This window comes from Meles meles, chromosome 6 (genome assembly GCF_922984935.1).
Source record: "Meles meles chromosome 6, mMelMel3.1 paternal haplotype, whole genome shotgun sequence".
In the NCBI taxonomy this organism is placed as follows: Eukaryota; Metazoa; Chordata; class Mammalia; order Carnivora; family Mustelidae; genus Meles; species Meles meles.
This window is the reverse complement of record NC_060071.1, coordinates 139,907,928-140,015,475: the sequence shown is the minus strand read 5'-3', so window position 1 is coordinate 140,015,475 and position 107,548 is coordinate 139,907,928. Positions and strand designations below refer to the sequence as shown.

At 49.7% G+C, this 107,548-nt stretch overlaps 1 protein-coding gene across 1 annotated transcript; it reads right to left on the bottom strand.

The window, feature by feature from the left end:
• Positions 1–33,387: 33,387 nt before the first annotated feature.
• Positions 33,388–107,146, bottom strand: MAP3K9 (mitogen-activated protein kinase kinase kinase 9). Its single transcript, XM_046008529.1, has 12 exons — positions 106,419–107,146; positions 98,551–98,964; positions 65,722–65,902; positions 54,188–54,336; positions 53,090–53,265; positions 49,905–50,145; positions 48,367–48,489; positions 46,809–46,962; positions 44,230–44,298; positions 42,724–42,836; positions 40,968–41,768; positions 33,388–39,627 (listed from the first exon to the last, which is right to left on the bottom strand). The coding sequence occupies exons 1-12, from the start codon at positions 106,813–106,815 to the stop codon at positions 39,143–39,145; spliced, it is 3,303 nt and encodes a 1,100-aa protein (XP_045864485.1). The 5' UTR covers positions 106,816–107,146; the 3' UTR covers positions 33,388–39,142.
• Positions 107,147–107,548: the final 402 nt, after the last annotated feature.

The window sequence follows — 107,548 nt, the reverse complement described above, 5'->3', positions numbered from 1 at the left end:
AGGCAATGTCACTTTTACCACCTGCATAAGCCCAAGGGCTGAGAAGTCACAGAAGGCCTTATGGGTTGTATCTGATTAAATCCCCTCTGTGCAGAACAGGGACGAGAGGCTGCGTATGGTATCTGTGATTACAGTCAGAAGCTCCTCAAGACTTGTGGCTTCCATAACAGGCAGAAGTTCTACACCACGTTTCACAAATGTACCTCTAGAGGCGTATGTCATGGGTGCCCTGGGTACACTCCATTGTCTTGTGTTCTTTCCTTTCCTCTGATCTCAGCCTCTTATTCTAGAGCAGCACTGTCTGTGCAAAATGAAATGTGAGCCGCCTAAGGAATTCTAAATTTTCTAGCAGCCGCACTTAAAAAAGTAAAAGAAGGCAGAAAAATTACTTTTAATAATATACTCTGAACAAAAATAAAGTTAAGAAAATAACCAGAAAGAATAAAACACTCAGACACTGAAAAAAATAAAATTAAATTGAAAAAACATACTCAGGAATTAATTTAGCAAAAGAAGTACAAAGCTTAAACTCTGAAGACCACAAAATACTGTTGAAAGAAATTAAAGAAGACTTGACTAAATGGAAAGATAGCCCATGTTCATGAATTGAAGATTCGACATTGTTAAGATGTTAACCTCCCAAACCGATCTATAGATTCAACACAATCTTTATCAATGTCCTAACTGACCTCTTTGCAAAAATTTACAAACTTTTCTTAAACGCTGTATGGAAATGCAAGGGACCCAGAATAGCCAAAACAATCTTAAAAAAGAAGAGCAAAGTTGGAGGACCCTCAATTCCTAATTACAAAAGCTTACTTACTACAAAGCTATGGTAATCAAGACCGTATGGTGTTAGCATAAAGGTAGATAACAGACCAATGGAACAGAAACGATAGTTCAGAAATAAGCTCTCACCTTTTTTTAAAAGATTTTGCTATTTATTTGACAGACAGAGATATTAAGACATGTTTGTTGGTCTTCCTGGCAAAGCACTGCACAAAGCCAGGAGAGGTCACGTCAGAAGTGTCTCCAAAGAGGGAGGTGGACATGGGGATGGAATCCTAGCAGTTGCACATGACCATGGCCAGGTTGTGCAGGTGTAGTGTGGTGCCCACCCACAGGAAGAGCAAGTCCGTCAGCCGCATGACAGGGAGGTGGATGCCTGTTCCCACAGCCTTGCACTGAAGTTGTGCCAGGCGATGTCCCCACCCGCGGCGACTCGTGCCCCTCTGTGCCGCCCAGGCAGGCCCCATCCCACAAGTGCGGAGACCAAGCCCTGCTGTCACTGGCAGCTGGGACTCACCCAAACAAGCGTGGAACCCACCTTCTTATATTGGGCTAGAACCTGTCTTCCAGTAGTTTCCATCCAGGACCTGCCTTTGGCCCTCTTCAGAGCCAGCCAGGTCTTCTCTCCAACATGACATTCCCCCATCTGGACTCTTTTTAAAGTCTTCTATTTTCTGGCCTCTATGTTCCAGTTTCTTCAACTATCCTTCCTCACAGGTTGTCCAGCAATGGCCCTTGTTTTTCCATCTATTCGTGTTCCTCTTAAAATGCGACATGCAAAACCATACTGGCCAGGAGGAAAACAGGGGACCCTCATTGTCTCTCTACATCTGGACTGCAAAGGTGCCTAGCTTTTTTATCAGATCACTTCACAGCTGGCTTGTGGTATACATGTGGCCCCATCTTCTCATTATACCACTGATTCAAAATTTATTATGAGTTATAATTCTGTATATAAAATGCACAGATCTCAAATGCCAGTTGATAGATCCTAAAAATAAATACACTCCTGCAAGCAGCACAACAATCATAATATAGAACATTGCCTTCACCCTAGAAAGTTCTCTCGTGCGCTATTACCAACAGTCTCCTTCTGAAACCCTGGAGGAAACGACTATTCTGACACCAAACCTGTAGGTAAGTTTTGAAAACACTAAACTTGTTTTTGAAATTCATATAAATGGAATAATATAGTATTGTAACACTGTATTTTTATCTTCATACACAGTTTTATTCCTACTCAGTTTAACTACATTGATTTCTGTCTGTTCTTTACAGCTTGTAGTGTATGTTTTCATCTCAATTCTGTCACCCGTATCGGCTGATTTCCCCAATTTCATGCCATGTACAGATTTGACAACAATTCCTTCTGTCCTGAATCTGACATAAAACCAGAACAAAGATGGAGAGCACACAACTAGAACCCTCCCTTCAATTTTCAAGCTTAGGCGATTGACCACAATGTGGGAGCAATGGCCAACGGGAGGCATGGGGAGATGATTCATGTGGGTGGGGAGGACTGCATTGGAATGCACTGAAAGACGGGGGTGGAAAAAAAAAAGAGGGAGGTGGGGCACTGGGGTGAGTGGATTGGTTAAGCATCTTCCTTAGGCTCAGGTTGTGATCTCGGGGTCTTGGGATTGAGTCCCACAGGGAGCTCTCCGCTCAGTAATGAGTCGCCTCTCCCTCTCACTCTCCTTTTGTGTTCTCCCTGTCTCCTTCTCAAGTAAATAAATAAAATCTTAAAAAAAAAAAAAAAAAAAAGGAGGCAGCCACAGGACATTCTAGTGGCATATGTGTTGGTAGGGGGCAAAGATGCCGAGGAAGGTCTGAGGTCACATGCATAGCTGAGAGCACTGAGGTGAGGGGGAAGATAAGAGCTCCCAGGGAGGCAATCTCAGGGCCTGGTCAGTCACCTGGAGTTAGAGAGCCATGAAGTGTTCTGTGGTTGCCTCAGGAGTCCTGAGCTAAGGTTATCGGTAGGTCTGTTTTTATGTTTTGTTTTGTTTGTTTGGTAAGTCCTAAGTCCAAAGAAAATTATTTCCTCAGATTTAGAATCTGCCACAATTGTTAAATTGCAGGGAATTCTTCATCTCCCCTCTCGCTCCCTCACCTCGAAAGCAGTGAGTGAGGCCTTGGGTTCAGGCTGAGTGTAGGCTGGGGGTTGGGGCTGGCAATGGAGGGAAGGACATTGAAACATGGTGGCTCTTCTAATCTTCCAGCCAGGGCATGATTCTGCCACAATAAAGTTCACTTTACCAAAATGTTGCTTTCATTTTTACTTTTCGATTACTTTGAATTCGGCATGATAGGACTCCTGTGTCTTTGACACACGCACACGTGGGCTGGGCAACGCAGATAAGCACAGAGCTGTGAATAAGGAGGACTGACCCACACGGGATCTGCCTTCACGGGCTGCAGGGCCCTGAGTCTGCGGTGCCCCTCTGCTACCTCATTCCCATCTATAAATGGGTGGAGGTGGGTCAGAAATCTCTCTGGGTCTCCGAATCTCCCCGCCAGCATTTTCAAAAATACAGATAGTGGGGTTCAGGAAATGGCATTTTTTTAAAGCTAAAATTCTATTACTGGTTCAGAGACTGATATTTGGGAATCACTCAGTTGTGTTAATAGTCTAAAAATATGTAGCAGGATATCTTCACTGACCCCAAACAAGATTGGCCCTTTCTGATCCATGCACTTATTTCATGTATTTGCTTGAATTAATAAACATATTAACCAAAGATAAGAAAGGCCTTTTTTTTTTTTTAAGATTTTATTTATTTGAGAGAGAGACAGTGAGAGAGAGCATGAGAGGGGAGAAAGTCAGAGGGAGAAGCAGACTCTTCAAGGAGCAGGGAGCCCGATGCGGGACTCGATCCCAGGACTCTGGGATCATGACCTGAGCTGAAGGCAGTCGCTTAACCAACTGAGCCACCCAGGCGCCCCGGCCTTTTTTTTTTTTTTTTTAAGAGAAGCTTTAGAGAACATCGAGGGGCAGAAATAAAGACGCTGGGGTGTCTGACCATCAGGCATGGTAGAAATTTCTATGATAAGGGAATGAAGAAATTTAAAAAGCACTACCAATGTCCCTATCTGGCACACAATTCAGTGTAAAGAAGGTACCAACACCTCATCCCTAGTGGACTGGATTGGGTAACCCCTGAGGCAACCTAGGGCTCTCAGGTATTATGAGAACTGACCGTGAGCTTGTAGGAGGACAAAATTCCTTTGCTTCCTCCATTTCCCTTCCACCACTTGAGACCACAGCTACCTTTTGAGCCACTAAGCCCTGCTGTCCTGGCTTGGGTCTCATCCTTCACCTGCTCGGGCTTGTACCAGCTTCTAGTTAAAAGAAACTGAGGTCTTAGTTGAATCGTGTCCTGAGATCCAAAAAAGGAAGCAAAGCATAAAAAGAAAGAGGTAAAGTTGCCAAGAGCTGTTCAATGAGCCCTCTTTGTCAATCATCTTGATAATTTTGCCAGTGAGAAACTGAGGCACAGAGCAGTCATGTGTCCAACGAGCCATAATGGACACAGCAATAGCATTGCCAGCCTGGCCTTCGCTCCTTCAGGGACTCACTGCACAGAGACCTCAAGATCTCCCTTCAGGGTTGCTGGAGGTTGCTTGAATTGATTTCCTGTATCCCCTGGCAGGTGGCAATAGGTGAATTTTAAATAAGACTATTTATAGAAGTTATCCATTAGGGAATGTCTAGTGAATCCACTAATAGAGAAATTATGTCTTGTGATTTTTTTAAAAAAAAGCTCATACAGAATATTGCTGATGTTAACTTGAGTCTATAAGCCAAGGCAGGAATATTGATATGTCAAAGGCATATTGGTGATGTGGTGATGTGGTTCCCTCTTGCCATTGGTCTATCTATAAAGACTTTATTTAAAGATGAGCCCATGAAAGTATAAAGTTAATTTACAGTTAATTTAAATTTAGAATAGAATCTGGTTCTTAGAATCACGTGATGGTGCTCTGTGCTGGAACAAAGAGATTTAAAATCCCAGCAGCTCACACAGCATGCCGTGGGACAGCTTGGGACTGAGCTGGGTGATTGGGACCACTAGTACTTCTCACGCTGTCACGGGCCAACAGATCACCTGGGAATCTTGCTAACAGGCAGATTCTGATTCAGTAGGTCTGGAGCAGCGCCAGGAGAAGCTATGCAGCTGGAGTATGAACCACGGTCTGAGTAGGGAGAGAGCAGCACGGTCTGATTCCTGAGCAGAGGCAGTCAGTCTGCAGAGTCAACTAGTCAACCCTGTGTTCAGATACCCGTTCTGACCATATGTTTATCTAGCCACATATTATTTACAAATAAACCACCTTACTCTTAAGTGTTACTGAGACTTTTGAGTACTCCCACGACTCCAAACGTCTTGAGAATCAGGAAAGGACTCCACGTTCCGCCTCTACCTCCAACCCCTCTGCTAACCCCGAAGCCCTCTTTTTGCACAGGCACCCCCAACCCATCCCTTATAATTCATACTTCCAAATTGCTTCAGTCCCCATTTTCCTCCCTCCAAAATAATCCCATCCTACACTGAGCATCTTCAGCACGTGAGAAGTTGGCTACAGTGACCTCTGAGACCTCTAGCCTCTCCTTCCTGAGCCTGCCCACTACCTTCCTTGGGACCACCGTACAGCCCCCTCCTCTACTCTCTTCAGGAGTTTCTCTCTCCTTTTGTTCTCTAACCTCCTTTCCTTCCACTTCAAAAGTGGCTTTTAGAGAAAGATCTGAAAGCCCTTATTAGTGACCCCACATGCATGAGTTTTTTGAGGCAGTTCTGCCTCATCATTTAGTCAAGGGAGAGAAGTCTCAGGGAACTTAGGTCTGAAGGATCATGATTGCTCATCAGGCCCTGGCTGGAAAGAGAAGTGGGAGAAGGAAGGGCATTCTGGGCTGGGGGACCTATGCTCGCATATTGTTGTTACTCAATAAATGTCCGTTGATGACACACTGAGGAGGAAAAGGGCACGTTTAGGTCCACTGGGATCAGAGAGAGAGATGTCCTGCAAGAACCCTAGTTTATCCTTGTGAGCCTTTTTGTCCAAATCTAAGAGAAAGAACTGGACAAAGAAGGTGTAATATGTAGTGTCTTCCCTCTGCACCTGGCCGTGTAAGTTGATTTTTCCTGAAATGAGTATTCTAAAAGTAAAAATAATAATCCCACCAGATACCACTTAAAGAAGAGGAAATCTATGACTTCCAACTGAAAAGCAGAACCAGTTGGCATAGCTTCCCTTCCCCTCCCACCAGTTCATTTGGTTACTGAGGCCCCCATCTAGTTTCTCCTTCTGGGATTGCTGCATAGTCATTTGGAATTTGGCCTCTGACATCTGGGGCACTGTCAGGAATGGGAACCCGAACCTAGAGCTCTGCTGGGGAGGCCACACATCCACTCAATGTGTGACCGGGCAGCTCAGCCATTTTCTTTGTGTGGCTCATTTTTCTCCTTGGCTTATTGGAGTTATAGGGAGCTGCGCTGCTCCTCTAAGAGAGAAGCAAGCAAGAAGTCAGTGGCAAAGTCAGCTGCAGGGCAAATTTCAGGCAGCTAAAGGGATCCATGATGAGTTTATGCCTTTGTACCTCTGAGTAGAAGTATCTTAGATGAAATAGAATAGAAGGGAGCCATGTGAGGGGTGGGAACCATGGGGGCCTTAGGGTCATAGGTATGGGCCAAGGAATAAACACCCAGACAAAGAGCCAGTTCCCTTCTTATCATCTTCTGAAACATCTCCCTGTTATCTCTTGGGTTGGGAACCAGAGCTGCCTCACCAGCAAGAGCCTGTGTATAAGAACAAAGGACAGACGAATGTGTTAGCACAGACGTTTAGAAGGAAAAGCCTGACCAAGTGGGGTAAGAGCATCACAAGTATGTGAACCAAGTCTTTTAACCAGCTGAGCATCTTGCCAGATCAACAAAGGAAAGGTTCTCGTGCACAGAATGTTTAGACAGTGGCCAAAGAACTAGCTATCCTAGGGGCAGCTGGGTGGTTGAATGGTTGAATGGCCACCTCCAGATTTCCGCTCAAGTCATCCTCTCAGGGTCCCGAGATCGAGTCCGTGTTGGGCCCCGTGCTCTGCAAGGAGTCTGTTTGAGATTTTCTCTCTCCCCCTGCCCTCCCCCCACCACCAAAATTAATAAATAAAATCTTTAAAAAAAAAAAAAAAGGAATACGTGTTTTCTCATCACTGACTTAAAGGACTAAAGCTCCCTGCTGGCTTCAAGACAACTGTCAAGCCCTGTGTTGCCACAGAACAGAGATCCACCCCCCACCCCCAAACAAAGTGAGGAGAGCTCCAATTCTTTCTCTACAGCCCCTCCTGCTAATGGCTCCCAGCAGAGCTAGTGAGGGGGCGTGACGCCCAAGAAATGGATGGGTCTGAATCTCGGCAACCGGAAGTCGCTTTTCTGTTGCCTAGTCATGCATACAGCCCTGGAGCTTTCAGAGAAGCTTCGTTTGCTTTCCGAAGGACAACTCACAAGCAACACCGGGAATAAGGAAACTAAACTCTGCAGGTGTCACCTTCTCTCACCCCTCGTTTCTGCTGACTCACTCCTTCTCCCTTCAGAGATGAGTATGTTTAGCTCAGGCTCCCGAGCAAGGCCCACTGGCAGGAGGGTGATGAGCTTTCCGAGGCTTAGCCTGGTCACCCAGCTCCAAGGCATCCTCTCTGTCATCAGGCCATTTTGCAAAAATGTCATTCACTTATCTCTCTTGATTTATGGTAGGGGAAACTTAAAAGAATGAGGACTCTGAGAAGCCAAATCCAGAGGAGTAAATATCTCAGATAGCAAAATGCTTTCACTGCACGAATTTCACAGGCCTTCAGAGCTCGAAAGGAGCTGAACACGTCTGTGGAGACACGCACTGGAAGGACTGGCTGGCAGGAAGAAGGCCCATGTGCCAAGTGACGTTTTGGGGCCCGGAATTGGAATTTATGTCACTGTTGGCAGAACAAAGCAGTAGTTAAGCTGGGCAAATCCTGTCAGTGATACTTGCAAAATATATCCGGACTCTGACCACTTCTTTCCAGTCCTGCTATGACCACTCTGGTCTAAGACATGAACTCTACTCCCCTAGCAATACTTTAACTAGACTCACTACCTCTGTCCTTGACCTCTTCGGTCAATTCCAAAGTGACTTTGTTAAAACTTGATTCTCCTCTGCTATGACCCTGTAATGGCTTCCCTCTCACTCAGAGTAAAAGCTGAAGTCCTTACTATGAACTCCATGATCCAACAAGATCTGGTCCTCTAATCGTCTGATTTCATCGCTACCATTCTCCAACTGTTCCAGTGATACTGACTTCTCTGTGATTCAGTCCCTCGTGGTGGCAGGCAGATTCCCACCTCAGAGTCTTTGCACTGGCTGCTCCCTCTGTCTAGGATCCCCTTCCCCATCCCATAACACGGCTAGCTCTATAGCTTCTTTCAAGGTTAATCAAAAGATACTTCTTAGTGAAGCCCTCCTTGACTACCTCCATTTCAAATGTCAACACTCAACCCACCGGCCTGACGTCTCACATACCCTTTCCTATTTTATTCCTTCTCTTTAGCACTTGCCTATAATCTATTACATGTTCTACTTATTTATCTTACTCATTGTCTTTTTCCCCCACTAGAACGCAAATACCACGAGAGATCACTGCCATACCTCCAGCAACCAGCACGGTCGGTACCTGGCACACAGTAGGTGTTCGACTGACATTGATTAAATGAGAGAATGAATGAAAGCACAGTTTGAGCGCTTAAGCCCCTGACATAGTCGTGCTCACTTGCCCTCCAGCTGGGAACTAGGAGTCAGGCTTCCTAAAACAAGAACATGCGAATATCCCCATCCCCAGGCTTGCTACAACTCTGTCTCCCCCAAATAATGGATGAATGGGGACGCATTCCCCATACTCACACCCCCTCAGCCCATCCCTTATTCCCATTGTCACACGACAAAACTGATGGTAAGAGACCACAACCCTACTTTTTCTCTTTTCTGAGAACCTTCCATCTCCCCATGAGAGCGTGGGCTCCTGCTGGCATGTTGTTCCTAAGCACACACCCGCAACTCCTCAGGCCAGGGGGGCCAGGGGGGAAATCTGTCCTCGGTGGGGCCGGTTTCTTTTCCCAGACATGGGAATTTGGACATAGAGACGCTCGTCCTCACTGTCAGGCCTCTCTAAAGGTGGGATGTGGGTGTGCACCATGAAGGCCAATTAAGAACGAAGGAGGAGGGGCACCCGGCAGGCTCAGTCGGTGACTCTCAAGCTCAGGATTGGTAAATCCGAGCCCCATGCTGGGTGTAGAGATTACTTAAAAACAAAATCTTGAAAAGAAGAAGAGGAGGGGGAGGGGAGGGAGAGGGGAGAAGAAGGAAGTTGGGGGGGCGGACAGGGCAGAGAAACAGGCGGAATCAGATGTGCTGAGACAAGCAGGAGCCGAGAACTCACGACTCCGGAGAAGGAGAAGGAGGGAGAGGTCAAGCCGTGGCCCACGGTGGCTCCTCCTCCAGCGCCCAGGTTTTCTGGAAATCTGTCCTAGTCTTCCAACTGAGCACTCCATTTCAATTAAGACAAACCAACTGGTTTTCAATTATTCATAACCAAAGGGACTCCGAGAAGTTAAATAACTTTGCCGATGCCCCAGAGCTCCAGAAGGGTGCCGCTGGAGCTCCAGAGCCCGGACGCTTCTGTACCTGTAAAACCAGCCAGACCCCATCTCCCTCCCAGAGGTGGGAAGGGCACACAGAGGGGCACTGCCTGCCAGGTCACACTGTATTCTTGTCCCTCCTTTCACACCCGATACATTTTGCCCAAAGAAAACTGAGGTCACAGTAACCTCCAGGGTAGCCTCAAATGGGCAAGGAAGCCCCTCAGTGATCTGAACAGGTCCGAAGTGGAGAAGGGCGGCACCATTTTGGTGGGTAGGGATGGGGCATCTTGGTTAACTTTAATGTTCTTGTCCAGTCTCCGCTCTTTGAGGGAGCAGGGGGAGCCCTGTCCTTCACTCCAGGAGCCCCAGCAAAGCCAACGGCTGGGAGGGCAGAGGCCAGGAAGGAGCATGGGCATCGCTGAGCATTGCGGCGGGATTTGTCCATGAGACCTACAGGCCCAAATCCCTCATCAAGTGACTGCATTTAGACTTTCCCGAGTACACAATCAAGCCAGGTGAGGCCCAGAGGAAAGTGGGTCAGAAGCTTCTCTGGGCAGATCCATTCGAGTAGCCGCTCCCTTGGAGCCACTTGAAGCCTGCAGCTCCCCGGCCTCTGCTTATTGACTCTGTTTATTTCTCTAATTTGTCAAGGACTGTCTGCAAGCTCGAGCTTTTGCCTCCTAAGTGCTCAGCTTCTATCCTGCCTCGCAGGCTTCCGCAATCTGATTAGCGTCCTCTGCTCTCCGTCTTTGGAGTCGTTAATGAAAACACTGATGAGTACTGGGCACACGTCAGAGCCCTGGGAGGCCTCCCTGGGCTGCAGGATCCTCTTCCCGGGCCAGCAAACAGGCAGGGATGGCGCCGCTGCTCAGGCTGCCTTTGCCCCCCCCCCCCCCCCCCCCCCCCCCCCCCCCCCCCCCCCCGTTCGAGAGTTTGCGTCCCCTCTCTTCATTCACTCATCGGGAGTAAGTCACAGCTGCCACTTACCGAAGGCTCACAGGTGCGGAGCTCAGTGTCCCACAGATACTGCCTCATCTGTGCTGCTCGCCCTTCTGTCTTGGGGGGCAGGGGTTGGTAATGGTGAGGAGTAAGGATCCCGAAGACCAAGTTCTTCTGGCTCTTCCGCTTACTGGCTTAAACCTTCTTAGCCTTGGATTCTCCCACTATAAATTCCCCCCTCCCCATGGGGTGGTTATAAGGATTTATTTTTTTTTAAGATTTTATTTATTTATTTGACAGAGAGAGAGAGATCACAAGTAGGCAGAGAGGCAGGCAAAAAGAGAAGAGGAAGCAGGCTCCCTGCTAAGCAGAGAGCCGGATGCGGAGCTCAATCCCAGGACCCTGGGAGCATGACCTGAGCCAAAGGCAGAGGCTTTAACCCACTGAGCCACCTTTGCCCCCCGTTCGAGAGTTTGCGTCCCCTCTCTTCATCCCTGTTATAAGGATTTAAATTATGAAGGGGTTCGGACAGCATGGCCCAGCACATAATAAGCATTCGGCAGATGCTCATTGTGAGTATTTTTATTTCAGGCGCTACAATGACCCAATGTGAAGGACTGCCGTCCCCACGCAAGCCGAGAGGGAGAGACACAAAGCCATTTGCCCAAAGGCCTGCCGCCCATAACAGAACTGGGTCCGAGTCCAAGTCCGTCGGATCCTGAATCCCACCTGCTTTATGATGACAACGTAGAAAGGAAGAAAACGGACACAAGTAACCACTGGACACGATGGAAAACCAAACAGCGATGGGAAACACGGACGATTTCCTGACACACAGTAGACCGTCCACAAACACTGTCACACGACGGTGAGATTGTAAGTACCATCCTGAAGTTTCAGAAAGAGGAGCTTTAGGGTGTCACAGAGGAGAAAAGTCATTTCTGAACGAGGGGATAGCTGGAGCCTTTCGTGAAGATGGGGCCATGGGGGCAGCTTCAGCCAGTGGGTATGAGCCGGACACAGTGAGAAAAGAGAAAGAGGCCTCCCGGGTCTGGGAATGTGGAGAGAGGGGCACCTGGGTGGCCCAGTCGGTGAAGCATGTGCCTTCCGCTCAGGTCAGTATCCTGGGGTCCCGGGATCAAGTCCCGAAACAGGCTCCCTGCTCAGCGGGGAGTCTGCTTCTCTCTCTGCCTCTCCCCAACCCATGCTCTCTCTCTCAAATAAATAAAATCTAAATACATACACACATGCGTATGTAGGGGCACCTGGATGACGCAATCAGTTAAGAGTCTGACTCTGGATTTTGGCTCAGGTCGTGATCTCAGGGTAGTGAGGTGGAGACCATGTTGGGCGTGGAGCCTCCTTGAGATTCTCTGTCTCCCACTCCCTTCCCCTCCCTCATGTGCACTCACTTGCTCTCTCTTTCTCTAAAAAAAGAAAAAAAAAAGGAAAGTAGAAGAGCAAAGGCCTAAAGATGAGGATGTTTAGGGTATGTGTGAAAAAAAAAATAGATCTCCATTTAGACCGTGTGTGGCACAGAAGAGGAAATACTTGGGAATGAGCTAGAAAAGAAGCAGACGCGCTGGCTTTGACCAATGAGGCTTTGACCAAAAAACCAGCCGAAGCAGAGAGACTTCTCACATTCTGAGAGTCTCTGGAAACTCAGACTAGGGAAAGAACCGTAGAAAGGATTTGGGGACGCGGAATAGGATTTCTTTAATATTCAGGCATGAGTAACTTCCAGAACTCCTGTCCAATTGGGTGCACGTTTGAGGTAGGAGTGAGGCAGGGCTGTCATTCAGCCGACACCTGTGCACAGATCCACATTATTAAAATATTAACGTGCTTTGAGCCTCGAGGACATTGTGCTAGGCAAAATAAGCCAGTCACAAAAAGACAAATACTGTGTACTCTACTCCCATAAGCTATCTAAAGTAATCAAAAACACACAAATAGAAAGCAGAACGGTGGTTGCCAAGGGCTGAGGGGAGGGAGACGGGGATATTATGTTCAGTGGGTATGGAGTTTCAGTTTTGCAAGATAAGCAAGTTCTAGAGATCTGTTATACAACAATGTGAAATATACTTAACACTACTGAACCCGTACTCTTAAAAAAAAGTTAAGATGGTAAATTTAATGTTATATGTTTTGTATAGTAAAGTTAAAAAAAAAAAAAAGTGAACACTACGTTACCACCCCGAATATGATAAAGGTGTTTTCCTTATAGCTGGTAAATGTCGCTGCCCGGAGCCACGGGAGACCCCTTCCTTGGACCCCTGAATCTCCCTGACGCGCTATGAAATGATTAATGTTTGGGACTCTTGAACATCACCCCTGGGGCTGGAGGTCTTGGCTTCAAGATGCTTTTGCATAACATTTTTTTTTTAAGATGGAAAAACACAAGGACTGTATGGGTGCATGGGGGAGGCGGGCAGGGCCGTTGCTGGAGAGCGTCGAAAAGCCAGTGGACCCCCGCCCCATGCACACACACACACACACACACACACACACACACAGGCCTCAGATCTTCCTCAGGGCGGGATCCCCGCAGAAGAGAGTAATCCTTGCCCCTTGCCTGGAGGGACTCCCGCCTTGCTGAGTCATGGGGCCCTGGGCCTGCCCAGCCCTGTGGCTGGGTGATTTCGGAGTCTGGAGGTACAGATCCTAAAAGAATCCCGTCCTGAGTCAGGGAGACTGCAAGGTTCCGCGCTGGGACGCTGGGCATTGCCGTCACACAGGCAAGCACAAGTCTGCTTGCCTTGCGGCCCCCCCACACCCGTTTTCCTGTTGCTTCCAGCATCGGATGTCCCCGATCCCTCCATTAGCTTGGCAATGCTGTGGAAGGTGCCAGAAAAAAATAGTCCTAAAGTGTTGGTTCTTGGCAGCTTTGGCCCAGTGATTTCTCTTCCTAATGAGCCAGCGGAGAGCCCGTCCTGTTGGATCATTGTTCCTTGCTCCGCGCTCCCCATTCATCACGTGCAAGGCAGGTCAGCGCCCCACCCCGCCCAAGCAGGAGGTGAGGGGCGGGGTGGGGGGGCGAGAGGGTGAGGCCCGGATCCCTGCTCCGCGGCAACTTTTCTTCTTTGCCCCAAACATCACGTCTCTCAGCCCCGCGTTCAATCTGATCACTCCTGTTCCCTGCAGTCCCCTTCCCTGTCCCCAGCCCTGAGTTCACAAGAAAGAGCCAAGAACAGGGAACAAGGGATCAGGGGCCCTGATTAGAGAGGGTCCACGGGCCACTCCAGCTGTCAGACGTGAGGGGTGCTCCAGGATGAGCACCGGAGCCCTGTGCCACGGGGCTGCTCCTCACTGCGGAGACGCCCTGCCCTTGAGACCGGAGCTGTTATACAGGACCTCCACTGCCTGCCCTCCTGCTGGGTGATGATACTGTTTTCTGAACAAACACCAGAGCCTGCCAAACAGAAAACACTTAGAAGAGGCACAGACAACCTTAGCTCATTTCCCCTCAGGGGTGGCTGCTATCAGAGGCTTTTCCAAGGGGCCTCTCCCAGGAGAAGAAAGGAGAGACCATGAATGTGGGCAAGGGAGGAAGGGCACAGGAGGGGGAGGGAGGGATGGTGACCATTGCAACAGCCTTTACTGTCCTCCGGATGCAGTGGGTCCTGCCTCCTCGTTCCCAGTGGGTTCCTGGGGAAGCATTTCCATTTTAGCCATTTGGGGCCCCCAGCTGCAAAGGCAGGGGCTCCCTGCTCTGATCACCGCTGGCCTGATGCTCACCCCGCCCCCTTGCCCGTCCGTGGGAAAATGGCAGCCCGCCACTTGCCGTCCCCTGCTTCTCCTCCTCTTCTCCACGCCTGCTGGAGTCTCAGGCCCACTGTGCTAACAGGAGATTTGACTCAGCCCATCCTGGGCACTGGTGAGTGCTGGCCTGGCCTCCCCCATGGCGCACTCACCCCAGGATGGCCCTCAGTCCAGCTCGCCCTGGCTGGAAGGGGGGCCTGTCCTACATGCAGAACTCTTACTGAGCGACAGAACACCAACCTGTACTCCAGAAGGACAGCAACACCTAATTTCCATAAAACTTCTCAGGCGCCAGGTGCCTTCTGAAGTGTTGACCCCGCGTCATTTACTGAGCCCTAGCAACCCCTTGAGGTCTGTGCTACCCTTAGCTCTGACTTCCGGACTGAAGAATCCAGAACAGCAGAGCTGCGTGTGCGGAGCCGAGCCCGGGTTCCAGGCCAAGCTGGAGGGGGTTCCCGGCCAGCTCCCACCATGCTTCTCGGGGCTGCTCTAGGTTCAGCCTGTGTGCTTTCCTCGCCCCTACGCCCCCCTCTGCTCTCCCTCCTTCTGCTTTCCTGGCTTCCCGTCCCCACACAGCACCTTCTGCCAGCAGAACCAGGGTGGAGAACAACAGGGAGAAGGGAACCATCTCAGCCCTCAGAACAGCTTCCAGCGAGGGGGCGTTCCTCCCCACTCCTCTCTTCCCAGTTTCCCCAGCCACGCACATCTGGCCCCCAGCACACCCCTACTCCACGAGAGAGGAGTGCGGGCTGGGACAGGGCTTGATCGCTTCACCCCAGGAGGCCAACCCTTTCCCCAGGTCTAGGACATTTTGGGGGGGGAAATGGGGGCTTCCCATCTCCCCCAGATGCTCTTCAGTTCAGCCAGATGTTTCCTATATACATGTTTTGTTCTGCCTGTTCATTTTGGTGGCTGGCCTTCCCTCTCTCCCACCACCCCTGCCCTATCCTGGTCAGCCCCTGGCCTCCAGCCCTTGGGAACCACCGGCGGTTGAGGGGTGGGGGGAGGGGAGGTCCCTGGGTCTCCCCTTTTCTTCTTCTTTCTTTCCGGTGGTTGTCGCTCTAGCTGGCTGGATTGCCTTTTAACACTGCACCAAAGGTTTTTAAATAAAGTGGGTTTTTTGTTTGTTTGCTTTTTTTATAAAAAAAGGACAGACTTAAAGACAGCAGTTCTCTCGAGCCCCTAGTGCTGACCCCTCTGTCTGGATGACGGATTCTGGCCTGGCCCATCAGCCTCCGACTTTAGCTGTAAGGCCTGAAAGTGAGTAAGGGCCGGGTGGGGCCAGGTTCAGAGAGACGGGTAGGGGGGCTACGTGATCAGGCTCACCGAAAATTCCAGAAAGGCTGAAGCAAAGGAAACCAGAGATAAAGGACTAGAACCAGACCACCTCATTTGTCTTAAACATCAGAGATGAGATACTCGAAGAAGTAAACATCAGAGATGAGATACTTGAAGAAGTAATCATGGTGCTCTTCCCGGTGACGTCAAGAAGGTCTCCGTTCCCTGGCCGGGCTTCCATAAAAGTCCAAGCATAAAAGACCTCAGTGGCAACCTGCTTGCCCAGGATCCCTCTCACTCTGGAGAGCTTTCTGTCTGTTTTCACCTTCACTTAATAAATTATCACCTCGCCCTTTTGTGTCCACGAGATTCATTCTTTGACCCCATGAGTCGAGAACCCTGTGATAAAAGCCTTCAGTTCATCATGGCAGCCTTCTTCTTGACCAAGGTTTCCAAAAGCGTGAGATGCCAGTGACCTCTCCACAGGGCTCCCCAAGGCCTGTGGAAGAAGCCAGGGAAGCAGACCCAGAGAGCAGACACAAAACCTGCTGCCAGCAGGGCTCAGGGCCCGCGGGCCCTGAAGGAGGCAGCAGCTTGCTGGCACAGGCACAGGCCAGGGTGAGGAAGAGGAGGAAAGCCGTCCCAAGCCCCTCAGAATATCTTGTCCGCAGGCCAGTTGTTTTTGAAAAACACTGCCGAGAAAACAGCAAAAAAAATGAGACAAAGGATTTCCTTCCTCCTCTGGCATGTCAGAAATTCCCTTGGGGGGTCTTTTCAGGAGCCATGTGTCTGTCCTTATAACAATCCTAGCCACTGGTCCAATTTCTTAATCCACCCTGCAAACAGGAAGTGGTGAAGGAAGCAAGATCGAAAGGATGGGTCAGTCTGTCCCTGTCTCCGCAGGAGCTTGGGTCAGTCTGTCCCTGTCTCCGCAGGAGCTTGGGTCAGTCTGTCCCTGTCTCCGCAGGAGCTCGCTGTGGTTCAAGGGGGGATAAGCTGAGAAAATACAGATCTTTCCACATCGCACTTGATGGAGGGGGGAGCTTAGACCCACAGCTTAGAACTGGGGATCGGGGAAAACAGAGTACACTGCTAGAGAATGGGGCCAGTGGGAAGGAAGATGGAGAGAAACAGAGGCAGTTGGGGGAGGAGACTGTAGGGAAGAGAGAGGGAAGTAGGTGAGATGTGGAAGGAGCGAGAAGGGGGAGGGGGAGCAGATGGGGAAAGAAGGAGAAGGGGGAGGGGGCCGAGATGGGAAAGGGGGGGAGAGGAGAGAAAGGCAGAGAGAGGAAGGAGAGGGGGAGGGAAGGGGGGAAAGGAAGGAGGAGAGGGGAGGGGAGGGTGAGATGGGAAAGGAGGGAGAAGAGGGAAAGGGGAGGGGTAGGAGAAGGAAGGGGGTGGGTGAGATGGGGAAGGAGGGAAGGCGGGGAGGGGAAGGCAGGTGGAAGTGGAATCATCCTTGACCAGCCCGGCTTCACTTCCCCCTGCCTCTCCCATTCTCTAGATGCTTCTGGTGAGCAGTTCGGCATTGACACTTAGATTATCTTCCCCTTGTCAGCCTCACCCCAGTCCCTCAAGCCCTACCCCTCGCCTGGACCAGGTCAGTGGGGCCCACTGGTGTCCTCAGCTTCTGTTTCCCCCAAGTTGAGGTTTTCTCAGTTTCATCAGTTCCTCGAACTCATCTCTTTACCACTCTAGGTTGGGTCCCCCTAATAACGCTTCCATGCCTCTCTTCTCCTACCATATCAGCTTTTCATAAACCCCTCTTCAACTCCCGCCCCCCAGTTTGGTGTAACGGAGAGAACACGAACCTTTTGTAGAAGAGGCCTCAGGGGTTCTCACCCTCGGTGCTATTAACATTTGGGGCAGAGAATTCTATACTGGGTGGAGGGGAGGGTCTTGTGCGTAGTAAGATGCTAGACACACATCCCTACCCACCCCCACAGCACCTCTCATGACAGCCAAACATTTCTCCAGCCAAATGTCTCCTGGGGGACAAAATTGCCTCTGGTTAAGAGCCACGTACCCAGATTCAAATCCTGACTCTGTCACCTACTAATTCTGTTCCCCTGCGTAAGTGACATCACTTCTCTGAACCTTAGTTTCCTGCACATTAACAGAGGGCTAGTAATACCTACCTTACAGAGCCATCATAAGAATTATACAATAACTCTAACGCATAACACATACTTAACACAATACCTAGCCCATGATGAGCTCCAGTGAATATTTGTTCCTCTCCCTAATCTCTGTTTCTTCATCCAAAAGGTAATTACCATTGCATATGGTACAGCACAGGTTCCACTGTAAGTATTAGTTAGAATATCGCTTTGTCATAATAAGGGATAAAATAATGGTGTCGTAAACAAGACAGGAATAGCTCTCAAATAACAGGCCAAATAAAAGCCATCCAGGGGTAACGTGGTGGCCACGTGTTGTCAACGTCCAAGGGAGAGGGAAAGAAGCGTGACGGGGGAGGACACATCTCTCTCTCACTTGGGCACAAGGGGAAGTTGCCGGTGTCACTCCCACTCCCATTCTATTGGCTGGAACCTAGTCACACAACCACACCTAGAGTGCAAGTGGTGATACTCTTGGCTGCCCCCAGAACAAAGGGAAGGAAAAACAAGGGTTAACTGATGGAGAGGACAGTCATGTAGGACAGGAGTCTCCATCGGGTTGCAACTATCTTAATGATTTACAAGAGAAAAGCCATGTCCAGAAGCCTATAGATTCAATTTCTTGGAGCCCTAACATCACTCTGCCTACTTGTGATCTCTGTCAAATAAATAAATAAAATCTTCGGTTGAAGAGAGGAGAGTGTATTAAAGGTAGGAGGATTGGAAAGAAGGTTATTTTTGTGATCTAAGTCATATAATCATCACTCCTCACAACCCCAGCACTGTTCTTCCTGTCCATGGGTCCTATCTCTGTGCTTTAACAAAACTACCTTTCTTCAGAGACATCTCAAGAATTCTTTCTTGGCCATTGGCTCCGGACCCCAACAGCTCAAACCACATCCAATTGACTTTGGGGGCACTCTCACCTCTGACTTAGATCACAAAAATAACCTTCTTTCCAATCCTCCTACCTTTAATACACTCTCCTCTCTTCAACCGAAGTGATTTTCTAGAACAAGTAACCATGACATCACTCCCCGATTAAAACTTTTTAAAATTTTTTTTAAGATTTTATTTATTTATTTGACAGAGATCACAAGTAGGCAGAGAGGCAGGCAGAGAGAAGGAGAAGCAGGCTCAGGGAGCCCAATGCGGGGCTTGATCTCAGGACCCTGAGACCATGACCTGAGCAGAAGCAGAAGCAGAAGGCAGAGGCTTAACCCACTGAGCCACCCAGGTGCCCCCCGATTAAAACCTTTTAACGCCTTACCACTAGCCTTCCAAATGCCTTATTCTGGCAAAAAAATTCTTCATGCACTGAGCCCTTCTCTGCTCAGCCTCCTGCCTCACCTGTCCTGCAAACACTACTGTATTACATTACTCTATTATATCACGTTACTTACAGTTTCCCAAAGAGTTCTACACTCTCTTTCTGCCTCAGCTTTCACACGTGTCTCACTCTGCCTCAATTCCTTTAACTTCCTCCTCTTCTCCTCCCTAATTCTTGTTTGCATTTCAGGTCTCAGTGTAGACATCACTTCCTCCAAGAAGCCTGATCTGCCTTTGAGAAACAACTCCTTCCCACTTCCTTCCCAGGAACCGATTTCCTTCCCAACCTACCAACGCATGAACACCCTCCCTAGCAGAGATCTTTCCTATTTCCTAACCCCTGAACTCTTCTTGTACTTTGTTCATAGCTTATCAAAGCATTTTTCATGCTGTAATCTACTTTTGCATTCCTTTCTTCCCCACTAGTACACAAGCTCCTCGAAGACACGGGCTGCGTCTGATTTCTGTGCTCGAAGTGTGTTTGTCCTTCTCTGCTCTGCTGTGAGCCCCAAGAGGCTGGCACATCCCAGCTACATCAATGGAATTCAGCCAATGGAGAGAAGAGAGGGAGAGGAAGATGTTCGTTCACCAGCTGGATGAGTCTGTTAATCAAAGGTCATGGAGATTCTGCCAAGGAGCCCTATCCTGGGCTCTCTCCAGGATTCTGGAAATTTTGCCTACTCTTAACCCCACAGCCCAGGACTGATCATCTCTTCCTGATGTTGCCAGCTCCCACGTACGCCTCTATCCCTCGCTTTCCTGTAGTCTATCCTCACTGTTAAAAATAGTCTCTTTCTTAGACGCTCCTCAAATTACAAGTTACCCAATTTAAGTGTGCCACAACCTGACTAGTTTGCTCTTTGAATCCCTGGCAAAGAGTCTATCACATAAATATTGAATAAATAAATGAGTGAATGAAATGAGAAAAATGACCCAAGCCACTGGCTAGCTCAGCTTCCTCCATTTCACCCACATTTCCCAAGGAGGGGGACAGATTCCTAGTTTAGAAGTTGGAACTGAAGTGAGGCAGTTTCAGGGTTGGCAAATTAAGGGATGGTCGGGACTCCTTTGGCAGGAAGTGCGGTGGGAAATTGGAAGGGGCTGTTGGACAGATGCCTGCTTACATACGCAGTCCCTAAGCCCTTCCGCGGAGTTTCCAGAGGGCCGGGGAGGTCTCCCTTGTGACCACCCTAGGGAGAGAAGTCTGTTTACTGCAGTGACTGTCCCTGGTTGGGTGGGAAAGCTCTCAAATCTTCCTCATCTTTCCCTTGGTCTTGTCCCTAGAGGAGTCCTTAGAAAAATCACTGGAAATGCTGCCTCCTCTGTCCTCCCACTCAAATCCAGCAGCCTGAAACCCAAGCTCCAGAGCTGTGGGAAGGGCAAGGCAGGTAGTCATCAAAGCCTGATAGACTGCATTATTAAGCAGAGTGAGGTCAAGGCTACAGCCTGGGGGCAGGATCCCTGAGATGATTCATACACCGCACAACCCTGTGGTGTCCTCCCTGGGTCCAAGGCTATTACGGTGCCAGAATCTAGGTCTCCCAGAAACAAACCTACCACCTCATTGTAAATGCAACACAACACCTCCTTTTTCTTTTTTCATTTCACATTTTTATTTAAATTCCAGTTAGTTGAGGCGCCTGGGTGGCTCAGTGGGTTAAGCCTCTGCATTTGGCTCAGGTCAGGATCTCAGGGTCCTGGAATGGAGCCCCCTGTCGGGCTCTTCTGCTCAGCAGGGAGTCTGCTTCCCTTCCTCTCTCTCTGCCTGCCTCTCTGCCTACTTGTGATCTCTCTCTGTCAAATAAATAAAATCTTTAAAAAATAAACAAACAAATAAATAAATCCCAGTTAGTTAACATACAGTGTAATATTAGTTTCAGGTGTAGAATTTAGTGAGTCATCACTTACGTACAACACCCGGTGCTCAACAGAAGGGCCCTCCTTAATTCCCATCCCCCATTTAACCCATCCCCCACCCATGTCCTTCCAGCAATGCTCAGTTTGTTCTCTGTAGTTAAGAGTCTGTTTCTTGGTTTGCCTCCCTCTTCTTTTTCCCCTATCTTCATTTGTTTTATTTCTTAAATTCCACGTATGAGTGAAATCATATGGCGTTTTTCTTTCTCTGACAGACTTCTCTCTCTTAGCATAATACCCTCTGGCTCCATCCACTTTGGTGCAAATGGCAAGATTTTCATTCTTTTTTTATGGCTGAGTAATATTCCACGGTATATATTCACCACATCTTCTTTATCCATTCGTCAGTTGATGGTCATTTGGGCTCTTTCCATAATTTGGCTATTGTTGATCATGATTCTGTAAACATCGGGGTGTATGAATCCCTTCAAATCGGTACTTTCGTTTTCTTTGGGTAAATACCCAGTAGTGCGATTATTGGATTGTAGGGTAGTTCTATTTTTAACTTTTTGAGGAACCTCCTTATGGTTTTCCAGAGTGGCTACACCAGTTTGCATTCCTACCAAGCATATAAGAGGGTTCCCCTTTCTCTTCACCCTCACCAACATCTGTTGTTTCCTGTGTTATCTTAGCCATTCTGACAGGTGTGAGTTGACATTTCATTATAGTTTTGATTTGTATTTCCTTGATGAGGAGTGATGTTGAGCATCTTTTCATGTGTCTGTTGGCCATCTGGATGTCTTCTTTGGGAAAATGTCTATCTGTTCATGGCCTCTGCCTACTTTTTAACTGAATTATTTGGTTTTTGGTGTTGAGTTTGATAAGTTCTTTATATATTTTGGATACTAGAGCTTTATCAGATATGTCATTTGCAAATATCTTCCACTCTGTAGGCTGCCTTTTAGTTTTGTTGCTTGTTTTCTTTGCTGTGTAGAAGCTTTTTACCTTGGTGAGGTCCCAATAGTTCATTTTTGCTTTTGTTTCCCTTGCCTTAGGAGATGAATCTAGTAAAAAGTTGCTACCGCCAATGTCAAAGAAGTTATTGCCTGTGTTCTCCTCCAGGATTTTGATGGTTTCCTGGCTCACATTTCGGTCTTTCATCCATTTTGAATTAATTTTTGTGTATGGTGTAAAAAAGTGGTTCGGTTTCATTCTCTTGCATGTTGCTGTCCAATTTTCCCAACACTATTTGTTGAACAGAGTGTCTTTTTTCCACTGGAAATTCTTCCCTGCTCTGTCGAAGATTAATTGACCATATAGTTGTGGGTCTATCTCTGGGTTTTCTATTCTGTTCCAGTGATCCATGTGTCTGTTTTTATGCCAGTACCAGACTGTCTTGATGACTACAGCGTTGTAATATCTTGAAGTCAAGAATTGTGATGCCTTCAGCTTTGCTTTCTTTTTCAAGATTGCTTTGGCTATTCAAGCTCTTTGTGGTTCCATACAAATTTTTAGATTGTTCATTCTAGCTCTCTGAAAAATACTGGTTGTGTTTTGATAGGGATTACATTAAATGTGTAGATTGCTTTGAGTAGTATAAACATTTAAAAATTTTTTTTAATTTATTCATCTGAGGGAGAGAGAGAGCATGAGCAGGGGTAAGGGGCACAGGGAGAGGGGGAAACAGACTCCCTACTGAGCAGGGAGCCCAACACAGGGCCTGTCCCAGGACCCCAGGATCACAACCTGAGCCAAAGACAGACACTTACTGACAGAGCCACCCAGCCGCCCCCAACATTTTAAAAATGTTTGTTCTTGCGATCCAGGAGCATGGAATGTTTTTTTCCATTTCTCTGTGTCTTCCTTAATTTCTTTCAGAAATATTCTATGGTTTTCAGAGTACAGATCCTTTACGGCTTTGGTTAGGTTCTTTCCTAGATATCTCATGGTTTGGGGTGCCATTGCAAATGGGATCGATTCTTTGATTTCTCTTTCTGCTGCTTCATTGTTGGTCCGTCGGAGATGCAACAGAGTTCTGCATGTTGATTTTGTATCCTGCAACTTTACTGAACTCGAGTAACAGTTCTAACGATTTTTGGGTGAAGTTTTTCCGGTTTTCTACCTAGACTACCATGTCATCTGCAAATAGTGGAAATCCGACTTCTTCCTTGCCGAACTGGACACTTTCTGTTTCTTTATTGTCTGATTGCTGAGGCTTGGACTTCCAGTATGTGTTAAATAATAGCACTACGCTGGGATGCCTGGGTGGTTCAGTCGTTAAGTGGCTGCCTTCAGCTCGGCTCAGGGTCCCAGAGTCCTGGGATCGAGTCTCGCATTGGGCTCCTTGCTCAGTGGGGAGCCTGCTTCTCCCTCTGCCTCTGCCTGCCGCTCTGCCTGCTTGTGCTCTCTCGCTCTCTGACAAATAAATACAATCATTAATAATAATAATAATAATAATAATAATAGCAACACATTGTCTCCTGAGGACAGAAGATACTTCTGAGATGTCAGGCTTCAGGGGAAGGGGCTGTGCATCCTTCAGTGGAAGGTTCACACACACACACACACACACGAAGAGCAGACAACCACGGGTGTCACTCCCTGAGTGCTTCGGAGAAGAGAATTAGCGCAGGTGGAGCCGTGGCTGCGAACAGGTCCCGGGCACCGTGTTGGCACGGTTGAGTCCCGGCTTGTGGCTCAGACAAATGTGGACGTGAATCTTGTGTGGCCCTGGGGACGTGGCACAACTTCTCTAAGCCCCAGGATCCTCTCGGTGAAAGGCAGACAAACAGAATACCTCACAGGGCCGGGGAGAGGATTAGATAAAACAATCCATGTGTAATAGTAAAGCACCTGGAACATTTGAGCTCCAGCACTGAGTAAGATACAAGCTAGCTTGGCTGTTATTTTTGTCGACAGCAGTCGTCTTATTTAACGCAGGCTCGGAGCGGTAAGTAACTTGCTCAGGTTTCTGTATTCACGCAAAGTCATTAAGCTCCTGCCAAGGACCAGACACTGTTCTAGATGCTGGGCGTATCCCAGTGAGCAAAGCTGACGAAAATCCCCGCCCTCGTGGGGCTTCTGTTGTAGCTGGGGGAAGACAGACAATAAACAAAAGTGCACACTATGCTCGGGGGTCATAGGTGCTATGGAGGATAAAAGCGAAGAAGGAGACGGGGTAAGGGCATGGAGGGCTGCGGTATTAGGGATTGGCCGTGGAAGTCCTCCACCCGACACTGACCAAAGGTTTGAAGAAGGCAGGGTATAGGCATATGGGTCTCTGGGAGAAGAATTCCAGGGCAAGGGAAGCGCAAATGCAAAGGCCCTGAGGCAGGCACCAAGTATTAGAGGGACACACCGGGTAGTGCTCAGAAGCAGAGGAGTCCAGAGAAGAGAAGGAAGAGAAACGCTGTACATCATGGTGCTGGAAGATGGGATTTGAACCTGGAAATGATTTCTTTTCTTTTCCTTCTTTTTTTAAGATTTATTTATTTGACAGATCACGAGTAAGCAGAGAGGCAGGCAGAGAGAGAGGAGGAAGCAGGCGCCCCACTGAGCAGAGAGCCCGATGTGGGGCTCGATCCCAGGACCCTGAGATCATGACCTGAGCTGAAGGCAGAGGCTTTAACCCACTGAGCCACCCAGGTGCCCGGAACCTGGAAATGATTTCTAAACCCATTCTCATTCATTCTCTCTCTCTCTCTCTCTCTCTCTCTCTCCCTCACACACACACACACCCCCTGCCTTGCTGGGCCCCATCTCAGGCTCCCTACATGACTGGCTGGTCTGATTGGGAGCGGAGGGGGAAGGGGAAGCAGGGTGGATTCTATTCTTTCCAGAAAGGGCTTTGTGTAGTCAAAGTCAGACACCAGAAGGGGGAGAAGAAGTCCACTTCCAAACAACGTCTCTATCTTCAGAACCCCAAATCAGAACAAAAGTTTCAATAAATCCATGAACTTAATAAAGAAGGTAGGATGGGATATTTGAGATCAGGGCACCCACCCAAGACACCCAGGAACACGGTCACCTCACACAAAAAGCACCAACGCTCTTTCCTCCCAGAGAGCCCTGGCCATTTCACTTCTATCCATCCCTAATAAGGAGCACAAGCCACACTCCTCCGGCACTGGCCTGGGGAGCGGAAAACCGGGATTCCTCTGAAGCCTCCATCTGCTACGGTAACAGCAAGGTCAAAATGGACAGTGTGGGAAGGGAGGCCGGGGAGGTGTTGCACCTCAAAGATGGTGAATGTTTGTCTCCCTTCTCAACTTCAAGGTCATCACCCCAGTCCAGACAACCCTCTCTTCCTGGGTGTCAGGCGGACAAGCCCTCCAGGCTCCTTTGACAGTCGTGACCTTTCTCCTCCTCCAGGCAATCCATCCTCCACTCCACAGCCTGAATGATCTTTTCGAAATTCAAAGTAGATTATGTCACCCATGATTGAAGGCCTTGGTTTCTTTCCACTTAGTATAAAATCCAAACTCTTTCCTATGGTCTGAAAGTCCCCCAGGGCGGCCCCTTGTGATGGGTTCCTCACCTTTCAGGTCTCAGCTTCAAGCAATGGGAAGTAATTTTGGCCCGCAAGGGACTTTTGACCATGCCCAGAGACTTCCTGGTTGTCATAAATGGGGGTGGGAGGTGCAACGGACATCCAGTGTGCAGAGGTCAGGCATGCCTGCTAGACTTTCTACAACGTGTAGGATGGTCACTGCAGCAAGGAGCTGTCTGGCCCCAAATGTCAGTAATGCCAAGGGTGAGAAACCTTGACTTAAATTCACTTCTTGAGAGAGGCCTTCCCTGACCATCTCTGTCTAAGGTGATTCCCATCCCCCGTCCTTCACATCGCTAACTACAATCTGTAAATATATTCTTGTTTACACACTCGTCATGTACTCCACCAGGTTGGAGACGGAGCATGACCTGCTCAGTTTTGTTGCCTCAGCACTGATCACGTGGCAGGTGCTCTATAAATGTTTGTGGCAAGAAGGGCAGGAAGGAAAGGAAGGCACGAAGGAGAAAGGGAAATCAAGTTTAAATAGTACCCCACTGGAGTGCCTGGGTGGCCCAGTTGGTGAAGTGGCTGACTCTTGGTTTCAGCTCAGGTCATGATCTCAGGGTCATGAGTTCAAGTCCCGCGTCGGGCTCCAAGCTCAGCTGGGAATCAGCTTGAAATCCTCTGTCTCCCTCTCCGTCTGCCCCTCCCCTTCTCACGTGTCCCCTCTCTAAATAAATAAATAAAATCTTTAAAAAAAATAGCACCCCACCCACTCCTTCTGAGCAGTATAATGCCCACCTCCATCTTCACAAGGACAATGGACCGCCCAGCTTGGCGGACTGCACTAATTCGTTTTCCTAGAGAACAAGCTGAGTGGACTTGGAAACATTTTAAGAAGTCTGTGGTGGTGGCATGAGGCTGTCAAGATTCCTTCAGTTGTGACTCATTTTTTTCAAACAAATCCTCCTGAGGGTATGAACCATGTCTGTTTCAGCCTCCCCTGTAGACCCTGCACCTGGCATGGTGCCTAGCACCCAGAGGGAGCAGGTTCCAAGCAGTGTAGAAATGAGTCAGTGAATGAATGAATGAATGTCAGAAGATACATGTAAACCCCCAGCCTAGTGGGGAAGGAGAGTTGATACCACAGCACACCCACTTCTCCAGCAGCTGACACACCCATTCAGAACGCCAGCCCCCCCCGCGTTTAGGCTCTACTCCTCTTGTTGGTGACCCTTAAAAGAGCGCTGCCAGTAAAGACTTCAACTCTGGAAGAGGCTTCTGTCCTTTGTCAGCTATCTCACACTGCCCTTGAGAGGAAAATAAATTTGGCTTCAAGTTTTCCCAATGCCCATTTATAGTTCCTGACACAAAGCCCGGACGTCTGTACTATTTTGTCACCAGAGGCCACTGAAGTCCCTCGGGGTGACCTTCTGTCTGCCCTTACCCCAACTACCTCCTCCACTCAGGGCTTCCAGGGACTATGGGAAGACGGGGCAGGCTGCGAGGCTCCCTCCACACAGCGCTCCTTGCTGGAAGGAATCTGCCTAAACTTCACTCTTAAAGCCCGAGATTAATGTTATCTTATTAGCAACACAAAATGGAAAAGACTGAGCTCTTTCACTATAATCTGCTTAGTTTCCCGGGGTTGCAGGAAGCTTCTCCAAGGAATGTGCTTGGCTTTTGTAAGGGGACGAAAAAAAAAAATTCTAACTCATGGTTTGGCACAAATCTGCCTATCTAATTTAGATTGTGAAAACCCACTGATTAAGTCCTGGGCCGTTTTCCTATGGTCTACAAATATCAGTGTTATTGGGAAATCTCATACTATGAAACTCACTACTACAGATCCCACTTTAATTCTCTCCTTCCCTCCCTCTTTTTCTCCCTTCTTCCCTCTCTCCCTCTCCCTTTCCCTTTGCCCCCAACATTCTCCTTTGTCTCGTTAGCGCCATCTGGTGGGCATTCAAGCCCTCTTGTACTTTCAGACCCCAAAGAGGGTCTGCCTACGTAAGTGCATTACACCTACAATATTTATCTTATTTGAAAGTAAAACCAAGAAAAAAGTTTTAATTTGTTGATTCATCTTAAGATGAAAATAATTATCTTATTAAATGTTTCACATAAATAACATATTTTAATGAAAAATAACCATATTTTCCCAAACAAAAATATTCTATGAACAGAGTGTTGATACTCACATTTTTGCACATCTCTTTAATGTCTGGCTTAATAAAAGACAGCCAAACTCGCTCTCTGCTTTTGCATTCAATCTGTTGCAATATCTTGTTTTGGTTGAAACATATGAAGAAAATCTGGCCTCAGACAGATATGTAGTTGGAAAAAGAAGGAGTGTTTTAATAGCTTTTTCAGATAATTGTGGTCATTCTTTTTTGCTACTATACCAACACTCAACAAGTTATGGTTTTTTAAAGGTTAGTTGGATTGTGAAATCTGAAATCATATCCATAAACTTTTGTAAGATGCTATATGAAAATCCATTGGTCTAGGGGCACTTGGGTGGCTTAGTTGGCTAAGCCTTTGCCTTCAGCTCTGGTCATGATCCCAGGGTCCTGGGATCGATGGACTCCCTGCTCTGTGGGGAGCCTGCTTCTTCCTATCCTTCTGCTCTTTCCCCCGCTTGTGCTCTCTCTCTCTCTCTTCACTCTGTCAAGTAAATAAATGCGATCTCAAAAAACAAATAAATCCCATTGGTCTATCTTGGATTTTGAATAGATTTTTGATGCATGATTTTATAACGTCATTGTCATATGGAGACTATCAGTTTATGAGTTGTGGAGAACTTCCAAATGTTGACACATTTCATTATAGAATATCAAACAAACAAACAAACCCCTACATTCATTAATATCGCTACTGATCTCATTAAAAAATTTCTTTAAGTGTGGGGAAGCTGTCAAGCTCATGACAGACTCAAGTTTCCTAAAATCATAATTTTCACTTGAAAGCTTGAATTTTGTCGTTGGGAAAAATAACATCTCCTGTTTTCTCTGAACAATCCCACTTCCTTCATTTTCGGGAAAATATCTGCCAAGCAGTCAAGCCCAAATAACTTTAGATTGCTTGACAATCAGTCTTTTCGAGTAAAAACAGCATTCTATGAAAAAACAGCAGCTCATTCAGCAGACAATCCAGCCCTACCCGTGCTTTCCCTCAAGACAACCCTGGGATTTCCGTCTGCCGCAGAAGAGCTTTCTATGAACTTTACATTTCCCCCCGTTTGGTGTTAAAAAGATGGACTCCTGAATCAAGACGCAAAATAATTAATGTTTCCTGTTTTATGAAGAACATTGTTCAGTGAAACTGGCATTTCCGTTCTTGTGCGTGCGTGCGGGGGACTGTCTAGGTTGGTGTCCCCGCCTGTGATAGGAGCAGGTTCCGGGAGTTCACGCACTGCTGTTTTGCGCCCCTGGTGCCAACATAAACACAGCGAAAGGGTAAATAACAGTTTAATATCATTGGGAAAATGGGTTTGACCTTGAAGATCCCCAGGGGTCTATGGACCACGCTTTGAAGATCAATGCTCTACCTCCCCACATGAGCTGCCAGAGGAAGGAAGGAGGGACTGTTATCCCATGGCTTTAATATCATTTAATGGGAGATGGGGTCAAGAAAAGACCCCCTGTGCCCCAAACCCTTCACCCCATATGCTATTCTCCACTGCCCGCACCCTTTCCCGATTCTCCACAGAAAGTCTCTTCCGAGACACACCGTCCCCCTCACTCCAGCGCAGACTAGATAGCACGGGGGAGCCCAGCTGGAAGGACCCAGTCCTCCTCCCACCTGGGCTAAAACTTACCTGTGCCGCTTCTCGCCTGGTGATCACCTAAGCCCAACACTTACGATAAAGAAAAGGCTACAAGAACAGAATGCCCTGTGAGGGGAGGAATGTGGTCTGGCAGACGATGGAAAGCCCCCTTCGCAGGGACTGCTCCATGAACCAGACGGGGAACAACACATGCTGGCGAGGATGCGGAGAAAGGGAAACCCTCTTGCACTGTTGGTGGGAACGCAAGCTGGCGCTGTCACTCCGCAAAATAGTATGGAGGTTGCTCAAGAAGTCAAAAACAGAGCTGCCCTACGACCCAGCAATTGCGTTACTGGGTATTTACCCCAAAGATACAGCTGTAGTGAAAAGAAGGGGCACCTGCACATTGATGTTCATTGCAGCAATGTCCACAATAGCCAAACTGTGGAAAGATCCGAGATGCCCTTCAACAGACGAATGGATAAAGAAGACGTGGTCCAGGGGCGCCTGGGTGGCTCAGTGGATTAAAGCCTCTGCCTTTGGCTCAGGTCATGATCTCCAGGTCCTGGGATCGAGTCCCTTATCGGGCTCTCTGCTCAGCAGGGAGCCTGCTTCCTCCTCTCTGTCTGCCTCTCTGCCTACTTGTGATCTCTGTCTGTCAAATAAATAAATAAAATCTTAAAAAAAAAAAAGAAGATATGGTCCATATATACAACGGACTATTACTCAGCCATTAGAAAGGATGAATCCTCAGGTTTTGCATCAACATGGATGGGACTGGATGGGATTATGCTGAGTGAAATAAGTCAAGCAGAGAGACACAAATGTCATACAGTTTCACTCATATGCGGAACATAAGGAATAGCATGGGGGACCGCAGGGCAAGGGAGGGAAAACTGAATGGGGAGAAATCAGAGAGGGAGACAAACCATGAGGGCCTCTCGACTCTGGGAAACAAACAGGGTTACAGAAGGGAGAGGGGTGGGGGCATGGGAGAGCCGGGTGGTGGGTATTGAGGAGGGCACGTGTGGTGATGAGCACTGGGTGTTATACGCCACGAATGAATCATTGAACGCCACATCAAAAACTGATGATGTACTGTATTTTGGCTAATTGAATTGTAATTAAAAAACAAAAAACAAGGGCTGCTCGAATAATCCTTGGGATCCCAGCTGCCATCACCACCCAGGGACTCTGTCGGTCTTACTCCCCTTTCAGGCCTCAGCTTAGACATGGCTTCCCCCCTCGCCCCCATCCCCCACCCCGGAGTACCCCCCCCCCCCCGCCCCGTGCCCTTCTTGTGATTTTCCCCACTGCACTGTGAATTCCTAAAAAAGCAACAGCTCCTTTCTGTCTTGTTCTTTGACTCTCAAGAAGTTTAAAGCACAGAGGGGGTGTGTTCATGCGCTCTTTTTTTAAGTGGTTGCCCTCAGGCGGGGCGGGTCTCTCAGTCCACCGCTGACCCCTACCACATCCCCATCATCTCAAGAACGCGTCCCTCCTTGACCTGCCTGGGCCCGAACGGAACTGGATCGCAGGCCTGAGTAGGCCCTCTGTCATTATGTGTCAGAAGGATGACTCTTCTCTTTTCAGGTTGGGTAAAGCACAGAACAAGATGGGAGTCGGTGTCTCTTTAACTGACCGCTGCTCGCTGACCGTGGCCCCCAGAACTGCACCAGAGTGGCCCGGCATCTTCCGTCTCTCCAGGGAATGCGTGGCCTTCCAGAAGGCAGGGTCCCGTCTCTCTTCCTTTCTTCTCTTTCCCTCCTTCTCTGGCCTCATGATCCCTGGCATCCTCCCACCCCAAATTCAAGCCCTTATTTTGCCAACTACTTAATCAGGCTACAGTCCGCTTAGACACCTGGGAAAGTAGCAGAGCCTCTGCTCAGAAAGAAGATAATGGTCCCTCTAGCAGGAGGCCTCAGGTGGAAGATCAAATCTAAGGCAAACACAGAAGGGTACAGTCTTAGATGAGGCGAAGCTGGGGGCAGGGAAATCGTGCTGGGAGCTTGGGAAGGTAGGCTGGGACCAGACCGTCCAGCGCCCTCGAGGCTGTGCTAAAGAAGGCGGGTCTCTTCCTACAGATATTGGGGTGTAACGTGACCAGACCTGTGTTCCCTGAGCACATTTCCTTGGGCTGATCTGTCCCAACCCTCCCCTTTCCCCTTGGCCACAAAGGACCCTCCAGTATCTCCCTTTGAGACTGTGCGACAGGCTCTCCCGATTGGGAGGCCACCGTGTGACCAGTGTCAGAGGGGAGGAGCGAGGCTGAGCGGCAGACAACCCCCAACTCCACCCACCTAGGCCAAAACACGTTTCCCAGCCAGAGCTGGTCGGACTAGACTGGGTGGGGACTGCAAGGATCTGGGAGGGGATTAGCACAGGGTCCCGGCCTTGAATGAAGCACATTCCACAGTCCAGTCAACAGGGTGTGGTTGTACCCAACCCCCGCCCAACTCCCGGCACCGAGGGTTGTGTCCGTGTGTTGCACGTGTAAGAGCACACTGTGTGTCGGCCCAGGACCTGGCATTCCTAACCAGCTGTGCCTTCTAGGAGACTTCCGTGCTATTTCTTCCAGAACTTTCTCCGTTCATGTGTCCTCACTAGGTTCTGCTTGCAATTTGCAGGTGACTCACCGCTTCAGCATCATTGCTCAATTGGGAGGAAGAAATGAGAAGAGGGGTCAGGAGAGATTCCATTAGGACCTGGAAGCTTGTCCTGGTCCTGGTCCTGGTCGTCTGCAGTCACCTTGCTCTATCGCTCAGGTCAGGCAGCAGCCCTGAAGCGAGTGGCCTGGACTTCTGGAACACCTGCAGGAGAACCTGGTATCTGGGAATATACCCCAAGCTTCGGAATTCACCATTCTTTCACTGCACGTAGAAATAACATATATTCATCATAAGAAAAAATTCTAAAAATTCCAAAAGTAAGGAATAGTTTTTTTTTTTTTTAAAGATTTATTTAAGAGAGAGGGGGAGGAGCAGAGGAGAGGGAGATAAGCAGATTCCCCGCTGAGCAGGGAGCCGATGGGGGCTGAGATCGTGACCTGAGCCAAAATCAAGAGTCAGCCGCTTAACCACCTGAGCCACTCAGGCGCCCCACAAAGTGATACAAGCAGGGACGCTAGACTCGGAAACAATCCCAGCTCCCCTCTTTGATAGCTGGGTGGCCTTGAGTGTGTTACTTGACTCTGATCCTCATTTGTCTCGATGTATAATGGAGATAAAACGGGGTCTGCTCTTAAAGATGCTGAGATGTTGTGAATAAGATAACACAGGCCAAGTCTCAACACACATCGGCACACTGTAGCTAGTGTTAATTACTAAATGCAATTTCTCGGCCCCTCTGATGGAATTAATGCCACATGGCCAAACTGCTTTCCAGAGACATGGGGTGAGTTCCACGCCTTGCACAGAGCATCTGGTCTCTTTCATGGCATCTTCTGCAGCAAGGAGTTCGGTCATTTTTTCATCTTTGCTCAATCTGCCTTCCAAAGATGACGTAGGCCCTGGGCAAACCCCCCTTGACGTCCTCTTTCTTCTCAGTCTCAGCATCCAGCGCAGAACCCCGCCTCGGTCAGCCCTCCTGGGTTGCAGATGATGGAGCTTAGCCGTAAGGCATGAGATACGAGGTCACAGCATTAAAGCGGGACGCTTCCGTATGGAAGTTTCACAGGCCATCTTCCACGTGCCGCTGAATAGCGAAATAGGGGACTAAGGAAGTGGGCCGTAGCCCCCAGGTGCGCCGCAGCCCCTCCCCCATCTGCCCTTACCCTCATCCCCACCCAGTTTGTAATCCTGGAAGCGAAAGCACAAAGGCGGCTTGGTGATCAGCTTTCTCCAGAAGAGGCCCAGAGAGGTGAAGTGGCTTGTCCAAGGGCACACAGCAGGCCAAGTGCTCTTGAGAGTACCAAGACAGCAAAGAACCCAAGGTTCCCCTCACAGCCGCACACCCCGTTTACAGGTGTGCAACTCTGTGTGTGTTCTTCCTCTTGGCCCCATTTACCGCTTCACCAGTAACATCAGAGCGGAGGGTGATATGCCTGGGAGACGGCACATGCTTGCAGAGGGCTCTGAAGGCCCAAATCTGTGGCCCGTGCAGAAGTCAGCTGTGAGAAGAGAATGAATCATCTGGGCGGTGCTGTTCTCAGCGCCACGTGCCGGAAGGGCCCCTGTAGTCCGGGGGGTGGGGGGTGGGGGGTGCAGAAGGGGCACCAGGGAACCTCCTCGCCCACCTCCTCTTTCCTGCACCATAGACATAGCTTTTATTTTTCCTACGTACGGAAATTCCCCAGAAAGAGCCAGTTCCTTGGACAGACTGTTTAATTAAAAAGAGGGGAAAGGATAAGCTTACAAAGTACACGGCAAACCAGAGGTCATTGTTGTAACAGTTTTATTCAAGTCTGTGTGCGCTCTGGTGGCGGGACCAGGCTGAATCAGCATTACACTGTAATACGGTAAGAGGTTTAGCCATTGAACCAAGCCTGCTTGGCATCCCTAGTTAACAACTTACAGTACCTTGAAAAAAAAAAGCCAAAGAAAAGAACCTGGTAAGTTTCCTTCTGGGCTTTTCTAGTCTTAAATATTGTTGACAAATTACAATAACTTAAATCCCAAAGCAAAATGGGAATTCAAGGACACAGGGTCAGGACGCGTGGACAAGACACGGGAGCCCAGGGATGAAAACGAATAGCTAATTCCAGAGAAACAAAACACACACAAATGGGAACTTTCACTTTTTTCACCTAGACTCAAAGGCTCGAACAGGGAGGAAAACCCCAAAGAAGGCATTTCCGCAAACCAAGTAAAACCCATCACCAACCTCTTTCCTTAATCCTCCAGAAAATTCAGTTTACATCTGTGTGCAAGCACGTGAGTGTGCGAGTCGGTGTGTGTTTAGGGTGGACAGTGAGGAAACTCAGAGGAGAAAGCTGAAAAGTTCGTTGCCTCCCTTCTTTGCTACAGCTAGGGGCCAAGGGTGTGTAACTCACTACAAGGGCTTTTCTCTGGTCTCACTGCAGCGGTGACCAAGGGACCCAGGGCAAGGCTACAAGCAGGGAATGCAGGGAGCCACAGGCAGGAAGAATCCGGAAGGCCAGTCCTCTTGGCTCTAGGTTAAGGAAGGAGCCCAACCTGCAGAACGACTATCCCTAGGGCTCCCCGAGCAGCCTGGGGAGGACACGGTGCTTCCAGGGCCCTTCCAGGGCCCAAGACAGGAAATGAACAAAGGAGGGAGTTGCTGCGGGTATCTCACCAGGACAAACCGGAAAGAGTCAGCAGGCGCAGAAGACCTGCACAGCCAACCAGACGCCCAGAGCTGGGTCAGCTTAAATCCCAGACTTAGCTTCATCAGCCAGGACTCCGGTCTCTGCATCCCGCCCTCAAACGCCAGTGCCCGCGACAGCGAGCGCTCGGGGGGCCAGGCCGGGGAGGAGCTAGGGACTGAGGACTCCCAGCAGCAGCAGCGGGTTTTCCTTTCTGGTGTGGATTTTCACTAATCTGAATTTCTGATCTAAGACAGCAAGGATTCGTCTGAAAGAAGGGAGCATTTGGGATTGTGTTGTGAGTAATAAAAGTAGCTTGACAAGAACTCATCCCCAGGTCTGAAGCCAAGGGGAGAGGCAGGTGGCCCAGTATGCTGAACCAAAGGAAACTGCCAAGATTCGACTGGTTTTGACCTACAACCACACACACACACACACACACACACACACACACACACACACACACACACTTTCTCCACAAAGAGAAACAATCCAGCAAGGGGAGGCTCGTCACTGCTGGACCTTGGGTTCCAGATCACACATTTTGAAGTTAAAGGGCTTTTTCGTGCTTCGGGTAGGGAAGGTAGTATCCCGCTTAGTTCGTGGTTGGGCTCAGAGGTCCAGAGAGGGGAAGAAACATTTGCAACTTCACACAGCTAGTATGGAGACAGCTCAGGTCACCACTAGCCTGCCACACCTGTCACCTGGGACCACAGCGTGCTGTGGGCCACTCTCACCTCTGACCCAGGGCACCAGACTCTGGCAGAGCTTTCTAGAAAAGCCTAGCACTACAGCAAGGACAACATCTGCTTCTTCCCCAAAATCCTTCAAACAATGGAGTGTTTCTCACCGGCCTGAAGGGGGGCCCTCACCTACCTGAGTCAAAAGCACAGGCTTAATCAAACACGGGAGGAAAGGTCAAGGCTCCCGGAAGCATCCCCTTCACAGCCGTCCAGCCCTCAGAGTCCGCTGCTCTCCGCTTCTGTGAAACGTGTGCTGGAAGTTAGCAGTGCTCGGGCGCTGTCTCCCCCTTGTAGGGGGACGGAGGGAGGAGGCGGCCTCCACCGTAAGGACTGAGGACCAAGAGACTGGACAATAAGCCACACCTCAGTGCCCTTGGGGTGCCTTGTCGTGTCCCTGAGCAACCGTGGCCAGAGGGAAAAGGGGCCTTCTAAAGGGCCTCACACCGGGACATGATCTCAAGGGCCGGTGGACCTTCTCACAAAGATTCTTCTAGGAACTGGTCCGATTCCAGTCTCTGAACAAAGCAGACTCCGGGAATGACTCCTGAAAAACCTGAGACCCCAAACTGTCATTCTGACGCTGCCTCCGGCCTCCCCGTCTCCTCGGTCCTCCTTCCTAAGACGGTGACAGTGAGGACCAGCGGGACAAGGGAAGTGGGGGGAGTAGAAAGGGCGCTTACAAACACCAGGTGCCACATAAATGCAGAACACATGCCTGACCATGGTCCCCAGGCTAAGCCAACTCCAAAGCACTACTCTTCCAGAAACCAAAGGAAGGAACAGGAGGCAAGTCCCTCAGAGGCAGAAGTGGTGAGAACCACATTGCTGACGCCAGCAGTCCGTCCTGATGGTCGGCCGGGAGCAGGGGGCTTCGCTGACCTGCTGGGATACGTGTCCTCAAGGCCTTGACAGGGAAGCGGGTAACAGTGGCTTTTACAGGAAGGGAATGAGAGAGGAGCGAAAGACCAAGCCTGAGGCCAGAGAGCAAAGCAGAAAGTGGGAGAGAGACACCTTGCTCAGGGCTCAAGAGCTCGGTGCCCAACTCAGCAGCCGGCCCAAGCAGCTTTACAACTTCTCTTCCCTTGAACGTCTTCCTCCTGAAGCACTTCCTCTTCCGCACCAGCAAGTGTACCAGAAGGACAAGGATGCAAGTTTGCGAAGGCCCGGAGGAAAGGTCAGCACTACTCCGAGTGGACCCTTTTGAGCTGCCGTCATCACCACCACCGGCCCCCGGGGACCACAGGATGCGAGGTGAAGACCACCACCGGAGCCTCTCAGAAATAGCATTTGGGGAAAATGGGGATATCCACTCAGCCCCTGGCAGTGGCCTGGATCCCCAAGGGGGTAAATAGAGGATAATCCCGTTCAGGATCTGGGGAGGAGGAGCAGAGAGCAGGACCTGCTTCCCGTCACCACGCTCTAGGTAGTGAGCACCTGCCAAGAGCAGAGGGTAAGTGTTCCTGAGGAAAGAGAAGGAAAGAGAACAGGAGATGCTGGCTAATGCCGCGGCCGGGGCCGACCCCAGCTTCAAGGCCGGCTCCTGACCGCAGCCACAGAGGCGGGGGAGCCGAGGCGGACAGAAAGCAACTCAAACCCACTACTACACAGGATCCTTATTCAACCGAGCCTCGCCCCACAGAGAGAGAGAGAGAGAGTGTGTGGCGGGCAGGGGCCCGAAAGAGACCGGGTTTGGAGGAAGCTGAGAATTCCTCTATCTCCGGGCGAGCTCCCCGAAGCTGCTTCAGACTAAACCTGCTTCTGCCTCTTGCACGTGCAATTCTACCCTCAGCGGACGGAGGCTTCCCTTGTCTTCCCTCCGGGTGGGGAGTAAGAACCGGGTTCCACCTCTCACTCAAGGCCCAGGGGCCGCACTCAGCCGGCACTGCAACCATCACGTAACCACTCCCGAAAGAGATGGCTGCCACCGCAAGAAACAACGCGAAGTAGAGAACGGTCAGTTGCCTCACCGTGCAGAGCGCAGTCCAGAGCCAGCCGGTTTGGATCTTGCTGCAGGCTGCGCCCCGCCGAGGGGCCATTCAGCAGAGCCAAGGGTTTGTAAATGCATTAGTGACTTAGGAATCCGGCTATGGAGAGTCCCGGGGAAGGGCAAGGAAGAGACCACCTGCACCCTCTCCCCATCAAGAACAAAGGGGAGTCACTTGGTGGGCTGGAACTGTGGAGAGGATTCACATTTTTTCCCCTTCTGGCCAAGGGGCCCGGGGGATGGAGGCAAAAATCGTCCCTCGCAGTCTTCACTGCACAAAGGAGAGATGACACAGGGCAGCCCAACATACCGAGCCGAGCACGCCTCCCACCCGAGATGAGTGCCACTGAGCTCATCAAACAAGGAGCCATTTGAAAGCTAAGGTCACCCCTTCCTTCATTCCCAGGTTGGGACTTTATCAGTTACAGGGAGAGACGGAGCAGGGACCAAAGTCATCACCTGAGCCAGCTTCGTTGCTCCCCCGCTTCCCCCCTCCCCGTCCCGGCCCCCAGGCAGCAAACACAGGGAGCCCGCAGGCTGTCCCGCAGCATCTCCAGGGAACTATTCTGTGAGACAGGACAGTGAAGCAACGTTTGGAGAGTCTGCAGGGGAGAGGGGCATGACCTAAGGCTCTGCTCCCCATCAAGTTCATGCGTGCATCCCGCACAAGACTACTGTTCACACTTGACACAGGAGACCTCAGGGTAAGCGGAGAAGGGAAGGTACACAGGAGAAAGCTCTAGAAGCAACTCAACATTCAAGTCAAGGAAACAAACTCCAGAAAAGTTGGGGTTGGCCTCTGCTCTCCTTCCCACCCCGTACAGGGTCCAGAGCCCAGCATCGGGGTCGCCTGTGTACGGAGACAAGGGACCGTGGTCAGCCTGTGGAGCCCGGGGCTCGAAGCTTGGGGCACAATCATTAGGGGCTCACTGAGCACCTTACTAACATCATGGCCTCACCGTGTCCGTTTGCAGAAGGTACCACTAAGGCTCCGTTTTTCCTTCAAGGGCATCCCGGAACGGACCACCTGGCTGAGAAGACATCCCCCCAGTTCCAGCTCCCAGTGTCCAGGAGCCCCCACTCTGCCCCCACCAATACACTCTTCTGGAGCGGCACAAAGTCTCTACCAACCACACGCACAACCCCAAGTCCACTGATCCCAGGATGGGAGGAAAGGTCAAGGGACGGGCGGGCGTCACACATAAAGGTCAGACAACAAAATGGACAAGCGCAGGAACTTCGTCTCTGGCTTCAGAAGTGGCACCAGTGAGTGAGTCTCCCAAGAAATGATCCCTGGGATGAGCATGTTTGGGGCAGAAACTGGTCTGGCCATGTCCAGACCCCAGGTAGGAGATGGATGCCATCCACGGTGCTGGTTTCTGCCCTTATCTGCATGTTTCCAAAAGGAACAAGGACAGACTCTGTGACCCTCTTGGCTGCCACTCGACTCTGGGTTTCCTAACTCCTCCTCCTCCTCCCCCCAGTTCTCATTGAGGCAGGTCCCCTCACCCCTGCAAGGCTCAAATAAATGCAGGGAGGGGGCACCTGGAAGCCCAGGCAGGTCAGTGCCAGGTCTGGCAACTCCCGCGCCCCACGCCGGGGCACCGTGCCCTCGGTCCTCCGGCTGGCACGTAAGGGCTGAGGACCCGGAAAAGCTCCTATCTCACCCCAGCGGAGATGCGGGTTCATGGGTGTTGGGGAAGGATGTGGAAGAGGAGCAAAAATCAATCACAGAACACCCAGTACTGGTGTCTGGGAAGGTGGAACTCAGGCTAATACGAGGGCTCCAGGACAGGCTCTGGGCTTACCCGGGGGGCTCAGGAGAGGGAGCAGCAGGCAGATTTGGCTGAGTGACCCCGCAGGGCCACCCGAAAGGCGAGGAAGACTGTGGAGGATGGGGGACATGCACGCACCCCTCTCCCCTACACAGCCAGAGCTGATGGCCACAGCCCCTTCCAGTGGATGTGGGCAGAAAGGCCTTACAGGGCAGGGGACCCTCTGAAGTGGCCCTGCTTCCACCCCTTCCATCTTCAAAGTGCATTATCAGTGCAAGAAGCAGGGCTGGATTTCAGGGGGGTCCAACTCTGAGAAAGGGCTGTGCCAACCAGCTCCCCCGATCTCCTCCTGCTTCCCCCTCGGCCTCCCCCAGCCTATTTCACGCTAAGACCAGAACTCTTGCTGAATCTCGTAAGGGGCAGGCCTGTGTGTGTTCAGTTCAGCTCTGCACAGCGGCACGGTGCTGTCCTGACTCTGGCCCTCTGCGTCCAGATCCAGAAGCGTCCGCTCGGCGGGGGGCAGCGGCCCCGCCTGGAACGGGAGCAAGGCCGGAAGTCCAGGCCGTTCCTCCACAGTGCTGCTGCTGCTAGCAAAGCAGGAGTCCAGGTTGCTGGGCGTCTCCGTGCTGGAGCTGTTGGCTGGGGAGGCGCTACGGGCGTGGCTGGGGGACACAAACCACCAAGGGTCCAGCCGCTGCCGGTTGGCAGAAGGACGTGGCCGAGGCAGAAACTCCAGGGTCTTGGGTCTCTCCAAGGTGGAGTCCTGCTGTGTGTTCCAGCGCCTTGGGGTTGGGGGAAAGACCACATTGGGGTCAGGGAGACGGGGGAATTCACCTGGGTCTCGGCTGGGGCTGGGGGTTTTCAACATTCCTGGTCAAAGAGACAAAGGGAGAAGCATCAGATGACACCACCACATTCCTGGGCCAGCGAGACGCCAACCACTCCCTCCCCGCAGCGGCCATATCCTTAGCCACTTGGACCAACCCGCGGAACCCATAGTTAATGAGCACCAGTGACCTGCCGGGCAGTGTGCTGCGAGGCACCGGGGATACAGCAGTGAGCCAGAGGCTGTGATCACTGTATCTGATTAGAACAGTCATCACGGGACACAAGCAGGTGACATCTGTAATGAAAAAGCTTAAGGTAGAACTATGCCCCACGGACTACCCTGGGTTGGCAAATAAAGCTTCCGTGTAACAGAGCCACGCCTACGGCTCGCTCTCCCATACAGCAGCGGCGTTGAGTCGTTACAACAAACACCACGGGACCCACAAAGCCTCACATATTTACTCTCTCTCCCTTCACCAAGAAACTTCGCTGACCCTGACTTAAGGAGAGGTCTGCTTATTCCCAGTTTAATCAGTGAATAAACACGTGAGGCAGGAACAAATCAAGGTAACCAAACTCTACAGATGAGTCATAAGGTCTCTCCCCAAAGAGGACACACCTCTGTACGGCAAAAAAAATCTAAAGAGGGGAGGGGGCAAGCGGAAGGGAAGATAACTGTCATTTACACTCAAGTATCACTCGAATCTCAGTCACCATCTCGTCGTCTTCTGTAGGGTGAGGGGGGTTTCAGAGTCAGATTCAGGTCCCCAGGGGGCGGGAGGCTGCTGGTGGGACGACGTGAGATTTGGATGGCCAGGTGGCTTGGTGTCAGACGGAGGAGGCAGGCACACGCCGGGCCCAGCAGTTCACCCGGATCCCTCTCCACGTTCAGGGAGTCAGCCATGAGTAAGGAATGACTGATGCCAGGCAGGACGCCCAGGAGGAAGCTTGCCTGTGAGCACGACTGCACCAGCGCAGTAATGGCAGGCAGGAGCCCAGCCACGTGGCACCAGATGCCCCTCTTGGGGCAGCACGCCATTCCTTCCGGGAACTTCCGTTTCCCCTTCTGGGAACAAGCAGAGCTAGGCTCCCGCCCCACCCATACCCTGAAAGCACCGCACGGTGCACTCCAAGACCCAGGGCCTGAATATCTCCCGGAGCCCCGGGTCTGATCCTGCCTAGAACCTTTCTGTCTCCCCTGCACTGAGGCCCAGGACAGAGAGAGGGCAGCCGGCCGGGCCACCTCCCCAGCCGGGGGCAGCATGTCCCGGTGAGCGGAGTCCGAGGAGGAAGGACATTCACTCCAATACTGCCACCCCTGGCAGGGGTGCGGAGTGGTCACAGAGGCAGAAAGGAGGAAAGAAGATGAGGGCAGGGCTCACCTGCGCCAGGGCTGGGGCTCAGCCCATTGCTGGAGGGGCTCCTGCTGGCTAGGAGAGCCGCCGGCTTGAGGGCCCCGTCGGACGGAGTCCGCCGGTGGCCACTGGGCTGCGCGGGGGCCGTGAGGGTGACGTGGGTGGGAGTCAGGGACTGGTTCGGGTCTCGCTTGAAGCGCTCCACGCGGACGTCGACCAGGGGGTTGCGGGTGCACGGGCTCAGGGGCGGGGCCTCGGCCGGACTGACCGGCATCTCGTACACCACGATCTCGTCGCTGTCAGAGCGCAGCAGCGAGCGGGTGGAGTTGCACTCGGAGACGGACGAGAGCGACAGCAGCGTCAGGGAGGCGGAGGGGTCGCCCAGCAGCAGCATGGGCTCCTCCTTCTTGAAGAGCTTCCGGGAGGGGGGGCTGGTGCTCCGACGAGGCCGGCTGGCCCTCTGGAAAAGACCCTCGCGCCTCTTCTTCTCCTCCCGGGCTGGGGGCTCAGACTCCTCCGGGGGAAGCAGCTGGTACTTGCCGGCCTCCAGCAGGTCGAACCCCAGGCCCGTGGCTGCGAGAACAGCCCCACAGCCGAGCAGGGCCACCTCACAACGGCGGTGGCCACCGCCCCGCTTGAGGCTGTTGGTGGGCGTCAGCTGCGGGGTACTGGTGGCCGAATTGACCGGGGTGGGCTCCTCGTGGACTCCGTCACTGGAGGGGCCCTCTCCGTCCTCTCCACGAGGGAATGGGATACAGAGGTAGGACTGGCTGGGTGGATGCTGTAGACGACTCTCCCCGCTTCCGGGGCCTTCGCTGTCCTCATCCTCTGTGTGGACGAGAGGAAGGGAGGGGACACGGGACATGAAGATGAAGCAGCAAGAGACTCTTGTCCTCCTCTCCAACCCCGCCTCCTGGCGGAGCGTCAAGAACACAAAGGTTGAAGAGTCTCACAAACGGGATAAGGAACCCGTCATTGACTCCCAGGGTCACTGACCCTCCACACTCAACTGTGACCAACCCGAGGAAATCCCTCTGCATTCCAGAGCCTCCTTTCCTGTTTTCTGAAGAGGAAATCTGTCACTTTGCTACTCCTTTCATAGGGACCCTCAACACAAGAGGGAGAGTGTGAGTGTCCTAGAATAGTGGGTGGAACACAAACATTCCTCCTTTTTTTGCACCTTAAAATTGGAAGAGACCTTGAATTTCTGGGCTGGCCTAGAGACCTGTCCTTAGACCAGTGTCCTGCAATGGACTGGAATGCCCTCCAGGTGCATCTACTCTATGGACTGACCCACTACGACCTTGGAAATCTTCAGAGAGAACAGCACCTGCTGTCTGAGCGACAGCCTGGAGGAGACCTTACCCAGTCAGCAATCCCAAGCAACTGGAAAGCTTCCTTGGAGAAAGACCACAGTGTCCCCCCCCACCATCGCCTGGCTTGCAGACTCCCCATATTAAGATACAAAGGAAAGCGACCCAGCATAGGGAAATGCCTGATTCAAGGCCTCACCCTCTGCACTGCCCTAAGGAGACGATACCTGGCTCCCTGGGATGGGAGGCCGCGGGCAGGCCCCAGGGCAGCAGGAGGAAGAGACTGTGACTGGGGAAGGGTCAACGAAATGGGAGTAGAGCGAGCAAAGAGGGAAGGAGGAGGGGCCCGGGAGTCGGGGAAAGAGGAGACGACCTCCATGAAGGGGCACCAGGAGTCCTCAAACAGTCCCAGAGCTTGACCAAAATTTCCCTGAGGGAACAGGGAAGGTCAGGACAAGGGCAATGCTCACCCATCTCCATAAGGCTGGTGAACCCTGGCAGCGCCGGGCTACTCCTCGGGCCCTTTCCCAGGTTGGGGGCACTGGACGACCACTGTTTGTATCCATCTACCAGGGACTTGAGGCTGATGGGAGGAAACGAGGAAACTGTGAGGACTGGTTACTTCCCTTACCTCCACGGGCCTGTGCAAATGTCTCTCCCTGGGAGCTTATTAATTCCACCAAAGCCCACGAGCCTTGGTGTACAGGCAACAAACCCCGAGTCCCCTCACATCGCAAACAGAAGTACACATGCTCTCAGAAGAGAAAAGCAGGGCCCGGAACCCACCCCTCCACATGCTGCCCTGGAGCCGGGGAAAGATCTAGCAGGCAGGCTGGCAAGAGGGCAGAAGAACGCGGACTGCCCAGCACTGGCCCGGTCTTGCCCGAGCCCATCTTCTGCAAGAGGCCATCGCTCCGGGACACTGTCTACAGCACAGTGCTGACATCAGGGGACACCGCGATGCCAGGCAAGCCCCGGGCAGGGGAGCCGGCAGACACGGACGGGCCAGCCTGCTCCACTCAGACCGTTTCTCCACTCCTTCCAAGCGTATGGCATGCTCAGGCAACTTTCAAAGCCAGACACTTTTTTTAAAAACAAAAACCAGCCAACAAAGCTGCACCAACCCAGTGCACTTTGGGACAGACCTATGTGCAGAGTACATAATGCTGTACCGGAGCCCCTGGTTTGCTGGGAGCGGAGAGGAAAAGGGCAGGAGCTCACTTTCAGATCCCTGTGAGGAGCTCACACCTGCAAGCCAGTAACTCGGGGGATCCTGAGGGGGGACCCCTCCAGCCCCCTCATATGATGGGGAGTCAGAGGCCCAGAAGCACTGGTCTTTCTCTAACAGACAATAAAGAGTGAAAACTGAGGAAATCTGTGGGTTATCGTTACCTTGGAAATACCAGGATGATAATCAGAGGTGGCTCTCATTTTAGGACCAGAAAAAGCTACTCAAATAAAGCCCACTCTTCCCAGTCCACCCTGAGGGAGAGAGAAGGACCAACGTTTCCCCTCATTTCAGATCTGTTTCAAGTGTTACCAGAAATACCAATGAATTCAAGCACATTCAGCCACCAGTGGTTTCCACTAAAATCCGCAGCCAGAGATAAGCATGCTACTCAACCCATGGCCTGGGACTTCTAACTGACAATCTTCTAGTATCTTCGGGGTTCAAGGGAATCAGATTAGCAAAGTCAAAGCCAGTGCTAAAGACGACAAAGAGCCTTGCGCCGTCCCCCTATAACTAAGGGTGCCGGGAGAATCCCTACCCCGGGGGCGGTCAGGGGAGGGAAGAAAGGGAGAGTCAGACCGACACACAGGAAGATCCCAGGGTGCACGAGGGTACTGCTTCAAAGGAAAACAGCACAGCCTTGGCAATAATGAGGTTCGATTCTACGGGGTGTGCCGTGAGAACGAGGAAATGGAACGGGAACTATTACGAACACACTTGATGGAAGCGTGGAGATGAGACTCACCCCAGGTGGAAATGTGGAGATTCTGATGGGGTACTTAAACCATTAGCTTTCTCACGTCTCTGAGGGGATCTTCAATGAATAAAGAAAATCAGTAGTAGGCAACAGTGGGTACATCCAACTCAGCCTCTCCCACATGGGCGCCCTCGAGGCTGGACTCCAGTCACGTGGCCAGCTGCCCTCCTTTTGTCCGCTCAGCACAGCCCACATCATGTGGGAACGTTAACGAGGTGGCCGTGCTCGAGCTGCCACAGGCCCAGGACCTCCCAATCTGTGGGGCAAAGGTCCCCGAGCCGCCATAGCCTAACTGCAGAGACAGCATGAAGCCACATACCCAAGCTGTCTGTGAGCAAGTATATGTTTCCTATAAGATATACACTATTTAAAAGGATGGAGATGCAAATTCACTTAACATTACTGAATTCAATATAGCTTCTTGCTGTTACATATTTTCTTCCGATGATAGGGACTAAAATTAGAAATACTGTCATACCGAGGCTCTCAAAAATTTCTGACATTTGACTTGAGAATGAACAGAATACACGCGATTTCTTGACTAGGAATTGAGAATCAATTATAACTCATATTTTGAAATGTTTCAACAGTTTTGAGGACAAATCTATGTAAGGGAGAAGAAATGCCAAAATTAATATTTTGGAATGTGAAATAAAGTTAATTTACCAGCAAGACAAAAAAAAAATCTATAAAATGAAACAGAACTATAGAAACTACTGGGATCCACAGCCAACCTGGGAAATCCTGTCAGGAATCAAACAAAAGTCAGAAATATCAAGGGATTCAGGGCGACTGAGTTTCTCAGATCCACAACCCTACTGGACTCCAGGGCTCAAGCGCAATCAGACTGAGGAGCTCTTGCCCCTACAGAACCTACCGCAGCAGAACAATTTACCATTCCTAGAGGGCTCAGGCACTGAATTCTCAGCTTAGGCAGTTTGTCCTACATACCTAAATTTTCCTTCCTGCCTGCCTGCCTTACTTTCCTCCCTCCCTCCCTTCCCTTTCCCTATTCCAAGGCATCTTGGATTTCTAAAGCCTGGCTTCAAAGAGTCAATCCTTTATGCACCGAATTGACATTTTCGCCTTCAGCTGAGGTCTGACACGAGAACACATTGGACCTGAGATGGTCTAGTAGTCCAAAGAATACCGCAGCCAGGGCCAGGGCCAGGCACAAGCTCAGGAAAGTCACTGCAAAGGGAGAAGGGGGTTGCTGCTGCTTCTCACTCAGAAAAGTCAAGAAACGGGATTCTAGGTTTTAAAAGCATAAGAACCATAAACCATGACGCTCATTCTTCAGCGGCGACACGGAAACGGCACGAGAAGCGTGCAACGGCACAGCCGTCGTTACACAGGCTCGCCGGGAGCCAGCGAATCCTGCCTGCACGTCCCAAAGAGGAACTTATTTAATCCTCGTCTCAGCTCCACTGGGGGGTGCCGACGGAGCCCCGTTTTACAGACGGGAAGACATGAGGCCACCGGGCGAGCCTGGGGTCACCAGGTGCGCTCGCCGCTGCGGACTGCGGCCTGAGGCATGGCCTCCGAGGAGCCGGGACCTGAGAGACTCTAACCCATAACGCTCAGGAAGACCAGCACGTCCAAGACGCAAAGCTGGGTCTCGTGCTTTGCCCAGAGCGGCTGCTCACACGCTCAGTGTGGCTAGGAGGTGGGGCTTAAAAGAAGTTCTGGGGGCCTGAGATGTCATGAGCACTGGGTGTTACAGGAGACTGATGAATCAGTAAACTCTACCTCTGAAATTGTTAATTAATTGAATTTAAATAAATTTTTAAAAAAAGTTCTGGGGGCGCCTGGGTGGCTCAGTGGGTTAAAGCCTCTGCCTTCGGCTCAGGTCATGATCCCAGGGCTCTGAGATCGAGCCCCTCATCGGCCTCTCTGCTCTGCGGGGAGCCTGCTTCCCCCTCTCTGTGCCTGCCTCTCTGCCTACTTGTGCTCTCTCCCTCTGTGTCAAATAAATAAATAAAATCTTAAAAAAAAAAATACTTCTGGTGGCCTTGGTGTTACATCTGAGCGCACGGACTGCCAGCGCTGGGTTATTCTGACCGCCCTTGCTTCAGGACAAGCCTCCAAGTCAAGAGGGTCCCGTAAGCCCTGCCCTTCCTTCTCTTGGCTCTGCGCGGGTGTTTGAAGGGGAAGAGCCAGACGCCGGCAGGGCTCAGCAGACTCGAACGGGAGGGCTAACTCCCGTCTACCGCCTGTGTTCGCGAGTCTTACTGAAAGAACACAGGCGCGTGCGCTCCTTCGGGTACGTGTCGCCCGTGGTCTGCGCCCGCTCTGGCGCCGCAACAAAGCAGCGGAGGAGCTGCAAAAGAGAAGACAGGACCCGCAAAGCCTAAAATATTTGCTACCATACACAAAAAGTGTGCTGAGCCCCTTCCTAGGGGAGGTCCAGGGAGCGAGGATAGTGGAAAACCACTGCAAAGACCCAGAGGCTTGTAATTTCTCAGAAAGCAATGAAACCCACAACAGCGAGAAAGTATTTCACGTCACAGTTCTAAAAGGGAGCACCCGTCTTTAAGTGGAAAGAGTCGCCTCCTTCTGGTTCTTACCCTTCATCTCCTGAGGCGAGCTCCTTCTGACCAAGCGAGCTTGGCCCCCACGTCCGTCCTTTCTTCTTGGGGGCCCTCTTCTCCTCCTCCTCCCCTTCCTCTCTCAGGATGACTGAGTTCCGGCCCCAGGTTTTGCTGCTTTCACCCGGTGTCACTGTGAATAACAAAAGTTGGATGGGACCTGGAAAAAAGATGGACAGGGTCCCCCCAAATCTAGCCTCTACCTCACCAGACACACACACACACACACACACACACATATGGAGTTGCAGGGGAGAAGTCAAAAACTCTGTGCCCGAGTGGAGCTTTCGAGTCCTCAGGCAGCAGTCACCGAGCGCTCTCAAAGCACCCAACACGGGAAACTTCCCAGGTGCTCCCAAGTCCAAGGCAAAGCTGGCACTTAGGCCAGCCGGAAACCGGAGTTCCAAACAGATCTGGCGTAAGGAGCTTGTTTTGTTCCAGCGGAACTGGAGTCGGGGTAGGTATGGAAGGAGGTAGGCAGGAAGGAAAAAAAAGGTAAGGGTGGAGGGAAGACTCAGAGGTGCGGAGAAGAATTCTGGTAAGAAAGGAAGACAATGAGGAGGTCAAGGCTGTGGAGCAGGAAGTCAGGAGTCGGAGGAGAAGGGGACAGAACAGCCTAGAGAATTGTAGCAGGTAAGAGAGGAGGAACGTTCTCCTGACATTACTGTCTTACAGCAGAAGTTCAAATCCAAATGCCTCAGAGACTAGGCTTGTATCATAAATGAGCAGATGGTTCCAGACACCAAAAAAATAGTCGCTGAGGGGACTGAGGTAAAACACGAGCATATGGAAGTCGCCATTGCTTCCAGCCAACGGTGGCCACATGAAAAAAGGGAATCCACAGATATGAATGGATTTTTCAAGGGGAGCCCGCCAGAGTTTGTCTTTTGTTTGTTTATAAATGAAATCTTTAAGCTAGGGAAACGACTCCATTCATACATACACGCCTGTGTGGAAATTCTTTTCATAAACACTAGAATTGTAAAAATTTTTAAATGTTTTGTAAATTTTATAAAATTGTACAATTTACAATTATAAAATCGTTAAGAATATAATTGGTCCAGACTTGACCTATCACGAAGCATGTGGCAAGCTTCCTTAGGACCTACACTTTGAAAACACCCTTCCCTGGGGAGCATGAACAACAACAAAAAACAATGATGCCCCATATATGGCAGAGAGCATACAAGGTCCCCAGGCCAGGGTACCAACCAGCCCAGGCCAGGTCCCAGGCTAGCTACAGCACACGCCAGTTTCCGAACTGCTCTGTAGTTCACGGAAGATCCCATCAATGCCCCCAGACCCCTCCGCTGGCCTCTAAGAGGAAGAGGAGGGAAGGTAGCAGTATAGAGCTAACGGAGAGACAAGGAGGAGGGCTACGGGTTTGCGTACATATGCGCACGTATATACACATTGCGGAGGAGAGGTGGCAGAAGTTATGGATGGAGCAAGCCTGGGCCAGTCGGTGGCTGGACAGAGCAGGGGACAGAGGCCCCTGGTGTGTTCTGGCCCCAGCTAATTTGGGAAACAGTCTCACACTGGATGGCTCGAAGGCGAGGAATGATGGTGGGGCTCGCGGGAGGACTGGAGCGGCTGCTGACGAGACTCTTCCTTTTATCCATGGTGGGAGAGGCCTGAACCGTGAACTTGTGCTGGAAATCTGCTTGGGGAAAGACAGACATGTGTGCGCGTTAGAATTTTCCATTACCCAGTTCCTACGAGAAAAGTGACACTTCCCGGCAGGCTGGAGGGACAGGCCCCGGTTTCCTAAGAAGCAACTTGTTCGCCTGGAAAACGCTTTCTCCCCGAGGACGGCAGGACAGCCAGCCGAACGTATTAGAAGGAAAATTCACTCTCCAAGTCAAGCTCATCTATAGCACGTGAGGTGTAGCAACCACAGATTTATAGCCGTTTTCTGAAGATCGTGAGACTTGCTGATTAGTCTAGGAAACCTAATTTAAAATTTGGTTTCTTACAACCGATGAGGACAGGCCCCCTTTTCTCGGGGACCAAGGCAGGGAGCCAGAGGCTTCTCACTAAGGGCAGGCGGAGCAGAGTAATAAGGACTCAGCCTTGGTGGGAACCTAGGTACGTGAGCACCATGGGGCTAATGGTCCAAACTGTGGTGTTATCCAAAGGCGGTTGTGGTACGGCATAAAGAAGGAAAACCTTCCAGCCCTGGTTTTCTAAGTCCCCGTGTCCTCATCTATCAAGAGGTGTAATAAACAGACGAGTGTCTGCACTGGGGTCCCCTGACCAGACGTGATCTCCCTGAAGGTGAGAACTACTGCTTCCCTCCGAGCTTCCCCAGCTCACAGCAGCAGCCACCGCACACGACACGCTCAAGGGGGGCTCACAGACTGTGCTGCCGGCCAGGAAAATGTGCAACAAGAACACTAGGAGACATGCCCCACAAATCCAGCCACCGGACTGCACTGGTTGAATTCCCATGCTTGCACTGAAGCCATCATCCCGGGGCTTAAAATCCTCCACCGTGTCCCCGCGATGCTATCTTCCCTCGGTTTCCTCCCACCTCTGCTGAGCTTGCTTCCCAGGACCTTGTAGACGTAGAACACAACAAACCCACATTGAGCACCACCTCCCTCCACGAGTCCATTACAACCCACGAAGGTTCTAACTCATGGTCTCATACTGATTTGCATTTTCCCAAGGCTGGACATACTACAGATGTACCTCTCTCCACCCAAAGTGCCTCTGAAAGGTTGTGCGCAACTCAAATCCCTACCCGTGAATCCTAAACTCAACTGCGGCCAGAGAACTGGTGACTCAAAAAAACCCTGAGAGGAGTTATTCTGCAGAGCCCTGAGTCCTCTACGGGAGCCACCAGGCTGCTCGCTGTCTGGACCGTGCCCATCAGGTCTGCCTGCCACCCATGTGTCCTTCCTCCGGGTCTGCTTAGTCACACTCAGGAACTCCCCTGGAGTGCGCCAGCTTGGCCGTGGGCCAGTCTCCCCCCGAATGGCCAGCCCACTTCGAGCCGGCATGGATCTGAGACCCAGAGCGTCCTGCCTCGGAGCTGGGCCCCCGCCTCCCCGTGGGGCCCCGGCCACTGACCGGAAGGGAGGCTGATGCGGTTCCCGTCCTTGAGCTTCAGCCGGCTCTTCCGGAACTTGCCCTTGCGCTTCTTCACCCGGGGCTTCTCCTGGCACAGCTGGTGGATGATGATGTTGAGCTCCCGCTCCAGGATGTCGATCTCCCGCTCGGCCAGCTCCTGCTCACGGCGCCGCAGCAGCTCCTCCTGCGTCTTCTGCTGGAGCGCGGCCCGCGTCAGCTCCTCCTCCCAGGTGCGCAGCTCCTGCAGGGGCAGAAGCATGGCAGAGAAGCGGGGGCCCTCCGGGCTGGAGGGGAGGCCAGGCCGAGGGCCCTCGAGGGCTGGTGCCTCCATACTCCAGGTCCCAGCTGGGACGCAGGTCTCCCAGCTGGCTGGTAAGGGAATCCCTGACCGCCCTGGGAGCTGAATGCCCAGGAGGCACAGGCTCAGCCCAGCCACCTGCGGACATAGCCGTGGTAGCCCTGGAGGCGGGGGCTGAGGGTTCCTAGATTACTGATTAAAATTGCCTGTGACTGGAAAAACACGGGCGTGTGGGTAGAAAATATTATCATGTACTTAAATTTCACAGACTTGGCGGTAGTTTCATTTTTTCCCATTCTATAAAGGATGGTTTTTAAACCAGAGCCAATTTAATGTGACTTAAACTGTGCCCACTATAAATGAATCAGCCTCCAGGTATCACCTAATAGTCAAATAAAAATGTATTTCCAGAGTGATTGCTCAAAAGGCAGCGAGGCGTGTCTTCGGCACCTCTGTTCAGTTGGTGAGGGACTCCACGGAGGCACGTGCTTTGCACTCTCCTCTTGAAGGAAAACGCTGTGCTCTGGAAGGATCGCGGCAGCACAGCAAAGAGAAGAGAAAACACTTCCCAGTCTCTGCCAGGCGCTTGCTCGGGCACCACTGCTTATTAGATGGGCAGAACCTGCTCTCATCTATGGGATGGTTTGGGTTGTAGCCCCTTCCTTTGAGGGAACGCAGAGCCCAGCCCAGAGACAAATCCATCACCGCCATACCTGGAAACTAAGTTGAGACAAGCTGGGAATGAGCTGACTGACACGAGAAACCAGGACACTCGTGGAATACTGGCCAACGGCACCATAAATCCCCAGCCTCTCCAACATGGTGAGTCTCCTCCTTCTTGTGAAGCACCCATCGGGGATCCGCCTCCTCGTATGCAAATCGCCTCACGGCACACAATGACTTAGGAGGCATGTCCCCAGAGAGAAAGCTCATTATCCATCCCTCACCTCACCTGCCCCACTCGGAGTCTTACCATGGACAGACGACAGGGCACCGTGGTTAAGAGCCAGGACTCTGGAACAAACTGCCCGAATTGTGGCCCGGGGCGAGTGACCGCGGGCCTTGTAAGGACCACGGAGTTAACTGCACTGACATCACAGTTGTTTACATAAGATAATTATTATCTTATTTTGTGAGGTTGTGTGAGGATCCCTACAAATCGCTTTGCAACAGAGCATAGCACATAGTTAGCACATAGTGCGCGCTCTGCGAATGCTGACGGTTACGAGAATTGGTTTGGCTTCTCCTAGTAACTACCCATGACAAAATCCAACTTCCATTTTTCGTACTGGCAGGTACCCTTACAATTTCATCAACCGGAAGCAAGAAAACCATGAATCAAGTGATTCGACAACCTCAAGAGCCAGCAACACGAGGGTCTACTCGGAACAGCACTAGTAACAGGAGCTCCTTCTCCTCCTCTTCTTCTTTTTTTAAGATTTCATTTATTTGCTCATTTGAGAGAGAGAGAGAACATGAGTAGGGGGGCGGAGAGAGGGACAAGCAGACTCCCTGCTAGGTGGGGGGCTCACTGTGGGGCTCCGTCCTCCTGAAACCATGACCTGAGCCAAAGTCAGATGCTTAACTGACTGAGCCGCCCGGGTGCCTGAGGAACAGCCTCTTTCAATCATTCAGTCACTGTTGGTCCCTTCCCCCCACCCAGGGCCCAAAAAGCTGTCATAAGCTCAGTCCACTCCCCTGTGGAACACTCACTGACTTGCCAAGTAGCACCAGGTTGAGGAGTGCTATGTGGCTAAGAAGAGGTGAATCTCTTCGTATGAGCTTCAGGAATGATTTGTAAGTCGTTTGTTGCGGCAAACAACGATACTGGAGAGAAGATGGCTCTGGAATCAGATGACCCAGGAGGAAGATTCTGCTTCTGCGCTTACTGGCTGTGTGACTGCAGACAGGTTTGCCCAGGACGAGAAAGACAGGGACACCTGCCTACATGCTGGGGGGCAGGGGCCACGAGACGGCAGGATATAAAGGATGAAAGTTTCTTCCATCATCACGTCTTTCAAGGGAAAGAACTGAGAAGCCATAAAGATGTACATAATTTCAGCTCCTCTTATCATGTTGCTTCCCAAATGCCCCGAGTGGGCAACGAGGAGGGAAAAAAGAAATTTGCGAGGAGACACGTGGCTGTGGCTTGTGTCCCTGGCTTTAGCCCTTAGATCCAGCCCAGCCCGAGTAGAAGCAACGTAAGCGCTTGTTCCCCCACCCCTACCCCCCGTGGACGCGGACCACTCCTCAGACACCGGGGGCCGGGAGAGGAGCCACGTAAGGAATGCCACCAAAACGCATGGCAGATCTCTAGTAAGCTAAGAATATCTGAACTCCTCAGTCAGTTCAGGCTTTAGCCTTTTTCGTAAAAACACGCAAAACACCCTATAATTTCAGAACCAAAGTATTTTCAGCCCATCTTTTGTTTCTGACTCTGATACCAAAGACAGTGGCAGGATGCGCTGATGACTGTGTTCAGTGTTGAAGCGTCCCTGTCTCCAGGTAACCCCCACTCTGCAAGTCCACTACAGAACCAAGAAACGTTTCTAGAACCCTCTCTGATTTCCTGCTGGTGCCTGCCCAGTGGCGCTCTTCCTCTGGTTTGGACAGTGGAACAGATACTCCGTGTGGAGAACTTTGGGCTCATGACGCCCAACTTGTTCCTGCCAAATCCCAGAAAGAAAGGAAATGTCTCTACCACTTCGGGTCACACCTGAGGCCTGGAGAACTCTCGCTATGTAACGTCGGGAAGAAAAAGGTGCTGTCACCTCAAACTAAGCAGGAAGATGCTTGTGTCAGAATCGGTCCAGAGGCCCCAGCGGAGAAGGCCCAGTGGGGAATGCCCACTTGATTCAACGCATGCCTTTTTTCTTGTTTTATTTACCTTTTCTTTGGCCCTGAGTTGGTCAAACATCTCCTGAATCTCGTGTTTCCAGTCATCCTGCAGGCAGTGGAAGGAGTCCTTGGGCATTTCAAAGAAGCCAGACTCCTCTATGGTAGTTAGCTGGTCCAGGATATTTGTGAAAGATGGTCGTGAATGAGGGTCAGGATTCCAGCAGTCTGTGTGGGACACGGGAGCAGACAGAAAGCACCAATGGACAGAGACAGGAGTAAGACAGAATATTACGTGACCTTATTTACCAGGAAACTGTCTCACAATTTTCTTTCCAGAAACAGAAACACGGGGATTTCGGCAACCACACACAGGGCCCGGGGAAAGCAAGCTGCCCACGCTCACCACCAGAGTGAACGTGGAAACAGATGCAGCAGCCCCCAACCGACTCTGCCTGCCGATTTAGCATCAGAAAAGCAAGTCCAAGGGGTTTGCTGGCACAAGGCTCGACAACCAGGACTTACCACGTTCCTACACAATTCCAGTCCTGACAGTGGTGACTGGACTTTGGACCTCAGTTTCCCACCAATAAATGAGCCAGCGTTCCCCATGTCAATGGGATGATAATGAGGCAAAGATAAAAATGCCTGGACTGGGTGTTGGGAAGGGGGAGCGCTACGTCTTCTCAGCTCACTCGCTAGCTAACCGAGTGCACTTTGTCTCTCTCAGCTTCGATTTCTCGCTCAGGGAATTACAGGGTTTGCCCAGGTAATTCCTAGAGTTCTCTTCTCGGATATTCTTCGTTTCTAGATGATTACATCTAGATGAGTGTATTAACACTCAGAGATCTTAAAAACAGAAGCTGCCATGCCTTCTCATTTTGTATTAGATAATAAAATACTGACGTGCTGAGTAGTGGGTTTTAGTTACTAAGTGGAGTTCTGCAGCCCCTGGGGATGGACAGAGGAGCGCCTGTGACATCAGCGCAGCAGGCGCCCACATCATCTGAAAGTGGCTCTTTCCACCACCCGCGGGATTCCTCCCTGACTGATGTGTACTTCCTCGCCTCTCTCTGGGACGGACCTGGCAGAATCGTCCGACATCTACCCAAGTGCTGCTCTAGTTTTGTTCCAGTCAGCGGTCACTTACCTTCCATGAGTTTGGCAAAAGGTTCTGGGCACGTAGAAGGAATGGGAAGGGCGAGCTTGTTCATGGCCACTCCGTAAGCCACGGCTAAGCCATCGATTCCTCGGAAGGGCACCTCGCCAGTCAAGAGCTCCCAAAGCAGCACCCCGTAGCTGAGGAGAGGAAGAAGACAGAAGCCATCTCAGACTGCCACCGATGTGATCTCACCGACAGAGCTCACGAGGCCTTTCCGAGCTAGTCACACTCTCTCTGGCACGGAGGGAGACCAGCAGAGCAGACGCACTAATGGGACACAGACAGGAGACAAGGAGGCCTGCCTTCTAGAAGCAAAAACCCTGGAGTCGGGCACGCTTAGTTTCAAAGTTGTGTTCCTCAAACTCCTCAACTACAAAGTGCAAATAACAACTCCATTCTCACGAGGAGGCCGTGAGAGTCTCTGAGCCACTCCGAGGGTTTAAATCAGCGCTCGCCGGCCGTCGCTCCTCTGCTGTTGCTCCTGCTGATGTAATACTCTGGAGGAAGAGGCCGCATCCCAAGAACACATTTTTTTCCTTTTAAGAAAACTTCAGGGGCGCCTGGGTGGGGTTAAGCCTCTGCCTTCGGCTCAGGTCATGATCTCAGGGGCCTGGGATCGAGCCCTGCATCGGGCTCTCTGCTCAGCGGGGAACCTGCTTCCTCCTCTCTGCCTGCCTCTCTGCCTACTTGTGATCTCTGTCTGTCAAATAAATTAAAAATCCTTAAAAAAATTTAAAAAAGAGAAAACTTCAGCTTTCATCACAGATACGTTTTTTCAGCTTTAGAAATGTGGAGGGCTGACCACCTAGACAAACAGATTTTCCTCCTGTCACAGGATCCTTTAAATACCCCAAGGCCAGATAGATTCCTGCCCCTGATCAGTTAACTGAGACCGTGTGTAATTCGAAGGAGAAAGTCACACAAGGGCAGCCTACACGGGAAGAGCACAACAGCGCATCAGCCTTGAGGACCTCAGTTTCCTCCCGACCTTTCAAATCCACATGAAGAATTTTCCTTTCATGTGTCCTGCGAGTCAGAGAATGGGGAGCACAAAGCTTAGAATAATTATTCTATGAATTCACAATCTGAACAAGGAAAACTCATGTAGTGTTCAGTCCTTCCAGGAACAGCAATCCTCCCAGGACAAGCACCCATAAGGCCACGGACAGTTCGGCCAGTGGCTCTCCTTGTATTTTCAGCACAAATCTCAAATTTTAAAAAATACTCATCAGTAGTTTCCAACAGAGTCATGTTATTTTAAAAGATTTGACTTACTTATCTGACAGAGAGAGAGAGAGAGAGCACAAGCAGGGGGAGCAGCAGGCAGAGGGAGAGGGAGAAGCAGGCTCCTGCAGAGAGCCTGATGCGGGGTGTGGTCCCAGGACTCTGGGATCAGACCGGAGCCGAAGGCAGATGCATAACCGACTCAGCCACCCAGGTGCCCCAAAGTCATGTTATTTTAAAGCAAAACATGGCTCAGTTGATGGAGCTGATGACTCTTGATGTCAGGGTCATGAGTTCTGAGTCCCACATTGGGCACAGAGATTACTTAATTTAAAAAAAAGTAAGCCCAATACCTATTTCATCATGGTACTTTGTATGCAGGAGGAGCTACGACATTCATAACATCATCTTGAATCTCTACTATGAACCTGCAAGATAAATATCATCACCATTCTGCAGATGACAAAAACAAGTTTTAGAGAAACTTAGGGCCTACATGGAATAAGTAAGTCATGATGGACCCCAGACCAAGTCTCAGTTCCTTCTTTCTAGATCCCCATCTACCATTTTTCTGCTTGATACACTGTCTTTCAAGATCAAATCCAAATGCACCACCATGCATTCATTTATTTTACACATCTATTAAAGATTTACTATGCATCAAGGTCAAGGCTGGGCACTGGGATGCTGCATACAGATCTTGTCCACAAAGAAGCCAGTGAGAGGAACAGAAAAAAAATGTCAATTAGAACACAGAGATGAGTCACAAGAGAGATACCATGAGTGCACAAAGAGCAGATGGGCTCCTGGCCAGACCCGAATCGGGGCAGGAGACAGCTGAACCTTGACTGTTAGATAAGGAAAGACAGAGATCCGGAAACAGGGGTCAGCAATGTACAAGGCATGCCTTGCCCTCAAAGAATCCCAAGTGGCCTGGCCTGGCTCCCAAGAAGAGCAACAGGCCAGTCACTGCCCCAGAAGATCCCTGCACACGGCCCCCCAGAATGGCCTGGCCAGTCTCCTTGGACGATGGCTTTCCCTCGGTGAGTCCTCCAAATACCACCATTTTCTTCATGTCTCTCAACCACCAAAAAAAGCCTGGTAGACAGTTGCAGGTCTCGTCTTGACGGGGAAGCTGGGTTTTACTCTGAGGCCGATGGCAACCACGCTGGGCACTTGAGGAAGCCTTCCCTGACACTCGCAGGTGTTACTTAACCCTTGTGCGGGCAGCCGTGTACAGCGGTTATCGTGTGCCAGCCTATGGGCTCTTCAGGGGCGGGGACAGTAGTTTAATCTCTGCATTCTGAGGGCTGTGGACATAGCAGGCGCTCACACAGTAAAGGACTTGGGGGGTGGGTGTGGGGAAAAGCTCATGGTCGGACGGGCCTGCAGGCCGCACCGCGTACCCGGGCGTTAGCCGTGGATACAGAGAACTGCGCTGTTATACTTCCTGCCAAACCGTTACTGTGACTCGTCCAGACGGTGGTGGTGCTGGGCAGCTGCTGCCGAGGGACTCTGAGAACTCTCAGCGCTGTCGAGACTCGGAGCTCACGGTGACTCTCATCTCCAGCTGTCTGCTCCTGGCATTCCTGCCAACCTCCGCTCTGGGCGATTAAAGCCCAAAGTCCCCCAGAACCCCTCTCCTCTATCAAGGCTAAGATGACAGGTATCGGAGCCCTAACTACCTGGAAAGACAGTCGAGTATTTCAAAGATCTAAACAGGTGTCCTCTTTCTGTCCCCTTTCCGTCCTTGCACAGGCTCTGGGACGGTTTCCATGGAGCTGTCCCAGGCCACCTGGAAGAGGGAGAAGCCAGGGACTCCTCCTCTCTCGGTTTCAAGGACAGTAGCTCTGCTCTCACTTGGCTTGTTTCTTTGTTCATCTGCATTTTGCTCCACGTGAAAGGCCCCACAACTAAGAGGAGCTGGTTGAACGCTGCTCAGGAAAGATTCGGACAGACTTGAGTCAAAGTCGGCTTTACCACTCACGGCCGTGTGGCCCTGGGAAAGGAAGTTCCTCAGTTCTCCCCACCTGTGCAACCAAGACAGCACTTCCCACCTCACAGAATAGCGGCAAGGGATAAATAACACGGCTACTACTTCTCCAGAAGCTTCTACGTACGGCTAGTGAACGCTGTATGTTTCCCCTTGGGAAGGGCCGGAAACAAGAAAGCCTCAGGTGGGACTCAGGGAAAGCCCGCAGTGTCGGCCGAGAGCCCGAGGGACACCGGCATTCAGGCAAGAAGCCTTTCCGGGAATGAGTGAACAGTAAGTCCTCCTCTGCCAATATTCCTCTATTTCTGTAACCGAAGGTGGGAACAGAAGAGAAGCCTTGGCGTTCCTTTGGCAGGAATACAGTCAAGCAAGGAACTAAAGAATGACACGGTGGAGGGGTCTGAGCCCCAGGGAGAGGGGCCAGAACAAGTCCCCATGATTTACCTCAGGTCTGACCTACGCTGAAGCCCTCCCAGAGTTGACAGAAGGTCAAGAGGCCCTTTCAAGACCACGTCCAAGCAGCCCGGAAGTACCAGCTCAGCTGAGACTCCGCCCCAGCCCCTCCCCCCGCAGAGCCGCCAGCCCCCACAGTGCTGTGAGCGGTTTCCCAGGAGTCCTTGCAAGCTCACCCCAAACCCTGGGGAATGCACCCGGTGTCGATAATTAACCACCTCCAGGGGTATGGAAATCCTTTCCATCACTTGGTGGGGTCACAGGTCAGCAAGGGGTGTTCCATGTTGTCAAAGTGAGGAAAAGCATCAGAGTGGACAGCAGCCCCGCCAAAGGCACAGCAGACCCACGCCTGAGCTGGACTGGGATGAGCTTCCTTGTTAACCGACCTCGTCGCTAAGACACACGCCCTGAAAGGAGAAGGTGTTCCTCAAACAGGCTTCTGCACTTGGTCATCAGCTGTGACCCCACATTCCAGAAACCACACTGTTCAATAATCTTTCACACAGGGACCCCTGGGTCGTAGAGTTGGTTAAGCATCCGACTCCTGATTCTGGCTCCGGAGCCCCAAGACGGGTTCCATGCTCAGCACAGAGACTGCTGGAGACTCTCTCTCCCTCTCCCTCTGCCCCCCTCCCCTCCTCTCTCTCTCTCTCTCTCTCAAATAAATAAACCAACCTTTAAAAAAGTATCTTGGGCAGGGTGCCTGGGTGGCTCAGTGGGTTAAAGCCTCTGCCTTCTGCTCAGGTCATGATCCTGGGGTGCTGGGATCAAGCCCTGCCTCGGGCTCTCTGCTCAGCAGGGAGCCTGAGTCCCCCCTCACCCGCCTGCCTCTCTGCCTACTTGTGATCTCTGTCTGTCAAATAAATAAATAAAACCTTTAAAAAAAAAAAAAGGAAAAAAAAATCTTGGGCAAAGTTAGTTGAACAACCACATGAGAAAGCACTCTGTAAATTGTAAAGTAACATAAAACTATTCTTGTTAACTAGACCTCATTCAAAATGATGATTTATTAATATATACATGAATATATTGACAGAATAAATATTTACTGATATGGTAGTATGCTCACGCTATATTGTATTCCAAAAGCAGCTTATGAAACAGAATGATCCCATTTTAAGGGATGGGCGGATAAGCATGTGAACAGAAATAAAGGCACCAAAATATTAATAGAGGTTATCTTTAGAAGTGGATAAAGGGTGATTTCTTTTTCCCTTTTTTTTCCATCCATATTTTCTAATTTTCTTCGACGGTGAACATACCAACATATTTTACTTCTGCAATTTTAAAAACTTAAAATGCCTCCACTTCATCCCACAGACACCAGGCAAGAAGTCATTACAGGAGACCACTAACCACTGCGCTAGCTACACAGCACAACCGGAGGGAAAGGTTTCGTCCACTACTCCTGAGGCGGTCTAAGCAGCTGAGGAAGCTCGAGAAGTTGAGGATCTGGGCCGTTACCAACATATCCTCCGTCACAGCACGTGGAAGAGGCCCAGGGAACCACATGCTTGACAAGCACTAAGACTCAGCGGGCCTTGGGCACCTAGTAAAAGCAGAGGCCGAGAGGACCCAGACCCCAGGGAGTTCCAGGAGGGGTGGGGGACAGACACAGGCTCAGCCTAGTACCTGGCACAGAATTAGTATTCAATAAACAATTCCTAGATGAGTAAATGGACTATAAGTCCATTTGGGAATGAGTTTTGTCCAACTTCCTAGGCATGCTTGGGCCCTCTCTGGGACATCCTGCTGGGCGCCAGGCATGGCGGGCCAGTCGTCCGGAGGAGGCCGCCCAAAGTACAGGGACAAGAGTATGTGGATGGGGCAGGGCTGCAAGCACAAAGTTTAAGAACATATCTAGTTGTTTTTTTTTTTAAGATTTTATTTATTTATTAGAGAGTGAGAGCACAAGCAGGGGGAGCAGCAGAAGGAGAGAGGGAAGCAGACTCCCTGCTGAGCCCAGAGCCCAATGTGAGGCTCGATCCCAGGACCCTGGGATCATGACTTGTGTTGAAGGCGGACACTTAACCAACGGAGCCACCCAGGCATCCAGAGACATGTCGAGTTCTAATCACAGCTTCACTTCTACCAGCTGGCTAAAAAGTGACTTAAATCATCTCAGCCTCTGCCACCTCATCTGTAAAAGAGAAGTAATGTCCTCTACTCTGGGGATTCTTGTGAGATAAAAAAGAGGCACCGCATTTAGCTCGTAAGCATCTGTGTAGGTGGTAAATACCGTTACCGTGTATGCGTGCTGTACCTACAGCAACGGCCACAAGACTTCCTCTGCTACAGGTACAAGATCACTTGGAGCCACTTGGGTAAGCAGGCTCAAGGAAGGTGGGATTAAAGGCCCATCTCTCGTGTTCCCATATATCACTGTTTGCAGGAAATGCGGCAGCCTGGAAGCTGAGTGTGGCAAATGGCTGACTATCCCCCAGATCCATTCTCCCCTTCTTCCTTAATAAGAGTTTTAGCTGGACACACAGTTATCCAGTTTGCCTCCCTCGCTGGGGGCCAGGTGTGCCCACGTAACCAAGAGCCCGCAATGGGGTGTGTACAGAAGAGATGCGCACAACTTCTGGGTTGTCTCCAAATTAAAGCCAAGTTGCTTGCAGTGAATAAGTTCTTTCTCTGTTTCTGTAGGATATAATGCTGAAGTAAGTCACTCAGATGTAACCGTCCAGACAAGAACAATACACTAAGGGACCCAGAAAGAACCTGGGTTCCTTTTCCTTTTTTTAAGAGAGTGAGAGAGAGCACAAGCAGGGGAGGGGCAAAGGGAGAGGGAGAGAGAGAATCTCAACTAGATTCCATGCTCGTGCAGAGCCTGACAAAGGCTCAATCTCACAACCCTGACATCATGATCTGAGCCAAAACCTAGAGTCGGATGCTTAACAGACTGAGTCACCCAGGGGACCCAAGAACCTGGGTTTCTGAATGATCTCATGGGCAAGGCTAACCTACAGTCTGGACTCTTTAAAAAGAAAGACATTGCTACCTGAAGTGCATCTACAGATCTCTTCATAATAATAGTTGAGATTAATTAATATATTAACTATTCTCATCAGCCTATAGACAAGTAATGGAAGTGTTAGATTGAAGCCTATGAAGTTGCTGTTTTTGTAGGTTGAAAATACTGGAATATCCCTACACAGTTCAACCAAATGAAATCTGGTCAGATACTTTAAGGAAAGAAAACTCTTTTCTTCATAATAGTTACTTCACCCTGTAATGAATGTGTGGGAAAATAAGATGTAGGACACAGAAGCTATAAAACATCACTAAAAGAAATGGAAAAAGGCCCACATAAACAGGAAGATAGCCCATGTTCATAAATTGGAAGACTTACTGTTGTTAAGATGGCAATACCCCCCAAAATGATCTACAGATTTAACACAATCCCTATCAAAATCTCAGCTGCCTATTTTGGAGAAATTAACAAAATGCTCCTAAAATTCATTTGGACATATGAAGCACCCAGAACGGCCAAAATCATCTGGAAGAACAACAACAAAGTTGGAGGACTCTCTACATTGTAATTTCAGAACTTACTACAAAGCTACAGTAATTAGAACAATGGTACTGGCATAAGGATAGATACATAAACCAGTGGAGTATAACTGAGTCCAGAAAAAACCCTTACATTTATGGTAAATTACTTTTTGAGAAGGGTGACAATTTAATTAGAAGAACGGCCTTTTCAACAAATGAGACTAGATACAGGAGTCCCCATTTGTCCGTGGGAGATACATTTCAAAACCCTCACTGGACGCCTGAAGCTGCAGGTAGCACAGAACCCTATATATTTTTTTCCTACACATACATACATACCTATGATAAAGTTTAATTTGTAAATTAAGCATAGTAAGAAATGAACAATAACTACTAATGAAATGGAGTAATTATAATAATATACTATAATAAAAGTTAAATAAATATGCTCTCTCTCTCAAAATCTTATTGTTCTATATTCACCCTTCTTCTTGTTTTGCCTTTTTTTTTTTTTCCAAAGATTTTACTTATTTATTAGAGAGTGACAAAGAGAGCACAAGCAGGGTGAAGGGCAGAGGGAAAAGCAGATTCCTCACTAAAGCAGGGAGCCCAATGTGGGACTCAATCCCAGACTCAATCCCAGACTGGAAATAGTAAAGGCTATGCCTTTGTGGAGTTTGCATCTGAAGATGTTGCCAAGATAGTTGCTGACACGATGAACAACTACCTTTTTGGTGAAAGACTCTTAAAGTGTCATTTTATACCACCTGAAAAAGTACACAAAGAACTTTTTAGAGAGTGGCATGGTCCATTTAAAAAGCCATCATATCCAGCAGTGAAACGGTATAATCAGAATCGGACCCTTCTTCAAAAGCTACAGATGGAGGAGCGATTTAAAAAGAAGGAAAAATTACTCAGGAAGAAATTAGCTAAAAAAGGAATTGATTATGATTTTCCTTCACTGATTTTACATAGAAAGGAGAAAAATGCTTCAAATACTGGTCTTCAGAATCTACAAATAGCCAGGTCTTATCGAAGAAGAAGAAGAAGAGAAAGGTTTCAAAGGTTTCACATACTCCTACCACTCCTGAAAAGACTGTGGATAGCCAGGGCCCCACGCCAGTTTGTACGCCAACATTTTTGGAAAAACGGAAATCTGAAGTGGCTAAGATGAACGTTGATGAGAAAGATAATGAAATAGTTTTCAAACAGCCCATACCCAGTGTAAAAGAAGAAACACAAGAGACTCAGACACCTACACGTTCAAGAAAAAAAAGACGAAGGAAAAGCAATCAGTGATTCTGAATGTATTCTGTTTCTTCTGAAAAATGTGATTAATGTGAGGGCTAATTCTTTGTATTTAACCAAATGATGTCCTGAGCCAGACGCAGGCGCTTAACTGACTGAACCACCCAGGTGCCCTCACCCTTCTTCTTGGGGTGATGTGAGATGATAAAAAGCCGACGTGATTAAGATGAAGCGAGGTGAATGACATAAGCATTGTGATACAGCATTAGGTGACCTTCCAGACCACAGCTGACCATGGGTAAATGAAACCATAAAAAAGCAAAATCACTGATAAGGAGGGACTACTGTAGTCACAGGCAAAAGAACGAAGTTAAATCCCTTACCTCACACCACATACAAAAATTAACTCAAAATCGAACACAGACCTAAATGTAAAAGCTAAGCTTTATAACTCTTAGAAGATAACATAGGTACAAATATTCATAACCTTGGGCACAGTTTCTTAAATATGACACCAAAAGCAAAAGCAATCAGAATAAAAAGAGAGGGCGCCTGGGTGGCTCAGTGGGTTAAAGCCTATGCCTTCGGCTCAGGTCATGATCCCAGGGTCCTGGGATCGAGCCCCACATTGGGCTCTCTGCTCCACGGGGAGCCTGCTTCCTCCTCTCTCTCTGCCTGCCTCTCTGCCTACTTGTGATATCTGTCTGTCAAGTAAATAAATAAAATCTTTAAAAAAAAATTTAAAAAAAGAAGAAAAAGAGAAAAAAGAAAAAACAGAAAAAGAGAAAAAAAAAAGAAAATTGGACCTCATCAAAATTAAAAATGTTTGTGTTTCAAAGAACACCATCAAGAAAGTAAAAAGAAAGAGACCCACAGAAAGGGAGAAAATATTTACAGACCATGTATCTGATAAGGGACATATTAAGGATATATAAAGAACTCTTTCAACTTAAAAATAAGAAGACAAATAACCCAATTTTAAAATCCGTTAAGGATGTCAATAGACCTTTACCAAGAAAAGATACCCAAATGGCCAACAAGCCATGAAAAGATGTTCGACATCAGTAGTCATTAGGGAAATAAAACCAAAAGTACAATGAGATACCACTTCTTATCTAACAGCAAAGAGGTAAATAAAAAGACATACAATAAGTGTTGAGAGGATGCAGGGAAATTGGAATCCTTCTACATTGCTAATGAAAATGGAAAAACGATATAGCTATGGTAAAAAACAGTTTGGTGGTTCCTCAAAAAGTTAAACACAGAGTTACCATATGGCTTGGCAAATTCACTCCTAGGTATACACTCCAGGGAACTGAAAATGTGTTGACACAAAAGCTTGTACAAAAATGTCCACAACAGCCTTACTCATAATTGTCAAAACGTGGAAACACTTCCAATGTTCAACAACTTATGAATGGATAAATGAATTTCCATACCATGGAATATTATTCCACTACAAACAGGAACGAAGTTCTGACTCATGCTATAACATGGATGAACCTTGAAAACATGATTTAAAAAAGCCAGTCACAAAGACCTTATGTTGTATGATTCCATGTATATGAAATGTCTATAATACACAAACCCACAGAGACAGAAAGTAAATAAGTCATTGCTAGGGGTAGGGGAGGCAGGATTCAGGAATGATTACTAATAGGCACTGGGTTTCTGATAAAAAATACTGTGGAAACAGGTAGCAGTTGTAGTGGTTGGAATGGTTAGCCCTAAAATGGTAGGTCCACGTCCTGATATCCAGAATCCTTATGTGGAACAGAATCTCCCCTGACGTCTCTGCAGGGAGTGGAACCCTGCTCATACTGATTTCAGGCTTCTGGCCTCCAGACTACACATGTCTATGGTTTAAAGCCACCAGGTCTGTGGTAATCTGTTACAGTGGCCCTAGTGATTAGACAATGGTCATTGGAACAAATTTGGTAAATTGACTAAAAAGCATTGACTTACACATTTTCAAGGGTGAACTCTGTCATATGTGTATACAATCTCAATAAAGCTGTTATTTAAAATACACACACTCGGGCGCCTGGGGGGCTCAGTCAGTTAAACATCCGACTCTCGATTTTGGCTCAGGCCATGATCTCATGGTTGTGAGACTGAGCCCCGTATCGGGCTCCGTGCTCAGCGCAGAGTCTGCTTGGGATTTTCTCCCCCTTCCTCTCCCTTACCCTCTGCTCCCTACTCGTGCATGCTTTCTCTCTCTCTCTCTCTCTCTCAAATAAATAAAATCTTAAAAAAAAATATACACATTCATCATACACACACACAAACTCTCTTTACAACTCATCGGGAAGAAACAAATTCGCGGACTAAGTACAATGATCACCTATAGTCCTTTCTTTTGGTATACCGTGCCGATGCTACTGTCTCACAGCCGTGAGGACCCATACTCTGTAGAAGCTCATTTTCCCATCAGCAAGGACAAGATCTATATATAAAATATTTGTTTGTTTACTTATTTTTGAGGACAAGATTTTTTGGACCCATGTCCTTATGACCTATTGGCTGATATTTACTGGGGGGCGGGGGGTTGGTCTAACCTGTGACTCTGCAGTTCTGGGAATTGCTTGAGACCCATCTTCTCCCATTTCTATATCACCGAGAGAGCCCCGACTACAAGGTTAACCAGACAACTAGAAATTTCCAACCCACCAAAATAAAAGAGATCGCACAAAGAATACGCATTAGCGGAAGAGCCGGCAGTGGGGACGGGTCCGGCAGTACACAGACACAGGTGCTAAGGCAGCCAGGGTGACCCTGGGGAAGGTTCCCAGGAATGAGCGGGTGCACTCACCACCCTACCATCAGAGATGGGCGTGCACACTGACCCTGGGATCTACTGGTCTTTCCTACGGAGCAATCACCAAGAGGTGGTACCTGCCACAGCACTGAAGGGACTTCGGGTAGGTGAAGGCATTAGAAACGGTCCCACGGCAACCTGTGAATTCCTGGAGATTGCTCTGAAGGGGTCACTTAGACCTATCTGGGGTGCCTGGGAGTCTACGCATCCTCAGTTCTCCAAGTCCTGAAACGTGTGTGCACCCAAAATCAACCCGGGGAGCACGGACCCTGAGCCTCTGGATCCTACCTCCACACGTCACTGCCTTTGGAGAACATGGAGGCACGGATGACTTCGGGTGCCATCCAAGCATACGTCCCTGCTGCGCTCATCTTTGTGGTTCGGTGCCACTCTCGAGCCAGGCCGAAATCAGTGATCTTCAGAATCTTGTTGCTCAGGTCTCCGTTCTCCACCTTCTGGAGGATCAATACTGGGCGAGAAAAAGACACGGAAGAAACCAGAAAGTCTGCATCAATCACAGGAAAACCAACGATCACAGAGCCCTCCTGCCAGACTCTCGTCCTCTCCTCCAGGCTCCCTGGGCAGCTACCCTAGCCTGATGGTACGAACCACCGTCTTTGGTAAGACGCCCCTACGATGCATCCATTTTTGTGCCAAGTCTTTTATAGGCATTATCTTTAACTCACAACAACCTTATGAGGTAGGTACCATTGCCATATCCTTTCCACAAGATGAGGAAACTGAGATACCAACTAATAAGCCAGGACTGAAACACAGGCAGTCGGACATAAAAGCCCTTTCTTACCCTCACGGCGTACAACCCATTCACACCCTATGGAAGGCGCCACGAGGTCACAGCCGACCCTTCTGAGGAGAGCCCACTTGGGCTTCCCGTCTGCCCGGGCACCCCGAGCCATAAGCACTCTCAGACTACAAAGAATGGCGGTGCGTGGTGGATTTCCAAGGTCTCAGACTATGCCTGGGCAGTTTCCATGAACCTCTACAAGTTACTTTACTTAAGCCTGTAAGAAAACGTGTCTTGGGGCACAGAGGCTTGCCCTTGACCTGGGAACTCATCCCCAGGCATTGAGAACGGGCTGACAAGTTGCAGAAGTCAAAGGGCACACACATGTTCACACCCACGAAGCTCTCTGTGGATATGACCCGGGAAGAAAGAACTAACGTGCCCAACCAGTTACACTCTGGGCCTATCCCCCGGCTTCTAACACCAAAGCACCCCTGTGCGGAGCCATCTTGGCTCTCCTAAGACGGTAGCTGAGGTGGCCACCTCCAGGTGGTTCCAGGGATATGTGTCCCCTTGCAGGGGCCAATCTTCCTAAAAAGAGCAAAAAACGCTAATTGACTAAAGTCCTGGAAGCTAAGCCAAGGAACTCTGAGAGGGCAGTGGCCACGTGGAAGCCAGAACTCCATGTCCACAAGCAGGATGGTTCTGAAGGCGCCACGTGAGCACAGCCTCCTGTGGGCTGGACGCTGAAAGGCCGAGAATTCAGAGCTCTCTGCGCAGGATTTCAGAGAAGGAAGGAGCCTCTCCCCAGCCCTGCTGTTCAGAGGGTGGGGAAAGGAATCCATCGAAGAGAGAACAACTAAAAAAAGGTTGACTCAGTTCCTCCAGCCACTCTGTCTAGGTAAACAGTGAAAACATGAGTTCTGAGCCCTGCTCGGGCGTGGCTACCCTTCCTGGGTTGGTTCTCCACGGACGCCCGCTGAGGGGCTCTTAAGAAGGCTCTACCTCTACCTCTCTGAGAGGTCTTTGCAATTTAAGATTCTCTGACAGCTCAAACTCTTCCACTATCTAAAGAAAGGGTCTGTGTTGGGGTGCCTGGGTGGCTCAGTGGGTTAAAGCCTCTGCCTTCAGCTCAGCTCAGCAGGGAGCCTTCTCCCCCACCCCCCACCCCCCCCCCCCGCCTGCCTCTCTGCCCACCTGTGATCTCTGTCTGTCAAATAAATGAATAAAATCTTTAAAAAAAAAAAAAAAAGGAAAAGAAAGGGTCTGTGATGGTGGTACTCTGGGTACCAAGGAGGGGCTCAGAGGTGACTTTGAGGGCAAGGACCTTAGGCAGGTCCCTCCCGTCAGCCACACGCTGTACTTTTCTCTTCCTGCCCCCAGCCCGCAAACATCCACTGAACTGTTACGTATTGGAAGGATGTGGGCCACAGATCTCTGTGTCCTACGTGCTTCTCAAAAAACCAGCCGTGGAGAGGGATGACGAGGAGCTATAGCGCTGGAAACACAAAGAAAACTGTCCCAGCCCCTCCCTAGATCTAATGGACTTGGTGTCCTTCCTCCACACCCTCTGACTCCCCGGACACACTCCTCCCCACTCTGAGCTGAATGGATTCAAGCCTCTAGAGGCTTGGATAGATTTTTAAAAAAAAATACTTTCTCCATCTCATCAAATAACAAAACTCTTTCCAGATTCTTCTGTGCCCCTCTCCCCATCTCTGCCAGCAGAGACAACAGACAAATATGCACTCAAACTGCTGGGCCAGTGGCACTAAAGAAACTCACCATTCCCTGTACGAGGCAGCCCCCAGCCACGGACCATTTCTAAGCCGCCCTGAAACCAAAGATTCAGAGTGAGCCCATCTGCTTACCCAGCCAGTGGGGTCTGGTCTTGTAACAGCCGCCCCCCTCCCCCAACTCCAGGTGCTGGGACGGGGTGAGTGGGAGGAGGGTAACAGTTTCCTGGTACATATGGAACCAGCTGAGTTTCACAGATTCTAGGCTGGGGAGCAAAGACGTTTAGGTTCTGTTACAGGGAGTGGATTTTTAGACGATGAATGCGTGGTGAAGAGACGTTGGATGGCTTAAGAGGGATGGCAGGATGGAGATGGGGCAAGAATCCGCCCAGGAAAGATCTGCCGGAATATGAATGCCTTTAGGTGGTGTAGGTCCCGCCCAGTTCCACTGAGTTCCCAGCGCTCTCTGCTGCCTTAAATCCAGTGACTTCAAACAAGTTTCCCCACATGCTGGACCCCTGACGGCATCGGAGTGAAAAATCTCTGGCCTTTGGGCTCTGACCTCAACAAAGGGGAGAGGCTGTAGTCAGAAGCCAGCTAGTAATTCTGGCTCCGTCTCTCGATTTCCATGTAGTCCCAAAACATTTTTCATCACCCGCCAAAGGAAATCCATACTGGCAGCCATCATTCCCCACTCTCTCCTCTCCCCAGCCCCTAGCAGCCACCAATGTGCTCGCTCGATCTCTGTGGATTTACCTGTGTGGCTATTTTACACAAACGGAATCAGGTGACAGGTGACGCATCTGGTAACTTCGCGCAGCCTAACATTCTCCAGGTTCCTCTGTATTATAGCTTGCAGCCACACGGCACGCCTTTCTATGGTTGAATAATATTCCTTCGTACACATATACCACAATTGGTTTATCCATCTGTCCATGACAGACATCTCAGCTCTTTCCGCCTTTTGCTTACCGTGAGGAAGTGCCGCTGTGCACACACAGGTCCGTCTACTTGTTTCCAGACCTGTTCTCCGTCCTTGGGGATGTGCACCGAGGAGCGGAATTACTACGTTGTGATGGTAATCCCATGTTTGCTGCTTCCCACAGCAGCCGCCCCATTTTACATCCCCACCAGCAGTGGGTGAGGGGTCCAATTTCTCCACATCCTCGACACACTTATTGTTCCCTTTATTTACCTAAAAAAACCAAAATTACAGCCATCCTAGAGGATGTGGAGTGGTATCTCACTGGGGTTTTGACTTGCATTTCCCTACTGACTAATGATGCTGGGCTTCTATCCATGCGCTTGTTTGTCATTTGTGTATCTCTTTTTAAGAAATGTCTTCTTGCTCTTAATCCCAGAAGACAAACTGAGGGTTGCTGGGGGGGGGGGGCGGGTGGGATGGAGTGGCTGGATTATGGACATTGGGGAGGGTATGCGCTATGGTGGTCGCTGTGAATTGTGTAAGACTGAGGAATCACACACCTGTACCCCTGAAACAAATAATACATTATATGTTATCTTAAAAATGCAGGAAAAAAAAGAGAAACGTCTTTTTGTTTTGAGTTATAAGACTTCTTTCTATGGGTGCCTGGGTGGCTCAGTGGATTAAGCCTCTGCCTTCGGCTCAGGTCATGGTCTTGGGGTCCTGGGATCGAGCCCCACATCGGGCTCTCTGCTCAGCGGGGAGCCTGCTTCCCCCTCTCTCTCTGCCTGCCTCCTCTGCCTACTTGTGATCTCTCTCTCTGTCAAATAAATAAAATAAAATAAAAAGACTTATTTCTATATATTCCACGCACTAAACCCTTACCAAATAGATGACTTGCAAATATTTTTCCCCTTTCTGTAGGCTGTCTTTTCACTTATGTGACAATGTCCTTCGATGCACAAAAGCTTTTAACTTAGATGAAGTCCACTTTATGTGTTTTTTATTTTGTTGGTCATCCTTTTGATGTAACATCGAAGATTCCATTGCCAAATCCAAGTTCATGAAGATTTGCCTCTATGTTTTCTTTTAAGAGTTTTACCGGTTCAGCTCTTATAATGAGGTCATTGATCCGTTCTTAGTTCATTTTTGTGTATCACAAGAGGGTGTTCAACCTCATTGGTTGGCATAGGACTATCCAATTGTCCCATTTGTTAAAGAAAAAGGCTTTACTTTTAAAAACAGAATGGAGTAGTTCCCTCCCAGCACACTTTCCCTGGGGAAAGGAAAGTTATAATCACAGCAGCTTATCTTCCGTACCCTTGAAGTTGGACCCTTCTGAACTTCTACCACCAACAAACAGCCACAGCAAGAACAAACTGTTGTGCTTTACTTAGAAAAGTTAAGAGTGCTTTACCAAAATCTAATGACGTCCGTCCAAGTATTGTGTAAAGCTCACCTCTCCCAGGTAGGGCAGCGGAACAAATGCTGAGAACAAGTCCAGCCTAAGTCAATGTGGGGGTGGGGGGCGGGGCTGGCCAGGTAGGAGGGCTCAGAGAGGAAAAGGAGCATCTGAACTAAAAGCCTTACTGACTAACCCGACAGAGAGCTTGGATGGAGAACGGGGAGATTCCCAGCCTTCCAAATGTGGGTGACAAGTAGAATGGTAGCACCCTTGACTGAAGCTGAAAGGCAAAGCCCTTTGAGGAAGCCAAGTTCAATTTAGGACGACATCATGGGTATAGGGTGATGGTAACAAGAGTCAGTATGAATCAGAAAAAACCCAAAAAGCAGACAATTGAAATCCCAGCCTTGACACTCTACATGTGACCCTGGACAAGTTTCATAAACTCTGCCCTTCTACTCTTACTTCTATAAAACGGGGATGAAGATTAACGGCGACATAGTAACGAAGTACCTAGCAGAGGGCCTGACACCCGAACAGGGACTCGGGACACTACAGCTATTAGTGTTACTCTGATGATTCAGTGTCTCGTGCGTAAGCGTAAGCCAGGGGACTCAGCATCCAAGGTACTGAAGACACTGGTAGGAAACCTGGGAGTCGCTGACAAATGCTAACCAGACAATAATGTTTTGCTGTAGAAATAAATGGAATGGCTGATAAATTAATAATGCTAGCTACCCATTATTGATCCCTCGCTATGTACGGCATGATGCCCCTTGCATACAATGTCTTAGTTAATCCTTAAATCGACCCTATGAAGTAGGTGCAGATATTTTCCCTATCTTACCCATGCTGAAACAGACACAGAATGGTTAAGTCAGTTGCCCGCGGTAGAGAGGAATGGAGGCGGGCTCCAAAGCCAGACCTCTCTTCATGTGCTGTGCCACCCAGAGGACAGAAAGGAATCCTATTGCCTTTCAGGCTTATTTCAGTTCCTTGCCAGATGCCTAGACTGGTCTTTACTGCTCCCCCTTTTCCTGAATTATTCCTTCAGCACCCAAAACCACTATCACACAATTTAACACTATATGCTTCTTTTAAATCATTCCCAAGTGCTGCAGGCAGGTGTGTCCCATCATCTCCTCCGGAAGGTGATGGACAGGACTCCTCGAGGGCAAAAACCCCATTCTCTGTCTTCCGCAATCCATACTATTCTCCCTCCAGGTACCAGCACAGAACCAGACTCTATGAAAGAAGTGACCCCTCACTGGTCACTTATTTCACTAAATAAGTAGCCTGTGCATCTTCTCAGACCACCCACCTCCCCATCCTATGGGTGCCCGGGACGGGGGGGGAAGTGGGCACCCTCCGGTACCATCCATCCCTGAGGCATGAAGGGGAGCCAGCATGTACCAGGCAAGAAAATGAGACTGGAGAGAGAGGAACACCACAGCCAGGGTTCACTGGTGACTAATACGTCTAGCTACCACCAGGTCAAGTGGGGGGACGCAGGGAAGAGAAGCGAATGATTCTGCCCTTAAGGACCTTCTGTACATACTGTATGGAAAGATACAAGACACAACTGAATATTAGGTGAAGACAAAGTGTACCTCAACAGGGGCCTACGTTTTGCTACAATCAGGAAGATAAGCAGTTTTCCAAGCCTCCGTAACCCACGAACGTAATTCATGATTATTTCCAGATCAGGATACCAACTATACACCATTTACTTAGTATTTTTCTTTACACTGACTTTTTAAAAATTACTAAAAGAAATTTTGTATTATTATAAATGAAAAACACAAATATTCTAATATCAGTTAACCTGTACAAATAAAATGAGAACAAAAATAACCGTAGATCCTGTCACGGGTCAAACCCTGAGCCTAGGGCCTTCTGTCTGTTAGAAAGAAACATTTAGAAATGTTGAAAGGAATAAAGGAAAACTGGGACAAAATGAAAGTCGAACCTGCATGAATATAGAGAGTGGAGTGACTTTTCTACGGGATTCAGTGGCATTTCATACAGACCATCTAAAACGCCAGCTCCTATTAGGTTATTAGAGGCAGAAATAATTCAGGGGGGGATGGCCACAGAGGGCTCGGTGTCTGACCTAATACCATTTAGCTGGAGGCCAGGCACTCAAAACTTGGCATCACTGAGGAGACACTCCCATATGTCGTAATGGTAAATTTAGCTTTTGTTGATGATTTATCGTTTTGAGATTTCTTATTTATTATTCATCTCCATTAGCACAAGGGGCTCTGATCTGCTAAACGTTCACCTTGGCGCCAGGACTCCCGTCCCCAGACCTTCATTTAGTTTGAATGAATCAGCACCATCTCTCCCAGACTGGGCAACTGGTCTACCTCTTGAGGGTTGTGCTCTGCTTGGTTTAGTCTCTTCCCCTCCCCCAATTTATTGTCCAATGTATACACACAGAAGAGTGTGTGTCTGGTTTAAAGAAGAGGAGATGAAAATTCCTGTGGCTCCATCCAGTCCCTGAGGCGCTCCCTGTGTCCCTCCCTCACCATATCCCCTTCCCGACTTCCGTCATTCATTCCTTTCCTTCTTTTTATAATTTTACCACCTATGTACACATCCTTAAATAAGATACTGTTTGGTTCAGAAAGAGCGAGGGGCAGGTACGTAAGGAGCTCAGCATACTAGCTTTCTGGGGCTGCCACAACATGACTACCACAAACATGGTGGCTTACAACAGAAGCTCATTCTCTCTCCAAGGAAGAATCCTTCCCTGCCTCCTCTAGCTGCTGATGGCTGCCAGCAATTCTTGGCGCTCCTTGGCTCAAGGCAGCATTAACTCCAACGTCTTCATCTGGCTGGGTGCCCTGTGTATGTGTGTCTTTGTGTCTTCGCATGGCCTTCTCATCTCTGTGTGTTTGTATCCAAATTTCCCTCTTCTTATCCAGAAACCAGTCTCTGGATTGGAGCCAGTCTTCATCTAACGCAGCCTCGTCCTGACTTGATGATATCTACGAAGACTCAGTTTCCAAATAAGGTCACATACACAGGCGTGAGCGCCTCCGTATTTCCTCGCTCTAAATTCACCTTGGCCTACCTCCGGTTCCTGGGTTGGGCAAAGCAAACACTCGTCTATCCAGTGAGCGGGGCAAGGAGCTGATGAAGCAAGACAGCCAAGTGCAGATAAGAATCTGGACCAGGCTCCCCCAGGCAGTGAGTCCTCAGGTTCAATCAATGGAACACCACCAGCAGCTGAGTTGGCCATGACAGCCCTGAGTCACACTGCCGGATGTCAACTGCCCAACCTCTAGGTCTGGTGCTCAGCCACGCTCCTGGAGTCCCCCCTTCCCAGTCCGCGGGGCTTTCCCCTCATTGCTCTCCTGTGTCAGTCCCTGTGTCCCGCACCCCGCTTTCTCCCTTCGCCGGCTTCTTCTCTTGCTTTGGTGGTGTGCATTCTCCAGTAGCTCCTTAGAAAAGAATGCGTGGACGTTTCTTTTTTGTTGTTGTTGGGAAATGTCTCTTTTCCATCCTTATACTTGGTATAAAAATGATTAGAGATTTCCCTTCATAATTCCGAAGACATTATGCATCATTTTCTTGCTTCCAACACTGCTGTTAAGAAGTCTCAAGCCATTTTGCTTCCTGATACTCTGTAAGTGATGCTTCTTTATCCTTTGGGAAATTTCTACTCTCTTCTTGGTCCCCTGTGGTCTGAAGTTGTAGAGGGATGTGGCTTGAGGTGGGAACTTAGTGAGTACTTTGAAATCTACACAATCATGTCTTTAAGTTACAGAGAATTTTCTTGAAGTATTTTACTGTTAATTTCCTCGCATGCATTTCTGTGGTCTCTCTCTAGAATCCATTATTCAGATATTGGGCTTTCTAAACTGGTCCTTCAATCTTCTGATCTTTTCTCCTCAATTTTTCCCACCTTTTTATCTTTTTCCTCTTCTTTCAGAGATATCATCATTTTACCTTCGAACCCGTCTATTGGGTTTTTCATTTTCCTATCATGGTTTTAATTACTCTTTTTCCTTCTCCGAATTTTTTCTTTTTGGGGGGATTGACACGAATGTATCTGTGTAACAGCTCTTTTTGTAATATGGGCACAGTCTTTTCTTCTACCTGAGTGTATCACTGATGGTTCTTTTTCACTTCGTTTTCTCCCAGCGCAGTTTGCTTTAGCTGCTTTTCCTGTTTGTGCTTTGGCCTCTAATGTGATCTTGCTCAGGGTCCCAGCAATCCTTGGTTGTCTGCTCACGACTGAGAGCCAAATTGTGCTTTGGTTTTTAAAAAGAAGTCCTTATGGTTTAAAGTACCTACTGAAATATTTACCAAAAATATGAAATGATTCATATTTCATTGGAATTTTCCTTCACACATTCCCTTCACAATAATCAGGGCTGGGGAATGAGTGGAATGACAGAAGAAAGCAGATTTCCCGCGAGTTGGCCAGTGTCGACACTGGGCAGTACACGGGCGCTCGTTAGGATTCTCCTTCCTTGTGACTCTGCCACGGTAAACAGGCAGGGCGAGGTGTGAGGGACCCAAAGCCGACTAGAACCTCCCAGCGCACAGGAGGAGTCTGTCAACCTTGAGCTTGATGGTGGGGAGATCCGGGCCAGCCTAGGCCAGAATATCTCCGAACGGCTAGGGAAAGCGAGTCCTGACCACCAGAGTGCTGGGAAGCCCGTCACGCGGAGGGCCGAGGTGGTCTCGGAATGCAGGCATCGGCCCGAAGACACTCACTTCATCCCTCCTTTTCTTATAAAGCACCTATACCCTCCACTGTGCCCGGACCCCATCCAGAAACGGTTTACACCCACCCCCCCCAAAAAGGAGAGGCGGTCGGGCGGCATGGACTAGAGAAGACAGGTCCACAGGACTGCAGGGCATGCTGAACCACTGCTGCCCAGTCTTGGTTGCTTGGGGACCCTGCTTCGTCCCAGCTGCCTCCTGATGGCCCTTGCTGGGCTTTTCAGGCAGCTGGATATAAACTGACAGGTTCTTTGCTTTCCTTACTGTCAGCTTGAAATGGGCTTTCTCAATTTCCTAAGTCGGCTAGTTACCTGTTTCCCACCTTCCCAAACTAGGCTGCCGTGGCCTCCTCTCCCGCCGGCCTCGGGAGCTCCTGCGGTTTCCACCAGATTCTGAGAACCGAGCACCAGCAGCCGCAGTCCGTGCCTGTGTCCAATCAGCCAGCCTAGCCCAGGGTCCTGCCTCAGTTTTGCTTGTTTTCTCGGTATAGGGAGAAGCCAACTGGTATGGTCTGTACCCAAGGGCGGCCTGCAAGGGAACTTTCCTTGGCTTAGTTCTTCCATCTCTCCAGTGACACGAAATCGGGGCTCCCGCTCGTTCCTGCCAAAGCGCAGTCCGACCACCAGCTCCCCGCCACAGCGTCCCCTCCCTCCTGCCTGCGCGGGAACAATGTCTGAGCTGCAACGAGGCAGAAAGAAAAGAACAGGAGCTGAAAGCCTAGAACGTCTCGTTCTGGCTCGACCCCTGGGCGACCTGCACCAGGCCACTGTTCCCCACTTCTGACCATCTCAGAGTCTGTAACTCCCTGAAAGCAGAGCCCCCTGGAAGGGCCTGCCTCACGGACCACTAGCGTGCAGTGGGAGCGGGGCCAGCCGGCATCTCCTGGCCTCTCCTGGCCCCTGGTCCCAGCCACTCCGTCCCTCCAAGCAGGAACAGGAGAGATCAGACTTGCTTACGAAGGCAAATGATCCAGCACCTAGACTCCCTGACTCCCGGCCTCAGCAGGCACGGTGCAGGCGGGAGACGGCCGGGAGACGCAGCCAGCGAGGCCCCAGCTGGCCCAGCAAGGTCAGCAGAGTTCCACCGGGTTCCACAGGCACAGCCAGCCACACTGACCTTCCCAGCAACACTCAGCACGGGCAGCCAGAAGGCCTTGTCACAAGAGCCACAGAAGGGCGAGAGAAAGGGGCGGGCTTAGGATCCTCTCTCTCTGGGTGTGGAAGAGGAAACCACAGGGTGTGTGAAAGCGCTCGGGGCACAGCCAAAGAGCACTCAGCACAGTGACCTTGTGCGGTGACCCAGAGCTGGAGCACAACCGAACCACGATGGCTTCCCTTTACACGCCCCTAACCCGAGAAGGTTATCGACAAAGGTCTCTGATCGAATCCGTTTAGAGAGTGCCTCCCAAACCCGCCAAGAGAGCTACAGCAGTGATTCCCCACCTCTTGAAATAGGTCCTTCCAGCTTTCAAGTAAACGCTTCTCCGACGGTCAATGTACTTTTAAGGTTAAGAAGAAAACCCTCACCAGAGCTAATGTTTCTGGGAGCTTCCGCGCTTGCTGTGCACTGGGCTAAGTGATTTGCATCCATAATCGGAATTCTCTCAGTAAGCCGGGAAGGCTCAATCAGCTGTGGAGACCACAGTTCAGAGGCTGGTCCATGGGTGGTAAGAGGCAGAGCCAGGACATAACCCAGGGTTGAAGGAAATCCCAATCAGTGTCCCAACCAACCCACCGTATTAAAATACCCACAGAGAAAGACCCACTTTCAATCCGGTTTGTATTAATCAACACACAGCATCTACATCTGAAAAACAGACATTCGAATATTTATACTTCCTGCCAACAACTTAGACTCAAAAGGACCGCGCAGCAGCCCCACGCCCAGAGATCTGTAGCCGCCACTGATCCAACCGGAAGCCAGAGAGGCAGAAAGCAGAAGGCTACTGCCCTTGATGAAAAGGTCTACCTGTCGGCCATCAGCTCACATCCAGGCCAGCGTCTCAAATCCTCCAGCTCCAGAGGAGTGGATGGGAGAGAAATCTCCAAGGAAGGGTTAAAACAGAAGGACAGAGTCAGCAGCGTTCCATGAGGAAGAGAAAACAAATTGAAAACACAGCAGAAAAGAATTGCTACGTTAGCAACCCTGGCAACATATCATGGAAGGACTAACAAGGGATTAATGATAGGAAAGCGGCCTGAAAGCTGTGACCCAGACTGCAAGTCGCCCTTCCGTGGTTATTCGCCCCTCATCCCATAGTGACAGAACCCTCATGTACAGGAGGGGCGCCTGGCCACATGTCACGTTAACTATGTTTCCCGTCCTCCCTGTTCCAAAGCACAACCAGGTAGCTTAGAAATATCAAGAGTTCTCGGCTCATGGCCTTTGGATCTTCTTCATCCCTCCTTCCATTGTGCTGCCTGGAACACAGATGTGATGGCTGCATATCTAGCTGCCACCTTGGGCCTCAAGGGTAAGATCCTGCCCCAATGTTGGCAGAGCTATGAATGGGAAGGGGTCTAGGGCTTGTGGAAGGGAGCTACCCTGCTAATCATGGGCTGTCTCCCGCCAGACTTTGACATACAAAAAAAAAAAAAAAAAGAGAGAGACTTCTTTCACCCATTGTTACTTTGGGGATCTTTTTTCTCATTAGCTAACCTAATTTAACAGATACAAGGCTCAATTCCACTACTACAACATTTCTTGGAGCAAAAAGACATATTAAAATGGAAAATCTAAACCAAAAGCAACATTCCAGTCAATAAAATCTCCATACGATGCGGCCAAGGATTTGGACAGCCTCTCCAAGCGTCTATAAAATGAATCAACTTGACACATTTCAGCTGCATGTTTTTTAAGGAGTATGTCATGTTCTATAATAAGTGTTGACTTAAATCTGTTTTTTCTTTTCTTTAAAGAGCCCCGTTAAGAGAGCCCATATGCACAGCGCTAAGTACAGGGTGTTCAAATATAAATTAAACTGGCACCTCCCCTCAAGAAGATCACCAGCCAGGAGGAAGACTCAGGAGTAAGACAGGACAGAGCAGGAGACCTTTGTTTTTTATTCTAAACCTTGTGATACGATTTGGCTTTTTAATAGATATTATATATGCACTTTAAAATACATATATAAAAAAGATGTAGCAGGCAAAATTTAATATATGTGAATATATTTTAGTAAAACATTAGTATGTAAAAACACACAGTTTGATCAGATTTTTTTTTCAGACTTTTTTTTTTTCTTAAGAATATATTGTCTAGGGGCGCCTGGGTGGCTCAGTGGGTTAAAGCCTCTGCCTTCAGCTCAGGTCATGATCCCAGGGTCCTGGGATCGAGCCCCGCATCGGGCTCCCTGCTCAGGGGGAGCCTGCTTCCCCCTCCCCCACTCTCCCAGCTTGTGTTCTCTCTCTCGCTGTCTTTCTCTCTTTCTCTCTCTGTCAAATAAATAAATGAAATCTTCAAAAGAAAAAAAAAAGAATTAGTGGAGAGTGTGCTTAGAGTTGGCAGGCTGGACTCTGCAAACCCAGGGTGGCACTGGTCACCTTCGAGTCACACCCCTCAGAAGGAACAGCAGTGAAGTCAGTGGGGTGAGCGGACTTCATGTTAAATGGTCAAACGTATGAGGATAAGCACTAGGAAAGCAGAGAGGGGGGAGGCAGGGGTCCTAGAACTCTCTCTGGCTTCACATCACCCAGTCACTCCGGCTAGGGACCTGTGTGTCATCAATCTTTCGGGAAGGCATGAGTGTTCAGGGAGTAGAGGAGTTTTAGAGGTTCTGTCCCCCCTCCCTCTGTGACAACATACACCCACCAACTCTTGGCGACCCGATACAGCATGACGGTCGGATTTCTGCTGCTCTGTTGCACTGGAGGGGGGACGGGATAGCAAACTCGTATTTACAGACTGACCGTGGCTGGTCTCAAGAGACACAGCACAATTCTCAGCCTGCTTCAAGCTATTTTTCAACGACCCCTTTAACCCGCCCTGGCTTCCCATGGCAACCGCATTTTCATCTTCTCTTTGGACGCGGGACCCCCTTCCCACCTCTCTCATGCTGCTGAGGAAAGCTTCTCCTAGAGCCGAGCTTCTTGTGATTAAAACAGACAGATCGGTGCCTTCTTTCCGGCCAAACTTCCCAGCGTGTGTTTGCTGGACACCTTGCTCTCTCCAACATCCGAAAATAGGACTGTTTCAACTTGGGCACCTGCGGCAACCGCCATCTTGTGCAGGGCAGGCTCAGACAGCACGGCTGGGACTCTCGCCCCGAGCTGGTCCAGACACAGATGTCCCCACCAGGAAACCAGAAGGCGGAGGGAGACCGTCTGGGTCCCCGCTTTCCTCACTGAAGGACCTCTCCACGAAGGCCGGCCTACCCTGCCCAGTCCCACGGCAGGGTCTCACGTCCCTGAGAAGGGCTGCCAGGTGTCTGTCGTGCCTCGGAAACACCCGGCTACCAACCGGACCCGAAGAATCCACAGACAGGCAGCACATCGCACCTTTGACGGCTGTGTCAACTAACAGTCATTCTTCCTTCTTACGCGGGCTCGGGGTGCTGCTGTTGCCCGGGCCCTCCACGACCCCGCATCCCCACGCTCTGCCACCTGAGTTCCCATGGCAGGCAGGAAAGGTTGCATTTTCAAAACAGCACACCATCTCCGACGTGATCTGGACTCCCCTTCCACTGAGAGGAGGGTCTCTGTCCCCTCTGTACCTCAGCGGGCCTGAGACTCACGGTAAGGACTGGAATGCCGTGGGAGTGACACGGCGCGACTCCCAAGCCGGATCAGGAAAGATGATGGAGCTTCTGCCGTGTTCGTGGCAACACTGGTGCCTGAAGCCTTGAGCCACCACATAAGATGACCACGAGCCCCGAGCCAGCCACGCTTGGAGGGGTTACACGTGGACACCACGGCCAGCAGCCGTGGCCTTCCAGTCCCCCGAGCCTAGGCACCAGACATATGTGTGACTGAGTCTTTCTGATACTTCCTGCGTCCATTTGCAGCCTCACCTAGAGCCTCCAAATTGTCCCAGCTGAGAAGCAGGAACTAAGCCACTCCTGCCGAGCCCTTTCCCAATTCCCAGCCTGGTCTCCATGAGCATGGTGAAATGGTTCTCGTTTGGAACGGTTTGTTCTGAAGCACCAGTAACGGAAACCGTTGGTAGCACACTTGTGAGTCTACTTGTGAGTCTTCTCACATCTGCTGCTAGCAGGGAAGCAGCTGCTCTCGGAAACGGTAATCTCAAAAAAAGAAAAGCTCCCTTTTACTGGGCATTTACTTTGTACCAGGCATTTTGCGAAGGGCTTACGTGCATAATTTCATTTCACGCCCGTGACGATGGTATGAGTAAATACCAGGATTATCCTCATTTTACGGAAGAGGAAATGGGCTCAGAGGTTGAGGACTTTGCCCAAAGCCAGATCTGCCTGACTCAGAGCCTGTAACACTCCACCACGCTCGGCTCCCCAGCCAATGGGAGATGAGAGCTGGTTCCATATGGAAGACTCAACTGGTTGGGGACAAGGCTTTCCTGTTCAATAGTCCCAGTGTGGGACTATCCTAGAGAACCCAAGCGACAGGGGCATGCGGGTGGCTCGGTTGGTTAAGCCTTCAGCTCCAGCCGTGATCCGGGGTCCTAGGATGGAGCTCCTGGCTCAGCTCAGCGGGGAGCCTGCTACTCTCTCTCCCTCTGCCCCGCCCCCTGCTTGGGCTCCCGTGCGCACGAGCTCTCCCTCTCTCTCTCTCTCTTTCAAATAAATAAACTTTTAAACAAACAAACAAACAAACAAAAAACAAAACCCGAGCAACAGAGGCACAGCATGGATAAACACTTAGCCGCCGCTGAACACAGCACCGCCCTCCCCCGTGGCCCACCACCCTGCTGCTCACTCCCTCTTTAAGACCGAACTCCTCCATCGACGCCTGGCAGAAAATCTGCCCTCTTCGGACACCATCTCACGCACGCTTGGCACGTGATTCCATGCGGCATCACCCTGTTCTGGCTGTTTGGGCATGTTTCCGTGGTACGGCTCTGGAGGGTGGAAAGAATGTGCTGGAAGTGATGTCTACGTTACATATACACTGAAGGGATGTGTTGCATTTCCTACAGCGTCCGCGTAATCACGGGCACGTCACTGCCTCACAAGGACCTGCCGGTTGAGAGTCCTAACCTACGCACTACACAAACACCCCCGGCTCTACAGCCCGTGCTTCACCCCGGGCATCGCAGAGGAGGAAAGATTTTAGGGCCGAGGAAGAAGCAGCACGACCCACCACAGAAAACCATCGCCATCATCTTGCAGGCAAGGAAGCCCAACCACAAAGGCTCAAAACAATGGGAGTTGCCATGTTGAGCCACAGGTCCTTAATAGTCCTGGAAAGCTTAGAAACACACATTAAAATTTCCTATGAGTCACTCCCTAACCTCCCATCTAAGAGTCGGGAGAGGCCAATCTCAAGGAAGCCTCAGGCTAGGACTAGCTTTGCTCTGACTCACGGGCTTCCTGTCCATGCTATGGCCGCCTTTCTGAGTCCCTTCCTTCCACCTCCAAGCCCACTGGGATGGGCGAGACGAGGTTTGTGCCTGTACCTTCCTGGCCTACCTCCAAAGATGACCCTACAGATCCTACCCCGTGCGATGGAGCCAAGGATCTTACTGTGGTGGGGCAAACTCGGAACCACAGAGATTCTCAAGGCGGTCCACCTCAGCTTCCAGAGGGCAGCCAGTCCGCGGCTGCTCCCTTCCCTGCTCCCTGGAAAGTTATGACGAGGGAGCACAAGGCAAACTGAGGACAAAGCACAAGGGGACCCCCTGCAACCAACCCCGCCCTGGCCGTGGGATCTGTGTGATATTCCTCAGGCACCCATGACCACCCTAAAACAAAGGGAAAAACCAACAGTTAACTGATACAGGTCACAGTCCTGTATGACATGAGTCTCCATCCGGGGTACCAGTGTCTGAGTGACTGACGGGGGAAAAGCATTCTTACCAACAGCCTGGCTTTCAGAGAGCCATAACTCGATTTCCTGGCGCCCTAACATCACTCTCCCATCCATGAGTGATGTGGGAACCAGAGGCAGAAGGGAGAGTAAACAAGATTAAATTTCTTAATGACCTGCAGCCCATTGACAAGGACCGGAGACAGGCAGCATAACACTCCTCCAGAAAGCTCCCAACTGTCTTAATGTTAGTGCCTTACTAGAAGGAAAAACACTTTAATTCGGCAACAGTCAGCCCTCCGGTATCCTATAAATCTTCCTGGACCCATGAAGGTCCTTTTGGACACCTCCCTATTTCCTTACCTCCCCAACTCCCAAGTACATGATTAGCCCCCCCCACCCCCCATAACCCTAGTGCAGCAGCTCTTTCTGCCCCTGGGTCCTGTCCCTGTGCTTTAATAAAACCACCCTTTTCGCACCAAAGAAGTCTCAAGAATTCTTTCTCGGCTCCAGATCTCACCAACATTTCAAAACTACAACAGGTAGGCATAATGGGTATACCCAGAAACTGCTGGAAAAATGCTCAAATGCCTTCTGTCCTGCCCTCAGGAAACCTCCCAGTGGGGAAAGGTCTTAGAATATGTCCCTTTTCCTGAGGAGGGACATTCATACTCTTCCTACAGGGTCGCTATCAGTGACCTTCCCATTCCCAGACTCTCCTCCAATGTACTGCATATCAAATCAAGCACCAAAAAAGCTTCTGAGGAGCCTAAAATCGGCCAAATTCATTGTCCATATGACCTAGAACCTTGCACACAAAGCCAGCCTTACATGTAAAGTTCATAGGACAGAAATGAGTCCAATGGGGGTTGGTGGGGGGACTGGCAGCATCTGAAAGTAAATTAAAATTAGTTGGACTTTCTACTTATTTTGCCAGGCACCAGAGGGCTCATATGCTCCACAGAAACTTCTGCCAATCCCCCATTTCTCTTCTGTTTGTTGACCTCACGTAAAGAAACGTGACTTTCCTGCTGAAAATGCCTTTCCAAAAAACATTTCTGTCAGGATGGATTTGCACGATTCCTCTCCCATCCCCTCTGCTTTCCTCCTGTCACAGCACCTCAAAATTACTGGTGGCAGCAAAGTCAAAATCCTCTTTGCAAGGCGGGACACGGGAACAGCTGGGAAGCTTCACTCATAGTAAGAGTCTGGGGGCTGTGCCATAAGCCATCGATTCAACTCGGAGCACTAAGGGATGAAGGATGGAAAGTCGAACTTCTCCGTCACGACATTAATCTAAAAATAGAAGTGGGCACTCCTAGTGTGTGTGCCGTCCTCCGTGTGGGGTGAGGGGGCGACTGCCATGCTGGTCCGACCCAGGCCATCTGGTTACAAACTGGGCTGCCGAGGCAACGCCCCTGGAGGGCTTGCTCACCTCCAAGAGGACCGGCAGCTGAGAGTCCTGACATCCGAATAAACCACACGGGGCTTGGATATTAACAAATCTGTCCAAACCCTTTTTGAATATTTACATTACTTTCCTGGTTAAGAATTTTAAAATTCCATGGGGGTGCCTGGATGGCTCCGTCCGTTGGACATCCGACTCTCAGTTTCTGCTCAGGTCATGATCTCGGGGTCATGGGATCGAGCCATGGTGCAGAGTCTGCTTGAGATCCTCTCTCTCCTCTCCCTCTGCCCCTCCCCCTACTCATGCACACTCTCTCTCTAAACCAAAACTTAAAAAACTTTAATTCCATAAATAAGCATCTGTGAATTTACCTGAAATCTATCCATATTTCCCTTGTTCAAACAAAAGCAAAACCACAATAGCAACATAAGCAAAAACAAGAGTCAAATAGTCACAGGCCAACTTTTGGACAGCTGTATACAAGGACACTAACAAGAGGCAAGGCTGAGGCTACAGGATGATGGCTAAGATTCACACTATGCTTCTGGAGGGGCCCTGGGGCGAGAGGAAATGAGACAGTAGCCTTCCGCTCCTGTGCATTTGAGAACCGGCAGGCCCCTGGGTTGGAACAGTGAAGGATCCCCTCCCGGCAATTCCAGATTTGGGGATGATCCGGCCCACAAAGGCCTCGAGACCAGGTTTCAAAAGCCAGGGTTAGCTCTGTTAGTCGCAGGGTCCATCCTACAGAACAAGGTGCTAGAATAGAGTCTTCTAATACAATCTGTTCCTAAAGAACAGAGAAGACCAGTAACGAGTGCCAGAGAGCCTGGACTTGAGTTTAGGACCCACTAATTTCTAAAGCTGTGCATTCTCAGGCAACACAATAAACCTCTCTGAAACTCAGCTTCCTCTCCTGTACAACGGGGCTCCCATCACCTCTGCCTGCAACGGCTTAGATAAATACTGCTCCAAATACAATTCTGTAGCACCGAGCACAAAATACGATGACCCCTCATCCCATCTCTGGGAATCCTGGGGGAGGGAAAATGGAAGGCCATTTATTGCTGTCACCACGAGTAATAAGCTAAGGGGAAAAATCAGATAATGTCACTAATAATCTTAAGTCATCTTATTTTGGAAACATTTTAAGTTGATTTTTCATTACCATCCATGGGACTTGATGGGTCACCCTTCTTTGTCACCAACTGACATGCACTTGGGAAAGACACTAATTCATGATTAATTTTATGAGTTTGAAGGAGAGAGGAGAACGGACAATGACAGAGAGATGGTTACTGATACACCACGGGATTCCTATCCCTAAGCACAGAGAGCAAGGCGCTAACTACTTAGGAAATAAAAATGTTTTTCAATCTGATTAAAAAATGGGCAGAGAACCTTCTTTCCCAAAGAAGACACACAATACAAGATACATGAAAAGATGCTCAATATCACTAATCATCAGGGAGATGCAAATCAAAAGCACAATGAGATACCACCTCCCATCTGCTAGGACAGTGATTACCAAAAAGTAGGAGATAACGTGTTAGTGAGGATGTAAAGAAAAGGGAATCTTTGTGCACCAATGGTATAAATGTAAACTATTGTGGCCACTATGGAGAACAGTATGGAGGTTCCTCAAAAAATTAAAAGTAGAGGGGTGCCTGGGTGGCTCAGTCATTAAGCATCTGCCTTCAGCTCAGGTCGTGATCCCCGGGTCGTGGGATCAAGCCCCGCATCGGGCTCCCTGCTCACCAGAGAGCCTGCTTCTCCCTCTCCCTCTCCCTCTGCCTGTGTTCCCTCTCTCGCTGTGTCTCTGTCAAATAAATAAATAAAATCTTTAGAAAAAATGTTAAAGTAGAATTACCATATGATTCAGCAATCCCACTTCTGGGGTATATGCAAATGAAATGAAATCCTATCTCCAAGACATATCTGCATCCCCAAGTTCACGCAGCCTTGTTCGCAATAACCAAGATACAGTAACAATCCAAGCATCCATCTATGGACGAATAGATAAAGACATGCTGTATATACACATACAATGGAGTCTGAGTCCTAAAAAAGAAGGAAATCCTGCCATTTACGAAAACATGGATGGACTTTGAGGACATTCTGCCAAGTGAAATAAGTCAGACTCAGAAAGACACATACAGTGTGATCTCACTTACATGCGGAAGGCAAAAAAGGCAAACTCACAGAAACAAAGCAGAATGGTGTTGTTAGGGGTTGAAGGGTAGGGGAAGTGGAGAGATGCTGGCCAAAGAGTAACAAACTTCCCATTAAAAGATGAGTGAGTTCTGGGGGTTCTAACGTATCATACAGTGACTAATTATAGTGAACAACACTGTACTGGGGTGCCTGGCTGGCTATGACTCTTCATCTTGGGGGTGTGAGTTCAAGCCCCGTGTTGGCTGCAGAGATTACCTAAAAATAAAATCTTAAGGGTTCCTGGGTGGCTCAGTCATTAAGGGTCGGCCTTCAGCTCACATCATGATCCCAGAGTCCTGGGATCGAGCCTCGCCTCGGGTTCCCTGCTCAGCAGGGAGCCTGCTTCTTCTCCCTGTCCCTCACCTCCCTCTCACTCTCCATCTCTCTCACATAAATAAATAAAATTTTAAAAAAATAATTAAAATAAAATAAAATCTTTAGAAAAAACCAATCCTGTATTATAGACTTAAAAACTGCCAGGAAGAATAAATCTTAAACGTTCTCCCCGCACCAAGAAGTGGGAACCATGTGAGGTGACGGATGTTGACTAAGCCGGCTGTGGTAACCATCTTGCAATGTGTACATGCGTCAAATCATATACCTTAAACTCACAGAGTGTTCGTGTCAATTAACTCTCAGTACAGCTGGGGGGAGGGGTGGGGCATCTCTACGGTTTCTTCTCCTCGGGAACTGGAACACCCGGCGGAGCCTGAACCCTCCGTCTCTTCTAGACAACCCAGGGAAGAAACGACAAGACGCAGCCTTGGCTGCTCAGCCGTGACCTCGGGGGCTATGAGCCAGACATCCCTGATTCCTCGGGGGATGTGGAGATCCTCACTCCGCTGTTGTCCACAGTCCTGGGGACCCAACTGGGAAACGCGACAGAGTTAACAGGTCCCCACTGTCAGGGCCTGGGGGCGCCTGAAAGGCAGGACGCTGTCACGAGACCAGGCATCCCAGCAGCCTGACTTCTGGCAAATCACTCAACGTCTCGTGGTCACGGCTCTAAGGTTCGTTTAAGCTCTAACCTTACCCATAAGCACAAAAGTGAGTTACGGAACTGGAAACTGAAGACTACTGTTGTTTCCCCCAACTACAATCTTTTTCTCCTCCTTCTTGGATTCGGAAGGTTACCAGAATGCAGAAACAAACAAAAATAAAATGTATCCAGATGGACTGAAATGGCAGGAGACGATGAGGTACGCAGACGGGAATAGGCAAATCGCGCAGACGGAAAAAGCAGTCGCATCTACACTGTGCAATCTGGGATAACGTCTTCTTTTTTCACTGATACTTTTTCCTGTTACGTTGCCTGATCGGGCACATCAGGGGGCAAGCAGTCACGGGGATCTGCAGAAACAGGTCTGGGTTACAAGAGCAGCCAGTTCCTGGGCCCCACGGCCCCACGGGTATGCATCAGGTCCCAGCTAGAGAGTCAGAGCCTCCCCGGCTGGCAAAATGCCAGAGGCGGACGTTAGGCTTCTGACTATCTGAGGTCCAAGGTACACCTCCCAGTTTGTTCAGTAGAGGAGTTCAAGTCCATCCAGAAAGGGACTAGGGATAGAAAATGCAAGATTTCAGGGCGCCTGGGTGGTTCGGTGGGTTAAGCATCTGACTCTTGATTTCAGCTCAGGTCATGATCTCAGGGTCGTGAGATCAAGCCCGATGTCCGGAGTGTGGAGCCTGCTTAAGATTCTCGCTCTCCCTCTGCCCCTCCCCCTGCTCTCTCTATAAAGGAAAAAAAAAAAAAAAGAAGAAAAAGAAGAAAAGGCAAGATTTCAAGGAAACAGAGAATTGCTGCCAAACATTGGGAATGCTACATACAAAGTCCTATATTGTACGTGATTTGTGGGAGAGGGAGGTAGGGAGCAGAAGATGGAAGACGACAAATTCTGTTGTCCAGAATTCTACTGGGATTTCTGTGTTTTTACAGAAAAAAAATTATCTAAGGAGACAAGAAACAAAACAAAACAGACCCCCATATCTTAATTTCACTTGCTTCTAAGACGTAAACTCAGGGTTTAGGGTAAAGGAGAGCAACTTTCCTTTGTAGTTCAACGTTGAACTCTTCTCACCTTATGTATACATCGCACTTTGAATTTTAAATACCTACAGCACAATCGGAGAGAACAGGACTAAGACACTGAGAATGCAAGCACAAGATTATTTATACTCGAAAGTACAAGATCGCAGATCGCAAATTGTGGAGCTAACGGCTGAGGGGAAAATGCAGCCTCTGGAATTATGATCAACATACTGAGCACTTACCATGTGCCAGGCAGGGCTGAGAGCGTCATCTAGATTATTTCACTGAATCCTCCCCTCTACCCTATAAAATGAGGTGGGTGGAATTATAATTATTCCCATTTAACATTAACAAAAGCGAAGGCACAAAGAGTTTGTCGTTTGCGCAAGCTCCCAGCTAGCAAGTAATAGAGCCAAGACACGAGGCACATCTCACCCAGAGCTCACATGGGCTCATTTCCAATGGGACAAAGGGTTCACATCCTAAATGCGGGCTCTAAAGGAGAGTTTGGGCACTGTTTAGATATTGCCTTGGGTTGGGGGGAGAGGTCAATGCATGGGAAGAGGGACGGTGCTGGAACTCATGATGACCAAACCCACCAGCACTTCCTGAGTACCTACTAGGTGCTGTGACCAGCCAGATCTAAACAGCTAGAGCAATAGAGCTGCTGCGTGGAGATGGAAAAGGGGCAGCCATGCTCCCCCATCCTGCCAAAGGAGGACCACAAAACTCAACGTCTTAGAAAAGACTGTGCAACAAGAACGCTAAGTGGGTTTGAGGAAGCCAGGAGCGGGAGTGGAAAAGGCATTCCCTTTGACCTTGGCCATAGACTGGTGCAATAGAGAAAGGAGAAATACGTTGCCTTCCTCCTGGGGCAAAAGCATTTTAATTGTCAGCTGGGAGGCCAGCAGAGCCATGAAACTGGCCAGCTGTCCCATTCAATCAGGCCAAAGGCCGTAACAAACAAGGCAGCATTTCTCAGGGGGCCAAGCACTGTGAGTTAACACAGGTCCGGCAGGAGCAAGAAACCCCAGCCTTTTCCGTAAGAAGCCCAGACACGGTTGGGAGGGGTTGGGGGCTATCAACCCCCAGGAAGCCAAGACACAGTTGGAAGGAGTTGGGGGCGATCGACCCCCTTCTGTGGCTTCAGCTGACATAAATCTGCCCGGGTTTGGTAGGAGAGATAAAGCTACCCCCGGCCAACTTGGCAAAGGGCAGCTCAGGGCCGCCTAAAATCCTCATGCTACTTTATTTTTTTTTTTAAGATTTTATTTATTTATTTGACACAGAGAGAGAGATCACAAGTAGGCAGAGAGGCAGGCAGAGAGAGAGGGGGAAGCAGGCTCCCCGGCGAGCAGAGAGCTCGATGCAGGGCTCGATCCCAGGACCCTGAGATCATGACCTGAGCTGAAGGCAGAGACTTTAACCCACTGAGCCACCCAGGTGCCTCTAAAAGTAGCCTCTCATGCTACTTTAAAAAGGGAAACCCAACTATATCCTGTATACACCTAAAATACCAAGGAAGAGCAAGAAGTTTCTCCTACTCCTTGGGAAGAGGAAAGAAGTGCAGCACCAGTCGTGAATGTGGTCCCCGTGGGACACGTGGCACACACAGTCTCATACCATCTTCAGACAATGCTCCTGTATTGTCCACGTTTTACAGACAAGGATCCTGGAACCCCCAGAGGCTAGCCACACGCTCAATGTCAGGGCTCAGGATTCCCAAAGCCAAGCTTCAGGGGAAATGCTTTCTTCTCAGATCAGAACCTCCATGTATCCTACAGACAGCACAAATCCCGGGGATGATCAAGTCTCGGCTTTAATGTGGCTCATTCTAGACCTCACTGTCATGCTCCCATGCCCACACGAGCACGGTCTTCCTGTGGCTCTGCTGGGCAGGGGGACCGGGGCACAGAAACACCTAAGTGGTCCCGAGCCCCACCCGAAAAAGCCCTAAGTGGGTGGGAAGCAAGAGCAAAGGTCTGAGACCTTGGAATGCCCCGCATTCAGCCCCAAGGACAGAGGTGGCATTTGACTGTGTCTTGTCTCCAGGATGAAGGCTGCCCTTGGTTTACTGTGACTCCCCCTCCTGATTCATGTGACCGGAGCATCTTCTCTCTGCGAGGCCATCTGTCCTGCCCTGGGCAACCAAGGGGAAGGGGTGCACCCGGGAACTCCTGTCAACTGCCTTCTCCCTCCAACCCTCGGAGAATGTTCCCTCACTGGGAGCTTCAGACCCTGCAACCAGAAGCAGGGAAGCGGGGAACCTGGGCACCTGATAGCCTGAGGCACAGACAGACCACGTAGCCGCCACCTCCAAAACACACGCATGTGCATAACGTCAGTCCTGGAAGGGACCCTGGAAAGGACCCCCTCATTCAGACCTTTCACTTCACATGGGAGGGGTCTGAGTATCAGTGAGCACGAGATGTGCCCAAGGCAACACAGCCCGGCAGAACCACGGGTGGCGGGTGGGCCAGTGTTCTTCTATGCCACCAAGTCTCCTGTCACCCAGACGACTGGTTTTAGAAGTTCTCTGTAACAGTGTTGATGCACAACCTTCTCCGAGTCTTAGATTAGTCACAGTAACAACCCTGTCCCCAAGACGAACGTGCACACACTCTGCACAGATGCCAAGGGGTTCAAGGGTGCCGTGTTAACAGCCTTTCCTAATAAGAGGGACAAGTATGGCTCTACAGGGCGCTGCTGGCTCTACAGGGACGGGGATTCCGAGGTGAGGAGATGGGTGACTTGGAGACGAAGCTGCATTTTTTTCTGGATGTAACAAGACCAACCACACCATCACCTTGCGTCTCACTTTCTCTCCCCACAAGCAGCCCTGAGCTAGCTCGCGGGAATGAAGTAGAACACCAAGTTAGGAACTGAAATGCTTCCAAGAAATAAGGAGGAAAGGAGAGACAGGCGGGCTCTTGTCTCCTGAGAGATCCTGAAGCACAGACTTGACCCTGAGCAATGACGGTGCCACAGACCGGCTGCAAAAGGAGGAGGATGTCACTACTTAGTTGTTACCAAGTGTGCCCGGGGAGAGACGTGGAAGAGAGAAGACATCACGATCCCACCTCCAAGGCAAAAACGGCTCAAATCAGAGGAAACAGATTAAGGGGAAGACACTAAAGAATCATCTGGAATCAGAACCCACACACCTGTAAACGCCCTTCTGGTCCTGAACCTGCCCCCGCACTGAGGCTGTCTTCTCCAAGATAACGGCTCAGGGTCCAGAATACTTCCCAAGATCCTTCATCTCCTGCTCCAACTGCAACACGGGCTTTACAGGTGCCTGACTGTTGCTCAGGGCCCCAGGCCACCTCCTACACACCTGAGTAAGCCGCAGGGAAGCCCCTCCACCCCCCGAGCTCCCAAAGATGACGGAAGGCACTCCGGAGCATGCTTGGGGAAAGGACGGCAAATCTGCCACAAAGAGACAATATCCCTCCTGGTCCTTCTCGGTGGCCCCTGAGCCCCAGCAAGCACAGGAAAGGACCCTGTCAAGGGCATCACCTTCCTCCTGGGGGGCCATGCTCCCACTGGGCATTTGAGTCTGCTGGTCTCCCTGCCTGGACCATCCTGCCCCACCTACCCTCATGGTTTTCGCATTAACTCCTTCGTTTCCTCAGGAAATTCTCAGGCACCCACATCTTCCCTCCATAGCGTGCACCATAGTCCTGACTTAGGTCGTTCCCTGCGACCCTACAGGGAGCTCGTTAAGGGCAGGGCAGGTGTCTGGTATCATTTACTATCATATCCTCAACACCAAGCAGTCAAGTTAACGCACAAAGGAGAACCATCTTTGTGCGGGAGATGGCCACGCCCGAGGGGAAAGGGAAAAGCAAGGTTGGCCGGCAACGTTAATGAACCGGGAGCTGCAAATGGACCTTCAGGTCAGACCGCCAGGCCTCACCAGGTTCGACGGTTTGCTTCACTTCAGCTTTATTTACTTATGTCTTTATTTGACTTGCAGAACATGCGTCTGTGTTCATGCAAAATGCTACCCACCAACCGAACAACTGTCTGGTATATGCCGGGGGGCTGCTGGCTAACCTTAGGTATCGCCTCCTACAACCAAAACGATCCAATTCGTTGAGCACTTGTATGCTTTTGCCAGGAAAAATCCTTAAGACATGTCCACCACGCTCCAACTCCGAAAGAAGGACCTTGTAGCAAACAAAGAACCACAAAGCCCAGAAGTGGGACGGAAAATGGGGAGAGAGATCTGGCAGGACCTAGAGCAGGTGCTGTTGAAGTGTCTCATTTGGGGATGGCTTCATGGGACATAAAAAATCACTTAAGTAACTCTCACAAAGGACTAGGAATTGGATTCTCTGGCCAATACTTTGCTGCCTCCCAGTTCCATCCTGGGAACGTTTTACCGTTTCCTTCATTCTCCTGAAGGAAAAACTGCTGTGTGGCTACTCCTCAAGCTTTTCTAGGCAAGTCCTTCCTGCCGCATTGCTCTTGGCCAGGATCCCCGAGCCCTAGGTACTTCTTCCATTCATTCATTCCTGCACACAGGAAATCTGCTTGACCTCAGGGTCCCGGAAGAAGGACACCGGCAAGTGGGACCCAGTGGGTCACAGCGTTCCACAGCACACTCTCAGCCCGGAGAAACCCTCCCCAGAAAACACAGTCAGGATCTGTGGCCAGTGTCCAGTCCGGGTATCATCCAGGGCTTAGAATGTCCCAGCCAGCCTGAGGTCAAGGGCACGATGGAAGCTGTGTCCTCCTTCCCCTTGCAAGAAAGCGAGGCTTCTGCTTCTTTATCTTGTGAGCTCTTGTGAGAAGGTTGAGAAGGGCACAAAGCACAAGTGAGCACAGAAACCGGAGGCAGGGGCACTACTCAGCCCCTAGCTGCCAAGAGGAGCCGCCGATCGAACAAGCCCACGAAGGGAGACTGAGGGCCGCAGCAGGGAACTTACAAGGAGGGAACACGGGGGTGACGAGGCTGGAGGGAACGGACGGCAGCGGACGGCGGGTGGCCTGCTCCCGCAGCACCTGGCAGCCCTCTGGCTGGCTGCAGGGGACACACTGCCAGGGAGTTATTTGGGGCCGGCATCCAGGAAGGGTGCAGAGAAAAAAGAGGGCAGAGGCCTTGGAGGTTGGTAACAAATACCCCGTGAAAATACCAGCCTCGGCACCCGAAACGTTGGCGAACTCGGACATTAGGACGAGGACAAGGGTCTGGAGGTTACAGAGGATGAAAAGGCACGTGCTCACAAGTCCCAGAGGACACGGGACATCCTCGAAGAGAGAAGGGGAAGCTATACGCTTGGCGATCCCGTGAACAGACCAGTTCAAGGGACCCTGTGTTGGCTCATTCGCCCGTTCACTCATGTCCCTGGAAGCTAACGACACAGAATCTATTTGGAGGCCTCAGGGTTGCTCCCGAAATCCCGGCCAACGAGAGGCGGCCAGGGGGATGCGGCTGGCAGGCTGCGGCAGGCCAGCGTGCTTTGTTCCATCTTTCCACGGCCCGTGCAGGACGGAGTGCACGCTCGCTTCCCCATCATTCTTCCCAAGACCTACAGCTCCCAACCAGCGGCTTTGCAAACATACCGACCCCGACCCCAGAAGACATCTGTGCTTCTGACCCCTGGCCTAGTGGCTCTAGTCCCTTGTCACCCGAGTGTTCTCCTACATGCTCTCAGGCAGCGTGTGCCCAGCCCCAGATGACCACTCAGCACTGAGCACAGTGCCAGGCTGTTGGGAGGGAACCACCGGGTTCGCACCGAGCACGGGAACACGGGTGGGGTTTGGACAGGCGGGGGGCCGAGGCAAGAGCACCCCTGAAAGCCAGATTATTCCTGCAGCGAGGGGGACGGTGCTGACGGCCTTGTGGCTGGGAGGCACAGAGGGTATTAGAGGAAGAGGGAGACAAGGCAGCAAAGACCTCGTGTCAGTTTCAACTGCCGCCCACACCAAAGAAGGCAGGTGCGGCGAGTCCCAACCACCGGCAGCTCCCCACTCACCTCTGCACTGCAGCTATGAAACAAGAGTGAGTCGATCCGACCTTAAGCAAATGTGGATACTGGGGCTCTGTGAGCGGGAAAATGCTATTCCCAATCCTATAAAACCAAAATGCTATGGGCCATGTGAAATAATGCCGTGAAACGCCCCAGCCGCCCAGCAGCGGGGTGCCGCCAACGGCCTGGTGACTGGGAGCACAGGCGGAGGGGTCAGACCGGGCCGCGAAGTCCGCCCTCAGGACTGGCGGTGAGACCCTGGAGAAATGGCTGACCCCTTCTGAGCCTCAGTTTCCTCCTTTGTAAAATAAACATGTTCACAGTCTTTACTCGGCAGGGCTGCTGCGGGAATGAGAAGAGAAGGGCCGTGAAATGCTTCTGCCTAACGTAAAGAGAGCACTCCATAAGAATCAGTTGTATTATTACTATTACTATTACTATTATTATTATTACTGTCATATAGGGGTTTGGTTTTGTTAATGGAGTATATCTAAGCAGTGGAGTCTGTGTGACCTTTAAATATCTTGGGGTCGAAGACTATTTACTTACATAACAAGTCACAACACGTGGACAGGTCTGGGGGCACGAAGGCACACCACAAGCAGGACAGTTACTAGGACTTCCCATGCACGGTTCTGGGTAAAAACAAGTATCCATAAATATAAAAACTGGAGAAACACACTGCTTTTACCTCTCTGTTCTTCTATGTTCTCGAAGAGGAGGAAAGAAGTTATTTAATAATAAAATATAAGTAATAACAACCTCCACTTTGGGCAAGGCTGTTCATTTTCCAAAGCTTTTTCATACGACCTTGTTTTTACACTAATTTAACTTCTAATGACTGCGATTGAACTGTTATTCTGCCAAATGCCTTTAAGCCCAAATCCTGAAATCCATCCACTAAGACCATCGTTTGTGGACACCTTTGCTAACAATCAAATAGCTGGCTTTTCCCAGTTAACAGAGCAGAGACACGAATCCATTATTCAAGCCAGGGCTTTCTGCAAGTAGTTTTAAGAAGTGATGTCTGAGGGGCGCCTGGGTGGCTCAGTGGGTTAAAGCCTCTGCCTTCGGCTCAGGTCATGATCCCAGGGTCCTGGGATCGAGCCCCACATCGGGCTCTCTGCTCAGCAGGGAGCCTGCTTCCCTTCCTCTCTTTCTGGCTGCTTCTCTGCCTACCTGTGATCTCTGTCAAATAAATGGATAAAATCTTTAAAAAAAAAAAGAAGAAGAAGAAGTGATGTCTGAGCTAATGATGCAACGTGGCAAAGGAGCAGAAGCCATTAGTTAAATGAGGGGTCTGTCCACACGCCCCAAGGCCTGCCTAGCCTTGTTTGGCCGTGTGAGGCTACACATCTGAAACAAACAGTTCTTCCTAACGCACGTCCCGCATGAAGATCCCGTGGGAAGACTGCCAGCTGCTGCCCCCACCAGCCCTGCTCTTCCTCTTCCTCGCTAAAAGCCCCTGACCATCAGCTGGGCTCACGGCCACCCAGACCAGAGTCCTGCCCCTCCCGGCCTCCCCTGCGCCAGCCGCGGCTCTGTGATTACATTCCGGCCAATTACTGCGAGCAGATGTGTTTTTGCTGGACTTTCGGGAGGACCTCAGGAGCCGACTCGGCTCCAGGAACACCTTTTTCTGTGCTTCTGCTTTTCCTCCTCCTTCAGGCCTGTTATTTGGACCAAATAACTGGCATTTCCACTGCCATCACAGACCACAAGGCAAGCCTGAGGACGCAAGCCATGCACTGGGAATAGACTGAGAAAGAGGAGCCCAGATCCCTGATGACAGTGGGATGTCCATAGCCCTGCAGACTACTTTCCAGAGACAAATGAATGTATGCCTTGTTTTAGCCACTGTTATTTTGGGTTTTAGGTTACGTGCAGTCAAATCTGACCTTACCGAGGATTGCATGTCAACAGAGGATGCTGTACGTGTTCCACTGCCGGTGACAGCACGTGACTCTTTAAAGCAGGTGACCAGGATAGTAGAGCACTTTAGTCACCTTTCCACGGAGCCTTCTGTAGCAGTTAGATGTTCATCACCAACTACTTTCTTTTTTCTACAAAGACAACCCGCCTATATACATACTCTTCTCGCTAGTGGATCTAAATCAATGAACACATATGATTCCTAGAATTCTGCCCTCACATGACAGCAACCAAATCCAACTCGCTAGACCCTAATAAAAACCAAGAGGGGGCGCCTAGGTGGCTCAGTCAGTTGGGCGTCTGCCTTCGGCTCAGGTCGCGATCCCAGGGTCCTGGGCTCAACCCCCACATCGCACTCTCTGCTTGTTGGGGAGTCTGCTTCTTCCTCTCCTCCCCACACGTGCCCACTTGCTCTCGCTCCCTCAAATAAATAAAATGTTAAACAAAGAAACAAAAAAACCCAAGAGAAACAAGCCAGCATCCCCAGGTCTGCAGAACACAGTGAAGTTGTGACTCTGCAACTGGTGGGTAAAAACCAACATAACATTTCCAAAACGATTTTTTAAGTCACACACACAGAACAACGGAGTAAAAACAACAGTGTCAAAAAAAAAAAAAAAAAAGCAAAACAAAACAACAACAGTGTCATCGAGACTCACACTGGCTTCCCACAATCCCAGGCAAACAGCCACCACGGACAGATGTCAAGGAGCTACCCCAACTCCCCTGTGAAATTCGCAGCAGGCAACAATATCCGCACCAGCCACACACCCCAGTGCACTCTGCACATTTCGGGGCATCTGCGACCCTGATGAGGTCCAGGGTCAGCGTGTACCACAGTAAGTCCAACCCCCGCCATAGCACAGTGCACCGGAGGGCTGCACCTTGGCAATATGAAAGGCCCCTAAAGACAAAGAACGAACAGGGTTCTGTCTCCCCAATGACAGAATGACGGTGAGGTCTCTTGCCATCTCCTGCAAATGGCAGAACCTTGGCAGGGTAACTTTTCCTTCTCAAGAGCCTAGACTTCAATCACAAATCTCACGGAAGGTAAAACCTGGTGTTTACAGGGTGAAATTACACCCAAATTTGAAACTTCCTGGAGGAAATGATGGGCAATTCCACCATCCGAGCCCAGGTTTTTTAAAGAGTCAATATGTAGGGTTAGAGCACTTTGCCCACCTCTTCCAGCACGAGGACATAAGAAAAAATAGTCGACTGCTACATCACATCTCCTACCAACACATCATGCCTCCGAAGTCAGGTCTAGGCAGAAATGTGAAAGGGGTCACCAAAAGTTTTAATTTAATACGTTTAAAAAACAGAATCTGGGAGGAGGGATGAGAATAATCATATTTTATTTTATGGAACTTAAATCCTTCACATGCATTATATACAACGTTCCATGCTTTCACAAGGATGACTGTTTCTATTACTGGGAGAAGAGGGCTCAGATAGAAGAGATAAGGGTAAGAAAGGCTATTTTAAAGTAAATTGGAAAGTCTATTTGTGTGTGGGTGTGTCTATATATATAAATGTGTGTGTGTGTGTGTGTGTGTGTGTGTATTTATTTATTTATTTTTACTTTAAAAACATCTGGGAGGATATGCCAAATGTAATAGTTACACTCCCTGAAGGAAAACATTACTGGTTACCTTTCTCTTTTTTATCTACACTGCCCAATTTTTGTACAACAAAAACATCTACTTAAATAATTTTATTTAATTTTTTTTTAAAGATTTTATTTATTTATTTGACAGAGAGAGAGAGATCACAAGTAGGCAGAGAGGAAGGAGGAAGCAGGCTCCCCGCTGAGCAGAGAGCCCGATGTGGGGCTCGATCCCAGGACGCTGGAATCATGACCTGAGCCGAAGGCAGAGGCTTTAACCCACTGAGCCACCCAGGCGCCCCTTAAATAATTTTAAAATGTATCTTTCCCTGAAACAAACACTACATTATATGTTAATAATAAAAAAAAAAAATCTTAAGGAACGATAAAATAAAAATAATAACTGTCCAAGAAAACGCCAACAGCAAAACAACAACAACAACGGATTTTTAAAAGTAAACATACATAGTAGTATCAACAGGAAAATAAACCACATCTGGAACCGCTCAGAACAAAATAAAGTCTGAAGGAATCCTGGGCTCAATGCGGAAGGAGACAGACAGTGAAGTTCCGGGACCCACACCACCTCCCCCAAACCCTAACGCCCTCCTCTCCAGACAGGATGCTTGAAACGATCTTAAGCATTTCCTATTTAACAAATGTCATCCTTTCGATCACACAGTTCAGGCAACAGAGGGCACAAATTACGACTCGAAAGCAGCAGAGTCCCAGCGCCTGCAGATTCCTCCAAGGAAGAGACTGGTTTCCACCAACTCACCATGTAATTATGTCTAACACTTGCTTTACAATCCAGTTCATGGATCCTGGATGTTTAATGAACAGTTACTTCTCTGTTCCTGCTATTAAAAACTAAGTAGTTACAACAATTAATTAATAAGACCCGTAGGCTATCGGGAGTCCACAATACTACAGGCCAGGTCACACTCTCCCAGGGGACATTGTCACCTGAATCGGCCCCACAGCTTAGACGACATGCCCCTTTCTTCCTTATAGCCCCTTCTCTGGGGGTACCTCAAGCTGGGGTGGTCAGGCAGAGTGCAAAAAGGCGTTGTAGTTACCTGGTGTTCCACTAAAGGCGGAAAGCCCTTTTGTAATTACAGGCATGCTTCCCTAAAGTGGAAAAATCTACGTTATCTATCTATCTACATATGTGTGGATATACACTGCAGAGCACATCAGAATTACACACTGCCAACCCTGCCTGCTAATACGAGCTTAGGATTATTCCAAACCCCTCGGCTACCTCATTCTTCTCTTTCTAAACCAATTTTCCCTGGCACTCATTTCATCCCTACAACTCGACTCAAGGATGGAATGGTTTTATGCAAGGAATTCCACTGTTTCACTGCCCACTGAGATTCCTTCGGAATCCACTCCCACCAAAGCCACTGACTGAGTAGAGAAGTCCTCGTGAGCCCTCCAGCCCGATCTCTTCATACTCACTGTTACTGGACTTAAGGTCGCGGTGGATGATGGGGACAATTGCCTCATCATGTAAGTAGTTCATCCCTCTGGCAATCTGCACAGCCCAGTTCACCAGGATGTCTGGGGGAATCCTTTTCCCAGATAACACTCTATTCAAAGGCCCTCCACGTGCAAACTCCATGACCAAGCAGAGGTTGGGCTCCTTCAGACACACCCCCCTAAGGGCAATGATGTTGGGATGCTTCAGCATGGCGAAGAGCTTGGCCTCCTGGCGAACATTCTCTATAGTCTGGCTGATGTCCTCATCGGGGTCATGGCGAGCTGCTTTCACGGCAACCTCATCCCCTATCCAGAAAGCACGATAGACCTTCCCAAAGCCCCCGATGCCAATAATCTCTTCCAGGGTTAGCTCCGCAAAATCAATCTCTAACACTGAGAAAGAGAAGAAAAAAAGAAGTCAAAAACATTCTGAAAACACCACAGAATCATCCATTTACCTATCGGTAAACATAGCAAGTTATACTCCCTTGGCTTTTTTGTCTCCCCTCTATAAGGTAAGCTCCATCAAGGCAAGAAATGTGGCTAGCCTACTTTCTGTTACATTAATCTTAACGACTAGCACATAGTGGGCTTTCGATAACTATTCATGTGATAATTTCTACTTGGAACATCATGCAGAACGTCATACCATGACAAACCATTTTAACACAAGGTAACATAGAGGGAGATCATTTTGGGGAGACTTCTTCATTTTTCTGTGTACTCGATGGTGAAAAGCATACAGTCCAGTGACAAGCCAGACATACAACAACCAAACCACAGTGTGAAAAGAGCCTTCATAGCCGTATGATCATATTAGGAAACCACCAACTCCCACTGCAGGACAGGATTAAGAGGGTGAGTGGGAAGGGATTCTCAGGAAAGGCAACGCAGGGAATGTGTCCTAAGAATGAGTGGGAGGGAGGGTGCCTGACTGGCTCGCTGGTAGAGCGTGCAACTTCGGATTTCGGGCTTGTGAGTTTCAGCTCCATGTTGGGTGTAGAGATTGCTTAAAAATAAAACCTTAAAAAAAAATGAGTGGGCGGGATCTCATCAGGCAGCAAAGATCAGGACGGAGAAGGACAATCTAGGCAAAGGGAAGGTCATGAGCAAGAACAAGAGGTATGAGAAGATATTGCATATTGAGAACTTCAAGGGGTGCAGTGTGCCTGGATTATATGTACCGGGATAGGAGATGAGGCTCAAGGTCTTGTTGGGGTCAGCTAGGTTGTCAAATGGTTTAGAGTCATTCTGAGTGGCTTAAACTTCACACTGTGAATGGTAGGACTCATGCATTTTTTTTTAAAGATTTTATTTATTTATTTGACAGAGAGAGAGAGAGAGAGAGAGAGAGATCACAGGTAGGCAGAGCAGCAAGCAGGGAGAGAGAAGGGGAAGGAACAGGCTCCCTGCTGACCAGGGAGGCCAATGTGGGTCTCGATCCCAGTACCCTGAGATCATGACCTGAGCCGAAGACAGAGGCTTAATTAACCCAATGAGCCACCCAGACGCCCCAGAACTCATGCATTTTTTAAGTAGGGGAGTGCTAGTAGACTGTGACTTAGAGAGGACATTAATTCTGGCAGCCATGGGGCATCTAACCTGGAGTCCAAGGAGCCTTCTGCAAGAGGAACCACTAAGGAGCCACTGAAGTAAGGCAGGCATGCAGGCACAGGGTGCAAACATGAGCAGCAGGAAAGACAGAAGATGGGAAATAAACTGGGAGGATATTTTCAAAACGTGGTTCTACCAGGAGCTGGTGACTAAGATGTGCAGAGAGGAGCCTCCCAGGGGACATCTCACTGCAGAAGTCACCTGCGTCACAGCTCCATCCCTGATGTCCCCAAGTACCACACCCAACCACTCATCTCCTTTCCAATGCAGAGGATGAACCTAAGAGGACGAACCTGATTACGCCATTTGGAAAGGGATCCATGGCCAGATCACAATGGCCACCAGTGATTACAAAACTCGGGCTAGATAAGGCGTTGCTATAGGAGTAAAGTGCTATGTTATGTTTCTCTCATGAAAACCCTGTGCTCCGTCTTCTCAGTCTCTTTGTCTTTACCTGGCTGACTCATACTCAACCCTCAGGTCTCAGCTGAAACAAAATCTCCTAGAGAAACTTTTCCTAACCCCCGCCTAAATGAGGTCAGGCCCCCATCAGACACGTCCATAAAAGTCTGTTTGGCAAGACCCAACAAGGTTTAATAACCTGTTCAGTGCCTGCCGTCCTGCGAGATTGCGTGATCCACAAGGGTAGACTCTGCCTGTTTTACTCACCACTGTACTCACTCTGCTGAACATTTAGCAGGTAAGCGGCAGTCAAGTAAAAGGGGGGGGGGATCTATCTCTGTAGGAAATAAACCAAACTCAGATCTGAACTTTTTTTTTTTTTAAATGCTTAAATGCACTGGCCCTCCTGAAACACGAAGAATATAGTCAGTTTGCTAAAAAAGAAAAAAGGGGCACCTGGGTGGCTCAGTGGTTTAAAGCCTCTGCCTTCAGCTCAGGTCGTGGTCCCAGGGTCCTGGGATCGAGCCCCACATTGGGCTCTCTGCTCAGCGGGGAGCCTGCTTCCTCCTCTCTCTCTGCCTGCCTCTATGCCTACTTGTGATCTCTGTCAAAGAAATAAATAAAATCTTTTTAAAAAATAAAAATAAGTAAAAATAAAAAGGGAAAAGAAAAAACCTAAGAAAACAAAGATATATTTCTGAACTTCTGGCAAAACCAAAAGAGGAAGTGCCCACTGCTGGCTGTTCTCTTCCTTCCTCAGCCAGCTCCAGAGTATCTCCAACCACCACTCAAAACTCTACTCTTTCTTAATTAGAGTATTTCTGTCCTGTCTAGGGCTAATATTCGTTTGTCTTTTACAATGCAAGAGGCAGTATGCATAAAAGAATACAAGAAGTCTAGCCCAACTTGACCCCCAAAGTTCCAATTGTTCAAGCTTTCACCTCATCTACCACTCCTCTTAAAAAATAAATGTTACGGCTGGTCCTGCAGACTCACCATCAAATCCACTCTAAAATAGCATATCATGCAGTACAAAGGCCAGAAAGCTAAGAACTACATTTCCCAGACTCTCTGACTGCTACAGGTCTGCTTCTGCCAATAGATGCACAAGATAGGGAAGGCAGAAGTGAGATGGACACCATCTTCCTGCCGCTTCTCCAGCCAGGCATGGCTTTGGAGAAGTGGGGTTTTCCTGCATGCCAGTGTCCAATCACTAGCTCTGGGCAGATGTAGAAAGGAATGCTGCAAGGCCAGTGGTTGCCTAAGCTGGACAGCAACTACAACTGGATGTTCTTCAAATCGACAGCTTTGATGTCAACTCCTGATTCTGTATGTTTCTAATTAGAGAAGTAGTAGCTTGCTGGGTGGGTCACGTCTGCAATGTTCTGGGAGTTGTTCTCATAGGTCCAGCTAAAAGTCCCTTCTCCCTGCCCTTCCAACAATTCTGTAAGCACCCAATTCCTGTGCTAAATCACTTTCTGCTTAAAATAGCTTCAGTGCATCTGGGTCCTAAAATGAATCCTGATTAGAATTCTTATCTTGTCTGTATGAAATAAAAAAAAATGTGTATACTAAGAAGTGATAAGAGACCCTCTTGAAGAAATATGTAAATTATGTTAGGCGTCTCCTGGGTCACGGAGGGGAGGAACATTCACTTTTTCTAACAGCTTTTACACTGATGAAAAGATAGCTGTCTCTTTAACAAGTTTCCATTCACACATCTCATTTCCTCAACTGAATATCCGAATTTTCCTTAATGGAATTAACTGTTGTATTTTCTCTTCTATCTTTCCTCTTTTCCTCTGGTCTGAAGCATAGTTGTGAACCCACAAGACGTGTTAAAATTTTTAAATGTATAAGGATTTAAAAGAAGTGATTCCGAACTTGGGTGCTGAAGGGACAGCTCCTTTGATGGCATTTCAGAGAAGACAGAAAACCTCTGCCGGGAAGAGACAGCAATAAGCTCTCTCAGAGTAGAACAGAACCTCTCAGGCTCTTGCTAACTAGTTAAGGAAATATTATGACCGGCCTTCAAGAAGGTATAGAACACAGCTTGCAAGTGGATAGAAGACAGATGAGCGGGGCCTGGGGGAAGGCACTTTATTTTCCCTTCCCTGTGAAGAAGTCCCTTAGGAACTAGACCTTCACCTGCAGCTGAGAGAATGTGGGGCTCTCCTTTCCCACTGCAGTCAAGACCTGGTTTTAAGTAAGAATCAGGTCACGTCACATTCAGCACATGTTTCGGTTTCTGTGGATGGATATTTCCAGGAATATCAGGAAGAAAACCTTACTTCTTTCATTTTGGCAGTCAAGATGTTATTCTCTCTCAGCTGTATTCTTGAAAACTAAACACATAGGCACATTCCGGTAGGTTTTGGGTAAGTGAATGGCACATACTTCACTCACTTAAAAATCCCAAGTACAGAGGCGCCAGGGTGGCTCAGTGGGTTAAAGCTTCTGCCTTCTGCTCAGGTCATGATCCCGGAGTCCTGGGATCGAGCCCCGAATCGGGCTCTCTGCTCAGCAGGGAGCCTGCTTTCCTTCCTCTCTCTCTCTGCCTGCCCCTCTGTCTACTTGTGATCTCTGTCTGTCAAATAAATAAATTTTTTTTTAAAAATCCCAAGTACACCTGAAAATATATTCTTAGATTTGCAGTGGATGCAAGAAAAAAAATGTAAATTAGTAATAATCTTAATTTATGCCCCGCTTGAAAACAGACACAATTCTCCTGTAAGAGAAACTTTTTTTTTAACACCTAGGACTGTATATGTCCCAAGATGATAAATTTGGAACTGTACATTTTCCCTCTTTCACTGAAAAAAAAGATGAGTGAGCTCCTATGTTATTTATATTTGTCAGTCCCATGGAGAGCTAAGTTTTCATATCTACGCGGGAGGGCATAAAGGCACTATATATATATATATATATATATATATATATATATATCAGATGATTTCTAAATATCTATTATATTTCCTATTTGTCAAAAAATTTGGTAATTTCCCCCTCTTCTGTTTTGAGTAAAGTTTGAAGCAAAATTTTCAATTTGAAAAGCAATATTTAAAACTAAAACATTCTTACTTAACTGCAGTCTGCTATTCATTATCTAATGTCACAATTCATGCCCCAGAAGAGAAGTTCAAAAGGGTAACTGGGGAAAAGCTGTCAGTGGCTCAATTTCATTCCAAGTCTCTGGCGACAAGGTTGTCAATCACTTTATTTTCCGAGTGACACTCACTGAAACGGTGGACACAGGACTCCCATCAGAGCACCTGTCAGCAATTTCCCGAGTTCATCTTTATCAAAGCATTGTGCCAACATGGTGTATTTACATCACCAATCCCCCTCAGGTGTGACTTATAAGCACCCCCTTATCTTATCATTTCTTTATCTCCTGGCTTTTTTAAAAGTTTTATTTATTTAAATAAACTCTGTACCCCATGGTGGGGCTCAAAGTCATTATCCTGAGCTCAAGAGTTGCATGCTCCATCAACTCAACCACCTAGGCACCCCTATCTCCTGGTATTTAATACAGTATCTATCTTTTGCTAGGCACTCGAATTGATTTTTGAATGGAATTAAATTTTCTGAATTATCAAGAATTAATTCCAGTCGAGTTCAGAACTTCTGATGAGACTAAATAAAATAACTTACCAGGGTCTTCACTGCCATGTGCAAGTCAGTGCTTTTCATAAGCACAAAGTACTTCCTACTTTCTTATCTGAGTTCTAGAATCAGGAATCTAGCCTACAGAAGGTAACTTTTGGCACAATAAAGATTAAGTCCTGGGCACCCAAGGGAGGAGGACCACGGCTGATGTTCAGCAGGTGAGTTTTTCCAGCCCATGTCATATTCACGCCTGACTACTCTGACAGCTGGGGGCACAGAGATGGAAGAAACGGAGTTCCTGCTCATGAGCCACACACACCTCTCCCACTCTGACATTAGCTGTACAAAAAAAAAAAAAAAAAATCACAAAACATAACCCATAAAGAACCTCAAACCTTTGACTTATGCATAAAAAACTGCATTGTGTCTAATATGCCAGACCATTCTTCCAGTATTTCTTTCAGTATGTGACCAAGTTCATCTTCAGCACTGCATCAGACACTACACTAGGACCCTTAGTCTTCACCTTCTCAGGACTCGAGCCAAAAAGATTTAACACCCAGAAACCATTTAAAATCGTTTGTTCCCTCCAGGCATTATGAAGATCAAAATGTAGAAACGGGAAGTTTTACACGGAGTGTGAGGGAGACAGAAACAAAGGGAACTAAGGATCTGAACACCAATTTGATGGTCAAAACCCCAATAAAGAAGAAGAGAAATGTAAGGAAAGAGGTTATGCTATTCTTATTAAGTGATGGTATTTAAAGAAAACATCTTAAATAAAGTAACACAATCGTTCAGGTGAAAGTCAGTTACAGGACGGAAAGAGAAACGTTACGAATGAAATGTAAGAACTAAATGCCTAAAGTTGGGCGCCTGGGTGGCTCAGTGGTTTAAGCCGCTGCCTTCGGCTCAGGTCATGATCTCAGGGTCCTGGGATCGAGTCCCGCATCGGGCTCTCTGCTCAGCAGGGAGCCTGCTTCCCTCTCACTCTCTCTGCCTGCCTCTCTGCCTACTTGTATCTCTCTCTGTCAAATAAATAAATAAAATCTTAAAAATAAATAAATAAATAAATAAATGCCTAAAGTTGGCGCTTGGTAACGATTTTCTTTAAATAACTAAAATGCAAAGTAGACAAAGTATTGAGTAAACAATAATAAATATGTATTAACAAGACTTTTTAGCAGGGAAGAAATTGTGGGAATAATCAAATATAAAGCAGTGTCAATTGCACAAGAAGATATTTACATCTTCTAAAACCACCTAGCAGAACTGATTCAGGGATTCCAATGGCAATTTGGCTGCTTTGAAAAAAAAAAAAAAAACAAAGGAAATATCATTGCAGGGTGTGGAACAGGGGGCTCCTGGGAAATTGGTGAAAACCAGGCCACTGGAAGAAAGGCCCAGGGAGGGACCCGTGGGCATGGTCCCCTTGAGATTTGGCAAATACCAAATATAGGCAAGGATCTAGGGTGAGAAGAAAGGAGAAAATGCTTTATCTGAACAGCTTGGGTGTCAAGGGACTGGGATTTAGCTACTGTACCTTGCGCTCCTGATCTCTCACGGGGGAAGGACATACTTTTCCCTCTCCAGTCATTTCTCCACCCATCACCACAGGCTTCTTCACACACTCGCACCCTGCTCAGCACATCATTCACTGAAACTCCTAAAGGTACAACTTCTGAGATACAAGACTGCGATCCGAGAAATCAACACGACATTTCAAAGACACTTCAGCCTTGAGTTCGCACGGGCTTCCGGGACTTGAGAGCCAGCCCAGCCAGCCCTGCGGGAGACACCCCCATCCGCTTCAAAGCAAATGCCTTGAAGGGGCGGGGACAGGCCGTAGAAGAGGTCGGGAAGGTCCCTGATTTGGGGACTAAGGTTATGACAGAAACTACCAGCTGGCCTGAAACCCTTCCAGATTTGGGGAAGCCGGGAGTGCGACATGGGGAGATTCTCGTGCTGGGGCTCCAGGATGTGGAAAGCAGCTGAGGTGGTCAGATGAAGGTTAAGAAGCCCAAGCGCCTGAGGTTCCTGGCAAGGCCTGCGGCGTCTCTATCTCACCCATCGCACCCACCAAAGCAGCCCCTGCAGCCCGAGCGCGCGCGCACACACCCACCCCCAGGGCAATCGTTCCCCACCCGCTCTGCGACCCCCCCCCCCGCAGGCCTCCAGCCCCCCCTTCCCAGCCCGGCTCGGCGGCCCCGCCTTCGCCTTACACTGAATGGGCGGGTAGCAACTGGGGTCCTCGCCGCCGTGCTGGCAACGACTGGAGAAGGCGCTGCGCGGGGTCACGTAGTTGCTGGGGAAGATGCCCACCCGCTGGTTCAGCTGCCCGGTCCACCAGCCCTCGTCGCCGGACACCTGCGAGTCCTTGGACAGCACCTCCACCACGTCGCCCAGCCGCAGGGTCAGCTCGTCCTCGCCGGCCGCCTCGTACTCGAACACCGCCGTCCAGTAGGGCAGCGGTGCATCGGAACCCAGCTCCCCCGGGGCCGCCGCCTCCTCCTCCTCTTCCTCCTCCTCCTCGGCCCCGGCCCCCGCTCCATCCTCCCCCGGCGGGGCGGCAGCTGCGGCGCTCGCCAGGCAGCCGAGAAGCGCTCTGGAGGGCTCCATGGAGCGGCCGATCCATAGGGTGCGGGGCTGCCGCCGCCCGCAGGAGCCGCCGCCGCCTATTGTTCATGCGGCTCCGCAGCGCTGGGGGGACCCCCTCCCCCGACGGCGGCCGCAGGTAGGGCCCGGGCTGGCGGGGCGGGGAGAGCCGGCTCGCTGGGGCTGGCGCGGCGACAAGTGCGCCGAGCGGGAGCGCTCACCGCGGCATGGGGGCGCGGCGGGCCGGGGCCCCCGCCTTCGTGCTCGCCCCCCGGGGGCGGCCTGGCCACCTCCGCCGCGGGTACCTGCTCGCGCAGCCCTAGCCCGCCGCCGCCCGCCGGCCGCCGCTCCCCTCTCCGCGCCGCGCCCCGCCCCCAGCGCCGCCCGCACGCCCGGGACCACCTGACGCGGGCCTGGCTCCGCCCCAGCCCTGCGGACCCGAAGGGGCGGGGCCGCCCGGCGCCGGGCCCACCCCCCGCACGCCAACCCGCCCTCCCATTGGCCGCAGCCGGCCGTCCGCAGGTTCCTATCTCCGCGGCCGGGGCTGCCCCGCCAGTCGCCGACCCGCCCCTCTCCACCCCCTGCGCCTACGTGTCTTGCCCCCGGGCCCCGCCCCCTTTTGCGGGCTCTCCCTCTCAACCCCAGGTCGACCCATTTCCCTCTCCCATTGGCCCGCGGCAGCTCCAACCATTGGTCGGTGGTACCTGTCCATTTCCTGCGAGAGTTCAGCACCTCCTGGCAGGAGGAGGCTGCGGCC

Bases quoted from the DNA above. Each gene is read 5' to 3' on its own strand.
- MAP3K9 (XM_046008529.1), bottom strand. From the start codon at position 106,815: ATGGAGCCCTCCAGAGCGCTTCTCGGCTGCCTGGCGAGCGCCGCAGCT. The intron at 44,299-46,808 runs GTAAGAACCAGA...TATTCATTGAAG, and splicing joins CTCGCCTCAGGAGATGAAGG to ATCCCCTCAGAGACGTGAGA. The intron at 39,628-40,967 runs GTGAGCCCTGCC...CTCTTTGACCAG, and splicing joins GAGCCCCAGCCCTGGCGCAG to GAATGTTGAAAACCCCCAGC.